Source organism: Carassius auratus, chromosome 26 (genome assembly GCF_003368295.1).
Source record: "Carassius auratus strain Wakin chromosome 26, ASM336829v1, whole genome shotgun sequence".
NCBI classification, from domain to species: domain Eukaryota; kingdom Metazoa; phylum Chordata; class Actinopteri; order Cypriniformes; family Cyprinidae; genus Carassius; species Carassius auratus.
This window is the reverse complement of record NC_039268.1, coordinates 957,973-1,101,728: the sequence shown is the minus strand read 5'-3', so window position 1 is coordinate 1,101,728 and position 143,756 is coordinate 957,973. Positions and strand designations below refer to the sequence as shown.

The 143,756-nt window shown below is 36.9% G+C and overlaps 4 protein-coding genes and 2 long non-coding RNA genes across 7 annotated transcripts; 3 read left to right on the top strand and 3 right to left on the bottom strand.

Moving 5' to 3' along the window:
• Window positions 1–9,332: 9,332 nt before the first annotated feature.
• Window positions 9,333–22,876, bottom strand: LOC113044023 (uncharacterized). Its single transcript, XR_003275840.1, has 4 exons — window positions 22,569–22,876; window positions 21,995–22,123; window positions 13,440–13,573; window positions 9,333–9,381 (listed from the first exon to the last, which is right to left on the bottom strand). It is a non-coding gene; the product is annotated as an uncharacterized LOC113044023 (long non-coding RNA).
• A 54,504-nt stretch (window positions 22,877–77,380) lies between these two features.
• LOC113044746 (uncharacterized) lies at window positions 77,381–78,341 on the bottom strand. The gene is made up of 3 exons (XR_003275908.1): window positions 77,884–78,341; window positions 77,704–77,761; window positions 77,381–77,506 (listed from the first exon to the last, which is right to left on the bottom strand). It is a non-coding gene; the product is annotated as an uncharacterized LOC113044746 (long non-coding RNA).
• Window positions 78,342–81,102: 2,761 nt separating this feature from the next.
• LOC113044745 (phosphatidylcholine:ceramide cholinephosphotransferase 2-like) lies at window positions 81,103–85,550 on the top strand. The gene is made up of 5 exons (XM_026204922.1): window positions 81,103–81,656; window positions 82,967–83,084; window positions 83,329–83,482; window positions 83,670–83,836; window positions 85,293–85,550. Exons 1-5 carry the CDS (start codon window positions 81,229–81,231, stop codon window positions 85,476–85,478), a joined length of 1,053 nt encoding a protein of 350 aa, XP_026060707.1. The 5' UTR covers window positions 81,103–81,228; the 3' UTR covers window positions 85,479–85,550.
• Window positions 85,551–86,506: 956 nt separating this feature from the next.
• Window positions 86,507–91,287, top strand: LOC113044022 (cytochrome P450 2U1-like). The gene is made up of 5 exons (XM_026203612.1): window positions 86,507–87,038; window positions 88,034–88,687; window positions 88,780–88,941; window positions 89,996–90,163; window positions 90,271–91,287. Exons 1-5 carry the CDS (start codon window positions 86,612–86,614, stop codon window positions 90,447–90,449), a joined length of 1,590 nt encoding a protein of 529 aa, XP_026059397.1. The 5' UTR covers window positions 86,507–86,611; the 3' UTR covers window positions 90,450–91,287.
• An 872-nt stretch (window positions 91,288–92,159) lies between these two features.
• LOC113044021 (hydroxyacyl-coenzyme A dehydrogenase, mitochondrial-like) lies at window positions 92,160–95,907 on the top strand. Its single transcript, XM_026203611.1, has 8 exons — window positions 92,160–92,342; window positions 93,316–93,444; window positions 93,531–93,688; window positions 94,314–94,440; window positions 94,560–94,649; window positions 95,170–95,242; window positions 95,326–95,442; window positions 95,523–95,907. Exons 1-8 carry the CDS (start codon window positions 92,226–92,228, stop codon window positions 95,639–95,641), a joined length of 930 nt encoding a protein of 309 aa, XP_026059396.1. The 5' UTR covers window positions 92,160–92,225; the 3' UTR covers window positions 95,642–95,907.
• Window positions 95,908–99,659: 3,752 nt separating this feature from the next.
• LOC113044020 (lymphoid enhancer-binding factor 1-like) lies at window positions 99,660–138,218 on the bottom strand. Of its 2 annotated transcripts, XM_026203610.1 has the most exons (11): window positions 137,563–138,216; window positions 135,984–136,050; window positions 135,031–135,158; window positions 115,549–115,681; window positions 113,843–113,933; window positions 113,226–113,345; window positions 111,881–112,043; window positions 111,176–111,283; window positions 109,054–109,102; window positions 108,074–108,114; window positions 100,173–100,306 (listed from the first exon to the last, which is right to left on the bottom strand). In XM_026203610.1, exons 1-10 carry the CDS (start codon window positions 137,761–137,763, stop codon window positions 108,080–108,082), a joined length of 1,095 nt encoding a protein of 364 aa, XP_026059395.1. In that variant the 5' UTR covers window positions 137,764–138,216; the 3' UTR covers window positions 100,173–100,306; window positions 108,074–108,079. The 2 variants fall into 2 exon arrangements, with proteins under 2 accessions (XP_026059394.1, XP_026059395.1); XM_026203609.1 differs by lacking the exon at window positions 108,074–108,114 and having other exon boundaries at window positions 99,660–100,306; window positions 137,563–138,218.
• Between the last annotated feature and the right edge of the window lie 5,538 nt (window positions 138,219–143,756).

Sequence of the window (143,756 nt, the reverse complement as noted above, 5' to 3'; positions counted from 1 at the left end):
AAATATTTTTTAAATAACATCCAATGTAAATCTGTATATGTGACTGTATAATATATTTAATATCATTAATAAGGATGAATGGCGTGATATTATACACACACGCGCGCGCGCGCGCATACATACTGTAATACACTGTTAAGATTATTGGAGATTATTTTACACTTTTAATTCAGTGTGTTAATTGCTATTTGTGTTTATTCTATTCTGTTTATTATTTGTGAAATCTGCTGGGATTTCTAAGTAAAATTTGTTTCAAAGTAAAGTTTTATTGGTTATGTTTTAGGTCACTTGTCCAGTGTGATGCTAATAAGCATAGTTTTTTTTTGGTTGTTTGTTTGTTTGTTTGTTTGTGTTTTTTTTTTTTTTTCAGACAGGAGACAGGAGGGCACCTGCGTTTGTCACGTAAGACTGCTGCAAGGAAGATTTATGGTCCTAAGTCATCACTTGAGTTTCAGGCCTCAAGGAGTCGTGTGCAGGGTTACGTCTCATTTTCAGTTCCCCCATAGCTTTGGTCAGAGGGCATATGAAATAAGCCTCTGTTTCGACTCCATTTTCATTGGGTGAACACTTAAACATGCAAGTACACCAGACCATATCTATATCTGGTCCCATCTCAAAGCAGTCTACTGCCATATTCATGCTGTACACCTTAACAAAGGTACTATGTTACACAAAAATGACATGGAAACAGCTCATATTTCAGTGGAGTAGTGAGATATTGGAAAGCCACACTCCAAGTGTAACTGTACATAGCCTGGCTGCATTCATACTAGTGTCCCTTTCCAACTTTCTGCTTAAATTCATCTTCTTGAAATTGTTCATACAAACTTGTGTTTGAACAAATGATCCATAAGAGCACATGCCATTTTCATCACCTTCTTCACTGTAAATCAAGAACATTATTATTTTCATTATTACTAAGACAAATGTAGAATTCAATTGACAAAAAAATCCATATGAATTCTTATCATAATGTTTATACTCGTCTCACACTGTCAACAGTCAACATTTTAATATGCGTTCTATTTTTTTTTTTCCACATATAAAAAAGTGGCCCAGATCGTAACTAAAAATGTCAGATGCAATGCACATTTTTTCACATGAGGGTTCGGGGACAGATTTGGGCTATATTCAGCTGCGGTGTACAGTAGCATTAGAATATGTTACCGTAAAATCAGATTGCTTTCAAATACTTCTGTATGTTTCGGCAACTGTCTAAACTGAAAAGAATATTCCTGCACAGAAAACACAGTCCTGTAATGCAGGTCAGTGAAAAGTGCAAAGAAATATGTTGTTTCTATTTAATGCTAAAGAAGTTCAAACATTCAGTACATGGACAACAACTCACATATTGGAAAACATAATTCTAAAAATAAAATGCACATTAATAAGTCTTAAAAGCATTCATTTTGATGAAGCAAAGAAAAATCCAATGAGTAAGATCAAAAAGACTTTAAGCCTTTGATTTAGTAATATTTTGTGTAATTCTTCAATACATATGTGAAATTATTCAACGACTATAGCTACATCTACCTGACATAGTCCGCTATTATACCACAGAGCTTTAAGCCTGTAATGCCTCACAGTTTGTAATTGGTGTCAAAGGGAAATGTGCTTCATGTGGATTTTCAGTCAAAGTGAACACGAGCTACACAAGATATGTTAAGAAAAGGCACGGTCACTATAAATTCATGGAAATCTGTCCACAGTCTCTATGAATGGTGAAACTGGAGAAAAACTCCTTTTCAACCTCTTCAAAACTGGAGAGCATGCCGTGCTCTCTGATTAGGTTTTGTCACAGATGAATTTAAGGTGGATTGCGGCATGATTTGCTCATGAATTTTGCGGCCTGCCATAGGTAAAATTGCGCATTGCTCTTCTGATATTTCCAAAGTGACTGACTTTCCTGTCTGAGAGGTAGAGAGGAAGTGGAATATACTGTAAAGGAAGCAATGTACTTGTTATCACCTTGATGCATCTTTTCTACCTCTTGGGTTCTTGGCTACACAAGCAGACTTTAATTAGCATTGTAGAAAGCATGTGAAGTGCTGTAGATATAATAATTACAGTTTGACATCTTCTGCAGAAAGCAAATATCGCTGAGTGTTGTGGGAGCCTGCCAGGACTCCGTTATATGGTTGATAAGGTGTTGAGTGGGTCGAATGCCCAATCCCAAGTCCATATGATACTCTCAAAGAGCGCCTTTTCAACTCGAGCCTCAAAGGACTTTTTCCACTTGTTATATTGTCAGCCATGTGAAATTGGCAAGCCTAAAAAAGCTGTGTGATCTAGGCCGCATCAGCTGGGTTTCAGAAGTAAACGCTCCATTTTCTCCACAGGAAAACTGATTTGGAATAACTTCTAAGTTCTGAGGTTGTTAATTGATGGTATATGCTTTGTTTTGCAGCTGTCTAGAGCTTTTTCGTGCTTAAAAGCTGAATTAATCACGAAACATATCCATGATGGATACAGACAATTCCACCAATCAGAATGTTGCAATGAAAGTTGGCAGGCAAATCATGCCAAAACCATCACTGACTCATCCTCACATTGTTCTAGACATGTATGAGTTTCTTTCTTCTGTTGAACAAAAAATTATTGTGAAGAATGTTGGTAACTGTTGACAGTAGAAAGTGACTTCCATAGTATAGTATTTTTTCACTGCATTATGGAAGTCAATGGCTACTATAAACTGTTTGGTTACCAACATACTGTAAGTTCTTGAAGTCATAGAGGGTTAGAACATCACGAGGGTGAGTAAATTATATTTGGGTGAACTGTTTTAAGCTGGCTCGGCTCGGTGTTCATCTTCAGTTCTCTCTTCACATCAGTTCAAGTCAGTGTACTGTTTGAGTACATGAATTACTCTGGGATATTGGTTTGTTTTAACTCAGAGGGAGTTTCAGCCACATTAAAAAGTTAACAGCTTAAGTCATTTGTGGATTAATGCATATTAGAGACGCAAACCGTTTAAAACGATTCAGTTCGATTTGGTGAACTGGTTCAAAAAGATCCGGTTACATCGAATGATTCGTTCACGAACCGGATATCACAAACTGCTTTGTTTTGAACTCCCTCACACACAGACATGGAAGAGAAGACAATGCTGAATAAAGTCGTAGTTCTTGCTTTTTTTTGGACCAAAATGTATTTTCGATGCTTCAAAAAATTCCAACGGACCCTCTGATGTCACATGGACTACTTTGATGATGTTTTTCTTACCTTTCTGGACATGGACAGTATACCGTACACACAGCTTCAATGGAGGGACTGAGAGCTCTCGGACTAAATCTAAAATATCTTAAACTGTGTTCAGAAGATAAAAGGAGGTCTTACATGTTTGGAACAGCATAAGGGTGAGTTATTAATGACATAATTTTGCTATTTGGGCGAACAATCCCTTTAAGTACACGGTCTTGTACCTTTTCCTTTTTTTACTTTAAATAAAAACAATTGTGATTTATTTGGTCATATAATGCTTTAAAGATAACTCTTTTAATATCTCTATGAGAAAAATGAATTAAAACCTAAAAAAAATGTTTTGGAACCAATGCTGCTGAAAAAGTGGACATGCACTAATGCATTTAGTTGCACAAATGGAACAGGAAGAGTTATGTGCTGACGTTTCAGCACCGTTTCGCCCACAGAAGCAGTTCTTAAAGCAGCAACATAAATGTGCATAGTGCTTCACCTGGACAATGTTTCTGTTGTGTAACTCGGCTCCACACAGAAAACAGTGACTTCTGGGTTACTGCATTCAATATTTATTTTCAATAAATGCCAGAAAATGGGAGCTCATCACTGAGAATCGAATTTGCAGACAGCGAACGACCATATTTACATCTAAATTACAATTAGTTCAATAGGAAAGGAACAAAAACCCAAACTGTCTGAATTCAGAAATTTACTTTGCATCGTGTCCAATAGATATCTTTTTTATACAAGATGCAAGTAGTTTACTTTATTACATTAAATCACTCTATAAACACAAATGCAGCAAAAGATTATGTTAAAGGCGCAATATTTAATTTTTCTGCTTTAAAAATAGCAGAAATTACTATATCTATGATATATATATTTTTTAGTTGTGTACTTACATCAACCCGTCAGTTTCCACGAACTTTCAAATCCGGAGAAAATTAAAGTTTAATTAGAAGACACAGCACGTTTCTTTATTTCCGTTTTGTCGCCTGTCTATGGCGTGATATAAACTTTGACCCCTCTAGTTTATCTAACTTCCTGCGGAACCGCCAAATACAAAGGTGAACAGAAACAAAGACGAGACGAAGAAGAAAAAGTAGTAGCCTTGATTGAGACAAACGCACGGGTGAAATAAATGACCCGAGATGGTTTTGGGACAAGAGAAGCTACAAGACACGGGTAAATATTGGAGTTGCATTTCCAAGATAGAGAGAGCTTCGTGACAAGCTGAAACTACAGAGAGATGCCGAACTCGCTTGCATTCTGATAAACAGGTATGCATCCATTCAGCTAACTGTATCTATCCGTATATTTTGTGAAACGATATGATGTCTTGTGTAAAACGCAAACGGACTAGCTCTCATGTAAATCTACATTTGTTTTATATCTAGCTGAATAAAGTAGCTTCAAATGCAGTTCTCTAACTTGTTCGATATCATAGTATAACGTAATTATAATTATTAACGAAAGGTGGCCGTATTTTTTAACATATATTACTACTAGCTAGATGGAATATTGATTTGATAGGGGTCTCATAATTCATATAGACGGTTTCATCGGGCGCACGGTCGTGTATATCGGTCTGGCTGCGGTGCCTTCTACAAACGCAGTTAAAGTCAAGGTGATGAGTAGACTGAAGTTGGGCTCAGGTGGTTGTGCTGCGGGGTGTGTTTCCCATACATTTATTTATTTTTGGAGACTCACCAAAATTTTAAAACAGATTTTTTTTCAAAAAGGCTTCATTGAGTAACGTTAAGTACTGCTCGTTTAATAATAATAATTCCTTAAATTTATATGTTTAAATATCAAAACGAGGCACAGGTGTTTTTATATCGCTGTATTTCTGAAGGAAGACTTGCATGTTACATGCCTGATAGCAGCGTGTGAGCGTACCAGCTCTGCTTCGTTTACAGCTGTTACTGGGGAAACCTCTATTTCTGGCGCTTTATGTCTATGCTTTAAAACATCTACTGTTGGCAAATAATGAATTGCATTTTCATTAAGTCCGCCTGATCCACGCAGCAAACATTTTGTTTGTTATCAAAAAATATCTACTCTAGAGGGACTTGGCTGTTGTTATTGATTCTATTTTGAAAGTCTACCGGAAGTTAAGTTAGGTCCACAAAAGCGCTCATGCACAGTAACGTTTGTTTATGTTGTTGCCGTTGAAACCGTCTCTCCTTTTGAAAAGACGTGATTGTCAAAATACTAAGTTAGAATGAGTTAGGAATGATAGGGAGCGACAGAGCACGTGTTCCAATGAACAACAACTCCCATGAGCCTTACACTCTTTCCTAACGTCATCAAAGTACGTCTTATGTTATTATTTTGATTGAGTGACCCCTGGTGGCCAAAAATTCCATACTGCGCGTTTAAAAAGGTTTACTGTACATATTATTTTCCACACGTTTTAAGCAGAAGAAATAAGCTCAACACTAAAATTTGACTTGCAGTGCGTCTCCACTTCTGCCATCAGTATTGACTTTACATGGCATGTTTTATATTACTGTGCAATCAGTACTGTAATTTTGTGGTACAGTGCATCATATTTTGTATTATAAAAATCAGCAACTTCTTTAGAAAGGAGGTGGCAACAACAACAGTAAAGACAAAAGAAACAACCTTCCAATATCTGCATGTCAGCATTACAGTAATGCAGTTAATATCTAGTCTCATTTTATCCTTTTACTGTATTTTAGTCAAGGCTCAGAGCCAAGCCCTGAGGAAAGCAGCGTTTCCCATTGAAATGGTTCCAGCTCTTTGGAAGGTGCCCCCGTCACCGGTCTTTCACACTCAGAGAGATTGGCTCCGCTAGCAGAATTCAGATGAGCTTTGCTAGCTTGGCTCCTCAAAGCACTTCCTCATGGCAGAGGAACAGATCTCTTCTCTGTATCTCAAACGTAGCGAGCAAACCGGAGGCATGTTTGATGACAGTATGGGTCCAAACACAGCAAAGTAAAGCTGGGGAATCGTTCATATATCAGCATATGCTGTAGACCAATGTGAAGCTTTGACATTTGAGTAAGCCTTGACCTAATCGAATATTCATAACCGTGGTCAGATTAATCCATGTGCTATTTCATAAGTATGAACCCCTCCAATTCTCCCGCCCCCTGACACAAGGGAATCGCGATAAATACCTCCTTGTGTTTACTTTCAATACTTTTAATCAAACACTCGGAGACAATAGCTCAAGACCTACATCTTTGCTTTCTTGTGAGGGAGAAGAGCAAATTACAATGAATAATTTTACATTTGTAATAACTTTGGAAAAGTGGGCTTTTGAGACTCTTTTGTTTTGTGCATAATACGCGATAATGGCGGAGGAGAGGGTGCAAGGTGGTTTTACACAGTTCAATGTGTCTGATTTGCAAATGGCATTTGAAATCATGTTTAATTTATTGAGAGGCGTGCTGCTTTTTGTCTCTCTCTCTCTCTCTTTTTTTTTTTTACAAACAAACCCATGGGCGTGCGAATCAAGCAGGAAGGTAGCTAATGATCTGTAAGACACTGCTGAAATAAAAAAAAAAACACTTTTTATTTGTTAAATGTTTAGATGAAGTCAAGATTAAAAGTGACATGACATGACATTCAGCCAAGTATGGTGACCCATACTCAGAATTTGTGCTCTGCATTTAACCCATCCAAAGTGTGTGTGTGTACACACACACACACACACACACACACACACACACACACACACACACACACACAGCAGTGGGCAGCCATTTATGCTGCGGCGCCCGGGGAGCAGTTGGGGTTCAGTGCCTTGCTCAAGGACACCTCAGTCGTGGTATTGAAGATGGAGAGAGAACTGTACATGCACTCCCCCCACCCACAATTCCTGCCGGCCCGAGACTAGAACTCACAACCCTTCGATTGGGAGTCCGACTCTCTAACCATTAGGCCACGACTTCCCAAAATAAAAGCATTCTGAAATAAAAGAAAAACTAAATATACTGATTGCACAATTAGATCAAACCATAATTCACAGCAATCCATGCTTTTGGAAAGCAATTTGAGGAAAACAATTAAAAAGTTCAACCAATCATGTCATTCAATATCGGTATTACTTACTTTCTTCTGTCAAACATAAAAGATGAACGATCTCAAGGATTGTGCTCTGCATTAAAAAGATAAGTGCATGGTGATTTAAATGGTTAAATTCCCAAAGGCACAAAAAAGCATCAATTCTGTAGGATGCATTCTTTTGTCAGTTCAAATCAACATACTCTTTTGCTGTACTGAAAACAGTGACTAAAATCTTCTCACAGAAAAAGAAAAAATAATAAATAAATGAGGTCAGAATGATGTCAAATTCTAATTTTTGGGTGAACTATCCCTTTAAATGAAATGCATACAAATATAAACTGTCCAAGGTAAACACTCGAGTAGTAACGTGCATGAAAAACAAGGAGGTATTTGTAGTCCTGACATGATGTGGGTATTTCTCGTGAGTCAGTGTTATCTTGTCCATATCCCCACCAGCATATTCTTCATTGGCGAGCAGCCACTGGGGACCATGGTCATCAGAATACCCATGAGTCTCTGCAGCACAGCTACGTTCCAAGTCCACCAGTCCCATACAGCGCTTCCCTGGTGATTAAGGGAGAAAAGGTTTGGAAATGAGACTAATTATGAAAAATTATCTTTATTGAGCACCGGAAGGAAATCTACGCTGAGGACATTATTCAGGTTAATTATGGTCAAGAAAAAGCCCAATTTTACTGAAACCTAAATGTGTCTTTAACTATTTTTTCTGAGATCTATTATCAGTCGATTAAATAAACCTCACACTTAAATTAATGCTCTGGTTTTACCACAGACATTTTAACCTTCAATCCGCAAAAAAACAAAAACACAATGAGAGTCTATAGGGCAATACACTCTAAAGCATAACTGTGTAGCTCACATTTTTCATAAATTGCTTATACTGTATTAAGCAATTAGGACAAATGTGTGTTAAATGAGCTGTAAAAGTTGTCCCAACTGTCCTTAATGTTATATATATAATGCAAAAGGGGTTGCATGAGTTTGCTAAATTCTGACTGGTAATATTTTTTTTTTCAAAGGATTTCAAATGTTTACCAAGGCTGCCTTTATTTGGTAAAAAAAAATGCAGTAAAAATAGGAGTTATTTTACAATTAAAAATAACATTGATTTCTATTTTATATATTTATTTAAAAAGTTTATTCAATGTCACATGATCCTTCAAAATTATCAATGTTAAAAACAGTTGTGCTTCTAATTTTTCTAGAAACCATGATAAAAAAAAAATCAGGATTATTTGATGAAAAGAAACATTTAATAAATTAATTTAAAACTTTTTCAAAAGTGGAATTTCAAATGACTTTAATAAAAGACATTTCTTTAAAGAGACTGTTATCTCAGGGATAAAACAGTGAAACTTTAAGCAGTGCCTTTTGAAAACGACTTTAAAACAAACTTTACCATCGTATCAAACTGTAATTAACAGCTCATCTCAACGCAAAGATATCTGCCTTTGAAAGCTTTTTGAAAGTCTTGGCTTTGACTGACATGGCAGAGGAATCGGTGCTGGTTAGCATGTGTTTTGTGAAGAGGCTGAAAAGCTGTCATCTCACCAACTGTAAAAGATGGGCAGTGGAAAGAGAGATGACAGTGGCGTCAGATTTCTGTGAGATTGCGATGAGACTGAGAAGCTGAATGTGTGCTGAGAAATTTGACGGAGAGAGAGGTCACAGAGCGGGAAGATGCATCCGATACATTGTTAGAGATTTACCATTTATACTAAACTAAAATGCTTCATAAGAGTTTATTGGTAACCTATCAAGTGCTTTTGGTCCAGAGAAACATTTACAAAGGTTTTTGACTGTCCAAATGGAAATGCAAACAATAAACCCTGATGCCATTTATTTTCAAAAGTGTACACTGAACCATTATATAATAATATATGTTTGTTGCAGCAAAATCAATACCAAGCAGTGTTTTTTTAGTATTTTATTTTTTAGTATTTTATTTTTTATTAATATTGCTATTTTTTTTATTTGTATAAATTGTACATTTTAATTTTAAAGGTGCTGTATGTCTTTTTTTTTTTTTTGACTGCACTAAAGCTTAACATCTTACCAATTAATTGTCGTTCTGCAGAGTAAACTGAAAGCCGTCTGGTCTGTGAACCTGCACAGGATCGTATACTCCTGTGGAAACCATATAACATACCGAACACACGGAGACACATCAAAAAACACACTTGCATCTGAATGTACGTGCACAAAAATATCTGAAACAAAAGCATGTGTGCGGCCCAGCTAGCATAAAGCATAGAAACATCGAGAAACATCAGAGAAACATCGATGCATCAGATCGTTAGGGTTGTGGTGAGGGAACAAGCCATTTATCAACTCTTACAACCAGCCATTAAAGGCAAACCCAGTTCATTTTATATTAATCAATATACTCTTATTGCGTTTTTTGCAAGGAAGTTTGCAAAACGACTTCCTCTGCTGTTGATGACCAACGATGGCTTCAAGCCACCATTATTCTGCATTAACTGAGTCAAACAAGTGCTGATGGAAAGCAACATAACATCTCTGGCAGATTGATTCCTCCTATCAAGTCTAATCCTCTAGGCTAATAGCTGCGATCAATGCTATAATTCAGCATAACGTCTCAAAAACAGGCTTTAGCTAAGTGTTTCTAGAGCATTTTTAGTATTCGCACCAATAGGAAAACATTGCGTCGATTATGCTAGCTTGGAAAGAAGCACATAAAATCTTTATCAATCAATTTTATTTTTGAACACATCAAACTCAAATAAAATCCGAACAATTAAAAGAGTTTATTTTATTTTTTTCTGGGCGGAATTTCAATACACTGAAATCATTTTATCAATGCATTTAGTGCACTATGACTTTAAATCACAATGCAATGTATAACCTAGTCAAATTGAACAAACCTGAAAGTAAAGTATTTGTATCTAAACTGTGTGTAGATCCAATTTGAGTGATATTTTCCCGTGCCAAAGTTGGTAGGGTGTTAAGGGCGGTTGCCAGGTTTGCTATGTATCACACCTACAGTATCCTCAAAACAGTTTAATTCATAATTCGGTTTGTTCAAACTACAGTGGCTATAGCAAAAGTGAGGTTTGTTTTGGCAAACACTACTAATTAAATGTCTGTTTGCTGTAGATCTACACTCAGGGAACTGCCTGTCTCTTTTAGGGCCCTATGTAGGTGATATCTCTGCAGGGGCCATGAGCGCAGTTTGAGAGAGGAGTCAAGTGAACACGGATGACTGTGAGATACGACTGATTAACCTCATCCATTATACTCACACTTCTGCCTCATTGTTCTGTCAGCGCCTGGAGATAAGACTGGGAAAAATACAACATGCAACTACAGTACATGGGCACACTATTCCCAGGAAAACCCTATTTCAGCAGAGCTCGAGAAAAACAACAATGAAGAGAAGGGAAAACAGCTTAACAGATGTTTTCTGCTCCTCGGAATCTGTGTTGAAAATATAATTTTTGGTAACAATTTAGATTAGTCAACACTATTCAATTATCTTTTAACCAGCTGCTTATTAGCATGCAAATTACTAGCATATTGGCTGATTTTGTGTACTTATAAAGCATATTGTGCATGACCCTATTTTAGATCCCAGAACCTAGCTAATACCTAAACATATCTATTACAACAATTACCTTATTTACTATGAAGAAGCAGCAAATTAGTTTATTTAGCTGTTTAAATCAGTTTATTGAGGGAAAATCTTAATAGTGAATGTGTGTTGGCTAAACTAAAGTGTTACCTAATTTTTACACTAATAAACACTGGTCAATATTTTAAATCTATATGGCTTTCAAAGCAAAGCAAAGCACAACAGACGCAACACAGCAAAGCAAAGCAAAGCAAAACAAAACAAAACAAAACAAAACAAAGCAAAGCAAAACCAAACAAAACACAACAAAGCAAAGCAAAACAAAACACAACAAAGCAAAGCAAAACAAAACAAAACAAAACAAAACCAAAGCAAAGCAAAACCAAACAACACAACAAAGCAAAGCAAAACCAAACAAAACACAACAAAGCAAAACAAAACCAAGCAAAGCAAAGCAAAGCAAAACACAACAAAGCAAAAAAACAAAACAAAGCAAAGCAAAATACAACAAAGCAAAACAAAACCAAACAAAGCAAAACAAAACACAACAAAGCAAAACAAAACACAACAAAGCAAAACAAAACCAAGCAAAGCAAAGCAAAGCAAAACACAACAAAAAAACAAAAAAAACAAAGCAAATCAAAACAAAGCAAAATACAACAAAGCAAAACAAAACCAAACAAAGCAAAGCAAAACAAAACACAACAAAGCAAAACAAAACACAACAAAGCAAAACAAAACCAAGCAAAGCAAAACAAAACAGAAAAAAATATTAATAAAAGGATATTAGAACAGTGAATCAAAGTATTGAACATACATAATCAATTATTTAATTTTTTTTGTATATTTGATTTGTGACTGACTAATATGACTTACAATCTGATCAAATGCTCATGCCACTTTACAACTGCTTTTTGTCAGTTAATTGTCTCAGCATTTTATTTATAGCATTACACATATTTTATTTATAGCATTTAACATACTATAGTAATTTTTCATCTAAAATGTCATGCAGACTGCAGATTCACTATTCCCTAATTTCTATAACACACACGCAAAAAAGAAACAAATAACTTTTTACAAACTTTCCATCCATGGTCAGTAACTATAAAAAGAGCATCTTGAAAATAATTTGTTCAATAATTTTTTTTATTAATTCTGAAAACAAAGTGGTTCTGATTTTTTTTTTTTTTTTAAGTTTTGGATTCCCTTACCCCTTTTCACACTACATAAAAAGGATATTTCATATGAATACAGGCATATTTTAAAAAGTAAAAAAAAAAAAAAAAAAAAAAAAAAAGATTAATGCTTCCCTGGCAATTAACTGAAATAAATGTTTCAAAAAATGATTCAACATATTTATTAAACACTATAAAAGTATATAAATAATCCTACATTAACAATTGACATATAGCGTATTAGCATTAAGTCCTTTATTTTCTATACCAGGTCTCAAAAGCAGTTGAAGTTGGAAAAACAAGGCATAAATATCTGCTTCTATCAGGCTAACAAGACTCATTCCAATTATAGTGTCAGTAGCTCTAGTCAGTCATGAGCTGAACATGACTAAACACTGCTCTTCACATACATGAGGCATATTATGAGGCTCTCCTCTGGAGTTTTCCCAGAAGAGTCTCGCACTCAGGACCAGGCAGTGTGACGTCGCACACATGTAGGCGATAATGAAAAGAGTGAAAGCGAGGGATGAAACACTTACCTTACAGCTCAAAGTCTGTGTGAACCTCGCACTGACTTAATGAACTTGCACAAACACACTGAGGCGCGAATGAAAAATGACATGACGTTAAAGAAAGAACAAGTTTAAGGAGAGGACAATCTATCCGGATCAAAGGAGATGCTGAAAACATTCTCTACAGACAAAAACACATGTAGCGGTTCGGTTGCGGAAATAAGCCGTGTGTAAACACAGCCGGATGTCTCTTGTAACACTTGCATGATAAAGAAGAGCTCTGAAGCTCTTGGAGATTATGTGTGTGGTAGGTATTGTTTGCTACATTAACTGTCTGTCATCAGGTCGCCCTTTCTGGTCTACTGTCGAATGCCACAAATGACAAATCACTGTCATGGCAAAAATAAAATTCATGGTCATGGAAAAATAATTTCCGACTGCTCTTGCCACCCTGATGCTCAAGCCCCGCGGCGAAATTCCTGGCTGAGATAAAATGAAAGTTAACACCAGATTTGGAGAGAGCTAGGTTGTGATTGGGGAAAAACTGATGACTGTTGGAAAGTGATTCTTACTGTTAGGAAACTTTAAAACACCCACTCTCCGTTTTACCTCATTTTTACATGTACTTGCCAACATTAAACGAGGCTCAGCTGTGATTGTTGATACAGGACATTCAACTCTGAGAACGATGATGTGAAGTATAAGACAGAAACAGACCCAATAATGAATGTTTATTATGGTTAACTATTTTTGATCGTTTTTTTATTCATTCTTGTCAGTACTTTTTTTCTGAGTATGCAGAGCTTAGCATTTAATTCTGTGGATTATTATAGATCTATACTGTCACTGTACTGTGGAATTAGGCGATCAAATGAAAAGAAAAATCTGAAACGCAGTTTTGACCTCTTGGGAAAGTTGAACTTGAGTGTGTTTTGAATGAACCCGTAGCAGCGAGGACTAATCACAATCCCCGCCAGCGCCTGGAGGCAGCGATCCAACACCGTGTCTGTCACCACTCCACACACATGCAGGGCCACCTGAAATAGACACAAGACACCAGTCACGCTGGCCCTTAACCAAGAGCTGGAGAGCAACCTACCACCACTGAGCAAGTAAATAATGTGTCGCTTATGGATAATAGAGTCTATGTCATTTTTCCGGGAACATTTGTCAATTTTGTTTTTCAAAGAACTCTCTTATGCTCACCTAGCCATTTATAGTAAAGCAAAAATACACTACAATTTAAAATAACCATTTCTTCTAGAATATATAAGAAGATATAATATAAATTGATTCTTCAGAAATCATTTAATATGCTGATTTAGTGCTCAGAAGAAAACCGTAGAAAACTGTTGTTACCTAATATTTCAATGGAAACTGTGATCATTTTCTTTTCAGAATTTTTTGATGAATAGAAAGTTCAAAAGAACACCATTAATTTAAAAATAGAAATCTTTTGTAGCATTATAAATGCCTTTACAATCGCTTTTGATCAATGCATCCATGGTGAATAAAATTGTTAATTTCTTCTTCTCCAAAAAAATAAAAAACTTTCTGATCCAAACTTTTGATATGTTATGAAATCAGCTTGAATTTAATCAAATTCATTTACTAAAAAATGCATTTAAATGTCATTTATACAGACAATTACTTAAATACATGCCGATTTTTAATTTTCGGAATTAAATTAATTTTCAGATTCTTTTTATAGGGTTTAAATGAATATATATATATATATATATATATATATATATATATATATATATATATATATATATATATATATATATTTGAAGGTATAACTGAAATGGGAAGGATTACAGGTCTCATTAAAGCATGAAATAGTTAAGAGGAGAAAAAGGTGGATCACACTTTATTTTAAGATCCAGTTCTCACCATTAACTATACTGCATAAATTAACTCCTAATTTGTTGCTTATTAATAGTTAGTTAAGGTAGTTGTTAAGTTTAGTTATTGATTAAGGATGTAGAATATGGTCATTCGGAATGTGTGCTTATAAGTACTAATAAACAGCCAATAAGTTAATTATACACATGCTAATAAGTAACTAGTTAATACTGGTTAAATAACTGGTCCCTATACTAAAGTATTACCCAAAGGTATAAGGAAAACATTTGATTAAACAACTTCACATTTTTGAAGTCATTCAATAAAAATAAAAAAAATGGAGAAAATGCTACATACTGTAAATATTTTATTCAAAGATCACATTACCACAAACTTGTACAAGGTTGCTGTATACATAAAACCAGATAAAATGAGTTATATCATTACAAATGTGTGTATTAGACTATTTTCCAATGCTCAGGGTGGTGTAAATCAATGTGTGTCAACTAAAAACCAGATTAAACTCTAGATTTCCGCCGGTTCTTGACCACATGTCCACACATCATCTCAAAGCTCTTCCCACCTTCCTGGATCTCGCTGTGGTCTCATTGATCTGTTAGTGGCTCAGGCACAGAACGAGAGAGAGAGCGCAGCAGTCATACCCCATCACTGTGACACCGCATGACAGCAGACGTCGCTCTGCCTATTAGCAGGAAAAGTGGATCGAACAGCTTGATGGAGGGTAAAGGAAAGTCTTAGATGTCCTCACAGAAGCTCAAGTGAAGATCAAGCGATCGGCTCGGCTCACGGACCAGTGCCTGTATCCGACACTGTTCGGGTGAGAAACTGGAACAAATAATGCAAACTGTTGTCTCAGAGAGTGTGTGTGTGTGCGCACAGCCGACCAAATCCACGGATTAACACCCTTCAAATCCCCCATAAGAAGTTTTCCGGGGGAAATGTGGCCAAATCTCAGAGGATCAGCTCTACACGCCGCTTGGAGTTGCCATAGAGGAGGAAATATGTCTGTGAACTCTGTGTGGGAAAAACACAGCCTTAGCTGACATTTTATAAGCCGAGACGGAATAAATTAGGAAAAAGCAATATTGGCAAGGCGTCCAGTGTGGCTTGTAATTAAGTTCTCGAGACGCTAATTAGACTGAAATGATTCATAATGTCTTTTTAACAGGATCTGGAGTAAAGCCATTCTCAGAAACCCTGGGCAGGTGTTTGAGTATTCAAGGGCCACCCTTACGTACTAATCAGAATCCATTAACGCTGGGTCTCGGCTCTTTGAAGTAGACCACCTTCTTATAATGGGACCATCCATTCACATCTGAAGCCAACAACAGCGTGCCGCATCACCACAACAAGCAAAATCGAGCGTGAAAACCTGGAGCTTTGAAGACGTCAGCAGATGAATTTCTAAAGTTAACAATGATGCAACAAGACCACAATACTACAGATGGCGTCTCTTAAGAACGCCGAGAGACACTTTCAGAAGACGTTTTGTGAAAGTACAACTTTTCATCATTTACTGATGAAAAAAAAAAAAAAAAAAAAATCACAGGAATGCTGACAATGAGGGACGAGAAACTTTAAAGAGTAAATCAATGCGCAACTGCTATACGACTTCAGGTACATCGCAGTATGAAAGAATAAATATAGCAAAAAACAGACAAAACCATTCACAAAATGAGAAAGGATCCTGGCAGATGCAGCACAATTGGAAAAAAACAAAATGATTTTATAAAATACTTTACTTTTATGTAGCTATATAGTGATAGTATTATAAAGGATGAGGTAACACTTTATTTTAAGATGTCCTTGTTACATGCACTTATTGTTATAAATACTATTATTATGTATGCAAGTAACCCTAAGACAAACCCTAACCATATTGAAAGTACATGTAGTTGATTAATATTACTTTCACCTTAAAATATTTGAATACTATTAAAATATTAATATTAGTTTCACCTTAAAACAGTTTGTTAAAATGTTCACTCTTGATAAGGAAGCAAACACACTTGAGCTTACATGATGAAATCACTCGTGGCATTCTTTGGGAAAGCGATTAGGCCTAAATTTCTTTTTTCAATTGCAAAGAGGTTGAAAAACACTTTACAGTCATTCCAAGTCTTTCATCGGAATGTCGGATGCTCCGTCTCTAGAACAAATTTACAGTCATAATGAGACAAAGCTGGTGGGCCGTCTCCCAAGAGATCAGATGAATGTTGTTCAGCATGAGAAAGAAGCTCAAGTTTGTTTTTCCTTTGCAAGCAAATAAAGTGGAGTTCGCATCAGTTTTGTGTGGTCTCTTGTACTGAAGAATCCAACAAACAAAATAAATGAAGGTTTTCTGAAAGCATTGGAAATACAAGACATTGACAAAGAACTTGACGTCAACCTCAATGCTAGTTTTTCCTCGTATAAATTATTCAGCATTGGATGGCAAAGTAATAAAGCATGCTGCAAAAGCATATTTATGTATTAGTTTTTTTTTTAAAGCAGAATTTCCTTTCTGCTGATGATATTTCTTTTTCTTCCCTTCAATAGGGGTAAAAAACTTTTCTGTCTTTATAATTAAGTAGTTTGCCCGAGGTGTGGAAGGCACAGCTTCATGACTACGATGCAAGTTCATTACTCACAGCCACAGAACACAGCAGTGCACTTGTTTCACCATCATTCAACAGGTACAACAAATCAAGTTTGAACAAACAGCCCATAACTTCTCTTTTCATATCATTACCCACGTTTAGTCATTTTTTTCCTGGTGTAGCTACAAGCCTTATTACAGACTGTCTTAAAAAAGGAATAGTAGCTATTTTCACATATATCTAACCCTCTGGGAAACAATATTTCCCCGTTTACAAGCAGTTCTGGTTGTGCTGCTCTAGCAAGCAAAGCATTTTTATCATTTATGCTAATGAAATGTGAGGGATGCAAGATATTACAAACATTTAGAAACTCAAAGACGAGGTAAAATACAAATTCGATACCCCTTTGTCTCTAAACAGCTAGGCAATCAGTCTTATACTACCAACACACAATCACTTTCAAGAGCTTTCATATTAACTGTTGCTCAGTGGTGGAAAAATCTTCTAAACTCAGCCTAACATGAAAAGTCTTGAAAATCTAAAGACTTTCTGTGATGCTCCCTGTCTCTTGTAATCATAGAAGTTTTAGTAAAATCATGCAAATTCATGCACCAATTAATAATTTGCTAACACTTTAGAATAGGTAACACCTATTAGTTGCTTATTAGCATGCATATTACTAGAATATTAGTCATGTATTAGTGCTAATTGAGAACATATTATTGCCTTATTCCACTTGACCTTATTCTACATCCCTAATCTTACCCAATACCTAACAACTACCTTACTATTTATAAGCAAATTGTAAACTAGTTCAATAACATCATTTTCAATAACATGATGTCAACAACATAAATTTCAAGATTTTAGTAAACATTAAGTTTTGTATTTAATATATATATATATATATATATATATATATATATACATACATATATATATATATACATATATATATACATATATATATATACATATACACACACACACACATATATATATATATATATATATATATATATATATATATATATATATATATATATATATATATATATATATATATATATATATATATATATATATATATTGCTTTTGCAAGAATGGAACATTCTAGAAGTTTCTGTAACATTCTGTAATATTCTTGTGCTTTCTGGAACATTTCAGAACATCGTGAGACAATTTCATCCAACATACACTTTTGAAGTTTTGGGGACTCACTTTTGGTAACTCTTATGTTAATTTGATGTTAGCTTAATATTATTCATGTACCATGCAATTCTTATGCATGATGAGTATTAACATATTACCTTGTATAATTTGTTAGAATTTTTATGTTTTCATGAGCACCGTTAATTATACACAAATAGTGATGTATCATTAATTGAAACAATTAGTAATGTACCACAAAAAGTGATTTTCGTATTCAGCATGTCAAACTTCGTCAAGAAGCATAACAAAACTTAAAAAAAATGTGTTTCACTGTGTTGTTCTTTATCAAGCCTGTGAGCCACAATGTTAAAATGTTCCTGATAATTTCAGGTTTTCCATGAATGAGATAAACAACAACAAGCAAATAGTATAGTTTGAAGTGATAGTTCACGCAAAAATGAAAATTCTGTCATTAATTACACACCCTTTTGTCGTTCCAAACCTGTAAGACCTTCGTTCATCTTCGGAACATAGATTAAGATATGTTTGATGAATTCTGACAGCTCTCTGACCCTCCCATATATGGAAGCATATGGGTAGCAAAATTCATTTTGAAATGTAATTTGCTAAATGGTAATTAAATGCATTTTTTTTATTTACATTTTCCCATATATATGTGCAAACTTTAGTGCAAAATGAAAATGAAAATTCAATTATATAATTTACATTTGACATTTCCTACACTAGTTTTAATATGTAAATTAAAAACATATTTTAATGCTTTATAAGTTGCAAAATTAAAATGTATTACCCAAATTAATTAGATGTTTAACATGTCAATTTAACATGTCTTTTAATGTGCATCAATCGGAGTGTAAAACAGTGAGATGTTGAGGCAGATGAAAAGCATTTGGTCAGTTGTGAATATTGACCTATTGTGCGTCCTGTCACTGAACCTTGATTGTATTGTAATGATGTAATGTAATGCATTGATGTAATGATTGACAGGTTGGGGGCGTGATCGGCTCGAAATGCATTTTCAAATCCACATTGACTTAAACTATATTATTGTGTGGTATTTAATGAAAATGCAATTGAAACGTCTTAAGTGAACGTGTCAATGCATTTAAGAAAAATAAAAGACAATAAAATTTTTGCTACACCTTTGACTCAAAATGCGTTTTTTGAAATTCCCATTGCATTTTGCTACAATTATCTTGCGGTGTCACAATGAATAGTGTCCTACCCATAAGTCTTAATGCATTCAGGAGAAATGATATTTAAGTTATAATTTTGTTTTTAATTTAAATATTAAAACTATAGGAAATGGCTAATGTTAATTATATATACTTTTTTTTTTTTTGCACAAAATTTTGCACATATGTATGGGAAAATGTAACTGTAAATACAGAAATACATTGCCATTTTTTATATTGCATTAACATTTTACATATTATATTTCAAAATAAATTTTGCCACATGCTTCCATACCCATAGACCGCAAGGATCCTAACACGATATCCACAAACGTATTAAAGACAATCCATGTGACATCAGGGGTTCAACTGTAGTTTTACAAAGCTATACGAATACTTTTTGTGCGCAAACAACTTATGCAACGTTTGTATGTGGATGCATCGTTTACACTTTGAGCTGAACATAATGTTGTTTACGCAAGTGATACTCTCCAAAATGGTGCCAGGGTGATGCAGAAGATACGAATTGTTGAATAAAGTTGCTATTTAATTCTCTTTGCACACAAAAAGTATTCTCATAGCTTCGTAAAATTACAGTTGAAACACTAGCCTCACAAGAATTGTTTTACTGATGTCCTTACTACATTTCTGGACATTGATTGAGTTAGGAACCTTGTAGAACTCTCGGAATACATCAAAAACGTCTTAATTTGTTCTCCGAGGATGAACGGAGGTCTTACGTGTTTGGAACAACACAAGGGTGACTTATTAATGACAGAATTTTCATTTTTGGGTGAACTTCATTTTTGTTTAACAACTTAATGCAATTAACAAAATGTCCTATCTCTTGCACAGGCACTAAAAGAGTTTGAGGAATATTTCATCTCCACATGGAAAAACGTTTGAGGGGGGAAAAAATAACTAGATACACCTAGAATGGTAAATTTGAAAAAAAAAAAACATTTTAGGTGACTGTTCGATATGAATTTTGCACGTTGCCCAAAATAAGCTCTACTCGGAGATACAGGTTTTAGCTTTGGGAAACAGTGAAGGTTTGATAAAGCCCCTTTGTGTGGGTAGCTGATAATCCCCTAACCCCGGCCGCATGTGAAGCTCAATACTGCAGCCGCAGCTCTCTGTGGAGATGAAGCCAGGGCTGCAGGCCCAAACATCTCATTACTGCCAGAAAACAAACACAACAACTGCAGCAAGCACATACTGTACTTCCTCATTTATTACAGACACAACGGTGTCCCTCAAAGATTACACACACAAGCAAAAACAAAGTTTATTAATAAGCATTTTTATCAGAAAATATATTGCGTTATGTTTATTTTTGGACTTCATGGAAATTTAGAGATTCCTGCTAGAAACAAGACAAAATTATTTACCAGTGCTGTACGAAAAATAAAGAATTCAGAATTAATATTTTATAAAAAGCAAATATATTTCTGTTTTAAGGTCAGAGATTGCTCAACACTGGTATAATCCAACTAGACTTCTGTAACAGAAACGTGCAGTCTTGTTTCTTATATGTTTGTGGTCACAACACTTCAGCAAATAAAAAGCTATGGAAGAACTGAATGCAGTCTGTTTGGATATCTTGGATAGGTTCATCAGTCAAACGTGAGGGTTAACTGCGTAATTAATATGGATGGCAGGTAGAATCAAACATGCTGTGTCCCAGAATCCATCCTTTTCAACAGGCTTTACAATGCAAATGAAGAGACACCTATAACTTTTGGCAACAAAATGTATGCTCTTCATTTGAAATTATTGAAACTGCTCTTAGCAAGAAGACATGCTGTAAGCAAACATTAACAAAAGCAATTATCTCTGAAAGGCTATAAGTGGGGTCCAAATGTCTGAGATCACACTGAAAATAAAGGATTCAAAATACATTATGAATAATGCAACAAAGAAACACTATAAAATATATAACCTTCATATCCAAAATGAAACAATGACTGCAATACATTTTTACACAAATTTATAAACTCACGATGCAATGCAATTTTTATCACATTGTTTTCAACAAAATGAGATTTAAGCCAAATAAGTAATAAAAAAAGGTGTCCTTTTATTATTGCGTGGACAAAACGCTGCAAGTTTCTTTGAGAAATTAAAGTAAGTAGAATAACTTTACTAAACTGAAATTTTAAAACAAACCCGAAGTCAAATCTCTTCATATAAACAAACTAAGGCTTTGCTTGTGCTCTTTCCATTTACAATTAGAGGCAACCACTGCATTTTAATTATGATCCAAGCATGCAGCATGAGCATTTTTAATCTAAATAAAAAAATCCTACCCCGACCGTATCGCAATTCGTTTAATATCTCAACCGATTTAAATAGTCACATATTTGCATCAATATTAAAGCCCTACTATTTATTAAATGATTAAAGACTGCACAATATTTAAGAATTTGGATCTCACTATGTCAATATTATATTACACACTCACACATTCTTAAAAGTATCATTTTTGACAATAGCACAAATGCTGGATGAGTTACTTATGAACCAATTCCAACACACACATACACAATTACAACAACAAAAACACCTGTAAATACATTTAACACACCTGCTAAAAAAAGATTTCTGTCTTGTTCTTCACAGACAGATATCATGCATGCATGCAACAAAATGTGGTGCTCACCCCAATGCTGAAGATCCCAGTGAAATAGTCGAGGTTTGTCTGGATGAAGCCGATGTTTGTCAATCCGAGCTGAGTGCTTCTGTCTCTGACCCTGACCAAAGATGCCTCTGTATTTTCAATTATAATAACCTGAGTGATAGCAAAAAAGAGGATATTTCAACATGCCACATATAATATATTTTACAGTTTACTGGTTCATTGCCAAATTGCTCATTGATTCTCAAACTGCTCTTCTTTGAAAAGCCATTTCATCAAAAGGAAAGAAAGTCAGGAGAGAAAACAAAGTACAGTACATCTTCTAAGTGACTACCTAATAATCCACTGAACCATCAAATGTGTATTAGTGCTCAAAGAGTATTCTAATGCAGAGCTGATTTTCCTATTCGCGCTGGTTACAAGTACAAGCTTCCCAACAAGGTCTTTGGGGGAGAAAAAAAACCAACAACAATGTGGAATCAGTTTATTTTTCCAGTGTCTACAAATGAGGTCACCTGGGAGAAAGACAGATTTAGTTTCTCTTCTTTGACTCCTCTAACTTGAACGTGCTGCACTCGAACAAATCAGAAAGTCTTACCTGACATTTAGGAAGCGTGTGCACCAAAACAATCCCAACGTGCCCCTAAGAAAACAAAGAAAGAGAAAGCTGCAGGAGATCTTTAAAGAGCTCATCAGATCAAAGTCTGCTGACGGGAACACAGACGCCCATCGGAATATTGACCTGTTGCTCACAGGGTTTGTATGTACAGTATGCACAGAATAACAAGAGCACTCCCTAAGATTACATGAGAGGAAAACAGATGCTTACTGACACACAGACAGACTCTCGGAAGAAAACAGAATCAAGTCCAAGACATTTTTAAAATGTCAGATGGTAACTTACCATGCCCCCCCCCCCTCCAGGGCGGGCCAGCTGCATCACCATGGCAACCAGGTTGTTGAGATGCTGTTGTCTGCGCATGGCAAAGGCGTCTGAAATCTTACCTGGAGAAAAGTGAACGTTAAGACTGAGACGGCTAACAGCAACACACTAAAACATGATTCTTAACAAAAGACACAATAAAAACGAGTGTCTATGCCACAAATGTTACATGAAACGGTAGAATTAGTCCATTAGATAGTCCAAATAACAGATAAATATAATTAAAAAAAACTGATTGAGATGAATCAGATAACAGATCAAATAAAATAAACCGATAAAGAATAAAAAACAAACTTATTGTAAAAAAAAAGTTTAAATTATTTTATTATAAGATAAGAAAGAGACATGCATAGCTATGTAAGAAACAACAGATAAAAATAAAATAAATAAAATGTAATATAATATGAAAAACTATGGTTTTTGTACATTTTAAATTATTAATAATTTAAATTTTAAAAATTTTTAATTTTTAAAAATTAAATTATTTTATTATAAGAGAAAAAAATGAGACTGGCAAAGCTGTAGGAAATAAAATAATAAATAAACAAGATAAATATAGTTTTTGTTAAAAAAATGTTTTAAGTTTCAATTATTTTAAGAAATGAAAAAGGTGGAATGATTCTAAAGACAACCAAAGATATGTGGGAAATAACAGACAGACAGAGATAGATAGATAGATAGATAGATAGATAGATAGATAGATAGATAGATAGATAGATAGATAGATAGATAGATAGATAGACTAAAGATGAAATGCATTGTTATTAAGTGCATAACGGGTCAAGATGGGGTATACATATCATAAAAACGACTAATAAGACATGAGGTTGTCTAGTGATGCGAAGCGTTCTTGTCCTTTGCTCTGAACATCAGTATAAACAAGCTAATGAATAAAAACACCATTGGCTATATTTAGTATTCTTACAGTTCACAAATGGAACAGAGAACCACCAAGAAGCACTTTCAGCTGTTATTAAACGGAGTGAGTTATTTCAACGGCTGTGTGAGAAATGTTAAAAGCTCTAGAAAATAGATTTTTACACCTTTTTTTCCTGGCCACTCAAGTCGTCTCAAACTTTAATTGGAGTTGAAGGCTGTTTTCACACAGCCACACTCTCTGCCATGGGGAATAAATTTGCAGCAGATTTCCTGTTTTGAAGCGAGTGCTCAAGCTGCGTTGAAGAAACACCATCAATGTAATATAAATCACAGATGCGTCTGCTGTGCACTGCTGCGTTCATTTATGCACAACTCTCTGATGAGAGCAGAAGTGCTACCTGGAGCCAAATAGGAAACAAACCACAAAACAGCATAACAATGCTTTGTACCGTTTTGTTTATCATGTGCTATCAATGCCTGATAATTAACGTCTATGATTGTGACAGGCAACAAAAGAATCAGTCTGGCTCAGGTGAGGAAGAAAAGACAAACAGGCAGATTCTTTTGCAAAAAGAGGCCAGTGGAATTTGCATGTGCTGTGTTTCTCTAACAGGATTGAGCGCTATCAGAGTGGAGCAGATACGCGGTATGCAGTGAAGATGTAACTCATTAACTGAGAACAGTCTCTGAGAGGAATAAATCCAGAGGAATGTCAGCGTGCCCTCAAAAAGCCATCTCTCGCACATCAACAGAATCAAATCCTTATGAAAACCTGCAATCCTTCCAATGAACAATGAGCTTTTGATATACAGTATAATGTTTTTTGTTTTTTTACCAGAGAAGGCAATGGATTAGAATACTAAAATGAATTTGCTGATTATCATAATTCATTAAAAGCACATGCAGATAAGAATATCATTAAAAGGTATTAACATGAGTAGACAAAGAAGAACTGAATAAACAAAAAAGTGGCTTAAGTCTACATATTTATATTAACCATAACCACAAACCATTTTACAGATGAGACTGTCAATTACATCACCACATGTTCATTAATGATCCCATTAGTCTCATATTTCATAATTTGCTGTCCTCACACCACTGTGAAAAAGTGGCAAAAAACAAACAAACAACAACAACAAACAAAAACATACAGAACAAGCAAATAAGCAAGTAAATTACATTTGAATCCTGTGAATCCATAATTTGCTGTGCTTTCATCACTGTCAAATCAAAAGTGGCAAAAAAAAAAAAAAAAACTATTTTAAAAAAGTATAAGCAAATAAGAAAGCAAGTTTGAATCCTGGGAATCTCATTTCCCATGATTTGCTGTCCTGCACTGTCAAATCAAAACTGGCAAAAATGCCAAAAATCTATTAAAATAAACCTACAATAAGTAAATACTTTATGCAAACAAACAAGCAAGTAAATAAGCGAGTTTGGATCCTGTGAATCTTATTTCCCATAATTTGCTGTTCTTTCACCACTGTCAAATCAAAAGTGGCTAAACTAAATGTATTAAATTAAAATAAAGGAAAAGAAAAGAAAAGAAAAAAAAAGAAAAGGAAAGAAAAAAAAGAAATACTCAAAATACATAAAGGTCAAGCTCCTAAAAGCTGTATTCTGCAGACAGAAAACTCTGGCACTGAGAGGGATGAAGGACGTTCACAGAATAATGAGATATATTGATCAGGCAGAGTTTTTAATTTCCCTGAGATTGCCAGGTTTGGTTCACAACCCCCTGCAGTCTTTTGAGACGTACAGAGAGAGTGATAGAGGAGACACTGATGATTGAGACCAGACACAAGCAAGTTGTGTATAGGAAGAGAAAGGATGAAACAAACAAGAAAAGATCCTGAGGTCCTATCAGAGCTGCACTGATATAATCATACATCAGTATTGCAATTCTTTTCCTCAAGATACTGCTTTTTCACTAGACTTTAGATCCATGTTTATTTATGTGCCCTTTCCTATATATTATGCAACAGTTCAATTAATGAAGAAATATGCAGGCTGTTTTAATAAGCTGACATTTCTCAGTGTGATCACCTGTGTACTACCTGTACTTCAGTTCCTCTGAATGACGTCACTAACAACAATACCATCATGTCCAGCAATGTATTGATCTTTAGGGGTGGTTATCTCAGCTACCTTACAATGCTGGTTTAAGAGACTAGTCTTTTCATTAACTGAACTGTAGGAGATAACATAATAGGAAAACAGAATTAAAAATCTGATTGCATCAACACAATACTGTAAGATATAATAATAGGCTAATAATTATAATATCATAATCTAGAATTAAATCATAAAAAAATCTATATAATAATTGTATTTGCTTGTATGCTCACCAAGGCTACATTTATTTGGTTAAAAAACAGTTAAAACTATAATATTTGTGAAATAGTATTACAATTTTAAACGACTGTTTCTATTAGAATGATATGTTGAATGATAAAAAAAATAATAATAATCTTACTGATCCCAAACTTTTAAACAGTAGTGAAATGATATGCGATTCAAATTGCAAATTATTGCAAAGTGCAATGCTCCCACTGAACTTGCACTTTCAAAACCGACAGAAAAGAGGATGAGAAAATGATAAACAGCGTCTCTCTTTTCAACATAACTCAGCTTATAAGAGCCTCCGATAGCCTTCCAGCCAGCGAACCAACAGGAGAATATTTTCCAGCAATCCAGACCTCAATTTCCTTCCTTTCTGCAGTAAAGTGTGAATGTGTGAGCGTGAGCAGGGGAGAGGGAACACACCAAAGCAGAAGAAAACAGGCCCCTCGAGTGGACGATCTGAATAGCGTGTTCAAGTGGCTACATCTGTGTTTGCGAGATGAGGAGAGGCCTGAATGAAGGCATTTAAGGAAGAATTGTTCAGGAGGACATCCTCAAGGTTGTTTTTCTGCTAACTATTCACAGTCACAGCTTCAGTGAGCGACTGGGAGCTCGAACAATATATACAGAGTTATTAGATAAAAGGCCAAAGTCAGTGTCGTCAAATCACTTGGAGGGGAAAATGTGATCATGCCACCCACCGTTGCCTTCTAAAGCTACCTTTCATGAACTGAAAAAGCAAGCACCTTATTGGTGGGCCACATGTCCAACTCAATATACAAAAGTATTATAACTTAAAGAATCACTTTTGTTATTTTAGAATGTAGAGTTTTTGTTTCTTTTTCATTCTATTCTTCACAATGTATGCAGTTAACACTGTAACATAAAAATGAGAACAAAAACACTAATGAGGGAGTGTAATTAGGCAATAACAAGAGGATTTCAACACAAGCCACATTTTGCTCACATTCTGGCGTCTCGGTCTATATAAATCCATTCAAAAAGCAAATGTGCCATTTTCTGCTTAAATATACAGATTTGTACTTTCTCAGAGAACTGAGCCAAACCTCAAAGACTTGAGCTCAACCATTTACCAAACAAACGTTTTGTTCTTGCTGTTCTGGATACTATGCAGTGGCACAAAACAGTGAAACCGGAGCTCAAGATGGAATGCTGCGAGATGGAAAGTAACAGAGCCATGGAGAGGTTAGAAACAGGTCAAATTTGTATTAATTGCTTTTTTGACATCTGATCTTCACAGCTAAACACTTCTAAAAACAGTTCTACTTCTCAAATACTGACACATTTAGGTCAATCCATGCAAGGTTAATCCTCAAAGTAGGCAAACAAGAATTTGAAAGCATATTTGCATTATCCAGCGTGTCTGCGAGACACTCCAGACAGACATCATGACGCGGCTCTGTTAAATTAAGTCTAAAAGATTAACCACACAAACATCTGCATTAAAACACATACCATGATACTGAAAACGAAAGAAGCCTTTCTAAAAGTCTTTATCAAACTTTTTCAAAAACTACTTAAAAATTCAATTCAATTAAATAGAGTAGAATGAATACTATAATATTTTTTATTGTGGCACTACACTACGTCACAGATATACTGACTAAATATCTATTAGCCTGTCCTCCAACAAAAAACGACCATATAGGTCGTTTGTGCAAGCACTTTATTACGACCTACATTTACTTTTTAAAGTTAAGCGCCCTCTAACAGGCCTAAAAATAATGAGAGTATCGCATTGCATCTGTCGTCATGAAATTATGTATAATGTCATTACCAATCAAAACGCACGTTTATTTAAATGCAATGCGTTGGCTTTTTACACCGATCTCACAGTATTTCCTACATATTTTACTAGGTGGCTTATTCGTTCGAATGACCACACCTAACCCCACCCCTAAACCTAACCCTCACCGAAATCATGCTAAATTATGATTTATTGAGAATATACATTTTCGTGCACGTCCGTTCCCTGGGATCGAACCCATGATAGCATGATCCCATATCAAGGTATAACGCAATAATCTACCAACTGAGCTACACCAAACGCAAACCAGAGTGCAAATAAAAGAGTACAAAACATTAATATGAAAACGACCTTTTGTCGATAGGGGCGCAACTGTAGTATAAGCTCTGATGAGTCGTATTTCAGGGATTTGGACAAACGACCTATACCAGCGTATTGGTTGGAGGACAGGCTGACTTTTTGATAGTGAACTAGCATGGCACTTACCATACTTCACGTCCAAAACAAAGGTTTTGCTGTGATATTTGATTGAAAAGAGAGCGGAAACAGAGCACAAGATGTATATCCACAGATATCACATGATTCTACAAGTCAACCCAAACAAAAAGAAAAATGAGACACAAAAAAGAGCATTAGTTATTGAATGCTTATGCAGCCTGCGGGTCATTTTCCAGGAATGCAGAGACATTTTCAACTGGAGCATCTAACGGCCTTTTAACGACCTCTTAGTGATTTCAAAGAGAACATGCACATGAAGTATGACAGGAAAGCTGTTTTCTGACAAACTAAAGGCCTGCGCCTCCACGATTACATTGTTCAGAGGAAACTGGAAGAGCTGTGGGGATGAGGCGGCACGGCCAGCAATCCCTCCCCAGCCCTGAGCTCTCGTTTGGAGACAGACACATTTGCTGAGAGAGAAAAACAACAGCTGTATGGCGAACACGTCCATAATAAAGCATGAGCGGCGGCGCTGGTGCAGCCCATCTGGCTGGGCTCACGTTTCCAGGGATTGTGTGGGAAGGCTGTGGGGGAAGTTAACAGAAGCTCAGAGCCGCTACCATGAAGTGACTCCGAGGTTAACCAATATAGGGAAACTCATTAGTAAAGATGGCAGCTTGATTAGTGCAACCCGTTATTGACTTACGAGCTTTTTGTGGAAGGGCAAAGAAATAAAAAAAGGGTAATAAATTAATACGGAACCTTCATTCTCACAGTGACAACGAGCAATTAGAGTCAATGTTTATTCTGCTCACGTACAGCACTGGGCGAGATGTCAGCTTTTGTTTTCCCTCCAAAACACTTCAGATCGTCCCCCCAGTGGAACCGCCACAGGTCAGTCTGTCTCACAGGGGCACAGAATTTACACAAAAACCTCAGCAATGAAACAAACCGAGGGAAACCTGCATGAAAAGCCCAAAGGATAAGTAAGCAAAGTTTGGTCCTGCCGAGCAAATCTATTCAAAACTCTTCCCTCGCTCTGTATGCTGAAGGTCTCTTATCAGGCATCCATCAGCGAGGTTTTGTGCCTCGGATGACAATATCTCAGAGATCACAATGTAAACAGGGATGCCTTTGTTGAAACTTGAGTTCCAGAACATTCTTGAAGCTCTCAGACAAAGCAAGATGGACCAAATTGTGCCCAAAACAAACAGTGTTTTATACTAAGAGTGATCTTTTTAAATGACTTTTTCAAATAAGACAAAAAGTGTCTCAAAATTAGTCAAAACATAGAGAAATGAAGAAAAAGGATAAAAACTGATCTCTATAACTTAATTAGGAAATGGTCTAAAAAACAATACTACATGTCAAGCTCTTAAAATATTTTATGTCGATATTGATGTTGTCTGGGAGTTTGAAAATTATAAACAAATAAATAAATAACGAGGTGGACTCGTATAAAACGCACTTGGTTATTCTGACCATTTAAAACGGCAAACATTGTTCATCGCAAATTTACAGGCAGATGCACCGTAAACACTAAAGCCTGTGAACAGAGAAGAGATAAAACACTTACAGAACTGAAAAGAAAGTTTTCACTTTTATGCCAGTTTAACCTTCAGAAGGCAATTTTCTTCAGAAGGAAGGACTCTTTGCTGATCAAGTTCAGAAACTGTTTAATGCTCTTTGTTTGGATTCTTCATAGGTGGTTCTGAAAATAAAGCGTTTCACATCCTAACATGATGTTCCCTAACTGCCTCTCTGAGGGCAACCAAAATCACTGCAGAGTTTCTGAAGAGAGCCAAAATAACTGCAAAACCTCAACCTCAAATTGCTCTTGGGAAATTTGAGAAAATTGTATTTTTTCCCCCAACACAATTGGCTCTTACAAGAACATGGTGTGAAAAGGGGGAAACCACTGTTTCTAGGATGTTGCACAGTAAATAAGCAATAAGGCAGCACAGGAATGTGGTAAGATCAAGAGATCAGGTTAACATGATTTTAGCAATCAACATAAACCATTCCTTCCATTACAGTAGATGTTTCAAAAGTTTTTAAAGGTTTTGAAAATGTAGGAAAGATGCCTGGAAAGGTCACATTGCATAGTCCATTGCCAGCTTTCACCAGCTACCACCTTGGTTTTGATGGACGTGCGCTTCTCATTCTTTCAAAGACATTGAGAGGGAGAAGAGTGACGGCGAGCTAGAAAAAGACAGACTGCTGTCAGAAAGAGATTCGGTTTATTAGTGAACCAAAAAAGCCAGGCAGAACAGCCATTAGGCAGTGCGAAAAGAAAATATGAGGTGATTTGTGCAACCCTTCATTCTCTCTAGAAGACTTTGCACCTTCATTTCACTGCACACAACTGAACTTTCAAGACGAGGGTCGGATTCAAATTTGACAAAAACGCCCAAAACAGTGACCCACCTGGGTAGCAGGGATTTATGTCCTTTCAGCCAGAATGATTCAAGTTCTGACAGGAACCATCCGATAGAGAAATGTTTTACTCTCACAGAAAGATGGGCATGGTGTAGAAAAGCCCGGCTTTAAGTCAGGATTTAAGAGAGGCCTGAGAAATGATCTCCATCTGAGAAAGAAAACAGAGACTCTTTATAGACACTGGAGCCTAGGTACTCGACCTGCGGCTTGCGAGCCACATGGGACTCTTTACTGATAGCACTGTGGCTCAAAATCTAACTTCCCATAATACAGTTTCACTTTACATTTTTTTCAATACAACTTTCACAGTGCAAGGAAAGATCTTCGCCTTACAAGCTTACTAGTAATTAAATGACAGACCAATCAAACGACAGATTCCCAGTCTGAATTACACTAATTAGTTGAATCATATAGTAGCAACAGACTATGAAATTAGATTGAATGATTTTACTCAACTGGTCTTTGGATTATGATGAATAATTAAAAACTTCATTATATAATAACTCAATAGTTAAGTGTTAAAGACACTAGCGACAACATCAGCCCACATTTTAGGGGCCCATCTAACCTGAATGGTCTCGCTTTAAAACATTTGTGTACCGTACAGTACACATCTAAAAGTAACACTGTTTAATCTGCCATTAGAATATAGAGAAAACACGTTTAATATGCAACATTCATGGATCACTTTTCCAATGACAAAGAAATAAGCTCATCTTAACTTCAAAAATATTCAGATTGACAGGTATAAATCTGCCATATTCTGATTTTCAGATGAAAAGTCAAAATAACAACAACATAACTATATCTACTGTACACCTACAGACTTGACAAAATGTAAGGCGCTCAATTTACAAGAACACTGATTCATTTTTTTTTAACTTATCCTAGAAAAATGTCCTTAAAAATAAACATTACATTGCAAAATGCCTTAAAAAAAAATCACATTAACTGTATTAAACTAAATAAATAATTGTCAGTTTAAGTAGAAGAGCTTTAAAAGCTAAGTTTCAGATACCCATACACCCCTATACATAAATCCACACTACACTACTTCCCCAGGAAATAATCTGTATTTAAAACCCAATCCAACACCACTATGATACCACTGATGTCCTCATGCGTACCTTCAGTATGTGGGTTCATGTCAGACAAAGACGCCGCCAAAACATACACAGGCCTAGTCTGGAGAAATGTAAATACAACCTCTGAAACCGAACACCACCCTTACACCACCTTCTAACAACACGTCAGAGATTACATTGTTCCACGGCGATGTGCACAATAGTTGTTCTGTACACATCTCTTCCATAACTGAGAGTTTCAAATTCACACTCGAGTTGTGACAGGGCGGGTGTTGTAAAAACAGACGTCAGATGTGATGAGACACCTACGAAAGGTGAAGTACTAAATGCACTAGATGGTTTCCGTTTCATCCCATAAACTCTATCATGAGGGCTCTCACTTATTTTGGTGCAAAGTTTTGTTCAAAGTGTGATTTAGGAATAAAAACCCAGAGGAACCAAAACTGAAGCATCTATCTTGCCTTTAACATCATGTTATCATTCAACGGAGAACTTCAAGTGAAGCACTCGCTCCCTGAACTGACGTTGACGGATGTTTGAACTCCAGGAAATAGCTGTCACACCTGAAGAAAGCAAATACACTCAGCACATTCCAAAGAATGACCTATATCCATCTTTTTGCACCTGCATTGTGGTGTAGACTAAAAAAATGGTTTGCAACTCTCACTAACTGTGATGCATCTGGAAATATCTAAGATCAATTCAAGCAGTGGTAAATAAAACTAAAAAAGGCACTCAAAAGGATTATTAAAGTAGTCATCACTTGGCTTGCAAAGACGATTTTTGTCAGGAAGAAAGGAAAAGTAGAAGATTCTGACATTCTGTCAATTTAACAACAGTGCTTGGTAAACAAGGATGCTGGCAGTGGCTTTTCGTCCTGCTTTTAAACATAATGAGGCCTGCATCACGCCACTCAAGAAATGTCAGCGGCTAATGGCTTAGCATAGGAAAAAAAGGACAAAAATTTGGCTAAAAACCCAGAACACAAGCAGCTAAACAACACTGCTCCCAAATTGCTAAGACCAAATAACTCTTTCCGCACCATAGATCAATAACGCAAACAGGTTTCGATAAGACTCTTTACAGCCCCTTAAACAGAATAGGTGATAATTAGGTGCTTTTTTGCAGTTTAGCACAAGCATCTTTAGTGGGGAAAAAAATGAAGAGTGGAAATCCAGTATGCCCTAGTGGACATTCAGGGAAAAAACAAATCTGACAGCTAAACAGGAGTTACAGGAAGAGGTCAGCATCTGAAGGATGATGGCTAACTACAGACACTGCGCATGAAATGAGAAACTGAAAGGGAAGAAAAAAGATACAGAGAAAATGCAGAAGGGTGAGACATGAGAAGGGTGAAAAGAGAAAAAAATGCAAATAACACTTGTAATTTATGGTTCTTTGTGGCCTGATCCAATGTATTATTCAGAATAACAATATAATAACACAGCATGAAAATTAACAAGGACGATCTAAAGGCTGACAAAAGAGCTGAAGAGATTCTTGTTTCACACTGTAACCAGGCTGTAAATTATAACACCAGCATAAATTAAATTAGCCATCAACTGTTGGCACCAAAGCACTGAAAAAGCATAGATATTTATAAATATACATAAAAAAAAAAATCATTATCAGGATAAGAAATTGACACACATGAATATTCATTAGATGGCATTTTGAAAATAAAAAAGACTGCTGTCTTGCACTCAAATTCATGACTCATGATTCATTTCATCAATTAGTAAAACTCATTTAAAGCTCTCAGGAGTGTGGCCTATATTGAAACCGCTACCAAGTTGAAAAAGTGCTGATAAATCTCCAGTTGGGACCAACAAACCTGCAAGCCAGCTTTGACAGCAACATTTAATTGGTATTGATTAACTGAACCAATCTAACTAAAGAAATGGAGGCTCAATTAATCAAACTGAACGAAATATCGGCTCCTGGAAGGAAGTGTCATTTGTAGCTGGCACATGAATTGGGGAAAAGTGGGACCTACATCTGGTGAATACAGATCATTTTCAGAATCGAAGGTTTGGCTCACTTTCAATCCAGAAATGTGAATTTGAATTGATTTGGCCACAATCCACACAAAGTTAAATTGGAATGATAGGAGGAAGAACCTTCTGAAATGCAATTATTAATAAAGGTAATGCATTCTGGGAAATGAAGTGTTCTTATACCCTGATGCACAAAAGTTCATTTTTATTAAATATGATGAAATATTTAAACAGAATAGAAATGAATATACCTGTATGGTCATCTCAAATATATCAAATATACTGTATATATAAAAAGACTTTCCAACACTTAAATAAAATAGCTTTTTTAAGCAAACATTCAAAGTAAAAAAATGACAGTTATATGAATACAATGTATTTTAATTCTACATTCTGATATTCAAACTGGAATTCCACATATTATTTTAAATTTAAGAGCTGAAGTGGAATTTAAAGGTCCTATGACATGAAAATTTCACTTTCTGAGGTTTTTTAAGATTAATATGAGTTCCCCTAGCCTGTATATGCTCCCCAAGTTTATAGAAATTTGAATCTGTGTAAATTGAGATTTTATTCTATCTTTCTCTGCCTTTGAGAAAATGGAAGCTCAAACGGGCTGATCTTGAATCTCCTCGTTGTGACGTTGTAACGAGAATTGTTACCTCCCCTCTCTCTGCTTTGCCCGCCCAAATATTTACATATAATTCAGTCGCAATGTCAGCACAGGCGTTTCAAACAGACTTTTATGATATGGATTCGACAGCACCGGCACAAACAGTGAATAACAGTGTTCATTAATGCCTGATCTGTGATCAGTGATTTCTGATGGGTAGCTAATCATTCAAGTTCACACAGACTTTCTTTCTAAATCGTTTAATACTGTTTATGCATCAGTGAATCAAGCCAGTGACTAAACGATCAACTTCACGTTGTTTCTCTTAGTAGCATGAAACAAATCTATTATTTAAATTGTGATTTAACTACAGAGAGCGATCAAAGAATGCTTGCTTTTTTCCGGAGCTGTTACACATCGCGAGTAAATCTGCACACTTGCCCAAACTGCCGTTACAATGAATGACGCTGTTATGCTGCACAACGGAGCTCTTATTGTATTCATGTGTTTGCTGTTAGCTGTGGTGAAAGCATTTAGTAAGTTAACGTGTTGCAATAATGACGAGATCACTGCATCCACACAATAAACAGACTCTGTCTACTCAATGCTCATCACTGCTGCCTTTCATGTGATGGGAAAAGATCGAAAAAATAATTATATAATCAACACTTCCACGATTCGTTAATCTCGACAGCTGTAATAGTAAAAAAAAAATTTATATATATATATATATATATTTGAGAGGGGTTTCAGATGTAATATGCATTTCGAATGCAAAGATGTCAGCCAATCACAACAGTTGTGGTTTACTCGGAGTCTGATACACCCCTTCAAACAGAGCATTCAAGCCAGAGGGCTAATGTCAGGATATAAAAATGCTTTTTATTTCTAAATTTTAAATGTAAAAATCTTACTAACAATATGAATACACCTAAGGAAACATTAAAAAGCATTTAAAGAAAAGGAAATAATCCATGTCATGGGACCTTTAAAAGGTAATTTCAATTCAACTCTGAATGGTGCTTTGAGAAGTGGAACAACAATACTGACTAATTCAGGTATACGTCAAGCTACAGTAATTCTTCACAATGCTTCTAAATGTGTTAATACAGGCGAGCCACTAAAGTGAGCAATAATGGGCAAAGCAGCATGTAATCACTGCCTCAGACTGCACTGCCACAGACTGCCTGATGCAAATTTGCACACAAAAAATGGCAAGAACAGATTGAAATCTAACTAACGAGCTTCTACAGTTTCCAAGTTTCGGGGTGCAAAGTCATGTATGCAAGGTTGCTACAGGTTTGCATGCCAGCCTCGTACTGTGCTGATCACTTTTATAAGTCAGCCAAGAAGGTCTCTTCCTGCCTAAAAACCAGTACTGAATGAATGTTTGCCAACTGTCACAGTCTAGCTCCTTAAAATGGAGCAGCATATGTCTTTGAGGGTTTAGAAGTCATTTCGAAGTCACTCAATCATGTGACCAAGCAATAATGCTTCTTTGAAGGTTCTGGAGGCTTTCATTTGACCTTCCTTCCTCTATGGCTATAAACTGTCTAGAGTTGAAGCATTTCATACAAGTAGCTGCCAAAACAGGCAGACGCATCCGGAATGCACCTTCCATGTAAACGGCCCCTTCCCACATAAACACACTGGAGTGTCTCAATGCTCAACAGGGCTGGTGTTGACAGTGGGAATGAATTCACATTCAAGCACCACCGCCAACAACGTTTCCCAGGTGGCCCCCGGGGCTTCTCTCTGCTCTGTAGTGGTGACAGCGACTAGTTCTCTCTCCTGCTCTCGACAAACTGCATAATAGACACCCTTGCTATGCAATCCTCCCACAGACTGCCCTCAATTTAAAACAATATTTATCAGCACTCTGGAGGTGGTTAGCAAAATGTGGGTGGTAGTTGCGGTAGTCTCTCAAACGTCTAAATGTTTAGCTAAAATGTCTCCCATAGAAAACTGTCAATAAATAAAATCCATTCGCTGCCATTCTGGGAACAGAGTGTGTCAAATTTCCGAAAACTCCAGTGCTGAAGCCAATCTCTCAAATGAAACAGGACTCTGTAATCTTGTCCGTACGACAGCTCCTCTTTAGATGTGCCCACGTACCAACATCTTATCCAATGACGCAGACATTGAAACTAAAACCCCGGAAACAACTAATTGCGGGTAAAAATATTACAAGGGAAGTAGAAAATGTCCCAGAGGACACTCTGAATGTTTAATGAGAACACGGGGTTATCATCATCACACACATAGTGGGAAAATCATGTTAAGATAATGTTTAGTCTGACAATGGGAAGGGGCCCAAAACAGTGCCTTGAGGCACTGTTTTCCGTTGTGTGGGAAGGTAGGATCTGCTGACTGCACATCTAAATGTTTGCTTAAGTAATCTGGTTTTAAAGTTAAGATGCAACAAATCAAGAATCAGAGCTCTGGGCAGCACAGGCAGACTGCTGATACACTTTCTCAAATAGTTGACGACTATGACAATCCCATAACAATGGAGCTTGTCTTCACACCACAGGTTACCTGACTGTTGAAAGATGACAGGAGCGATTAGTGGAGCGCTGTAGCGATAGAGGATTCACAACAAACAGCAGGACATACAGGCCTCTCTGTTCTTACACCTTCTCTCTGTTACCGCTCATGAATCCAGCACTTGAAAAGACATTAGAGGGAGGCATGTGTGGGCATGTGCTGACAGACAAAGCTACTATAGTAAAGAAAAAGATGGTACCAAATAAAAGAAACAAACTTTCGCATGTGGGGGTTCACCTAAGTGCCTATGTTCAGAGTGTGTCTTGTTCTCAGAACTGTTTTCTCTGAAGGGCCCTGCATTAAAACACTTGAAAATCTGCAGCAGAGGCAACATGACTCATGGACCATCAAAATGTCCAGGGAATTTGTTCTTCTCAGCACACTGCAGACAATCAATTATACTCTTTCGGGAGTTCATTTCGGAAATAGACTTTGGAGTAAATGGAAACAAAGCAATAGAAGTTCACAATACAGACAGCACTGAACAGAGTGGGAAGAAAATCTCATAAAAGCCTCAAATAATAAGCAGTCTCAGAATGCAAGTGGAAGATAGTCAGTTATTATTTTGAGAGAAAGTAAAAATCATGAAACTCTCCTTCAACACTGGCAGGAAAAAGCAGTTACTTTGGACTTACAGTACAATACACTGAATATGTCATATGGGCAAGGGACACAGAAACCACTAATTAAACCATTCCAAACCTGTATTTCCATTTACTCATGGAAAACAAAAAGAGAAGAATGTTCATGTTCAAGTTATCTTCTATGCAATGCCATATTGGGGCTGTCAAACATCAACAAAAAAAAAAAAAATCATAACACCAGTAAGTCTACTGAAAGCATATAATAGCTTTGTATGAAGAGCAGACCAAAATGTAAGTATAACCTTTTTTGATAGCTGTGGTTACCATTTACAGTACATTCTATGCAGTACATGGAAAAGAGCTGCTTAAGCAATCTGCAATACATATATCCTTTTGTGGTCTATGAGGATGAAAAAAGGAAGCCATAAAGGTTTTTTTTCTTCATTTTTGGGTGACATTTCTTTGATATGCAGAGGAAAAAGCAAGAACAGAGAATCAGTGTTACTTTAGTATCACTGATATACTATTATAGTTTTTAATTCATATTTTGATGTGATTTTAAGTACATAACGTTTTATTAATAGTGCTGTAATTTGTCATTTTAATTAATATATTTTTTATGTGTCTGTCTATACAGTCATTCTATTCATTTTTATTTCCGTTTTAGTCTTGTATTATCTTGTATTGTATTACATTTATTTTAAGTTACATTTTTTCTTTATAATACATTTTAGTCTTAGTTTTTATTTTAGTTTTGGTACAAAAAAAAAATTAGGAACCAAATTTCTTAAGCACAAACCCTGACATCCCTATTTGTTTTTTTATTCTTACCAACCAGAATTGTATGTAGTCTTATGACTCAAGTAAATGATGATCTCAGGGGCGTGGGTTGATGAGGATTGTTCCCAGACTCTTTAAACGAACTGGATTTTTGTCTCTCCACGGAGCTCACTCGATGGTCTGTGCGAGGTGATTGGCGTCTCACTCATTCCTGGTGAAAAAAAAAAACAGCTGCCTGCTGTCCAAGCTAGTTAAGACCCCAGCACATGAATATTCTTTGCTCAGAAACACATTTCTACAAGTATGGCAATAATTTACTTTCAAAAAGTCAAAGCATTGCAAATATGTAGGAGACAAAAATGCTCCAAAACTGTTTTTACTTTACTTATTCTATGCCCATCAATCCTAGGCATTAAATCTGTCACTACATCGATTGTTGAAATCATATCAAAGCCAGATCCTTTGTAGGCGCTGTGTGAAGCAGAAACAGTTGAAAATGAAATCAAGGAAACCAAGGAAGCGCATCGAAATAATGTTATTTCATTCACAAGTATATTACCTGTCAGGCTTAGTGGATTACAATTTTAAATGCTAAAAAAAATAAAAGAGCGGGAAAACAATTCTCAACATCCTTATAGGATTGACTGATTTCAAAAAAAGGTTTTATTGAGACGGAGTATTAGAGAGAGACAAGGAATAAATTAGAAAAAAAGGATAAAATGCCTCTCTGTGTGTCAATAAAGACTTGTATGGTTTAAATGCAGCAGCTGCATGACTGCCAAAATAGATCTACACAAATATTTCAATATTATATATGGATCAAAAAGATGTTTATCACAACTGGCATGTTAGGAGTGAAGGATTGTGTTGCACTTGTGTGGAAAATACACCCAGGGTTACCTACAGTGGGGTTGACAGCTGGCGGTAGGCTCTCCCAATCAACTGTCCATGAAGAGCAAGGGTGAGCAGCCTAAACAGCATCTATCCCATTCTCCTGCAGGACAAAAGAACATATAAACACAGGTTAAACCATAGACTACCAACAGAAGCCTCCAGGCAACAGCAACTTTTCACACTTCCTCAGAACACCTGAGACAAGCTGGTAATTAAATTAAGAAACTGTTACGCAGAAGTTCATCCAACTTAAGAAACTCCTTTAAAGGTTGAAGTCCTATAATTGATTGTACATTGTTCCTAGCTGGTACTTAATCATCAAAGGGACTACAGGAATGGGTAAAAAAAAAAAACTAATACATGCAATGCTACAGACACAGAAGTTAATATATGGTCTTGTGTTGGGGGACTCTATAGGGTACTTTTTAAGTAGCAAAGACACATTTTCACCAGTCTGGCAAGATGAACTTAGTCACCTGTTTAGAATGAAATTAACCTGAACTACCAAAAAAATACTCATGTGGAACGGGGTGAAGACAGAGTGAGATTGGTGTTAAAACCTCTAGGAAATGTCTTGTTTGATAAAACATACAGACAATAAGCAATTAAACGAATAGTTCAACCATTCAGGGCTTTATTTATTTTTTTTAAAAAGGAGGTAAAAGAAGACTAAAGATTCAGACTAAAGAAAAACACAGTTTCAAAGGCATAAGCCTAGTCCAGGGCTGGCTCCAGGGCACTTGAGTCGGAGGAGCATTTGGGGGGGGGGGGGGGGGTTCACATTATGTGGTGGGGTGGGGGGGGTTTATTTAAATCTATGATCGCGTGCAGTTGCTGACGCTCGCAACAACATGCAATGGCTGTGAAATACCAATTTCACTTTTAAACATGTTCAGCAAGGAGGGGAGAGGATGAAAAGAGGGGCACAGTAACACAGGCGAGGTTGCATCCCACGAATGCCAGTCTAATAATATCGCATTATCTTTTATATAATTTATTTTAAAAAATAATTTATTTCGCTTCTTGCAATGTAGGTACAAATTTGAAATTTGCAATGAACACTTAAGAATCCTGCAAATGATAAAAAAAAATCATTCCAGACGGTCCCAAAACAAGATCATAAAATGGAGAATTCCAGTCCCAGGTTCTGATTGGCCAACACAACATTCCAGACATGCTAAAACACTCAATCTAACACGCAAATATAGCTAATCTGCTGTGTGTCATGCCTAACAACACCCTTTAGCCACACCTAAATTCACAAACCGTATTAAATCTTGGAGCTTGTGAGATGCTCCTGGTTATTGATTTAGAATAGGTCTGAATCTGGTCGTTAAACAGCAGCTGAAGATGGTGCATCTCTGTTTGCTGCTATGTCATTACAAATCTAGGCTGGCCATAAGGTTTGGCTCCACGGATGAAAATGTCATTTGCTCTAAAGCAATGAGCCACCAGCAACAGCTGCAGAGCAGACCTAAAGCAGAAAGCACGCAGGCTGGAAAATCCCAGTGGACTGCTATGCATTAAGAGTGCCTGCTGAGCTCCAACACATTCACACACACCAAATTGATATCCACTAGCGTGACGGGAAATATCTGATTTATAGTTGCTGAATGCCAGAGGTGGCAAACACCAAATCCACACACACAAGAAAAGCTGGATGAGAAGTTCTGCAGCAGGCCTGAAAACTAGACGGCAGCTGTGCATTTTTATCACCTGCTGGGGACCCGACTGCAGGATTGTGGTCCGGGACAGAGAAGAAACCTAGCGTTGTTACTCTGTTTGCCACTCCTGTGGGAGTTGTACAGCAGAAGTGTATGAGACCACTGTGGGCTCTCTACTCAATATCTGCAGATTTCTGCACCGATGAAGTGTTGCCTGAGTTTGTGGGCCGGTGAGATGCTGGGTAAATCAGCAGGTCTGCTATGGAAGTGGTGGGAAATTGAATAAGCAGGTGGAAGACTGCACAGGAGGTTATGGCCTGAATCAGCGGTTCCTCCTGGGAAAAAGAAAGCACTCATCAGGACACAGCAATGATGTCACAAGCTGAGTTTTCCATGAAATACAACCTTATGAGTGCATTATTATCTGGAAAGGTGAGGAAACATGGGGGTCTGTGACTGACTACAGCAAGTGATTCATCACAAAGAAACAACAATATTGTATATAGTACTGCATTACAAAGTTGTAAAGTTGGTGGGAAAACAACAAACTAGTACAAAGTTACAGAGGTAAAAACAGCCCTTAAAAAGTATACTGGCAGTACCATGATAAAGCAACATTATCAGATGGTCATACCAAGGCCTTTTGAAATATAGTAGCCCTGATCCAACTGTAACACTAATCAACTGCTTTTAATATCTTTCGTTAACATAAAAGCCACTTGTAAGAATATTTTGTCATATAATGTATATAAAGACATGCATACGTTTTTTAAGTGTGATGTAAATATTTTTTTACCATGATCAAATAATATAGCATGCTAAATTTCCAAAAACGGGTGTGTTATTATTTTTTGTTGCACAAGTAAAAAGGTCCCTTGGTTAATATAGTTAAATATTTCAGACGTGTAGACGCTTGACTGACTTGCTATATGATCACTATGGTCCTGTTTGTTTAAGAACAAACTCCATCATACACTTGTGGTTAAACTTTAGCCCACCTCTGAGGACAAACCTGCTTCAAAAATAGATCTCCTCTTCATGAAGAGAGATGAAATGGACTTAGGTGAACTGTGAGAAAATAATCATTTCTTTCACAGTTTTTTTATGATCCATCACTATTAATTAAATGAAAACATGTGGTGTACTGGTTTCTTAAAGACAGTGAACATAAATTAATCTGGTACTTCTTTTTCAAATAAAATTAATGGACCAAAATAAGAAATTGTTCTCTTTTAACAATGAGGAAGACTTGAGTTTTGACTCACCAGAGCCATTTATTTTCAAGGCCATAACACCAATTCGTTCACAATGAAAACTCTTCAATAAAAACTAATCTTGATATTTAATACCAAGTTGCATTGCTGTTCAAAAGTTTGAGATTGTTAAGTTTATGTTTTTGAAAGGCTGCATTTATTTGTTTAAAAAAAAAACTGTAAAACAGTGATACAGTAAAATTGTACAACAATTTAAAATAAATTTTGTTATTTTAATATATTTTACAATGTAATTTATTCCTGTGATGCAAAGCTGATTTTCAGCATCATTCCTCCAGTCTTCAGTGTCACATGATCGTTTAGAAATCAGTCTAATATGATGATTTGATGCTCAAGAAACTTTTAACAGTTTTTTGTATCTTTTTTGTTTTGTTTTTGTAACAATGTAAAATTGTTTAATGTGACTTTTGATCAATTGAATGCAACTTTGCTGAAATGAGTGTGTACAAGTAGTAGTGTATACATTGTACAAATACTGAACACTGTGCTCATGAAATTTCCTGTAAAAATCTAGCGGGAAAGTAAACAACGATTCAGTTCAACTATTTTTGGCCGTGTATAAAATTGTGAACATAGCGGTGATGTTAATAATTATGATTTACAGTCTGCAGAAGTGTGAAGAACTACAAAATCCATATTTATTTCTTGCAATATCTTATTTTTAGGAAGAAAAATAAGCAAATGTGCACTGAATTCATGTTCTTTTGATCTGCTTAAGCATGAAATTAGGTTACTGATCACATTCATTTCTTTTTATATGAATCTCATGAATGCTTTCTTTTATTCACGGATTAGAACATTTCCTGATAAATGCAAGCATTTCATAGTGTGTTAAGGTTTATCTGTTATAACCCTCCACATATTCTTTACCACAACTAATGAACGTCAGACACACAGCTGAAAGAAATCGCAGCGCTTGTCGGAGTCAGACAGCCCCGTAATACCAGCCTCCTTAAAGTATCAAGTGGCAGGGAGTCCCATCAGTTAAGAGCGAGTCAGTACGGCTGCTGTTCTGCCTCGCTGGAGTGCATAAATCCTTTATCATCATGGTTCAGGCCCGCAGTTGCACACAGGGCTGCCGTAAAGGGACGAGAGCACACCACTGAACGTATTGAGAGCAGATCGCTGTTTAGGGATTATGTGAGTTCGCCTCTGACAGGTTTAGTGAAGTGGCAAAGAGAAGCGCTTCTGTGCGCGCCATGTGTAATCTCCTTCCGTGAGCGGGAAGAGTTAGGGAAAGACGAATGAGGAGAATAAAATAAGAGAGCAAGAGAGCGGCAGGAAAAGAAAGTGAGTGAAATTCAATTACTTGCAGTTTGGAGAGAGTTGGCCGCAGGCCACCGATGAAAGCCTCTTGCTTGAGTTTCGGCTCTTCCTGCTCTGCTCCACTGGGTCTTAGGGCCTCCGGCTGGGGAGGGCAAGGGTCAACCGGGCTGAGACTGAGGAGGGACATCCCACAATCCTTTGCAGCCCTCAGTGCACTGGGGAGCTCCTGTACACACTGGTACCATCTCAGCAGCAAGGGGAGATGGGAAAGGGTGGAGTGGGTGTGCTTTTGGAGGGAGATCTGGAATGGAAAGAGATATTATATTATATTACACATTAAAATATAAAAAAATAAGTCTGGGTATGAAATTGACATGAAAATGATTTTGCATTAAGAAAATTATGGTTTGTAGGACTGTTCTAAATATTAAGTGTTTTAATAGTAATTTATTTTTTGAAAATCAAGCATACTTATTGCAATGCAATGCAAAAAAGATATTTAAATTGCAAAATTTTCATGCATCTTGGAATTATTTGTAAGACATTTGTTAAGTTAATTTAGACAGACAGACAGACAAATAGATAGATAGATAGATAGATAGATAGATAGATAGATAGATAGATAGATAGATAGATAGATAGATAGATAGATAGATAGATTCACAAGTTGCAGAGTAGGTCACATTTCAGATAACAATGGACAATTGTTATGGCAAACTGGCGAGATAGCAGAGGATCTGCGTGTACGTTGTGCTCCTGTGGAGTTTTCTAAAAAGCATGAATGCATATTAAAAAATGCACACTGACAGCGAGGCGCTGTGATTTTAGTAACCCATCAAAGTGTTGTGCCCACTGAACCGAGATCAGCTCCCGAGCTGTGATGCTCCTATCATCGCTCCACAGAGGAAAGATGGAGAGAAAGGGATGAGGAGGACAGAAGGAGGGAGACATGCTAGACGGAGTGTGAAACTAGGAGGCACCGATGCGCCACTGACCACTGAGAGCCAAGAGCGAGAGAACGACAGGAGGAGAATGAACAATGCAGAGAGGAGAAAGAAATGGACGACAGACACACAAACTTCACCTTAAAGACACACCACAGGGTTTCTGAAGGGACAAAGCCTCTGTGATATTCTGCTCCCATCACTTCATACTACATCTGTGGTGTAGAGATCTATGTCTAGAATACATTAAGGTATCATTCTTGTCCACAACCTTGGGGATGAGCAATAATAGCAGTCATGTATGACTAATTAAAATGTAAATCATCAAAATTGAAATAAAATTATAAAAAGCATTAAGGGGATATTAAATTGCTGTATGTTCACTCAACCATATGTGTGACATTAAGTCATTTCAGGGCATCCCTCTTTTCTTCACAAAACCAAACTGGAGAGAACAGTTAGGCAACTTACAATAGAAATTAATGGGGCCATTTTTTGATCGATTTAAAAGCAGAATTTTGAAGCTTATAATTTTATAAAGGCACATAAATTATTCTTTGAAACAGATTTTAGGGTTTATCACAGTATGGTGTCAAACTGGATATAGCAAAAACATTTTGCAAGTGACTCTTTCACATTAAAATTATGCCAAAATACATGTTTAGGTTGTATGGAAACACCACTGAAACAGTATAGTCGTATATTGGTGTGTGTAACTTCATATATTTTTACTGTTTCAGTAAAGTGTAAATACTGTACTGTATCATATCTTTATTATATTTTTTTAAGATAATGAGAAAGGAGTAATCAACATTACGCCACAAATGCTGTCCATTGAGCTTAATTTTTACAAGGTGAATCACAACATTATAAAACTCAAGTCAGAACTGAAATCAGGAGTCAGCGGTGATAGCCTTGTGGGCAGCGAGGCGGCGCTTTATGTTGTCCCGAGTTTGAGGATTGAGGACCCTTCTCAATCTCTCTCACAGGCTCTCTCAAGGGGGGGCATCGGGGGGCAGTGCCCCTCCAAATGACTTTTTGTGCCCCCCTAAACGTAACGCACAGAACAATTAACCAAACTTGCATTACTGTGCATTCACACCGCCGGCGTCGAGAGCGTCAAAGTGGCCGGAAGTCATTCATTTTCAATGTAAACCAGCGTCGAGCAGCGGCGAGGAGCGGCGCGGCGCGACTTGGCCTTTGAGAGCGTCGAGCAGAGTTTAAATCAAGGCAACTTTATGGTAATGAGCTATGACGCGGTTGGGCAGCAACCAATCGGAACGTAGAAGTCAACCGCTTGAGAGGATTCCAGAGGACGCAGCTCCGATCACATTAGTTCCCAAGCAAAATAGAGGACAGGTTGATTATTGCTGTTTCGCGTTTGCAGTAATCTATGATGTGTCCCTGTTTGCGTACCGGGACATAAAAAAATAATTAAAAGTGATACGTGGACCAAGGTGTCTGAGATCGTTCATTTTAAGTAAAGGATCTTAATATTTCGTCCACAACAACATTTATTAATGAGATCAACTTATAACGCTAACCTCCTTGTGGTTAGTCTGCATAAGATCAACAAGTCAGATGGCTTTGCGGACACTTTTCATACAAATTCGGACTATGTCAGAGCTTCTGAGCGCTCACGAATCTTTCTGCAGCGTCGTGAGCAGAACTGTATGTGGAGTTATTGACGCTCCCTACGCAGTCGGTGTGAACACGCAGTTAAACGTTAGATATCGAACGTTATTGATTTAGATCATTGCACTAATAACGTTGTTTCAGCAGAAGTTGGCTCACAGGAACAGTAATCACTACAACGGTAACTGTAAATTAGTTTGTTTGCTTGGTAGTGTTATAAGACACAAGTTGCCAGATCAGGGTGCTGACCCGCCAAAGACTGTCCGATTAGAGACGAAATGAAGATGCACTTTTCTGGAAATAACCCATTTATTGTCACCACTCAACAGATGGTTTGGTCGTGGTTGTGGTTTTTTTTTGCATTCACACACAACACTTTGTCCAAAAGGCGATCTTTAAACAGTCCAGAAACAATGATAATGAAGAAACTTAAGGCTTTGACCTGTATCCCCCTGCACTGATCTTCAGTCACTGTGAGGGCGGGGGGAATCACGTGGTCAAGGTTTCTGGACGCTAATTCGCTCAGGTGAAGTGGTCTGTGTATATACATGTCTCAACATGTAGAAGGAGAGATTTAATACAGTTAGAAAAATAGAAACCCATAGCCTTTTTTACAGCCGCCCCCAGATTTCCATAAGGAAATATGTACTTATACGAAAAGGCTTATTTTATTGGTTGGATTTACAATTACTTTAATCAGGAATGGCAGGTAATTGTATAAGGCGTGCGACTGGTCTAGTGTAAGCCCTATCTCCCACTTGAACTTTGGCTGTCCTCACTCTGGTGTCAGCTCCAGGGTATACTTCTGACACCTTCCCTACGGGCCAGAGAGCTCTGGGTAGTTGCGGGTCAATGATCAGCACCGCAGTGCCAACCTGGATGTCTGGAGTATCCCTTTGCCATTTTTGACGACCTTGAAGACCAGGGAGGTAGAATTTGACATAATGTCTCCAAAATTGGTCCGCAAGAATTTGGCTGTGGCGCCATCGACGCCGACTGATCAGTTCCGACTGTGGGTATACTGTCAGGGGGAGTGATGCATCCGGCCGCCCCATTAGAAAGCAATTTGGAGTAATAGGGTCAGGATCTGAAGCATTACATGATGTATATCCCAGTGGTTTGGAATTCAAAATTCCCTCAATCTCTACCAGCACGGTTTGAAGAACCTCAAAGGTTACTGATTGAGTTCCTAGAGTAACCATCAGTGCGTTTTTCAAAGAGCGAATTTCTCGCTCCCAACAGCCTCCAAAGTGTGGTGAATTTGGTGGATTGAATTGGAATTTGATCTGCTGTTTGGCCAATTGTCTCTGCAGATCTGGGCCAAGAGCTGTAAAGGCTTCCCTTAGCTCTCTCTCACCTCCTCTGAAGTTCGTGCCTTGGTCTGACAGAAGTTCATGGGGTTTTCCCCGTCTAGCTGTGAACCGCCTGAGAGCCATAAGGAAGGAGTCAGTTTCCAGACTGTGGAGGATGTCGATGTAGACTGCTCTAGTGGTGAGGCATTTGAATATTATTCCCCATTTCTTCTCACTGCGCCGACCTGTTCTAATAGTGTAAGGACCGAAGCAGTCCACGCCAGTGGAGTAAAAGGCGGGCTTGAAAAGACGCAGTCTTGCTGGGGGAAGGTCCGCCATTTTAGGCACCTCTGGTTTGTTCCTCCATCTCTGACACTGCACACACTCTCGTTGCAAACGCTTGATAGCCTCTCTTCCACGCAGAACCCAGTACTTACGGCGGAGTTCAGCGAACACCCTCTCAGGTCCTGGATGACAGAGTTTAGAATCACAATTTTGGATGATAAGTTTCGTGATTGGGTGTCTTGGATCCAGTACAATAGGGTGCATGTTGTTGGGCTCCAGGTAGGGACTATGTCGTAAACGTCCACCGACTCGGATTAATTGGGATTCTCCATCAAGTTCTGGGGCTAATGCTCTTAGTCTGCTGTTGCACGCAAGTGGTTTACCAGTCCTCAGTTGCTCTAAGTCTGATGGAAAACATTCCTGCTGTGCTTGCTGCAGAACACTAATCTCAGCTCTTCTGTAGTCACTAGCTGTGGGATTACTATCAGTAGACCCTTGAAGAGCTATGGACTCGATTAGCTCCTCGAGAGTCTTAAACTGACTGAAATCAGAATATGTGAAACATACTAGAGTGCAGGTACCAACCTTACGAAGCTCATTATTGTCTAGCTCCTTTGAAGTGGGGCATTCCGGCCACAGATTAGGTGGATTTTTCAGGAAGAGTGGTCCTTGGTACCAGTGACTTTCTGGGCCAAGCTCACAAAGACTCCTTCCCCGAGTGATGTCATCAGCTGGATTGTTTGCGGAGGGTACATATCTCCAGCTGTGTTTCTCTGTGAGATCCTGGATCTCTGCAACCCGAGTCCCCACAAATACTTTGAACCGGCATGAATCAGATTGTAACCATGTGAGGACGGTGGTAGAGTCAGTCCACAAGATCGTTTGGCGTATGGGTAGGTTCAACTCGGTTTGGAGTACTTTGGCAAGTTGAGCTCCAGTCAGTGCAGCGCATAATTCCAGTCGTGGAACAGACTGTTGTTTTTTTGGTGCTACACGGGATCTGGCTGTTAGGAAAGCCACCTCTGTTTGCCCATGTTGGTCCTCTGTTCGAAGATATGCCACGGAGCCATATGCACGTTCAGAGGCATCACAGAAAACATGAATGTCTCTTAGGCTCGTTGCTGTGTCTTTGATGGGGCTACAGTAACACCGAGGAAGAACAATATTTTGTAGGGCTGGTAGCTCCTCCTCCCACTTAGTCCAGGCTTGTAACAGATCTGCAGGCAAGTGTGGATCATCCCAATCCCGTTTTTTATCCCACAGATGTTGTACAATGATCTTGGCGCGAGTGGTATACGGGATGAGGTAACCTAACGGGTCGTACTGGCTGGCCAGAACTTTATATATGTTGCGCATGGTGGTCTCACAACTGTCCTTAGCACGGTATTTGTAGGAGAGTGTATCAGACTGATGGTTCCAGAGGAGCCCCAATGTTGATTCATGGATGTCCGTACGGCCTTGCGAAATCCAGAGTTCTGCACTGTCTGATATAGTGTCGTGGGGCAGGTGACTTATCGTTGAAGGGGCATTGCTGGACCACTGCCTCAACTCAAAGCCTCCATCTGCCAGCAGGGTCCTGATTCTGTCAACAAAGCATTTTGCCTCTTCTGCTGAAGTGAAGCTTTGTAAGCAGTTATCTACATAAAAGGATTTCAGCACAGAATTACGGACATCATCTCCTGGCTGGCTATGATCAATGGCATGTTTCTGGAGTGCAAAGACGGCGCAGCAGGGGCTGCAAGTGGTGCCGAAAGGAAGGACTTGCCATTCGTACACACTGGGTAGTTCTTGTGCATTTAGGTCTCTCCAGAGGAAGCGCAATAGTGGTTTGTCTTCTGGGAGCAGCCTAACTTGGTGGAACATCCCCTTGATGTCACTGCTAACTGCTACGGAATGTTCCCTGAATCTGAGTAGCACCGCAAGTAGAGATGGCCCCAACACTGGTCCTGGGAGCAGAAGCTCATTGAGGTTTTGTCCATGATATTGGAACGAGCAGTTGAAAACTATCCTGTTTTTCCCATTGTGCTGCACCATGTGGTGTGGGATGTACCAGGAGCCAAATGTGTCTGTTACAGCATCTTGAGGTAAATTGTTAACATATCCTGCTTGTACCAGTTTTGCAATCTCTTTGGTATAAGTGGCTGCTTGCTGGGGATTTTTGGCTAGTCTCCTTTCAGTGGCCCTCAGCTGCGACAAGACGGCTTCTTTTGGTGCTTTCAGTTCAGGCATGTTCTTGACACGCAGGAGAGGGGTTGCATATCGTTTGACGCCCTCCACTTCAACCCTTACTGTCTTCCTTTCAAGAAGCTCCACTGCCTCTTGGTCCTGTTTGGATCTGAGACACATCTTTTCGTTACGCCAGGGTAGTAAGTCCATCTGCCATAATTTCTCTACTTGCCTGTAGAGATCAGCTTCCGGGAATGAGACTGCAGTAAAGAGACAGTGTTGTTCAGTCATGTCCTTCCGTAAGTGTTGGATCGGACCCTGTAATGTCCAGCCAAGTCGTGTCTTTATGGCAGCTGGTCCCCCTGGTGGTCCTAGCCTAACTGGTTCTACAGGAGTGATTAGATGGAGATAATCTGAACCAATGAGCAACACAGGACAGACCGCTTCAAAGTCATGCAGTGGAAGTCCTTTAAGGTGCTGATATCTCTCCCTCAGAGTCTTCACTGGGTGTGAATGTTCTGCTAAGCTTAACTGTTGAGCAGTGAAAGCACCTTTGATGTAATACCTTTTAGTCGGCTGAGCAATTGGTGAGATCACAAATGAGACTGCTGCTCCTCTGAGCACTTGTAGCTCCTGCCTGATTGTTCTGAGTGGGAGATCTTCAGGGTGACCCTTGAGGCCTAACTGCTGTGCTGCACTGTGAAGGAGGATAGTTCTTTCCGATCCATCATCCTGGATTGCGTATGCGTTCAACCTTTTCTTGCCATTTCTGAGAATCACTTTGCTGATTTTAAGTAGAACCTTCCTGCTGGTAGGCGGTTTATGAATCAGGAGAATCTCATTCATGGTATTGAATAGACAGCTGTTGGTATCAGCAGTTTCATCCTTAACAAACTTTGGATTCTCTGGCTTACCAACACTGATGTCATGCAGAACCATAAGGTGTCGACTGCTGCACTGTCTGCAGCGCATCTTCAGGTTACATTCTGCAGACTTGTGAGTTCTGCCACAACGCCAGCATCTATTATTGTCTTTGACCCAGCTTTGTTTTTGCTCCTTAGTAAGCCGTTTGAAGTTGCTGCAGTTGTTAAGGGAGTGCTTACTGTTGTCACAGTAGGGGCAGTAGGGCCTCAGAGAACTGGTAGATGGTGGAGTAGATAGTGTAGACTCAGAATTCACCTTCTCAGTACCCAGAAAAATTGTGGTGCCTTTAGTGGCTGGCTAAGAGTCTCTGAAAGTCTCTCGTGTTCGTGTTGAGGGTCCTTTGCGTTGATTGCTTACGAACCTTGTAGTGTCCTCTTGAACTTCAATTTCGAACTCCAGCCATTCTGCAAGATCCAGAAGAGTAGGGATGGGTACACGATGTGGATGTGCAAACCTCCGAAACCCTGATCTCAGGTCGTGGGGAAGCTTTCCAAGCAGCCGAGACACATGAGAACCACATTGTAACTCGTGAGCGCCCTTCCTGCCTAACTGCTCCAGCATGCCAACTAGTGAACGGACTTTAAGAGCGAAAAGACGAAATGCCTTCTGATCTCCACTAGCTATGCTTGGGCCATCCATTAACTCGGCAATGCGCTGGAGAGCCAGTTGATGTGGCTGGCCATACTGTTGGTCTAAAGCGGCCATTGTTCTTGTGTAAGGATGTTGAGAATGACAGTATGAGTCAGCAATTAGTAAAGCCTCCTCTAACTTCAGATGGTCCATCAGTATCTGAAATTTGAATCTTTCTGTTGTATTAGCTGGGAGGACATTCTCCAGAGCAATTTTCAGCCGCGAGAACTCTCTTGGGTTGGGATGTATGAAGTCAGGGATCGTAGGAGTTGGACCTCGATACATCAGTTCTTGCTCAGGCGGAGGTGATGGAGTAAGTGAGCGGCATTGTATTTGTGGATGCCTGGCAGTGTCTTGAGAGTCCCTATATGGAGAATTAGATGGGTCCTCTCCATGGGAATATTGCACGTCGGATCTCTGACCCGTTTGTGGCATATAATTGTAGGAGGCACTCTGTTTTGTAAGGGGGGCGGATACTGGAGTTGAGCTTTGAAACTTGTTTTGAGTCTGATGCTCCATTTGTAGCCTAATGCGTTGAGCTGGTACAGGTTTGCTTCCCATTTCCACAGAATGTGCCTGTGGCTGGACACGTGGTGCAGGTATAGGACGACTGGAGCTATGCTTCCTTGGAAGGGCAACAGGTGAAGGTGGCTGATTTCCTGGACGTTGTTGATCCATCTGAATTTGTAGCTGCTTCATCTGTTGCTTGAGCTGAGAAAGCTCCTTTATGTATTGGTCATTTGCATTCTGGAATGTGTTTCTTTCCTGCTGTATCATTTGCAGGGCTATGCGGAGATCCTTATTCTCTCTCCTTATGATCTCTGATGCAGAATCATACTCGTCACCAGACCACTGTAGCGGACTGTCTACTTCATAACCTGGTAACAATGGAGTAAAGCCACTTGCGCCTTCTTCTGCTTCGTCGCCTTCAGCCAGTCTGCTTGAATGTACGAGTGGTGACATGGGTTGTGTATCATGCTTAGGGAGGGTGAATCCAGTGAGATCATACTCATCATAACGTGCGGGAAGGACAGTTTTCCTCCTGACTCGCACAGTTGGCTCATCCTCTTCATGTTGTGACATCTTCTATCTCTTTAGCAAGTCCAGGCTCCGGCTCGAAGGACCATGTAAATTAGTTTGTTTGCTTGGTAGTGTTATAAGACACAAGTTGCCAGATCAGGGTGCTGACCCGCCAAAGACTGTCCGATTAGAGACGAAATGAAGATGCACTTTTCTGGAAATAACCCATTTATTGTCACCACTCAACAGATGGTTTGGTCGTGGTTGTGGTTTTTTTTTGCATTCACACACAACACTTTGTCCAAAAGGCGATCTTTAAACAGTCCAGAAACAATGATAATGAAGAAACTTAAGGCTTTGACCTGTATCCCCCTGCACTGATCTTCAGTCACTGTGAGGGCGGGGGGAATCACGTGGTCAAGGTTTCTGGACGCTAATTCGCTCAGGTGAAGTGGTCTGTGTATATACATGTCTCAACATGTAGAAGGAGAGATTTAATACAGTTAGAAAAATAGAAACCCATAGCCTTTTTTACAGGTAACACTAGAAATGCATAACACATTACCTTCAGAAATGATTCAGACGATTCATTATTCAACGCATTATTACACAGAACATAATTTTAAATATAATTATATTCATAAATGACTGTTAAAACATCCCAAAACAGAACCCAAACCTTGCAAAGACCTACCTCATTAATTATTCAAATACAACAGCCAATGGCAAGTCTCCAGCAGCAGACCTTTCAATATGTTATTTTTGTGTTAGTAGTTTTATTAATTCAAATTACAATATGCAGTTTGTGTGTAAGTATATGTATATGTATATATAAATCATGCAATTCATTTAGTTAAACATACAGTATTGTATTGTTTATACGCAATTCCTTTGCGCAGCTGAGTTGCGCGTTGCATGCGATCTCAGAATAAATTTTTGGCGGTTTTGTAAATGTTAAGAGACGTTGAGATCAAACGGTGAAGTATTTTATTTGAATAATTGAACAAAACAAGACTATTGTGGTCTATTTTAGTTATAGCCTAATATGGGTTTATGTTATGGTCTGTCTCAGCCCAGCCAACATTCTATCGTGGGGCCCATGTGGGCCCCATATGGGCTGTAAATATGGGGCCTACATGGGTTTGTCCATGGGTTCCATGTGGGCCCTATCTGAATTAACCCATATGAATCCCAACTGGGGCCTAACTGGGGCTAATGTGGGGCCCAAATGGGCAACACATATAAGTCCCATATTGGTCCCACTTATGACCCATACAACAAAATAAAGGTAGGGCCTGACTGGGGCTAATGTGGGGCCCAACTGGGCAACACATATAAGACCCATATTTGTCCCACATATGACCCAGGCAACACAACAGCTGTGGGGCCAATGTGAGCCCCATATGACTTTAAACATGGGGCCCAGATGGGTTTGTCCATGGGTTGCATGTGGGCCCTGTATAAATTAGCCCATATAAATGTCATAAAGAACCTAAGTGGGGCTAAACTGGGCAACATTCATAATCATACATCTTCTTGACTATTCCACTGGTCATTCATCTACAAAAAATAAATAAAATTATATTAAAGGTGCAATTTAAAAGTTCAGTATATCAAGCACTTTATTATAATTTAGACATTTTCAATATAAGTTTTTCTACACCAAAATTAAAACCAAGTGTTAAACACCAAAATTACCAGTTTATTTTAAAACAAGGTGATACTATCCCGACAGCTGGTTTTACATAACCAAACGTATGTAACATAAAAAAAAAACATATACATACATATTATATATATACACATAAATACACACACACACAGTACAGAGCAAAAGTTTGGACACACCTTCTTATTCAAAGAGTTTTCTTTATTTTCATGACTATGAAGATTGTAGATTCACACTGAAGGCATCAAAGGCTATTTGAGCAAGAAGGAGAGTGATGATGACCTGACCTCCACAGTCACCGGACCTGAACCCAATCCAGATGGTTTAGGGGTGAGCTGGACCGCAGACAGAAGGCAAAAGGGCCAACAAGTGCTAAGCATCTCTCAGGGAACTCCTTCAAGACTGTTGAAGACCATTTCAGCTGACTACCTCTTGAAGCTCATCAAGAGAATGCCAAGAGTGTGCAAAGCAGTAATCAAAGCAAAAGGTGGCTACTTTGAAGAACCTACAATATGACATATTTTCATTTGTTTCACACTTTTTTGTTATGTATACAATTCCACATGTGTTAATTCATAGTTTTGATGCCTTCAGTATGAATCTACAATTTTCCTAGTCATGAAAACAAAGAAAACTCTTTGAATGAGAAGGTGTGTCCAAACTTTTGGTCTGTTCTGTACTAATATATATATATACTAGACTTTATATGGAGAGACAGAAATATCTTAATTTAATTAATAACATCACTTGTGTTTCAAAGATGAATGAAAGGCTTATGGGGTTTAAAGCAGCAATGTCAAACCCCTGGAGGGCCACAGCCCTGCGTATTTTAGTTACAACCCTGTTCCAACACACATTACATCTAGTTCTGCCCTCAAGAATCAGTTTGACACCACTGGTTTAAATCAATAGAAGAGAGAGAAAAGATTTTTATATTTTGGGTGAACAATCCCTTTTAAACACTTCAACGACTACATAAAACACAAAAACTGTTCAACTTACAATACAGTATTAAAATACTTGGTCTCAACAATTTGTTTGGATGGACACACAAAACTGATCACAGTCCTGAAGACTGCTGTGACCTGATTGCTCTCTTTCCGCCCCTGTTTCTAGCCCCCGTGAACCATTTTGAGAGTCCCTTTTTTTGAGAGTCTTTCTGGTTCACGGTCATTGTGTTCTTCTTCAGTCCACCTATAAAAACAAAAGTTTACACATTTAATCATATGAAATGTCCAGCTTTAAACTCGGTTTACATTTTATTTTATAGTGTCCTTGTCACAGTGTAGGTGTACATATCACTACTTAGTAATGTTAATTAACAACATTTTACTTACTACAGCATTAAAATGTAAGTTATCCCCAAAATGAAAATTGTAATTTACTCACTCTCATGTTGTCCCAAACCCATAAGACTTGTTCGTCTTCTAAACAAAATTGATTCATCTTCTGTCCCTCCACTGAAATTAATTTTTTGTAGGTATATGATAAGTATATGATGAATTAACTAAATGAACTAAATTAATGTGGAGTTTATTTCAACAATATGTAAAATGTTACAAACACTGTAAAATAGTGTTACCCATATGTTAACATTTACTGCTGTAGATAAGAGAATGACTAAGCCAAATAGTAAAAAACTCATGCTTTACATACATTACAAGCTTTATCAAGATATAACTTTGATGATCCAATCAAGATTTTTAGCCATGTATTGAGGGCCTGAAATTAATTACTCTCTTAGGTGACTCTTGTTAGAGGGATGAGGGGGCATTTTATTTTTTTGACATTTTAAAATATATATATTTATCTCACCTAAATGTTTAATCATGCACTGCATTTTTGTTTTGACATTCATGAAATTGTTGCACAATAGCTTATAGACAGCACAAGCCTGATTTCATAAAATGTATGGGAGGCAGTGTTACACCAGGTTCACATACTCCGTTTGCAGTGTGTACGCAGACTATGTGCAGTATGTAATTATGCAGAAGCAGCACAGAATCTCCTTGTGCTTTCACACAGGAGTCTGCAACTGATCCGTGGCTGTTTACTACAGACAGTACATTTATCCATTATTTTGATTTCAAATCCAAACATTGTTCCTGAAAATGCTTTTTCAGCTTTGTGATTTATTATTATTATTATTATTATTATTATTATTTGTACAGTACAGCAATACAATCTTTCATAGACGTGTTTAAATGAAATACAAGAAACACATTATTCAATGCTTTTTACTTTTGCATTTACTCCTAGATTGATATATTAAAAGGGATAGTTCACCCAAAAATGAAAATTATGTCATTCAATTACATTAAATAACATTAAAAACACATTTACCACATATGACGTCAAAGACGAAAATCTTTTTTTGCCATGACGGCCAAAGAGATTGTACTGGATCGCCAATTCATTTGAAATCCGGAATCTCATCATCCTCCTCGTAGCATCATCCAGTGAAGAACCACCAATATCTGCTACCTTTGCAGCCTAAGAACAAACACAAACAAAATCATTTGTAGATGACATGCATAAATCAGTTCATCTGCAGAGTAATCTCAGAACATGAAGTTCATTTGAGATTTTCTCTTTTTTATAGCGTTGGCAATAGTACCTACTTCGGAACTGATAGTCTTTTAAATAATAGTAATCATTTTAATAATTATTATTATTTTTTTATTTATTTATATAGCGCATTTCCAATGGCCAAAATGTGGCGATACCAGCATTTCCAGCACTTGAGTTCATGCATTTAACAGATATGTCTGATTCACTACAATCATCGCTTCAACCCTCCTCACTGAGCACTTACACCGATATACACAGGACAATTTGAAAGCAGCATTTCAGAGGATCTGTCTATGAGCAGATATATTAGGGATCCGCTGACAGATCTGCTGATAGATGTGGCTTTCATATGCTCCCGTGTGTCTGTGTAAGTGCTCAGTGAATAACATTAATCGGTGATCATCGTACCCAATCACAGAGATATCTGTTGAGCACATGAAAACAATGGCCAATCATAAATGCTTTAATCTGCTCAAAAGTGCACAAAATGCTTGCAGGATATTGCTGGTATAGTAATATTTTAAAAATTTCTATAACAACTGATACCGAAGTCCCTCCCCATAATAAGCATGAGCACATTACTGCGCAGTAGCGGGCCATCAACATAGCAGCCACGCTAAGTGGTAAATGGACTGCATAGTAATGACGTCACGACGCCCAAGCACTACACCTGAATCTGGCAACACGGAGGCTGCACCAGCGCCCTCCCTAACAACGCTTTCAAGAGTTGATCGTTCCTCCAGCGACTGGCATAAAGTTGGCTTGACGTTGGACGTTGGATATTCGCAAATCTAGGGACCGTCTCTAAAGTTACACGAGAAACTACTATACACTTCTCTAACGTCAATAGCATGCAAGGAGAATGACTAACAGTCACGAAAACAACTTTTAACTGTTCATCCAGGTGTCAACTATAATGCACACCTTTTATATTTTTTGATAATTATTAAAATAAACTGTAAATCATGTGGAAAACAATTGCTACTTTTCATTACCGAATGGACTTAAATACAAATTGAAAGCTCAATAACATTTGAACAGAATGATTCACTTTCATAAAACATACTGTAAAGTGTTAATCTAGGTGTCAGCTATAATGCACACCTTTTATATTTTTCATAATTATTCAAATAGACTGTAAATCATGTGTAAAATATTGCTACTTTTCATTACCGAATGGGCTTAAATACAAATTTAAAGCTCAATAAAAATTGAACAGGATGACTCACTTTCATAAAACATACTGTAAAGTGTTCATCTAGGTGTCAGCTATAATGCACACATTTTATATTTTTCATAATTATTCAAATACACTGTAAATCATTTGTAAAATATTGTTATTTTTCATTACTTACACTTCTCTAACGTCAATAGCATGCAAGGAGAATGACTAACAGTCACGAAAACAACTTTTAACTGTTCATCCAGGTGTCAACTATAATGCACACCTTTTATATTTTTTGATAATTATTAAAATAAACTGTAAGTCTTGTGGAAAACAATTGCTACTTTTCATTACCGAATGGACTTAAATACAAATTGAAAGCTCAATAACATTTGAACAGAATGATTCACTTTCATAAAACATACTGTAAAGTGTTCATCTAGGTGTCAGCTATAATGCACACCTTTTATATTTTTCATAATTATTCAAATAGACTGTAAATCATGTGTAAAATATTGCTACTTTTCATTACCGAATGGGCTTAAATACAAATTTAAAGCTCAATAAAAATTGAACAGGATGACTCACTTTCATAAAACATACTGTAAAGTGTTCATCTAGGTGTCAGCTATAATGCACACATTTTATATTTTTCATAATTATTCAAATACACTGTAAATCATTTGTAAAATATTGTTATTTTTCATTACCGAATGGGCTCAAATGTAAAATATGCCATAACTTGAAGCTCAATAGAATTTGAACAGAATGACTCACATTCATAAAACATACTGTAAAGTGTTCAACTAGGTGTCAACTATAATCCACACCATTCAGATTTTTCATAATTATTCAAATAAACTGTTAATCATATGTAAAATATTGCTATTTTTCATTACCGAATGGGCTTAAATACAAATTTAAAGCTCAATAAAAATTGAACAGGATGACTCACTTTCATAAAACATACTGTAAAGTGTTCATCTAGGTGTCAGCTATAATGCACACATTTTATATTTTTCATAATTATTCAAATACACTGTAAATCATTTGTAAAATATTTTTATTTTTCATTACCGAATGGGCTCAAATGTAAAATATGCCATAACTTGAAGCTCAATAGAATTTGAACAGAATGACTCACATTCATAAAACATACTGTAAAGTGTTCAACTAGGTGTCAACTATAATCCACACCATTCAGATTTTTCATAATTATTCAAATAAACTGTTAATCATATGTAAAATATTGCTATTTTTCATTACCGAATGGGCTTAAATACAAATTTAAAGCTCAATAAAAATTGAACAGGATGACTCACTTTCATAAAACACACTGTAAAGTGTTCATCTAGGTGTCAGCTATAATGCACACCTTTTATATTTTTCATAATTATTCAAATAAACTGTTAATCATATGTAAAATATAGCTATTTTTCATTACCGAATGGGCTCAAATGTAAAATATGCCATAATTTAAAGCTCAATAGAATTTGAACCGAATGACTCACATTCATAAAACATACTGTAAGGTGTTCATTTAGGGAGTTGTAGCTGATTTCCCACGCATCCCTTGTCATTTGATGATAAACACATCCAAGCAGCATATGGAAGATGTGCGACTGAGAATGGCAGAGGAAATTCTGCAAGCCTCAGGTAATATATTTCTTGTACAGCTGTCATTTATAATACAACATATACTGTAAAGTGTAGATTTGAAAAACTTCTAGAAAACCATTCATTTTATAACACGCAATATCCTTTTTACATGAGGAATACAAGAGAAATACAATTTTTAGTAGTAAACATAGGGTCATGGACTACTATGCGTTATTTACATTATGTACCATTCGCCAACACAGCTAACATATAACCATGTTTTCAGTATTCAAGAGAGGACATTACTGTTCTGCTTGTGCTGCCTCAAAACCCCCTGGTGGAGGTGCAAAAACGGTTTGGGTGGGTAATACCATTCCTTATACAATTAATATGGTCATACTACATTGTTAACAACTGTGTGTGTGTGTCTGTGAGTGAGTGAGAGCATGAGAAAGAGAGAGAGAGAGAGAGAGAGACAGAGACAGAATTTTTTACTCTTGATTTACACATTTTTTTAAGAGCAGCATTCACTACCCAAATTCACGTTTCATTATTAGCATGGTTTTGCACAGCTTGTCAGTGAACAATGGCTCTGTGTAGTAAAAGCTGCTCTATGTGTATTTTTTTTTTGCTTAACGTTATCTCAGAAACAACTTATCATTTTGACTGTTTTACGTTTTAAATTTGACAATTTGTCTGTCACGCGCAGCGCTTCCACAGCACATTCAAAGAAGGCCTTTCCTTGGTGTCACACTCTGAAAAAAAAAAATGTTCTTGAAAAACAATGTTTTAACTTTAAACTGAGTGGAATAATGTCTCACTGATTTGTAACTTGCTATATTGTGACATGTTTTAAGGTTTAAAAATAGTTTAATTGCAATTTCAGAAACCTCACTCTGTAACTAGATACATGTAGGCCTTCAGAATTTTTCACAATGGAAAATTAAAATAAATATCATATTACATTGTTAAGATGCTCAATTGTACCATTTTTTTTAAATAATAATAAAAAAGTAATAGTAAAAATAAAATTAATAATTAGGACTGGGATTGTTTTGACCTTTAGGGAATGTTTTTTTCTGTGCCATTTTTAATTTTCATTTGATGCCATGTTCTATTGTTTTGTTTGTTGTTTGCATCGTTTAGATAACTGTTTGCTTTTAATTAATTTAATATATTAATTTATAAAATGGGTAGTTTCGGTCCTTGATTCTGATAGTTTGAGCCGCTTTTGAAGCTGTTGTAAATTATTCTACAAACATACACCTATGTTTACATCTGTGTGTCACTCCTCTTCACATCGTGCCTAACCACAGCCCTTAGCTGTTATAAATTTACAGTAAACCAAAGCTTCTTGTGGCTTATTGCCTTAAGTATTATTTGATGTGGCAATTAATTTGAAGCTTATACATAAGCTGTGCTTTACTGTGAATTTATAAATGCTTATACTGTATATGTACAGTATGTGTGTGTGTGTGTGTGTGTGTGTATATATATAATATTACTAATCAATTTGAAAAGATTATATATTTTATTATTTTCTTTTTTTTTTCAGATCGAATGTCATCAATGCAAGAGGTGGTTCCATGTGACATGCATTCAAATGACAGAGGGCCAGTTTAACAGGGCTCGAAAGAGTGATTGGAAGTGCTGCCTATGCAAATAATTAAAAAATCCTGTGTAAATAATGTATTACAGTTGTTTTATGTAAAAGTTAAGGTATTTGTGGGAGTCTAGGGACTGGGGATGTTCCTGGGAAATATGAAAATATTGAAAAGATAATAATTGAACAATAAAAATGATGGAAGTATCATTGTTGTCATCATTGATGTTTCTTTCATTGTTGTTTAAAGAATACATCTGAAATATATTAATTGTACATTTTCAGCTGAAATTCGATTGAGTTTTCAATTTGTGTTTGAGCCTATTCGGTAATGAAAAGTAGCAATATTTTACACATGATTTAAAACTAATTGAATACTTGTGAAAAATTTGAATTGGTTGTGCATTATAGTAGACACCTAGATGAACACTTTACAGTATGTTTTATGAAAGTGAATCATCCTTTTCAAATTCTATTGAGCTTTAAATTTGTCTTTAAGTCCATTCAGTAGTGAAAAATAGCAATATTTTACACACAATTTACAGTCTAGTTGAATAATTATGAAAAATATAAAAGGTGTGCATTATAGCTGACACCTAGATGAACACTTTATGTTTTATGAATGTGAGTCATTCTGTTCAAATTCTATTGAGCTTTAAATTTGTATTTAAGCCCATTCGGTAATGAAAGTTACAGTAGCAATATTTGACATATGATTTAAAGTTTATTTGAATAATTATGAAAAATATAAAAGGTGTGCATTATAGCTGACACCTAGATGAACACTTTACAGTATGTTTTATGAAAGTGAGTCATTCTGTTAAATTTTTATTGAGCTTTAAATTTCTATTTAAGCCCATTCGGTAATGAAAAGTAGCAATATTTTACACATGATTTACAGTCTATTTGAATAATTATGAAAAATATAAAAGGTGTGCATTATAGCTGACACCTAGATAAACACTTTACAGTATGTTTTATGAAAGGGAGTCATTCTGTTCAATTTTTATTGAGCTTTAAATTTGTATTTAAGCCCATTCGGTAATGAAAAGTAGCAATATTTTACACATAATTTACAGTCTATTTGAATAATTATGAAAAATATAAAAGGTGTGCATTATAGCTGACACCTAGATGAACACTTTACAGTATGTTTTATGAATGTGAGTCATTCTGTTCAAATTCTATTGAGGTTCAAATTATGGCATATTTTACATTTGAGCCCATTCGGTAATGAAAAATAGCAATATTTTACATATGATTAACAGTTTATTTGAATAATTATGAAAAATCTGAATGGTGTGGCTTATAGTTGACACCTAAATGAACACCTTACAGTATGTTTTATGAATGTGAGTCATTCTGTTCAAATTCTATTGAGCTTTAAATTATGGCATATTTTACATTTGAGCCCATTCGGTAATGAAAAATAACAATATTTTACAAATGATTTACAGTCTATTTGAATAATTATGAAAAATATAAAAGGTGTGCATTATAGCTGACACCTAGATAAACACTTTACAGTATGTTTTATGAATGTGAGTCATTCTGTTCAAATTCTATTGAGCTTCAAATTATGGCATATTTTACATTTGAGCCCATTCGGTAATGAAAAATAGCAATTGTTTACATATGATTAACAGTTTATTTGAATAATTATGAAAAATGTGAATGGTGTGGCTTATAGTTGACACCTAAATGAACACCTTACAGTATGTTTTATGAATGTGAGTCATTCTGTTCAAATTCTATTGAGCTTTAAATTATGGCATATTTTACATTTGAGCCCATTCGGTAATGAAAAATAGCAATATTTTACATATGATTAACAGTTTATTTGAATAATTATGAAAAATCTAAATGGTGTGGATTATAGTTGACACCTAGTTGAACACTTTACAGTATGTTTTATGAATGTGAGTCATTCTGTTCAAATTCTATTGAGCTTCAAGTTATGGCATATTTTACATTTGAGCCCATTTGGTAATGAAAAATAACAATATTTTACACATGATTTACAGTGTATTTGAATAATTATGATAAATATAAAATGTGTGCATTATAGCTGACACCTAGATGAACACTTTACAGTATGTTTTATGAAAGTGAGTCATCCTGTTCAATTTTTATTGAGCTTTAAATTTGTATTTAAGCCCATTCGGTAATGAAAAATAGCAATATTTTACATATGATTAACAGTTTATTTGAATAATTATGAAAAATCTGAATGGTGTGGCTTATAGTTGACACCTAAATGAACACCTTACAGTATGTTTTATGAATGTGAGTCATTCTGTTCAAATTCTATTGAGCTTCAAGTTATGGCATATTTTACATTTGAGCCCATTTGGTAATGAAAAATAACAATATTTTACAAATGATTTACAGTGTATTTGAATAATTATGAAAAATATAAAATGTGTGCATTATAGCTGACACCTAGATGAACACTTTACAGTATGTTTTATGAAAGTGAGTCATCCTGTTCAATTTTTATTGAGCTTTAAATTTGTATTTAAGCCCATTCGGTAATGAAAAATAGCAATATTTTACATATGATTAACAGTTTATTTGAATAATTATGAAAAATCTGAATGGTGTGGCTTATAGTTGACACCTAAATGAACACCTTACAGTATGTTTTATGAATGTGAGTCATTCTGTTCAAATTCTATTGAGCTTTAAATTATGGCATATTTTACATTTGAGCCCATTCGGTAATGAAAAATAACAATATTTTACAAATGATTTACAGTCTATTTGAATAATTATGAAAAATATAAAAGGTGTGCATTATAGCTGACACCTAGATAAACACTTTACAGTATGTTTTATGAATGTGAGTCATTCTGTTCAAATTCTATTGAGCTTCAAATTATGGCATATTTTACATTTGAGCCCATTCGGTAATGAAAAATAGCAATTGTTTACATATGATTAACAGTTTATTTGAATAATTATGAAAAATGTGAATGGTGTGGCTTATAGTTGACACCTAAATGAACACCTTACAGTATGTTTTATGAATGTGAGTCATTCTGTTCAAATTCTATTGAGCTTTAAATTATGGCATATTTTACATTTGAGCCCATTCGGTAATGAAAAATAGCAATATTTTACATATGATTAACAGTTTATTTGAATAATTATGAAAAATCTAAATGGTGTGGATTATAGTTGACACCTAGTTGAACACTTTACAGTATGTTTTATGAATGTGAGTCATTCTGTTCAAATTCTATTGAGCTTCAAGTTATGGCATATTTTACATTTGAGCCCATTTGGTAATGAAAAATAACAATATTTTACACATGATTTACAGTGTATTTGAATAATTATGATAAATATAAAAGGTGTGCATTATAGCTGACACCTAGATGAACACTTTACAGTATGTTTTATGAAAGTGAATCATCCTGTTCAATTTTTATTGAGCTTTAAATTTGTATTTAAGCCCATTCGGTAATGAAAAGTAGCAATATTTTACACATGATTTACAGTCTATTTGAATAATTATGAAAAATATAAAAGGTGTGCATTATAGCTGACACCTAGATGAACACTTTACAGTATGTTTTATGAAAGTGAATCATTCTGTTCAAATGTTATTGAGCTTTCAATTTGTATTTAAGCCCATTCGGTAATGAAAAGTAGCAATATTTTACACATGATTTACAGTCTATTTGCATAATTATGAAAAATATAAAAGGTGTGCATTATAGCTGACACCTAGATGAACACTTTACAGTATGTTTTATGAATGTGAGTCATTCTGTTCAATTTTTATTGAGCTTTAAATTTGTATTTAAGCCCATTCGGTAATGAAAAGTAGCAATATTTTACACATAATTTACAGTCTATTTGAATAATAATGAAAAATATAAAAGGTGTGCATTATAGCTGACACCTAGATAAACACTTTACAGTATGGTTTATGAATGTGAGTCATTCCGTTCAAATTCTATTGAGCTTCAAATTATGGCATATTTTACATTTGAGCCCATTCGGTAATGAAAAATAGCAATATTTTACATATGATTTAAAGTTTATTTGAATAATTATGAAAAATCTGAATGGTGTGCATTATAGCTGACACCTAGATGAACACTTTACAGTATGTTTTATGAATGTGAGTCATTCTGTTCAATTTTTATTGAGCTTTAAATTTGTATTTAAGCCCATTCGGTAATGAAAAGTAGCAATATTTTACAAATGATTTACAGTCTATTTGAATAATTATGAAAAATATAAAAGGTGTGCATTATAGCTGACACCTAGATGAACACTTTACAGTATGTTTTATGAAAGTGAGTCATCCTGTTCAATTTTTATTGAGCTTTAAATTTGTATTTGAGCCCATTCGGTAATGAAAAGTAGCAATATTGTACACATGATTTACAGTCTATTTGAATAATTATGAAAAATATAAAAGGTGTGCATTGTAGCTGACACCTAGATGAACACTTTACAGTATGTTTTATGAAAGTGAATCATTCTGTTCAAATGTTATTGAGCTTTCAATTTGTATTTAAGTCCATTCGGTAATGAAAAGTAGCAATTGTTTTCCACATGATTTACAGTTTATTTTAATAATTATCAAAAAATATAAAAGGTGTGCATTATAGTTGACACCTGGATGAACAGTTAAAAGTTGTTTTCGTGACTGTTAGTCATTCTCCTTGCATGCTATTGACGTTAGAGAAGTGTATAGTAGTTTCTCGTGTAACTTTAGAGACGGTCCCTAGATTTGCGAATATCCAACGTCCAACGTCAAGCCAACTTTATGCCAGTCCTCCAGCGTCTCACAGAGAAAATTTTCATGCCATTCTTGGAAACTAAACTGAATTATACATGTCATGCAGATATTCATAAGAGGAGTTTGACAGCAAAGGTGTCATTCAGAGGACAAATTATGTCTGTGAACATGAAAAAATGAATCGAGGTACTTTAACCTTATGGAACTGATGACCTAGGTCTGTCTACGGCCTGCGCGCACAGAAAAGCCTAAACAATGGTAGTCTCAAAACTGTTTGAAATCCACCCCACCTGCCGTTTTTAGGAGCAAGTTACTTCAAATGTATTAAAAACTAAGTATTTTGCCATTCAAACGCGGTTTATACTATAAATTGTGTGGAAATTCAGTTTCCACTCAGGTGGAAAAAATGGCGGCAAGACGGCCACAAAATGCACAAGTGAAGCATAAATGAACAACAACCGAGAATCCTACTTCATTAATGGCAGGCAAGAACAAAACTACACATTTAAGTCAACAAAAACGACATGCTTAAAGCCTTTATAGCCATTTTTAACGATAACGCGGCCAGAAAAAAAATACAACATCACAATTTTAAAGGCTACATTATGTTAACGGTAATTTAAACGTTCAAAACAATGTTCCCAATACTTGAAACCGTGGATAATTAATCAATTTCTTGAAAATATGCATTTTACCTGCTTATTTCCGATCCGTGACGGCCGCTGAGTGCTGCTGACTGTTAGGAAGGAACTCCTGCCGTCCGTCCGTCCGTGCTGCCGCACCACTGTGAGACTGTATCTGCGCGCAGCGCGTGAATTCCTTTTATTCTAATATTAAAATCTTTACAGCTATAAATTTAAATATACGCTTATTTTCAGCCAAGACCATTGACATATTATATTATATGATATAATATTATGTGAAATAAAAACGAACTCAAATTTTAATACAACAGGACTACTTTGTCAAGCGGAAGGTTGTGAGAACATTTGAGAGTATAGAGGAAAGTCCTATGTGAAACCTACTCTAGACTCAAGACTTAAAATAAAAATAAAAATAATTTTAAAAGGGTTGTCCCTGCTAACATGTGTGCAATAAAAGGAAAATGTATTTTTGCATAGAAATTACATTTTAATATTGATAATTTTAATTTTAAAATACTTTTTAAAAACATTCTCTTTATTCGTTTTTTTTTACGTTGGCACAAAAACAAAACAACATTACAATACAATTTTTTTACACTTTTATACAAATCCTGATTTAGCACTAGATTTAATATCATAATAATATACCGGATATGGAAAAAGAAAATAAGGGTTTGGGGGGTACTTAGAATTCAACTACTGCTTTCTTATTAAAATAATTGATAAAAGGCTTACATGCTGCAAAAATTTATATATATATTTTTTTTGCTCTATTTTATCACTTACACCAAAAACAGCTAAAATTGCGTCTGGATCCAACTGCTTTCCCAACACTTCTGACAGCAACTGAAAAACTGAAATCCAATAATTACCAATCTTAGGACAACTCCAAAATATATGATGCTGGTGTTAGACCACACCTATCACATAGTGGGTCTACAGAGGAAAATATATTAGAGAGCTTTAGTTTAGACAGGTGAAGTCGATGTATACACATGGAAGAAGAATTAACTTTTTTTTGTGCTTCATCCCATTGCCAATCTTCAATATTTATTCCTAAAAAGTGGCTTTTAACCAATATAGTTTAAAGGTGTAAAGATGTAATTAAGTCTGAAAATCGTTTTGCCCACACAAATCCCACAAATGTCTCATATCTATATGGGACCCACATTGTGAAACACACATGGGACCCACGTAAATTGCCCATTTGTGTCCCATGCCCACATAGATCCCATGAAGGTCCCGTATGTTCAAACCTAAATGGGACCCACATTGTGAATCACACATGGGACCCACGTAAATTGCCCATCTTCAGCCCATGCCCATATAGATCCCATGAAGGTCCCATATGGTAAAACCTATATGGGACCCACATTGTGAAAAACACATGGGACCCACATAAATTGCCCGTCTTCATCCCATGCCCACATAGAACCCATGCTGCCCAGGTATAACCCATATGGGGCCCACATATCAATGTTGGCTGGGAGATCATTAAAAAAGTGTGCCCCCCTATGAAAATTAAATGCCCCCCCATTTGGTTTGTTCTGGCGACGGCCCTGCTCTCTCAGGATACAAAAAAATAAATAAAATTCATGTAATTGTATTGAACAATTAATTATGTAACTGGATAGTGGAGTTTTTAACCAACCCCTCTCAATGTGTGAAAATAAGCGAGCACATTTCAAATAGAGCTGCACGATTAATCGTTAAAAGATCGCGAATCTCGATTCAGACACCCTCTCGATCTCATTTCTAAAAGACAACGATTCCCCGAGTCTGTTAAACCTTTGACAAAGTCTTACCGGATCATTCAAATCCGTGCGCGCACTGCCGCTGACACAGAGAGAGCTCTTACCATGTTTGGTTAAGAAACATCTTCACAAACAGTCTTTTCAACTACACAGTATTATATCTGTCTTACAGTCATTTATATTATCACAGAAATACTGGGATAAAGTTTATAGTTTAAATATAAACACTGATGTCTATATGGCAGCGATCAAAATATAACAAATCCCCTTTTGAAAGTACTGCGCTTTGTGTTGATTGCATTGTTTCACCAATAGGTGGCGACAAGTGTCTTAATTTATTTGTCAATGAATTAATTTTTCATTCAAGAGAATCGTTCAAAAACGCTGATTCATCCAGAAATGAAACAAGTGTAGTAGGTTTATGAGTGAGTCGTTGAATCAGTGATCTAAACAACTTTTTCATCATTCTAATATTAAAAAAACTGGGGTTTTAAATATATTATATATACACTACCAGTCAAAAGTTTTTGAACCATAAGATGTGTAATGTTTTTTTGAAGTCTCTTCTGCTCACCAAACTATATTTATCTGATCCAAAGTACAGCAAAAACAGTAAAGTTTTGAAATATTTTTACCATTTTAAATAACTGCTTTCACTTGAATGTATTTTAAAATGTAATTTATTTCTGTGGTGTGCAGTTGTATTTTCAGCATCATTACTCCAGTCTTCAGTGTCACGTGATCTTCAGAAATCATTCTAATATGCTGTTTTGCCGTTCAAAAAAAACATTGTTATTATTATTATTATTATGTTGAAAACAGATGAGTAGATTTTTTTCAGGTTTCTTTGATAGAAAGTTCAGAAGAACAATAATTGTGTGTAATAGAAATATTTTGTTATAAATGTCTTTGTCACACTTGATCAATTTAAAGAATCCTTGCAAAATAAAATAATTAATTTATATACTTGTGATAATGATAATGTTAATAGTAATAATAATAATAAAGAATCGTAGGAGAATCGTGATCTCTATATGAGATCAAAAAATCGTGATTCTCAATTTATCCAGAATCGTGCAGCCCTAATTTCAAACACCATATACATCAACACTGGTGCCCCTCAGGGTTACGTGCTCAGTCCACTACTCTACACACATGACTGTTCTACCTCCTTCCCCACTTACCACATCATTAAATTTGCAGATGACACACCTGTGCTCGGCCTCATAACAAACGACGAGACGGCATTCAGGGAGGAGACTCAACTACTGGCAGGGTGATGTAAAGAGCACAATCCGCATCTTAACATCAAAAAAGACCAAATAAATTATAGTGGACTTTGGTCAATTTAACCATTCTGGTAATTCACATCTCTATAGAGAGGTAGTCTCTCTAACAGAGAGGTAGTAGAGAGGGTGAACCATTTTAAATTCCTGGGTCTCATTGTGTCAGAGGATCTGTCCTGGGCCAGTAACATCACCTTAGCTGTAGGGAAGGCCCAGCAGCTTCCCGGGGAAGCTGAAAAGAGTCAAACTCCCCCAGAGGTTCATGATAAAGTTTTACAGTTGTGCAATTCATAGTGTGATGACTTATGGGCTGCTAGTGTGGTTCTCCAGCTGCAAAATAGTTGAACAGCAGATGATTCAGAGGGTGGTGAAAACAGCTGGTAAAATCTTCGGGACTGTCCTCCCAGAGATCTCTACTGTGTACACCTCCCGCTGCCTGCGTAGGACAAACAGCATCACTAGAGACCGGTTTCACCCGGCACACAGTTTATTCCACCTGTTGTCCTCTTGTAGGAGGTACAGGTCCCTTCAGGCCAGAACCACCAGAATGCCAACAGCCTCTATCCCCAGGCAGTCAGACTGCTGAACAAACACTGTTCCCCTCTCCACCCACTCAATTCATATTCATTATGCACCATTCTCCAACAACTGCAATAACTGTGCACTGGACTTTACACTGCTGCAGCACACACAACAACAATACACATATTTTTGGTTACTACTGCATCCACTGTATTTCCTTGCCAAATTCATATTGTCCTGTCTACATAATGTGCAACTGCTGATAATAATGTTGGACTTTATTATCATCACACTGTTTACATTCCTATGCATTTGCATTGTATGGAACTGCACTGTCGACTAATGCTCTAATGTAATATTGTTGTTCTACAGCAATGACAATAAATAAATTATTATTATTAAGATTCTAAAGAATCATATCAACTTGTGGAAAATGGGCATCCAGTGACCCCTTTAAGTTTATTGCAAAATATTCATATTTGTTATTAAAAACTTTATAGTTATACTGTTATTGTTTGGCTGGTGATATAACCAGAATAATGCTGTCTATTGCTTTATTTTATTAGCGTATCTCCACCGACAGATAACATTCTGACTGTTAACCTCTGTTGGTGTAGTCACTAATGCAGTCATCCTTATAGCTAACACTCTTGACGAGAACAGGCCTTTATTAAATGCACTGCCACAGATTTTCTACTTCTCAAGAGTAATAGTCTGACAAACACTGATGTCAGACTGCGTCAAGCTCTTAGACTGAAAGAGTTCAGGGACATCGCAGCGCAAAGAATCTAATTCACCGTCCCACGCAACACTCATCCATTTCAATTGCAATGGAAACTACTGGCCTTATCAAATGCAGGACTGAGAGAATCACCTCTAAGTAGGAGAAGTCAAAGAGGGACAAGGGACGTCTGCGTTTGATATAACTTGAAAGCACCTGTGGCTAAAACGAATGAATGACTGGATCTCTTTGTAAAGAATTTCGATTTATAAGTAATGAGATAAAAACTGCTTTCGATTTGTTTGTTTTAGCAGGTATTGATGGATGCAGGGCAGCAGGACGACATCAGTGAGAGTGAAATAGAGCCCTTCTGCAAACACATGCTCCAGCTCTGGCAGATCTGTGGTCTTGATCTTACTGATGTCAGAGCGCTCCCTGGTGGAGGGAGCAGGAACTGCATCTGCAGAGAGCTTTCTCCAGAGCAGCAATGAGCTCAACACCTGGATGTAACTCTCCATCTCTTTATTAGGGCCTTTTAGCTGAGAATCGCCCTTATTCTGCTGTTGTAGCCTCTGTCGGCATCTTGTCATCATTGTGAACCTTGACAGGCTCCCCTAGCCCCTTTTCTACGTTCATGATCGCAGCAGGAAGTCGACACATCTGGACTTCAGGGTTTTGTAAGTGTTGCACCACTGCAGAGGGAATATCCAGCACACACAGTCTAGTCCACTGACACACCTGAGAAGCAGAGACTGATAAATAACTGATAAATGTGATGTACAAAGGTACAACCCATGAATTATATGAATGGAAACTGTGGCATGCCTTTCCAGAGTTTTATATTATTAAGCAAACTAAGAATGTACTGATATCAAAATTGAGGCTTATACCTAAAATCTGATAATTACTGACATAACTGGTCAATAATTGATAATTGTCTGATCTTACAAACTGATACTATTTTGTTTACAAATTTAAATAAAGCACGTAAAAAGGATTACATTTTTGGCATAATTTTTAAATATCCCTTTAAATTAGAGGTGGATAATCGATATTGATCCTAAAACAAGCAGAAACAGTAAAATATGCAATAAGGCAGTCAGATGCAAATATTAGCCAATAATGAATATGGTGCACATATATTGTTAATCTCTACAGTAAACCAGGGTTATTTTAGCATTGTTTACATACTATTATAGTATTTATATATAATTTGAATGAGAATTTTATATATATATAATTCTTATATATATATATTTTTTTTTTCAATTTAGTCTGGTCTTTTAAGATTTTAAAAGAAGTCTCTTATGCTCACTAAGGCTGCGTCCATTTGATAAGAACAAAAAAGACAGTAATAATGTGAAATATTATTACAAATTAAAATAACTAACTTCCATTTAATTATATTTTAAAATGTAATTTATTCCTGTAATGCAAAGCTGAATTTTCAGCATCATTTCACCAGTCTTCAGTGTCACTTGATCCTTCAGAAATCATTCTGAAAAAGACGCTGACAGGCCAACAGCGAAAAAAAACCCCAAACAAACAGGAGAGCAGCCCAAGTTTGTTTTTGCTCTGTTATGCCTTATAATAGAATTCCAAAATTTAAGTGATTGTGCCTGTCAAAACATGTCAACATGCTTGTCCCCCTACAGCTACACTATTGGTTCACACTTTTGAATACTCAATGGGATTTTAAACAGTAGTCATCTCCAGTGGTCATCTCTCTCTGTCTCTTTGTGGCTCGTTTTGCTTCATTCTGACGGTCTAGTGGAGGGGAGACAACATGAAGAGCTTGAAATCTGCAAAATAAAACAAGAATGGACGCTTTAAAATGTCAAATCTGAACATTTAGGTGACATACAGTAGTAATGTCAGGAACAGTGAAGGTCTGAAACAGTTACAAACAGGTGCAGTGTTATGAACAAGATGTCAAATGATGACAATGAAAGTAAATGTGTTTTACTTTGTAGCATGAATTGAAAAAAAAAAAAACATTTGCACATACATGAACGTTACAGTAAGTGGTCAAATAGTCTTTAGCTGTATTTTAAGTCCCTTAAGTTGTTATCTGACTCAGTTTTCCGTGGAGTCACGACATCACTAAGCACGACAATCAGTGAAAACTGAACAATTAAAAAGGAAACGACAAAAGAGTGTGAATGTGCCTATATACAGTGTTTGAATCATAGACAGTAAAAGAAATGGACACAGCGACCCCATTGGAACTCAATTGAGACAAATGAAGCCCAGTTTTAGCGTTTTTTAGCACTTCCGTTTCTGACGCGCAGACTCAAACGAAGCTTGACGACGTCAGCAACCTGTCTGACAGATGTAAATCTTCTAGTAGCTGTGCGTGAAAACTGCCATCATTAATCTTGCAGAGACGGCGAGCTTGAGTGGGGAGTTCTTTGTCGTGAGTGAGCAGGAGTAAGTATTCTGATTAATTATTTTGTATAGTATTTTAAAATGTAACGCCAGTACGCCATATTAAGTCAATTGCCTGCGAGCTTCTCCTCCTGTCTGTACGGTAATGCGACAGAGAGCCGAGTGGTTATGACGCAATCGTTAGCCTATTTTTTACAAAAACTGTTTATACGGGGCCATAATGTAACATAGAAGGTAATGGAGCCCTTTATACATTGTCGTGTATCTTTAGAAATAAATAATGGACAAACAGAGTCTTTAAACGCCTCAGATGTAAAGTTATTCGCTGTCAAAGTGACCCCAAAATGAATGGGAGTCAATGGGAATGCTAACGCAAGTGAAGTTCTGCTAAAAGATGGCAGCCCCCACCCGACTTCAACTTCCGGTCGAGTTCCTTGCCCCTTGTTTGAATCGAGCAAAACATCCACTAGGAAAACATGTGAAACTCTCGGTGTTACATTGAAAACAGTCAGAGTATAAACCGACAAGCACGTTTGAGTTCCACACCAACGCTTTACTCGACTTGAGTCGTTTAGCCTATAAATATATAAAATTAAGTAATAACATTAACAAATAAACTTTACAATAGTTTTATATTAATTTATATATAAAATATATATATAGTAATTTAATATTGTATTTATATTAAACTATATTACGTTAATGTTAAAAACTATGCTGCACTAAACTAGTTTTCATTTTTGACACATGATTAATCTAAGGAGCAGTTCGTGAATTATACTATAAACTAAACTAATTTTAGTGATTTTGTAGCTGTTTTTGTAGTCGCATTTTTAGACGATTGGAGCAGGAAAATATATTTAGAGCGCCTTTGTTAAAATATCGATATTTGGACCAGTGTATCGATTCTCGCATAGATGCAGACGGTTGGTCTGGGAACGCCCCCGGGAACGCCCCGTCACGTGATGTGAATTTAGCCCGTGGGGGAAAACATTGCCTTGGCGACAATTGAAATAAACGGGACGCCGAAGAGTTGCTGTGTCGTTTTCTGTACCTCCAATAAACGAACAAATTATGAATTGAAGTTCTACATCCTTCCTAATAAACATACAGAACCGGAAAGGATTACAAAATAGTTGTGAGGATGATCAAGGGAAGTTGTGGAATCCCAAGACTAAGCATGTGTGTGTGTGTGCAGTCGGCATTTCATCACAGGCAGGCTATATTAAAGGGGGGGTGAAATGCTATTTCATGCATACTGAGTTTTTTACACTGTTAAAGAGTTGGATTCCCATGCTAAACATGGACAAAGTTTCAAAAATTAAGTTGTACGTTTGAAGGAGTATTTCTGTTCCAAAAATACTCCTTCCGGTTTGTCACAAGTTTCGGAAAGTTTTTTTCGAGTATGGCTCTGTGTGACGTTAGATGGAGCAGAATTTCCTTATATGGGTCCTGAGGGCACGTCTGCCGGAAGAGCGTGCGCTCCGTATAGCAGAGCAGAGAGAGGCTGTGCACAGACAATCACTGATCAGAGCGAGAGCGTCGCGAAAAGTCACAAAAGATGTGTGTTTTTGGTTGCCAGGGCAAGACAACCCTGCACAGATTACCCCCCCACCCACCCACCCCCCCCCCAAAAAAAACAGCATTAAGGGACCAGTGGATGGAGTTTATTTTTACAGAGCATCAACGGAGTTGTGCAAGTGTTTGTGTTTGTTCCCTGCATTTCGAAGATGCTTGTTTTACAAACAAGGCCCAGTTTGACGCCGGATTTGCATATTGTTTATTTCTTATGGATAATGCAGTCCCAACGAAAAAGGGTCACAATCGTGTGTTGGAACCGCATGCGGTGAGTAAAACTGCTTCAAATATCTCTGTGTTGTTAACTTAGCTATTGGTGCGTAAGCACAAGTAAACAACTTCCCATGTTGTCATCAAACTGCACTTCCCACATGTACAGCTTAAAAAAAAAAAAAAAGACGACAAAGTGGAACTTAGTCATTTTCCAAAACCGCTAAGCAAATATATACAGTTTCAGTACATACCATACAGAGAAGTCCTGCTGATGCTGCTCTTGTTAAATTTCAGCCTCTGGATCTGATTCTGGATCATAAATAAACGGCTGAATCTGACTGTTAGCCATGGTTTGTTTTGGTTGTTTTTTTCCTCACGGTAATGTCACAGCTTCCAAACGCTCTCAACGCAAAAGCTTACTAGCGCTCGTGATTCTTTAGCTCCGCCCACATGTCACGCCTCCAGCCAGTCGTGTTTTTCCGGGAAAAATCGGTACAGACTATCTTTCTCTTATGAATATGATAAAACTAAAGACTTTTTGGAGTTATGAAGGATGCAGTACTACTCTATAGGTACTCAAGACTAACAGGAGATTGAGTGAAAACGAGCATTTCACCCCCCCCTCCCCCCCCCTTTAATAAAATCTAAATTAATGAGATAAAAAAAACTATTAATATTAAAGCATTAAAAATTATATATGATTCTTGAAATTAATTTAGTGTTTTAATATCAGACATGCCAAATAAATGAAATTTACAGAGGTCTGGAGAGAACCAGTGATTCACTCTCCCCCACACCCCACCCCCCAAACACACACACACACACACACTCACACACACATTACTTAGCTATCTAAATGGGGACATTCCATGGATTTGTACTGTTTTTATACACAGCAAGTTATAAATACTAACATCAATCTACATGCACCCTAACCCCCCCCCCCCCCCCCCCACCCCCATAAAGTATTTACTATTTTATGTTTATACTGTTTTTACAAATGATCCCCAAAGGAGGTTGTAGGAAGTTTGTTAGATTTAGTTCACTTCTGAGTATAAAGTAGTTGGACCCCAAAAAAAGTTCACACAGAGACGGGCTATTCTTAGTCGGTAAAGCTTTATTGGCATGATTTATATGGATTACAATTGCCAACCCATTCAAATTCTGATATAACAGGTTAAATTAAGTATAATGGATGGAATAAAAACAGAAATTATATGTACATTTGAGTAACTCGGTCTTTCATTAAATTTCATAAACAAACATAATACTGCATTGTCATGTTTAAAATTAATGATTCAAAGAAGAAAAAAACTGGGGGTGGGGGGATGGGGGGGTCAGTCACCCTCTCTTTAAAGTTATTTATTTATGAGTTAATTTGTATATTTTTCAAAAATGTTTCAAAACATGTTTTTTCTTCTCTTTTTATTGTGCATTCCAATTCATCTCAGTCGAATCGCAGTCGGGTTATTTTGATTACGTAAAAATAATAATACAGCTAACTAACACCATAAAAACTTGATTACAATAAAAACATGACTTTTGAAAATAAAAAAAAAAACAGTTACCTTTTTTTGCAAATAAACTTTTTGTATATTCAAATACAAATACATTTTTTATTGTAATATATAATAATACTGTGACTTTTGGCTAGAGGTCTAATAATTGTGGAAGATATAAACGTATATATAAACTTGAATCTGTCCAATATAAGAATAGTTCGCCCATAATGTGAAAACATGGACATACAACACTAAGAAAAAAGAATAAAACAGAACACGAAAAATTTTTTTTATGCAGGAACTATTCGTTTAATATTTGTTATTTATGAAGCTCACCTTATTAGTGATGTAGTGCAACAGCGCCCTCTTATGGCCCTCTATCGTGACCAATGAAAACAAACGGTGTTTGCACTTAGAACTATAATGCGTTATTAAGACATTTCTTATTACTGAAACAAGACTAAAGTTCTTTGTTTAAGACTAGTCCATATATTTGTACAATACTGTACAATCTGAAGTGGATGGTTTCCTCTGCGGTGGGTGATCTGTAAAACACTCATAGTACACTGAGTTTACCCGCTCTTTGTAACTTTTATTTTTTTCTCTTTTCTTCATCTTTTCAGAGACCTAAAAATAAAGACAGAGCTAGAATGACCGTTTGACTTGGCATAAAGACACAGAGGTTTGAGGTTTGAGAGCAAAACTGAGAAGTGTGAATCTGCTAAATTCATACCTTATTCAAAGATACATCCGCGTCTGTGACCTTTCAAAACATAACCAATAACCAATGAATAATCAATAATCAAGCTATCTGCATGTCTTTCTCTATGTCAACACACTGCTGTTCTTTTTATTTGCTAGAGCTATAATGTAGTTAAATAGGAAAATATTTTACCTCCTCTCCATTCGGTTGTGATTTTTGCCTGTGAAATTGGAAATAGGAACCATTTTTCATTTTATAATATTAAAGTGTTGCATGTTGATTAAGCCGAATGAAGGTTATGTTGGAAGATATGACTTACTTTTTGTTCTGCCGAATATAAAACAAACACAAGCAGACACTGAATACCAGGAAAAAAACAAAACTCCAAAAGATGGAAAACACGACGAATAATGAAAAGTTGATTAGATTGAGTCTATCAGAAGTATCTAGAAAGAAAGAAAAAGAAATAAAGAATTTCTAATAATGTCTATTCTCCACATGTAGCTTTTTTTTCATCATTGTCATGCTATGACATTTATAAGAGCACTGAAAATGTTAGAGTTAATGCAGTCATTTAATAAATGTCTGTCTTGTCTTCTGTCTCAGTTTAGTTCACAAAGATATACATCAAGTGTCAGCTCACCCTTAGTTTGATTGAAATCCATTGTTATCCATTAATCTGCTGAATTCAAAATGACATCCTACAGAGTAGCACGAGATTAGTAAAAAAAAAAATATTCTGCATTAATGTTTTCCTCTCATAAAAAAATAGTCTAAAATGCATCTGCAGTGTAAATTGATGAAGACTGATATTAAAACTCACCGTCTGGTATCTGCTGCTTTCAGTAGCTGTTAATGCAGTGTGTGAGCGAGTTCTGCACGTCATGTTGCACTGTGGTTGTCTAAACTCACATTTCCTATCAGCAGCCTCACATAGGAAGTCCTCTTTAAAATTTCACACCCTTTCAGAATTTTAATCAGTAAAGCTTTAGAATAAACAAAACAAGACTTGAAAAGAAAATCCATAATGCTAAAACGTAAAAGTAACATCAAAGGGCTTTACTACTAAGTGTCACACCAAAAAAAATGGATTTGTTATAGTTGCAGTGAGCATCTTATCTTTATCATTTAATCAGTTAGCATCAGTATAGTTTTCACCTGTCTGTCCATAATGGCATCTTTACCCATGCAAATTGTTCTCAGACTGCTTTGCTTTGTGTAAGTTTTGTAACAGAAATGTTTTAGTAGAAATACAATAATTCACCAAATGACCACAAGAGATCAGCAAAGAGTCTCAGCTTAACCTTGCAAAATGGACTGGTTTTTTTTATGTTTTTTTTTTTTTTTTTTTTGCAAAAACATGATTTACAGTAAAAATTTAAGTAAAAAAAAAAAAAATAATACAATAATTACATCTATAAAACAAATTGTTTTCTATATAATTTATATGCATATTAATTCATATGAATAGATTTCATGAGCGTAATGCATTTTCTACAAATTTAGAGATGTGGTTTAGTATATCTTATTTTTTTATGAGTTAGATGTGTTTGTGTGTGGGTAATCTGTATATGTAAATTCGCTTGTGTTGGAAAGAATGATTTTTCACGTTGTGATATTAATAAATACTGTCAGACAGACTTGTTGACCACACATGAACTTTTATTGGCTATATCCACAGATTTCAACTGACAGTCTTTTCTGTATAGGTGCGATAAAGGACTACAAGTTAGTCAAAAACAACTTGCTTCGTGTGGATGTGGCCTTCTTGAGTAAATTTATTTTATTTAATTTTTTCACCATGGTATTCAAAGTTCCGTCGCTATGGTTACCTCATTACATAACTGTTAGCTAAGAGTGAAAAAAAATGAAGGAAAAAAAAATAATAATAATTCTTACTTTTGCTGTCACTGAAACGTTTAAATAAACAACTGGAGAGAGTAGGCTGTATAAACTCGGTATGTACAAACAATGTGTGTCTCTTTCAAAAATCATACTTTAGGCTACCATGAAGTTTAGATATTCATTTAATGACAATTATGACAAACCTAATGTCCTTCAAAATTCACTTTCTGGCATATTTCACTATATTTAACACTCAGCTTTCAAAGCCAACAATTAGTTTGTTAAATCATGTCAACATCATGTTTGTATTCAAGTCTGAATCAGCTAAATACATTAAAGCACATCAACTAAAGACATTGTTGAGCATAAGAACAGGTAGAAATAACTCTGTAAGGAAGCAAATGCCATTTTTTACAGTGGTTAAATTTAAACAGTAATTTCTAAAGATTGGTTTCTAAAGATTTGGTTTTACAAGAAGTCAGTATAGTATGCGATACTGTATTCACATTATTTATTTATCACATGCTTCTTATGCAAACGACAAGTATGGAATACTACAAATTCGGTAAAGTATGCAAGTTCAAAAACACACATTCATGAGGGTGCCTGAAAGGGACAATATAATCAACTCAGCACAAGGAGAAAAGCTGTTCTCTCTCATCTCTTTAAGTGTGAGGCGGGGTCTTCTTGGTTATCCTGTCCTTTCCTTTGATGCTGAATTTAACCTCTGTACAAGCTGGGAGGGGGGAGGCTCAACAGGCCTTGCAACCATATCATTACCAATTTGTTTGCGAGCAGGCACTGCTGCTCCCTGGGAGAAAAATACAGGCTTGCTCTGGAAGCAGGAGTCCAGGCTGGAAATAGCACGGAGGCAGGCCAGGTCTCCACCACAAGCATCACCATTAGAGCACAGGGTGGAGACTAGGAAAACATGCCCCTCTGAATGTGGAGGGATGAAGAGAAGTTTCAGAGAGATGGTCACAAGAGGAGTGTCGGACCATATAGAGCTGCGGGACACAACAGGCAAGTGATTCTGAATTGCTTTTAGGATGGTTTGTTTGAAAAAAAAAAAAACTCTTTTAGTCTGTTTTGATCTGTTATTTAGTTACATCCACATAAAGAGTGAGTTATTGCAGATAATGCAATTGTTTCTCATGTTGCAACACAGTGAAGCAGTGTTGTGTCCAATCCAATGTTCATTCGGAGCAGATTTGTAATAAGAACTCATTTCTAATCGAATTATATTTCAGTCTAAATTGATTTGGAGGAAATCAATGCCTTCGTGTTGAGTGATTTGTACAATCCATCATTCTTCTTGTATGCGTCTGTCCTGAAGCTCTATTTGTAAATATTGTAAATGTATGAGATGCACTTTGGGTGTGATGGAGCTGAGATCTTCTCAGACCAGAAAGCTTTCGGATAAATCGGCTCTTGTTTCTGGGTTGAGAAGTCACTGCTGGACTAAGTCCTGATGCTTTTTTCCCTATGTGGCTTTTCTCTAGATGGCAGTTTGCACTTGTGTCAAATATTTTGGCTTTTAAATGGCATGCTTTGCTTTTGTTTAATTGCATTGAGCACTTACAAGAGGATCCGAGGGTGTTTCATATATAGATGAAAGATTTCTAGCCAAAATATTACAGGAAGAGAAAAATCATACCCATACTTTACTTTACCAATTGGGAAACTAAATAGCTTACCAGTTAAATGAAATGATAAATAATACTGAACATTTTGAATGCCCGTTTTTATGTTAAATTTTACATTGTGAATACATGTAGTTTATTGTGTTAGTTTTTACAGAAACTATTGATTTAATGCATGCAATTGAATTTAAGTATTATAACAGTGTTATATCAGAAAGTTAGCCTTTCAAATATAACAGTTTTATCTATTTATTATTTTAAAATATTTTAAAATGTAATTTATTCCTGTGATGCAAAGCTGAGTTTTCAGCATAAGTCTTCAGTGTCACATGATGCTTCAGAAACCAAGATACATTTCTTATTAATATCAATGGTGAAAACTTCTTTGGCATACTCTTGTTTTAATGTGAAGAAGCATGCCAATTATGTATAGCAGATTTGCTTTTAAATGTTTGCCCATGTGCCTGTGCCTGTTAGATGATGTAGCACTTTTAATGGTCATATATGTCTATGTAATGTACTTCATCTAAGGTACTTCTGCTTTAATTTTTCTTTTATAAGACTGTTCCAGCCACGTCATATGAGAGCTGAAAACACTTTCATTATCGCAGCAGAGGAGAGTAACCTACAGTGCCTTACAGAAGAGAGTCTTGGCAAGAAGTGGGTAGTTGTGGGTACTCATGGCATCGTCAGACCACCAAGGAAACAAGGACCCCACAAACACAGATGGGACGCCGTCCCCTGGCACATCTTGCCCCGTCCACAGCCACGCTGCAGAAGAAGCGCAACGCAACGGCTTGAGGAAAGCCCTGGTCAGACATCGAGACTACGTCAAAATTTCTGTACCTGAAGGAAAGGGCAACCGTTTGCCCTCAGAATGGTGGAAGACGTTCATCTCTTTGTTTTATGCCATTTTGAACCTGGTTTTGACCACGTTTATGATCACAGTGGTCCATGAGAGAGTACCACCGAAGGAGAGCAGCCCACCTCTGCCGGACAAGTTCTTTGACTATATAGACCGCGTGCAGTGGGCCTTTACAGTGACTGAGGTCAATGGAATGGTTCTGGTCTCTATATGGTCCATTCAATTGCTCTTTCACAGATACAAGTAAGAGGCATCACTCAACATTATACTGATGATATTGTAGCCTATCTATCAGCTCTCTTAGATTACATTTAATGGTGTGTGGGGTTAAGTTTAAGATGATATAGAGCAGGGGTGAATGCAATAGTCTTAAGGGCAGTTAAAAAAATGTATACTGCTGCATTGAGGAAATCAGTCTAATGAATATCACTCAAGACATTGTATGGCATGTTTCACAAAAATAGTACAAAATTATAGTTGAAAAAGTTGGATGGTCACTTGCAGTATGATCTTTATATGACCAATATTTCGGTTCTGTGTTCTGTTTACCGTATTACCTTACAGTTAAATAAATATATGTGTCCCTTGAGCACAAAACCAGTCTTAAGTCGCTGGGGTCTATTTTTAGCAATAGCTAAAAAAAAAACATTGTATTAGTCAAAATTATTGATTTTTCTTTTATGCCAAAAATCATTAGGATATTAAGTAACGATCATGTTCCATGAAGATATTTAGTAAATTTCCTACCGTAAATATATCAAAACTTCATTTTAGTTAAGTAATATGCTTTGCTAAGAATTCATTTGGACAACTTCAAAATTGATTTTTTTTTCAGGGGTTATTTCTTATTTTTTTCCACCCTCAGATTCCAGATTTTCAAATAGTTGTATCTTAGCCAAATATTGTCCAATCCTAATAAACCATACACCAATGGAAAGCTTATTTATTCAGATTTTTGATGTATAAATCTATAAATCTACATTTAAAAAAAAATTACACTTAAGACACTTAAGTTTTGTGGTCCAGGGTCACACACTAATATATACTGTATATATATATATATATATATATATATATATATATATATATATATATATATATATATATATATATATGTTTATGTGTGTGCGAGTTGTGAAACTCAAATTTCCTATAAATTAGAAATAAATAAGTACATTTTACAAATATTAAATATTGTTCCATAATTTTTTGTAAAACTTTTGTAACTGATTTAAATGTTTGATCTTGTTGAACTGTCAAGTTTTAAAAATGAAATTTTCTAAATTGTAAATGGGATTATTTACTTGTTTTACAAAACCTTTTTTTTTTTACAAGAATAATAATAGATTGAACTAAATGATGGCAAGATGTGTCAAATCTAATATCTAACAGTTCTCATTGCAAAGAACATGTGATTTGTACCCTAGTTATTCTCTATTCATGGATAGAGCATTATAAAAAAGTCTTTGTAAGGCTCAGCATTCTCAACTTAACCCACATCTGTTCAATGATGACAAAAAAAAAAAGTTTCTTTTTTCATTTTTTTCATATAGGGCTATTGTAGCAAGACGATATTTCTTCCTCTTGGGCACATTGTACATGTATAGATGCGTAACCATGTACGTCACCACTCTACCTGTGCCTGGCATGCACATGGTCTGTGCACCAAAGGTAAAGACACAAAATAATTTCAGTCCCTCTTTGTCATTATCACTTCTGGATCTTCTACCAACATAATGTCAGAAAAGCAAAAGCATTTGGCTTTTAAATCTGTAATATCCTCTGCCATGCTCAAGACAAATATTGTAGCTTTTACAAGCCTTGGAATGATATTTCAATTCACAATTCTACTCAACTACTCATCTTTCCTCTTTCACTATCCTCTCGTATCTTCTGTCCTGCATCTGTCATTCAGCTCCACGGAGATTCCCAGGCAATGCTTCAGCGTGTTCTGCAGTTGCTCTCCGGCGGTGGATTATCAATCACCGGATCTCATCTGTTGTGCGGTGACTTCCTCTACAGCGGCCACACTGTCATACTCACGCTCACGTACCTCTTCCTCAAGGAGTGTATGTCACTTTCTCAGACAGCGACATTATGTTAAGACACAAATAAAATGACTTTCTGCTAATTACAGTCTTGAGGTCACTGTAAGCAATTTTAGATTCTGTTTATAGCCATTCAGAAGACACTCTGAATTTTTTTTGGCATGTTCATACAGCAACCCATTATTATTCACAACTTGTCTCTCTCTAGATTCTCCTCGTTCTTTCTGGTGGTACCATCTTCTGTGTTGGTTAACGGCTGCTGTGGGTGTCATCTGTATCCTGGTGGCTCATGAGCACTACAGTGTGGACGTGGTGGTGGCGTATTTCATCACCACCCGACTGTTCTACTGGTATCACACTATGGCTAATCTGCAGGTAATTATATCAGTAATATCAAATAATAGAAATATTCAAATAAGGGTTTTATTAAAGGGATAGTTCACCCCCCCCCCCCCCCCAAAAAAAAGAAAATTCTGTCATTGATTACTTCCAAACCCATAAGACCTTTGTTCATCTTCGAAACACAGATTATATTTGTATATTTTTGTATATTTTTTGATGAAACCCGAGATCTTTCTGACCCTCATCACACTCCTGTGATGTAAAGCTGATTTTTCAGCATCATTACTCCAGTCTTCAGCATCACACAGTCATTAAGAAATCATTCTAATATGCTGATTTGCTGTTTAAAAAAGGTTTATTGTCATTATCAATTTTGAAAACAGTTGCTTAATTCTTTTGTGGAATCCGTTATACTTTTTTTTTCAGGATTCTTTGATGAATAGAATGTTCAAATGCATTTATTTGAAATAGAAAACTTTTATAACATTATAAATGCCTTTATTGTCTCTTTTGATAAATGCATCATTGCTAAATAAAATTACACATTTCCTAAGGAAAAAAATCTTACTGACCCCAAACTTTGGAATGATAGATTGCCTCAAAACTGTGAAACATAAGCTAAAATGCACTAAAACAGCACTTCATGGGGTCTAAAAGTGTTGTTTTTATGTTAAAATGTATCATTGCTTACATATTTTGATATATTTTCATCTTGCATATTGATCTGTTTGACATATACACATCTGAAACCAAGGGAAGCTCTCAGCTCAATTTGCGATTTAGATTCAGGGTGTCATTAAACTCAAGGCACCAAAACGGCACTAAGCCTTTTACAGAGAGTGTTTACATGACTCAGAGCACACTGAGAATATCCCAATCCATTTGGCTGAGCTTTGGAGAAATGACTCCCTGATGATGGTAAAGTGCTGCACAATCGATTGAAGCCGATCTAGATATTTTAAACAAGAAGATTCCTTTCAAACGATCAAAACGCTTCATGTTTCTTTATACTGTTACAAGCAAATTATATCAGAACTGTCATGTCTCAGAAAGGATATTTATGGTGGTTAAAAAGCATCCACAAAATAATAGTAATAAAAAAAAACTGAAAAGCATCGAGAGGTTGGGACTTTGGACTGCTGATACAAATGTCAACAGGTTCGACCCCTGACAGGAGAGATCTCTGCCTCAATCCTGTCTGTCTGGAAGTTACTCCATGGCTTCTGTCCTCAGTGATAACAGTGGTTTTCATGGAATTGAAATGCTTTGGATCTGAAATGTCATCACAATGCAACTAACCAAATTTCCCAGAACTGCTTTTTATCATGCAACTATAGTGCATTTATATCCTGTGCAACACCACTTCTGTTTTCAGAAAACCAGAAGTAGTCAGTCATGTGAACATACATGACATTATTATTATTATTTTTTTTATTATTTGAATTGATTCGTAGAATGAAATTAATTAATATTACGCTATTTTCACCAGACTTTAAAGTGTTCTCCGAACAACTACCTCACTCACACCTGGTGGAACCCCGTGTTTAACTTGTTCGAGAGGAACGTCCAGACCCATGTGCCCTGTTCTTTCTGTTGGCCGATCACATGGCCGCCTGCCTGTCTGAAGAACCCCTGTAAGAAATATTCCATGGTGCAGAGCAGCCGGGAGGAGTGACGTTGTGAACTCATCACGATGCCAAGACCAACATGTGGAAATCATTTGTATTTCGTTTGTGGCTGTCCCAGTGTTTACACCATACAAAAGAACTAAAACTGTTTGGCTATTGTTGCTAATTAGATCTCTAATGACATTGGGCTAAACAGATCAAACTCAATAGTATTTGACAATTCATTGTTGATATTTTTACATTAATTTATATTCAGTCAATGTGGCCATTTAAATAAACACTTTTCTAAGTACTTGAAGGGCCAGCTGAAATTATGTTTGGATAATGAATCACTTTCTGTCAGAAGCGATTTATCAGTTTGTGCAAGCTTCTTAGTCATATTTCCCCTTGTCTGTTTATTAAATTGTCATCTAAAACATGTTTGTCATTTAAAAAGTGTTGTTTAACAGGGTTTCATTAATTGTATACACTATTTGATATTAGAAATACACCCTTTTTTTTTTTTTTTTTTGTAATGATTCATGCCAGCTGTTATTTCAGTTTTATATGTTTATTTTCGGTTTTAAAAATATAAAGACATTTAATGGAAATAAATGGTTTACAATAAATCCTAGTGCACATAGTGTTGCATGAATTAATGCATTACACTGAAGATATGCGCAAACTGTCACAATATCTATTTAAATGCTTCTTTATTTATATGATTCTTAAGATTATTATTTAATAACTTTTAACCAACATTAAATACGTTTATACAACAGATACTTAAATTAGAAATTAGACATATTTTGTTTTAAACTTTAATTATAGTAACTAAAACTAAATATAAACCCTTAATAAACAGTTTTATAGTACCTCAATGATATATCGACGACGTTGATACAAACTGATGTCTTACAGATGACTGAAAGCCCATAATAACTCGATTCATCTCTGGTGAAGCTTACACGCAGTATCTGCTTCCTCTTATTGGATCAGTTGGCCCCACCCATTATTTTACGTCATCGGTTGATTTACCAATCTCAACTCTCAGCGTGCTGCTCTCAGCCAATGAAATATACAAAAACACACTACCCATGCTGCAGCACCAACAACACAGGAAGAGATGTGTTTGATCAGCAGATAAGAAGTATTGATCAGGAATAGCTATGCGTCAGTGGATTTGAGGAGTGCGCGAGTCATGGACGCTTCCCTGTCTTTGCTGTGGCAGTATGTGTTCTCGCCCGCAAACATTGTGGGTTTGATTGCATTCGTGCTTGTTTTCTGTGCGCTGCGACAGTATGCGTGGCATCAGACATACGCCAACATCCCTCCGGGTCCAAAGCCATGGCCTGTCGTGGGAAACTTCGGCGGTTTCCTTGTGCCTTCGTTTATTTTAAGACGACTTGCAAAGAATCGAAAGGTGGCCTCGAATCCGCTGTCACCTCAGGCTGGACTCACGGAGATGTCCAAACTCTATGGGAACATATTCAGCATTTTTGTTGGGCCTCAGCTCATGGTCGTGCTGATGGGATATGACACTGTCCGGGACGCGATGGTAAACCATCCGGAGGTCTTCTCTGACAGACCTCATATACCTCTCGTAACGATTATCACCAAGAGGAAAGGTAAGATGAGAAGTCGAAGTTAATGATTCCTACATGCCATGATAATATATCAGATCAGATTCGAGCAGAATAGAATAGAATCGACTGTAGCATGAAAGACAGAACAGAAAAATACAGTATAGAAGACATGGACACAGAATAGAATAGATCAACAAATCAGTGCAGAATAGAACCGAGTATTATAATCGACTGAACAGAATAGAACTGTAGAAGACACAGACTCATTAGAATAGAATATATTTAATTAAACAAAGCAGAATGGAAAAGAATAGACCACAACCTAGAAAAACAGACTGTGGCAGAATAGACTTGTTTCGAACATAACAATATAAAACAGGGCAGAATATAACATTGTATAATTGTAGACTAGAATAGAAAATATACTATAAAATATAATGCAGAATAAAATATAAAACAGAATAATGTGGAATAGAACAGTATAGATAACGGAATATAACAGCAGAAGATACTGATGCAGGATATAATAGAATAGAACATAAAACAGAGCAGAATGGAATACATTAGAACACAGTATAACAGACTGGAGAAGAATAGAATAGTTTAGAATTGAAGAGACTGAAGCAAAACAGATTCAAACAGAATAGAACCATATAAAACCACACAGAATAAAATAGATTAGAATGATAGAATAGGACAGAAAAGAATAGAACAGTAGAATAGATTGCAGCAGAATAGAATAATATAGTGCAATATATTATGATGCTGCAGAACTGAACTGAGCAGGACTTTGGAGAAATGAACAGATCACAAAAGATTCAACAGAACTGAATGTCTGAGCCTGGTTTCAGAAGTCCAAGTGCAAAGTACTTGATATAATTCCAAATATTGATAATAGTGGCTTTTAAAATAATGCTAATATAAATGTATTTATTTATTTTACAATTGTTCAGTAAATTTCTTTAAAAAAGTTTGATTTTATCATTTCAGAATCTAAAAGCGAAGCATTGCGAGTTTGAACTGAATGTTGTTCGCAGGGATTGTGTTTGCACCGTATGGCCCCCTGTGGCGCACAAACCGTAAGTTCTGTCACAGCACTCTGCGCAGCTTTGGCTTTGGCAAGTTGAGTCTGGAGCCGTGCATCCATGAAGGCCTGACCATGATTAAAACAGAACTGCAGAGCCTCATCGAAAAAGCAGGGCCTTCTGGTATCGATCTGACTCCCCTCATCAGCAACGCTGTCTCCAACGTCATCTCCTCCATGAGTCTGGGTCAGCGTTTCCATCACCAGGACCAGGAGTTCCGCACCATGCTGGACCTCATGTCTCACGGGCTGGAGATTAGCGTCAACACATCCATTTTGCTGGTCAATGTCTTTCCCTGGTTATACTACCTGCCCTGCGGTGTTTTTAAAGAGCTGCGGCGCGCAGAGATCGACATCACAGCCTTCCTGAAGAAGATCATCGCGAGGCACAGGGCCACGCTGGATCCGGAGAATCCCAGGGATTTCATAGACATGTATCTGGTGGAGATGCTGGCCCAGCAAAAGAGCGAGAATTCAGAGCAGAGCTTGTTCTCAGAGGATGACCTCTTCTATATCATTGGAGACCTGTTTATTGCAGGCACTGATACTACCACAAACAGCTGTTTGTGGAGTATTCTCTATATGTCCTTGTATCCTGATGTGCAAGGTATGTGCACCAGCACTGTAAAGTGTAATTTACAAATGTCTATAGGTTTGGTTTCTGGTTATATATGAAATGTTAGTTTGCTGACCCCTCAGAGAAGGTTCAGCAGGAGATTGATGCGGTGGTGGGATCTGAGAGGGTCCCGTCTCTGACTGATAAGGGCAGTTTGCCGTACACAGAAGCCACCATTATGGAGGTGCTGAGGATGACTGTAGTGGTCCCTCTGTCTATACCCCACATGGCCTCGGAAACCACAGGTGAGGTCAGACAAAATACAGAAGCCATGCAGATTTTCTGCCTGATGCCTTTTTACCTTGTGCCTGTTTAATCTCATGAAACTTTTTAGCTGGGTTACATTCACAAATTTGTGTGTGTGTGTATATATATATATATATATATATATATATATATATTTATAAAATGCAATCAAAAGTAAATTGTCTGGTTGCATTACAATAGTGAAAGTATGCTTAAAATCTACAAACAATATTGTTCCTAAAAATATGCTTTATTTTCTATAAGCAATTTTTTTTTAAATATATTATGAAAATATAAAAATACAGATAAACTTTAAATAAACGGTATATTACATAGACATATATTCTTTCCAGTCAGTACTGTTTTATTCTATTCTATTATGGCTTTATTCTTTTCTATTCTGTCTATTCTTTTCTACTGTTCTGTTCAATTCTAAATTATTCCATTCTGCTCATCTGTTCTATTCTGTGCTGTTTTATAATGTTTTATTATGCTTTTCTATTTTGTTTAATTCTAAATAATTGTATTCTGCTCTAGTCTAATACATTGCTCTCATAATAAATAATACATAAAATATAAATACAGTGCTATAAATATACATTTTGTACATACTTGTATATTTTTTCTTTATTTTTTTGTGACCTGAATAATTCTGTTTTTCAGATTTTTGATTTAGCTGAGAATATATATATATATATATATATATATATATATATATATATATATATATATATATATATATATATATATATATATATATATATATACATACACTGTGCCCAACTGAATGTATTTTTTACTTTTTTTTTTTCTTTGTTTGTTTTGCAAAGTTTGTTTAAAGTTAATTATTAATGAATAAAACTGAACCAAGCAAACTTTAACTTTACCATAATCCACCTTTTGGCACTACAAAGTAGATAACAGTCAGACTTTAACCCGAATCTGTATTTTTGATATTAAATCCAAAGGTTATGCAAATATTATGACTGTACAAATACTTTGAGAGGACACGCTTAAGAGCGGAATATTTCAGCTATATTTGTCTCTTCCTAGAGTTCCGAGGATACACTATTCCTAAAGGAACAGTTATCATCCCAAACCTCTGGTCAGTACACAGGGATCCCACCGTGTGGGAAAATCCTGATGACTTCAATCCAGGCAGATTTCTGGATGAACAGGGAAAACTTCTCAGGAAAGATTGTTTTATTCCATTTGGAATAGGTATGTTTGTAATCATGTAACCAGCAATTGAACATGTTGAGGCTTTATGTTAAAAACTACTTTTCCGATGAGAACTTTGTTTAAATGATGTTTTGTATATCTGGCAGGTCGCAGGGTGTGCATGGGAGAGCAGCTGGCTAAGATGGAGCTGTTTCTGATGTTTACCAGCCTGATGCAGGCCTTCACGTTCAGGCTTCCTGAGGGAAAATCTGCTCCATCCATGCACGGACGCTTCGGTCTGACTCTGGCTCCATGCCCATTTACTGTCTGTGTGAACGCACGCTGAACAGCCTTTAAACAAAGAGGCATACCTCAAACAATCAGCACTGGGAAGCAAATTGCATGTGTTGTCCATTTAAGAAAAACTTTCATTTGGACCATAAATGAAGTAAGGGCCTTTGTGGTTGCATGATCAAGCAAAAGGTCAGAGATTATTTTATGTAATATTTTTGAACAATTTCAAGAAACAAGAACACATACCGAAGTATTATGTCAGCATATTTCAGTTTTTATTACATTTATTTTAAAATATTCATTTCATAATCCATAAAACATCTTTTTTTCCCTTTTTTTTAAAAATGTGAAATGTTCCTGAACAATTTCAAAAAAATGAGAAGATATGTCGAAGTATTAAATCAGCATATTTAAATTTTATTATGACATATATTTTAAAATATTAATTTTATAATCCGATAACTGAACTGTTGTTGTTTTTTCTCAAAATGATGGTTGGTTACTGTACTGTACTGTACTGTACTGTGAGACTGTTATTATTATTATTATCTTTTTAAGAATTATTGCAAAAAACTCTTTCAAATATGGTTTAGTACTATCATAAAAAACATGAATGGACCTGAAATGAGATCCTATGAGATACTGGGATAAAAAGCTCTCTTAAACAACACTTACTAATTTTAATGTATGATGTCATTTTGTGGTGGAAAACTAAAATTGAAATATTTTTGGAATAAAATGGCCAGTCTTGCTAAGGCTAATTTCATAGCTCGAATTCCATGTCCTATACATATGCTATTTTCAAACTTTTTCTATCATTTGACAGAAAAAAATAAATAAATACTGCTTGACTGAAATGATGCACAATAAAATAATTTGCTGGAAACCAATATTTACCTTGATTTGTCTTCGCTTCCTTCACACATCATGTGTCATGTTAATTGCAAGCTCTTCACTCACCCTGTTGCTTCCTTAGTAAACAACTACACTAATTCTACACTAATCGATTATTTATAAAGAATACATTATGATGAAAGTTTGTTGTAGACAAAACAATGCTTTAACTGTGGGTACAGTGGTCATTTTTTTTAAAAATCGTAATCAGTTTTAAACGTCTGATTTTAGGAAAAATTTAAACAAAACTGTATTTGTGGCAGTAATTGCTAAGAATCATATGCATTAGGCCTATATATATATATATATATATATATATATTTTTTTTTTTTATCAACGCCAATCTTACCCAATGAATTACAGTAACAATGAAAAAGGATAAAAAAAGAAAAGAAATGAACAACAATTATACGAGATTGTAAAATTAATAGAAATTATTATTATTAGCCTATTATTAATGTATCTGAAATGATCATTAACATTTAGAGTATAGTTTTGAATGGAAACGCAGTTGTCAATAATAATAATAAAAACACAACTCTCCACCAAGAACAATAAAAACATTGACAATATTTGATTTTATTTGGTATAAGAAAATAATGTCCATACTTAATTGTTTTTGAGTAATAATATTAATAATAAACACATCTTACACTATATTGAAAACACATGAACTGCAAGTGACCATAATTGTTACAGTGAAAAAAAATTCTGTCAAAAATTTCATGTTTGCGAAATGGAAGAGAGTGAGATCACCTAGCATAATTGTTATACCCACAAAAAACATGAGGGTCAACCACACTTACTAAAGTCAATATCAAGCCAGCTGAAGTGTGGAAGTGGAAGTGACGTATTTCCTGTTCGAGAGTGGAGCTCTGCAGACAGACCCATCTCGCTTGTGCACGCGCGCAGTGTGTCATTCGCGAGAGCCGCCATGGCGTTCGTCACTCGCCCGTTCATCAGGAGCCTCTCATCCTCTGCTGCTCTACATGCTGCAATTAAACATGTCACTGTTATCGGAGGCGGGCTGATGGGGGCAGGCATCGCACAGGTAAAATAATAAATGAAGCAAATAAATATATCTAAATATTTATTCAAAGAGCAAGTGTTTAGCCAAGGCAGGCTACAAACTAAGAGCTATCAACACAGCATCTGAAGATCATTCTTTAATAGTTTCGAGTCGCGTGTAGTTGCATTGTGGTGAGAACGGTTTGTGAATGAATCTTGTCTAGTTTGTTGCAAACCTCTCACACGCTACGAATGTCTTGTAACTTCATGTCAAGGAGTGACCTTTCACCCACTTACCCAGCAGCACACATTCCGTTCACGTTTAGTACATTTCTACCGTCTATAAACCATATATTGAATATGTATAATGTTTTTATTGCATCCTGAATAGTTTGAAATATTGTAAACACTTGAAAAATGAAATTCGTTGTTTATTAAATCTGTATGACTTCTTGTGGATTAATAAAATTGGTACTCACTTTCATTGTATGGAGGAAAACACCTGGTGGTGGCCAAACACCTGACAGTTCTGAAATATTGACTTTTTTTGCCTCCAAAACATGATTTCAGTCCATAATGTTCACGAAACATGCAGAATATGGTTGCTCTAAGCACAACAAATATCAGATGCAGTGAGTTATACTGTTTTTATCCACTTACAACTTTAATATTTGGTATGTCCACCTTTTGCAGCAATTACAGCAACACATCTCTGTAGTATTGTGTTAGTATATTTTCTGGGAATACTAATGTCATCCCGTCCTTCTGCAACTCAAGCTAATGGCTTTCCTTTGAATGACCAATAGATCTGTCCAGTTTATTTTTCAACTCACCAGAAACTTGCTCGATGGGGTTGAGGTCTGGACTTTGAGTAAATGATGACTGAATGTTTATTATTAGGTGAACCGTGCCCTAAATTACACTTCCCAGTGTTTCTCATTGAGTTGCTTTCTACATCACACCGGCGACTTTGTGTGGTGATGTCATTAGAACAGCAGTTTCTTCATTTCTTTTAGGTTGCTGCATCCACAGGACATTCAGTGGTGCTGGTGGACACATCGGAGGACATACTGAAGAAATCTGCAAAGGGAATCGAGTCTAGTCTGAAGAGAGTGGCGAAGAAGAAGTTTGCAGAAAAACCTGAGGTTAGTTTGACAGCACCAACTAGGTCACAAAGATTCAATGGCTAATCATGCTCTGTTGTTCATTAACTGTGGCTCACGTTCTTTAGGATGGAGAGGCGTTCGTTCAGAAAGTCCTGAAGAACATCTCTACAAGCTCAGACGCTGCGTCTGTAGTTCAGGGCACTGATCTTGTGGTGGAGGCTATAGTGGAAAACCTCAAAGTCAAACAAGATCTGTTTGGAGCTCTGGACAAAGCAGCCCCAGAGTAAGGAACACATTTTTTTCTTTTCTCAGTTAAAATAATAATAAGAACAAAATATTGGGTACAATGGAGCGAAAGGTGCATCTGATTTGATTTTCCTCTTAACCTCTAGATTTGCACAAAAATTCACAGCAAGCATTTTCAACGGATTTATATAGCAAATAAAATATAAGCCACCCACCAATAACAGGGCGACTCACTAAATGAACAAATGCATAGACATTATTTCAAATGATTTTATATGAAAAGAAAAAGCACAGCTATATACATTAAAATTTTTATTTATGCATTTAGCGGACGCTTTTATCCAAAGCAACTTCCAGTGCATTCAGATTATCAATTTTTACATATCATGTGTTCCCGGGGAATTGAACCCCCAACCTTGCGCTTCATAGCGCAGTGCTCTACTAATTGAGCTATTTGAAATCATTTGACAAGAGTCCCTTAAACAGTTCAGTGTCATTATCCTGAAGTATTTAAAGCAGAGAATCGAGCATTCTGATTGTTTAAATTAGCTGTAAATGTATGCATCATAAATTACATACATGTACTATGCACCAAAAGTAATGGTATGAATGCTGAAGCTTGGTTTAGTATTGTATCAGTCAGATGTTTGCTCTCTCTTCAGACACACTATCTTCGCTAGCAACACGTCCTCTCTGCCAATCGCCGACATCGCCAGCTCCACGGCCAGATTAGATCGCTTTGGTGGTCTGCATTTTTTTAACCCCGTCCCAATGATGAAACTGGTGGAGGTCTGGATTGAGTTTGATTCACTTACAGCAAATGACAGTTTCTCTTGAAGATATTGCAGCTAACATTGAAATGAATATATTAAACATGAAGTTTCGTTGTCTATCTTGTCTGACCTCAGGTGATTAAAGCTCCAGGAACAAGCCAACAGACTTTTGATGCTCTCCTTGAGTTCAGCAAAGCTTTAGGGAAGCATCCAGTCTCGTGCAAAGTATGTGCTCTATAATCTTGTATATTATGCTGACTTTATCATCTCTCTCTATCTGTCTGTCTGTCTGTCTATCCAATATCACATAGCAAAGCTTAACAGCTAGACTAAGGCAAGCTAGCAAACATAGTAAAACATGATAGAAACATGCAATGGCACGCTTGAAACATGCTAGCAGTATTCTAAAACATGTTAGCATTGTGTTTAAGCATGTTAACAATGTGTTAAAACATGTTTAATAATGGTAGAAATGTGTTAAACCGTGCTAAAAAAATTTGTTAAAGCAAAGCCGAACAACTACCCTAGGGCAAGCTAGCAACATAAACGTGATAGAAACATGCAATGTCCTTAAACAGGCTTGAAACATACTAGCAATATTCTAAAACATGTTAGCAACATGCTAGAATAGAATAGAATAGATTGCTAACACAAAAATCACTATTACTTTTGCTTGAACTTGTGGTTAGAGCGATGAATGAATAAATCCTCTCATTCTCTCAACTCTCATTAACTCTCCTCTCAGGACACTCCAGGTTTTATAGTGAATCGTCTGCTGGTTCCTTACATGCTCGAGGCTGTTCGACTACACGAGAGAGGTACAGTCAAGCTTTATGAACGGATACGCAAGCATATTAGGGCTCAGATTTCTGGATTTCCTCTTGTTGTGTATATTTCCCAGGTCACGGTTCTAAGGAGGACATAGATGTGGCCATGAAGCTTGGGGCCGGTTACCCTATGGGTCCGTTTGAGCTCCTGGACTATGTCGGATTGGACACTTCCAAGTTTATTATTGATGGTGAGCGTTTTGTACTGAGCATACCAAGTTTTGATGTAAAGGTTATGATTGTGTTGATATCTATTTATGGGTTTGTGTAGGTTGGCATGAGAAGGACCCCGATAACCCCCTGTTTGCCCCCAGTCCCCTGCTCAACAAACTAGTAGCAGAGGGCAAACTTGGCAAGAAAACTGGCGAGGGATTCTACAAACACAAGTAAAACAAGTGAAGATTAAATCCGACAGCAGAAGTCTTGTCAACTAAAGGCACTGGACTGATCTGCTCGTCCTGAAAATACTGTTGATTGTAAAATGTGAATTTCATGTGTATCAAGGTTAAGAGAGTGATCAGATGCAATCAGTCAAGACATTAAAGGTCTAAAAGAAGGATAATATTGACCACTACATCTAGTGCCTTGCTGTATTTAGTTAAAAACTTGTTCATTAATTCTGAATGTTCTGTGGCATTAAAAGGTTTGAACATGTATTTTCATCTGTTGTATACTTACTAAATGAATTGTCAGATAGTCAGAAGTAGAATGATACATTCAAAAAAAAAAAAAAAAACATTTAGTGAGAATATTTCTTTCTATCATGCTAGTCGTGCAATCCTTTTAATAATATAACATGCAACCACTAGATGTCGCTGTTTCATCATTTATTCAGACTTGGTTCTCTGTCAAGAAAGCTATCAAAATAGTTATTTTATTTGGCAAATAAAAATTGTATTTCTCCACAAAAATAAATTAACGAAATTTCCTTAGCAAGTGCCATTTAAAGATCTCAACATTTTGTGGCCGCTGTATGCACACATGATTTACATGAATGATCTAGCCTTTTAAACTATATCAATAATATTTACAATACAATAATTTATTCAAATGCTTTGTTAACTTTTGGTGCTTGGACATTTTCTTTAACCCTGGCAATTGGATATTTTTCAGTCTTCTGAAAAATGGGTTGCTGATGTTTTTGAGTTTTTTATGTTACTCAAGCAAAAGTCACCAACTCGGTGTCCTCACATACCCTTGTTTGTAGACTCGCTTCATATTTTGTAGTAAGACATGTCAGAACTTTGCCTTTTGAAGAATTCATGAATATATTTTCAGTTTTCTGCAATGTCCAATATAAATACAGATGTTAAATGTGCATGTATTTCCAGCTTTTGCAGCTTCAGTATTTTTGGAGTTGGCGTGCAAGTTTTTAGGAAGCAGTGATTGCAATTGATTAATTTATCAATAACACTATGGAAATATTCAATACGATTATTCATTTTCATTTAAAACAACCTCTAATTTTACAGTGCAGATATGATAATCATTTTTAGAAATGCATTGACCAATTAATTAATTTTGCTAAATATATGAAATAAAGTAAAGTCCTCATGATTTTTGAGAATTTCTTGGAATGACTTCACTTTTTAACTCACTCTTTCCGGAAGATGAGGCCTTCCTGGGAATTCTGTCTGTGTGAATACTTCATGGGAACAGCGGAGAGTATCCTCAGGGTTTCCATATCAAAAAGCCATTTTTTCTCCTCATATTGTTGTTTGTTCTGAGGCTGTCGGTCGCTCAGGGTTTCTGGCAGACAGCCTTCCACTCACTGATGCCCACGGAAGAGAGAGCAGACCGCAGGAAACAACAGAGTCTGAGCATCCTGAGTGAGTAAAGGACATCAAGACTGAGGAAATGAGCTCTGTTAAAGTTATGTGCGGAACATATATGAGGACAACTTGACATGAAAAGCCACGGTAGTGTTATTTTGATCTGAACATTGCAACAAAGTCAAAACAAACATCCTTTAGCCTACTAAACATTATTACATGCTGTCACAATAGGCCTGCTTTGTGAAGACATAAGCAATTAAATAAAATAATAATATTCAAAATAGTGCTGTCAAATCGATTAATCTCATCCAAAATAAGTTTTGTTTATATAATATAGAGTTAACCCGTTTGTTTGTTTTTTCAGACACCTTCAGCATTTCTCCCATTATCAGTTTATTCGTTAGTTTAGAAAATGGTAATAAAATACGACAAGATTTCAGAGTTAAACAGAACAAATTAATCTTGATAATGTCAGATAACTTTGATAGAAGAGTATGTAATGAATGTTAAAATGAATACAGATAATACCAATTTAGGTCAAGCAATGCTTATTTTTTTCAGTCTGTGGTGTATGTGTGTGTGTGTGTGTGTGAATAATTTTTGTATATAAAAATACACATATACTTATTTAAGAAATATTTTTGATATATGTGTTGGAGATCCAAAAATAATTGGAGCCTCGATATAACAAATACTATACACAATAAATAATATAAATAAAAAGGTGTATATAGACTATGCATTTAAAAAGAATCATGGTCATTTTTAACAAATGTTTAATTAAAAACGCATGCTTATATTGCGTTAAGATTCTTAATGTTGTTATTGAACAATATTCTATAATGTATAATATTTTAATATGTTTATAGCCTAGTCAAAATATGTCAATTTTCTAGTGGTTCTGTGGGGTAGCTAATTAAGTTCATGATGTCATATTATACTTATATCTAAATGCTTAGCTATTTAAGTGGAAAGACGATAACTACTTCGCCGTGGCATCCAGCATTTAGTCCTTGTAAAATGCCCTTGAATGAGTGCATTGTTAATGAAAATGTGAATGAGACGACATCGTGTGACAGATTCAATATTTTCTGCTAATTTCCATTCAAATAGTTAGATATACCGAAGCTGTGAATGCCTTAATACATCCTATCAATCTATTAACCAACGATAACAGCATGAGAGCGGTAGTGTTTTGATTTCATCATCATCCGGTAGATGGCGCACTTTCATATACATTGGCCTTAGCCACTTAAATCCTTTTGTTGCACATTTATTGTAACAGACGAGCCTAACAACATAAAGCAAAACATTAGCACAACATCCAGCCACAGAAAATGATCGAAACAGGACAAGGACGGTTAGCAATTATTATTGTGAATCATACGGGAAATGACAAGCATTTTAAGAACTACAGTTAAATATTTTTTAGCTGTTCGTAAACTGGCCTCAGTATCAGAACGTCTTCAAGTTTAAGCTTGGGTTAGGAACTCATTACAAATACCAAATATCAATAAGAGAAAACACATGATGGCGGTGTTAAATGCATAAGGTGGCACTGTCGTAACATAGACAGCAACTCGGTGAGCTTTATTGATACTGAAAGCATCCTAGTTGTGTATGCTGTCATACTGCATTCAGCGCGTCCATCAAAATCATGCTTTATATATTTTAAGTCCCCAAATTTGAGCATGTATAAGGAGAAAAATGACTGGCCGTTTAGTCTTTTTAGGTTTATTGCAAATCAATTCTCTTATTAGCATGCACTTAAGGCTGCATGAATATTCAAATTCATATTTAAATGAACACCGAGGCACAGTGACAAGCTGCATTTTATTTCTCGTTCATTTCAATAAGTCTTATGAAGTTTCCCCCGAGATCCACAGGATATATTCTATAATTCCAATGCTTCTTGTAGAAATGCAATCTACTTACATGGAGGAAACATTTCAGTGTGTAGGCTATAGTGTAAAAAAAAAAAAAAAATCATACTCCATTCGTTTTCAGTCAAAGATGCCTATTTATTTTAATAAAAAAAGACGTTGAAAGAGTTCAAATGTGACCACTTGGAAGCAAAATGCTACACCAAGTTAACGCTTTAAGATATGACAATGTAAAAAAAGAAAAAGAAAATGCTAAGAGAACAATTAAAAACAATAAAATGTGTAAATGTTTGCATGGAATAAACATGGTAAAATACCACTCTTATTACCTACCAGAGAGACAGGACAGAGGTACATTGCAATTAAAGAAAGACTGCCAAGTGCTGGGGTAAATATATAGATATATATCTGCTTCATTTGTCAATTTAGATCAATAAAATATAGGCCTCTGGGTACCTACTCTTTCACCTTTGTCCTAATGTTGCCTGCAAAAATACCAAGAAAAGTGACATCCAGACATCTCTTTTTAAAAAGTACACATTGAGCAATGTTTTACATCAGTTTAAGTCAGTATCCGTTACAAATAGTTATCAAAAAGAAGACTTTTAAATGTTATTTCTGCAAGATGCTTCAACAAGAAAAATGGCTTTCCTGTCTCCAAGCTTATTTTCATATACCATTATATATATATTTATAAAATAATAATTAAAAAAAATCACTTAAAATATACACCGAGAAATGAAAATAACATATTATTAATAATAAAAAAAGCATTCAAAATAAATTGAACCCAAGATGTTGAGAATTCAAAACATTGATCCTTTTTGCACCAATGTGTCAATACAAAACGCAACCTATGGAGAAAGTTTCCAGGGCAATGTGTGATCCCTAAAATGTTGCGATAGAACACCGTGAGGTGTGTCGTGCCCCTCTGTTGCTACATTTTATGGGGCACGAAAGAAAATAAGGGAGTGACGTAGTGAACACAGAAGACAGAGGTGCCAAATAACTTAGAATAACTTAGGAACAGGTGTAGGAACGTGTGTGTGTGTTTGTTTACATGTGGCCATATGTGCGCTTTACAAACGGTCGAGGAACATAATCAGTGCAACGCCTTCGGCTTCGGGAGTGATTTAAGGACAGAAAACAAAAAGGAAGGTTCAAACAAGTATTCACGGGTCTGTGTTGGTGATTGTCTGTTCTCGGTTCAACGTCTCTACAACAGCGCCTGCAGCCGAGGAGCAGATTCAAGGGCCGGGGCCCTCTGGAGATTCCACAGGGGTCAAGAAAGGACGGAGGGGGGAAAGGTTGAGGAATCTAGCAGGCCTCCATCTCTAAAAGGGGGCCTGGAGCTGCTGTCTTTGCTTTGCAAGAGGAAAAAGAAGTCCGTTTTCCTCCTGTAGAACACAAGTGAAGAACAAAAACATGGTACGTTTAATAATACATACATTTTTATACATATATACATCTATATACACACACAAAAACACATATATATAAGTAATAATACAATTTTCAAAAGTAGAATTTTAAAATAGAATTTTATATTATTATTATACACATAATAAAGTTTTTCAGGGGATATTTAAACATACCAAAAAAAAAAGTGTGTTTGGGTTTTTTCCTTTTTTGTCTATACACTGAAAAGTCAGTGTGGCCCAATGCTTTTTTGGATCCCACTGACCTTAATTGCATGGACAAAAACAGCAGAGAGTGAATAAATGACTCATGAAGAGTTTAACCGTTCATATAAATTAGGCATATTTCTAATATCCAAAAATGTCAATTCAACTGTACAGTCTCTCAAGAACAATGTGCATGAAAACATAAGACAGAAAAACAAAAAAGCACTGAGATCAATTTTTACCATGCATTATAATTTGTGTATTGCGCATTAGGAAATTTAGGGCAAAAACAGATTGCAAACGTTCTCACGTCCAACATTAACCAAGAATCGTATTCTCAGAAACCCCAAGTTTTCCATCTCAATCCGTTTGTCCAATCTGAATCCCTTTTGAGATGTGAAATATTAAATGTAGCAGACTCTATTTTGGTCGACAAGCTGTGTGGGGCTATTTCAGAAGTGCTTCAAATGGAATTCCTGATCAAAGTGAGGAGCAGGAATACAGGAGCAAACCTCTGATGGATAGAGAGGCTTGGGGGTTAAAATGCAAGGCTTGTAACGGGCTCCTCCCTGGAGCAGAGGTCGAACGTTTTTCTGCGACCAGTCAGTTTTGCTCCACAACTCCACCCTGGACCACTTTCACACATAAATACACTCGTACACCCGTGTGGATGGCTTTACCACATGTGGATGAAAGGCAACTACTTTTCCAGGGAGCGCTGACCCTGGTGCCGAACCAGGAGAGAAAGAGAGCCACCGCACTTTTATTTATTTCCCCTGCCCAGCCTTTTCATCCTATCAACTCAAAGCTTCCCTGTGCCCCCTTCCTGGAGAGTGTTTTCCTTCCCAGCCGCAGATGAAAAACTCTGGCATGCTTTCCTGCCTTTCCTCACCGGCCTCCTGTTGGAAGGGGGGGGGGGTGCGTCGGGGTGTTTGGAGAGGTTAGGACAGTGCCGTCGGGCCACACTTTACAGTCCACTGCCATACAAACGCAAGGATTCAAGAGCTACTTCCCATTTGCGCTGTGGAATGCCGAGGCCCGGCTCACAGGAAATGAAACGCTCGTCTGTATTCGAGAGCCAGTGCTTCTCTTCGGCTCGACGGTAGCGATGCTGTGCTTTGAAGTGTAGGAGGTTAAGATAACAGGCATGGCCCAGTGTCACTCAATTGGCCCGTTCACCTCCTGAGGCAAATCAAAAAGCCTGCAGCTGGGACCGACACACCTCCTTCCTTCGGACTAACCCTTCCCTTTCTCCAAAAACCAGACTCAGAGAGGAAGAAAAAAATACTGCTCTGAAGAACTGGAGAAAGTATGCCCCGGTTTTATGTTTGCCGGTAAATCTTGTTATCAGCAGGATCAGAGCGGTTTGTTCGCAGCTCAAAACCTTAAACTTGAGTATACGCAGGAACTGGCAGGTTCACTAGGTGGCAACACTCACAGCTGTGAAATTGCTTTCAAAAACGTGTAAAAGACGGAAAATACAAAAGAAAAAAATAGTTCTTACTGAATCTTGAGTATTAATTTCCCATTAAAATATCTAAAAATCCTGGAAATAAATTAACTCAAGAAGAAATGCTGAATATCTCAAATATTACATATTTTACTTTCTTTTTTTTTTCTTTTATTAAATGTAAAACGCATAAATGAGTTAAAAATATGGAGGGAGGGGCTGAGAAAAGAGTGTAAAAATTTTTTTGGTTGTTAAATATAAACATATGCCATTGCAGAAAGAATTTTAAAAGGTAAAAAATATGTATATGACTGAATTTCTGAATGGATCAGCCGTTTGAACTAATCGAATAAAAGACAGTTACTGCCACCTGTAAATGTGGCAGTAAATTTACTAACTGCTTGGTTTTCTTAAATTTTTTTATAAAAAATTAAAAAATAACACTTGCTTTTCTGATCTTTTGTATTCTATCCATTTGTTTTCTTTATTATACAATTAATAGAGGAAAAAGGCCTCTAACACTTATTCTTTTTATATTCCATCAGTAAAAAAAAAAATAAAAAAAAAATAAACTTGCTACATGTACTGCATTAAGCTAACTGAGACTTGTGTATATATATATGTGTGTGTGTGTGTGTGTGTGTGTGTGTGTGTGTGTGTGTGTGTGTATCATGTAATTAATTAGACTAAAAAAAAATTCCGACTGACAGCCCTATTATATATGCACACATATAAACATAAATACTCACACACATATATACATATATGGTGGGTGAATGGCAACAATGGATATGCAAAAAATCTGATTTGATTTTAAAGGAGAATAAACCCTATAGGTCAGGTGAAGAAAACTAACAGGCTTCTTGTAAAAGCAGCTGTTTTTACAGACACTGAGCTGTACGAGAGGAACCGGAGAAGATTCAAAGCTTTACGACTAAAGCATTGGCCAGGAAAGAGAGTACAGACTGAGAGCCCAAATCTGGGCTGCGTTAAGCCTAGTCAGCTGAACAGGTCCACTTTCACACCAAACTGACTTTGGACCAGTGACCTTGTGTTGTAGCACTTGGCTTCACGTCGGGTTTGGCAGCGTCCTTCAAGGAGTCCATAAAAATTCAACAGGCGCTATAACCAATGATCTGCTAGGAGGAGGACGGGTTCAAAAAACCCCGGCCTGAGTAATAAAAACAGCACCTGGGTGAAAAATCTGATTTAAACAAACCACTTCGTTCAGTCAGCACTTCCTTTGGCCCAGAGTCAGTAACATTAAAGAGGGGAAAACTCCTACACAGTTTCGTCTGTAGAAATGCAAACCAACTGCAGTTCTCCTGAAATCTCCCTTCTGCTTTCTAAAAGGGCTGAGGAAACAATGTTCACCCTCGATCCAACAAAAAACTTTCAGGTGAGGGCAGGGGACACAAGAAGGGAGAACGCTGGTATTCCAGCAGAGGCCATGAGTGGGGTCTGCCCACATCTAAGGAGCAGTGGGAAGAGAGCCCGGGAACGACGTGCTCCTGCAAAGCCTGAGCTGCAAGCCAGGGCGGCACTATCAAAGAGCAGCACAATGACTGCTTCAAAGGCCTCGCCACCGCTCGCAGTCAGCAGCGGGAGGGAGGAGAGGGGGTTACGCCTGCTTTCACAATGGGAGCCAGATTTACTCCCTAGGAGAGGAACTCCAGCAAAGCACAGACGACGGCTGGGGTGTGAAAGAGCTAGACAGAGAGGAGAGGAAACGTAGTAGACGCCAAATAGTTTACCCTTTCCTCTGCTGCTTACATCGTCAAACCAAAAGATCCGAGTTTAAGATCTGATGGGACATGATTGTGATTCACATATTAAATCCAACCGTTTCTGGAAGTTGTTCCTTGCACCTACATACCGGCAAAAACTCCCAGACTCTTTTTCTAGCACTGTGGAGTCTCTTGGCAGCAGTACATGGAAGGAAACCTCTGGGTTTCCGATTCCCTTAGTAAAATTAACCGGTTTATCAGAAGCAATTATACTCTTTTCCAGGGTTTAGAATCATGCAGAATTGAATTGAGAATTCCTGTTAAATTCCAATTCAGTCCATGAAAATAGGTAGCAAATAAAATGCAAAAATTGCAATTCGAAATTGAACAAGGAAGAATAAACATGAACTGAAATCCAAAAATAAATGTCACTTTTGTGGATGTGTATGGATGTGGATGGTTAAATATTTTTATTTTTACTTTTATTCTATTTTATAATATTTCTTACTAATCTTACTTTTTTTTCAAATATTAAATTTTTCTTTAAATTACCATAAATAAATAAATAAACTTGCCTTAATTTACTCCCTTATTTTTCTTGCCTTACATCTTCTGAAAATGTAAAGATAAAAAAAAATTTAAAACAAAGAAACTAATAAAAAAAACTTTAAAAACATTTCAAGTTTGAAGGATTATTGACCTTACACACAGACATACATGACTTGGAAATGCCACCTATAAAATAGATGTTATTATATCAAATTTAATAAATTAAATTGACATTTACATTGCATTTAGTCATTTAGCAGACACTTTTATCCAAATTGATTTAAAAATGAGGAAAACAGAAGCAATCAAAACCAACAAAAGAGCATTCATTTGACAAGTCTCGGTTAGTACATATAGCAGTTTTTTAATAATAAATAAAATGTAAAAAAACAAGTAGATAGAATAGATCAAGAAAAGGGAGAGCTAGTGTAAGAGGGTCATTTTCTGTAATTAATAAAAAGATATAATGGGAAAGTAATAGGAAATGTGTAGTGCTAGTGGGTCAATTGTTATTTATTTAATAAAAGAGAAAACAAGTAGAATAAGAAATTGGGAAAGTGTTCTTCAGCCCTGCTCCTCAAAACTTTCTAGTGTGAATTCTCTGTACTCTTATCATTTGAATTCAAATTTCATTTCAACTTCCTGTGGGGTGTGGCCAGTTCAATTAAAATTAAACTGAAAGGGAGCTAATTCTATACCCAACCCTGACCCTTTCTAAGTACAAGTTTTTACCAAACCCCAGTTCAGGTCCAAACATTTTCAATCCAAACCTGTTAAAGCACCCCAAGGCACACAGTCCCAGCCCAATCCAAATAAAAAGGGTTTTTAGACACAAAGGGCATCAGTAATTCTGTCATTCATGCGGTTGAGGCAGAGTGGACATTAAGAAGAGACAAGGCGCTCTCATCGCCACACAAGGGACTTTTAGTTTCTCTCTCTCATGCTTTTTCATCAAAGGCTGACATCTGACTTCTGGCCTCACTCATCACAGACACAGAGCTGGGTAAAGACGACCCGATTCGGGCACAGCTGTCCAACAGCACTTTCTTCACAGAGCAGGCCATGAACTCCAAAGCAGCCCGCACCTCCAACGGTTTCCCACACTGCCCCACTATTGTTGCCCTGTGGAACACTGAAAGCTTTCAAACCCTCAGTCAGCCACTCCCAATAGTATGGTAAACCTCATATAGGGTCTGCCAACTACATCAAATTTGGGGCAAAGAATGCAGTTGCTATAAAAACCAAAATCGAAAAGCTGCAGAACAGTCAGTGTCAATGTCCAGGTGGCAACAAAGCAGCATGTTGAAATGTGCCAGACTTTGGTGACTCACAACCTTGGCTCCTTTGAATGACTGACTACATCTTCAGAGCCAGCTTTCATTAAAAGACCACCATTGTTACATGGCTTTCCCCGTTCCCAATAATAAAAAAAAAAAATGCACAGTGGCCAAAAAGTAACAGCCCTGAGGGCATGTATGCCTCGGCTCAGATAACAATCTCAAAGTCTGCAAATCACAAGGGTTAGTCAGACAAAAGCTCTCACAGCTAAATCTGACAAACAGACACAGTTGAGAACAAGAGGAGGATGTGAAAATGTTGTGTGAGCAGGAAAAGTGGGATGTGTTTGGGAGAAAATTCGGTACCCTGAAATTATTCCAATGTATATTTTTATTTCATGGGTTATGTGTTATAAGGCATTTTTAAAATAAGACGTAACCTGTCCTTCATACCTAAAATAAAATGGTGAAAACACCCATGAATTGACCTAAAATTTTCCATGAGAAATTCCCCTTTTTCCATAACCATTATGAGCAATCTTCAAATGCCTTACATATTACATAATAAATGCCTGTCAAATATGTATCACAGTTTCCACTAAAATATTAAGTAGCACAAGTAGACATAAATCAGCATATTAGACTGATTTCTGAAGAATTATGTGACACTGAAGACTGGAGGAATGATGCTGAAAATTCTCCTTTCTATCACAGGAATAAATTACATTGTTCAATATATTCAAATAGAATATATACAAAACAGATATTTTAAATTCCAATAATATTTACTATATTAATGTTTTTACTTTATTTTTGATCAAATAAATGCATGTCTTTAAAAAAAGCTGACCCTAACATTTTAACGATAGTGTATATTTAATGCATGTGTATTTTGTCTTAAATGCACCAAAAATTAAAACAAAACTGTTGCTTCAAGTGAATTGTAGGGTCTTTTAATTGGATATTTAAACTGGTAATGCTGGATTTAACTGGATATTATTTTGCACTGTTGAATGCTGTCCTATCCAATATTAAGAATATTACCACTTTTTTTTTGTTAATAAAAAAATATTAAAGTGCACACTATATCATTTAAAAGATGAATGAATATTAAATAAATTTGATGTTTCTCATCCTGTCGGATCTGCATAAATTAACAAGCGGTGGAATATTATCATGCTCTGTTGCTTCAACTAAATTTCAATTGGATATTTTAACTACAAAAATAGTATCAGTCTTTTTTGTTTAAAACTATTAAATTGCACACTCTATAATTTGGAAGGCGAACAAATATAAAATACAAAAGTGATGTTTCACAGTTTGTCAGATCTGCATAAATTGACAAGCGGTGGCAATATCTTCTCTTTTATGCATGTTAGTTTAAAGCTGCCACGATGAATCAGTTGGGGCGTCCATTCGCAGTTGGCTTGGCACGTTAATTATTGGATCGAAGATACAGCACCTTTTAGCTGCGTTTTCAAAGCTATTGCAGCCCACAGAAAAAAAAAGGAAAGAGTGCGAAACAGTCCAATTTGTGTTCGCAATCCACAGGGTAGAGAACTGATCAACCGTAAAAACCTTTGTCTTGGAGGTTTTTGGGTAGGACCAGATTTGTCACATCTACGCAGCTTTCACAGCAAAAAGCAGCAGCATTAGAGGATGTGTGAGGTGACTTAAACAAGACCAGGAGAAAACAAACATTTTCCCTTGCTTACTACTGTGCTTGATGCTGAAATTCCTTAGACTTTCACCTGAGATGATTCTCCTCTTTGTGTAGAGAACTAACTTCTTTCAGGCCAGTTGCTAGCTTAATCGCTAGAAAATTAAAAAGCACCGCGCAAGCCAAATATGCTGGCAAGGGCTTCGTTCATTCACAGGGTTGGCTAGATAACACATGGGGGCCATATGGGTGAATGCTTAAAGAGTTAGCTTACATCTGGGTCGACTCGTTCAATACCATCCCAGTTTCCAAATGTTCTCGAAAAAACCGAAAAAAGCCCCAGTCCAACATGGCCGTGAGCCACAGGATTGTATGTTGATGCTGCATGCCAAATATTAAAGATGGAAGAAATGAATGGGGAAAGAAACCTGATAGCGTGGACTTGATGTTCTGAGCTGACTTTGTCGAGATTACGCTGTTCTGAGATCTTTCAAACAAATGGTATGCTTGCAAACTGTTCTTGATAAAAAGCACCGCTCTTCTGAAAACACTCATGCGCCACCCAATGCCACAAGCCACACATCACTCTACAGGAAAAGGGATGTAATGGAGTCCTTAAACAGGGTTAGGAAAGAAAAATGACTTGTCACAATTAATCACGGTGTTCGGAAGAGGAAACCCTGTAACGTTTGCACACACTCGCACGATGCAAACAACAGCTTTCGCAATACAACAGTGAATGGTGGATTGGTGAACTCAAAGTGGGCCTTTAGGATTAGTCTCATGTTTTTCCAGATTGCTAAGAACCACATTAGAAAATCGGGAGTTTACCACATCATGACTCAATTAAACCAGAGGTATGGAAGAGGCTCTTACCATTGTTCAGATGTACGCCGTTTTCATTCTCTGGCCTGTACCTGCAGGAAATCGTAGCTTTTAATGACCAGGATGTGCCTCCAAATAACACCCAAGTCCATCTCTGGTCTTAGTTAACTAGTTAACACATTAACATTGTTCATTAAAGGAGCAGTTCGTCCAATAATGAACCATCTCTCATCATTTACTCGTCCTTATGTCGTTTCCAATGTTAACGATTTTCTTTCTTTCACTGGATAGAATCATATAGGTTGATTCTTGGGAATTGGATTAAACGATTGAAAAGTTTTGCTTACAAATCAGTCATATGGACACTTTAAGGAGAGTTTGTCATTTAGTAGCTTGACAATCCTAGCAGGCCTCTCTTTTTTTTAAAAAAATACACCTTTCATGTTCCTTAAAAGAAAGAAAAGTCATATCCATTTGGAAAAAACATTAGTGTAAATGAAGCCAGAATTTTCATTTTTGTGTGAACTATTCCTTTAACTTGTTCATCATATACAGCTCTAAATTAATTTGCATAGACTTAGTGCCAGTGAATTGTTCAATGTTAACGCACACATCACTAATGCATTTCTAAAAGTTAGCAGCACTGACGGAAGCATGTGGACTTTAAAGAAGACTAATCCTAAAGACTTAGTTGTGAAGAGAAGATGGAAAGATGGAGTGGTGGGGTGGGTGTACTGTCCATAATGTTGCAAAATGTACAGATTAAAGAAACATACAGAACAGTAAAACCACAGACTTGTGGATTTTCAGGGCAACCAACAATGATTTCAATTCATAAATGTTCATGTTGACTACAAAAACATCCTTTTATGATTGAAACTGACAGTGTGAAGGCGTATTGAGAATGCAGTATGCCAACATTAACCACTTTACCACAATATTCACACACTAAGTCATTTGAAGCTAAGTTAGTGCGTACATTAATGAAACAGGACAAATTACAGCAGGGATTGGAGGTTTTGAAATCTTACCTGGAGCAGGTTCCTGGATCTTTTCTCTCTTCCGCTTCTTTTTTTTCCCCTATAAAAATAGGCAAAAATATGACACAAAGTGATATTTAATAAAATAAAATAAAATAAAATAAAATAAAATAAAACAAAAATAATTAAATTAAATAACAAAAATAAAAATTAAATTAAATAACAAAAAATAAATAAATAAATAAAATAAAATAAATTCTCAAACCCCTCCCTCATTCTTCTGGATTGCATGGCCTAATCACCAATCAGAAAGTTAAACGAGAATAAAACATCTGGCCCTGCTCCAATTGACACGCCAAACACTCCTCTAGAGTGAGTAGTCTGGACTGCTTTAGGATTTGTAGCTTACCCAAAATCCCCTGGCAGGATGACTATAGGTATAGATAGCGCCGCACTGTCATTTTGCAGTCCAATATGAGCCACGCTTTGGTTGCCTGCTGTAAAGTCTGATAATCCACTTATTCAGTCACTAATCTGTGTATTCTAGCCCTGGCTGACAGAACCAAGAAGCCCAGAGCAGTAGAAATGTCTATGACGGAGCAGGGATACGCTCAGAATCCTTAGCACTATTAAATACAAGTGTGCTCCCACCACTAATATATGAGTGCAGATGAAAGTTCATCTGTCTCTGAAGTGTTTCTTTTCAGCCCTGTTGCCTTTCCATTTGGTGATTAGTGTGAAAGCCAGGTTTTAGTTTTAGCAGCACATCCTGGCACTTCGTATTGAGTGAGATTTACGCCGGTTAAAACTTAGGCGTCCAAAGTTGTCATCACAACATAAATTTTGGATGTGAATTCTACAAGCTAACAGCCTTGGTATCTGCCACATTTGTATAAACTAAAGGAATAATTGTATAAATGTAATAACATTGAATAAATGGTTAGCAATACGTCTCTTCTGGAAAACTTTTAGTATGTGGCAGCTGTAAGAGCTTGGGAGCGACACTCAAGGCAATTACTCATGAAAAATGTAGAAACTTTTAATGAGCATTCATATCATGACCATAACAAAATTATTATTATATTGGCATTCATGTGCCATAAGCAGAACAGAAATCAGTCATTAAAAAAAAAATTATTGCATTTAACAATTTACGTAAAAACATTTTTTTACTATACCAAAAATTATGTTCATGTTTCTGAGCTACATTTATGGAAGAAGCAAAACAAATAGTTTAAGTCGTTCATAAAATCATTATCAGTAAATCAGTAAAAAACTAGTTTGTGCAAGAATGTTTTTACGAACAGTTTAAACAAATTCAATCTGCTCTGGTTTCTTGGGCACATTAATGAAACTTGATCAGAACAAATTCATGTAAATCAGTCATAAAACCTAGTAAAGTATCACTTTCAATGCAACAATTTACACAAGAAGGCTTTTAGAAACAATTTACAGAAATTCAGTCTGTGTTTGGAAACCCTTTTATGAAACTCAGGCAGAATAATTTCTTTATGAGCCATTTACTCAAATCTGTGCTGCTTGTGTTTCATGAATGAAGAATGTATTTTTAAATTAACGAACAGAAATTGTCAATTAAAGGGAAAGTTTACCTAAACATTGTGTCATGATGTACTCACTCCACTCATTCCAAAAATTTGGGAGTTTCTTTTCTCTGTTTTAAACAAAAGATGATATTTTGAAGAATGGTAGTAACCAAAAAACTGACGGTGCTCATTGACTTCCAAAGTAAGGAACAGATACTACGGGAAGTCAATGGCTACCGTCAACCATTTGGTTACCAGCATTCTTCAAAATCTCGTATTTTTGTGTTCAACAGAAAAAAGAAACTCATACAGGTTTGGAACAAGTGCACAGGGAGTAAAATATGACAAATTGTAATTTTTGGGTGAACTGTCCCTTTAATTCAAGTATCAGAGAAATGCTGGTATCTAACTTTTGAATATTTTGTTCTATAACTGTTGTGGTTTTGAATTGAATAGCCCTTTAGACATTTCTAACATAACCTCGAACTCATTTTCCAACAGTTAATCATTTGGACTACTAAGCAAACAATATTTTCACTTTTAAAGACAAACATTGTATTTACTTTCATGCAATCAACACACGACACGACTCTCACTCTCAGGCAGTGTGTGTTAGCGTGGACACTTACATAATTGTCTCTGGCAGACCATCCTGGGTAGAGCTGCATATGGAGCTGCCGTTCCTTGCGGGCTAATTCGTAATACTTAGCTTGCTCTTCCCGAGATAAAGCATGCCACTGTTCAGTGCAGAGGGAGATTAGAGAAGGGGGGGGGGGGGGTAGTCAATTACTGACATGCACTTTTAAGTTCCTTCCAAAGAGACGCGTGCTGGCGTTTGGCTAAAAATCCTTGTTAACTCTAAAACATTGCGTGTGTGTGTGGGTAAATGTGTGCGAGTGCATGTGCACGCGTGCCTGGGGGTGGAATGGAACATGATGGAGAGATTAACATATGCAACGATGAGAGAAAGGAAGAAAAAAAAAAAAAAACACAAAACTTTGATTTCATATCAAAACACTGGTTCCAATTTAACGGCGCTTTACTTCAAACCATGTCAGGGTGCAATTACCCCACACTGCCGCAAAACGGTCCTTTGCTGTGGCTAGCCGCCTCTAACCACTGAGGCTTTGGTTAAAGCATTAAATATGTTTAACGGTTCCTCTTTTTCCAATTCCAAAATGGAGCGTTAAAAACGCTACCTGCCCAGGTTTCCGAGCTGTCAGCTTGTGTGTTGGTGTACTTGTAAAATTAAGTTAGACGGAAGTGCTAACTACAGTAGATTTCTTTGTGAAGGAGGTCACATGGTGCAAGCGACCCACGAATCAGATACGTACCCTCCGCCCGAGGATCTGATTGATCGCGGCGCTCTCCTTCAGCGTGCATTCAGCCACCACATTGGCACGCATCTCTTTCATATACAGCATGAAAGCGTTTAGAGGTTTCTTGATGTGAGGTCTTTTGGGCTCCTGCTCCTTTCTCTGCTCGTGCTGAGGTTTCCTGGAGAAACAAAGAGGAGGAAAGAGTTAAAAAAGAGGGGAAAAAATGATTAAGTGATACAGGGAAATACAAAGGGGAAAAACGCTCAGAGGGTGGTGCGAAATCGGCTGCCACAGCGACGCCATGAAGTGTGAGAGCGCCGAATGTCTGATTCCAGCCGCCAATCGGAGGACTGCGTGAGAGAACAATCTGGGAGCCAGTGCCGAAAAACTAGCAGCGGCTTTTAATTACGTCCAGTTGGGTGCTTTCATGCAAAGAGATTACTTCACCAGTAATGGCAACCAAACCTTTATATTCACTCCAACTCTATGACTCCCAAGCCCTACAGCTCCCAGTAATTCACTCCCGTTGTTGACCTGGACCTGATACCTCAAGCCAACTGCATGGCTCATAACAGTCAAAATTAGAAAGAAATAATAAATGAACATCAATAAAAACTGGAGCAGATACTTGTTATGGCTTATAATGGATACATGGTTAACAATACATTTCAGGACAATTTTGTCTGAATAAATTCTAAATAAAACTTTAAAAACTGAAATCATGATGAAACAGAAACAGTGACAGATCTTTCTTCCATATTGTTACAGATTAAAAAAAAAACAATGTAGGGCGGATCTTGTGTTTTGAGATATTGGCATTGTACTCAAAAGTGGAGGCAGATGAATGTGAGCTTGCAAAGTCATCAGGGAAGCATATGTCACCAAAGAGAACTGTCATGTTCACTGGAAAGTCCAGTTTTGACATTTTAATTGGACTTTGTGGTCAAATTTAAAATAAACGAGTGCATGTTTAATTTTTTACATTAATGAATGATAAGATCTGTAATATGCATTCAGAAGATAGATTTTTTTTTAATGTCTAGTTTAAATGCACAACCTTGTAAAGTATGGTATGAAATCAAAAAATATATTTTCATTTAGAGATTTACTAGATTGAATTTATTAGTATTATTAAACTAATTAATAATTGTAAAAATATGTAAAATAATGTAAAATGAGCACAAATAAATATACAATATCAGCCTATAGATCTCATATTAGCCATTATTAATAAATTGAAACAACAAATCCCTAATAATGAAAGCAGGGTAAATATATTTGCTATGAGGGAACATAAACACATAGATTGCATTTTTAGCATGCTGTAAAATGCTAGCAGCTTACTAAATGGGATACTCACATGTGCATCAGGTCTGTGTCGTGATGTGGTTCGTGTTTCACCTGTGGGTTGACAATGGCGGGATGGGGGATTCCCGTGGCATGGGGTCCAGGAGGGCCTGGTACCATGTGATGAGAGAACCTGAGAACAAAACATAATGTGTGTGGGTTAATGCATATCATTTACTATCCACAGTATTAGTTATGTCTTAACCTTTTGAAGATTCATGCTAGGAAAAAATACATAAATAAATAAAAACAAACAAATAAATCAATTTTAAAATTGAAAATAAATAAAAATAAATATAATACAATTATTAAACAAATAAATTAATTCTATTAAAATACAATTATTAAACAGATATTAAAATAAAATAAGTCTTCAGGATTGTATGGCCAAATCACAAATAAATAAATAAATATCCAATATACCTCCCCAATTCTTCTGGATGGGATATAATGTAATGTAATATAATATATGAAGAATTTTATTGTTTCAACTTTACACAAATACCTCCAATACAACCTGAGCACTCAAAACCATTAGTTTCACACTTGCCAACCAAAAACGTTCTTTACGTTAATAATAATATAAACAACTAATGTCAATTATAACCATTTGGCCATGTGTTCACTCACCATCCGAGCGGAGGGGTCATCTGTCCAACTCCCCCTGGAGAAAGTGAGTAGAAATTGGGAATGTCTGGTCCAGGATGATGCCTGGGCATACCTGCATCAGGATTCAAGAAGGAGCAAATGAGAAAACGACATTGGCGTGTGTCAGTGTGAGATAGACACATCTGGAGAGCAGCAGTGTGGCATCACAGTCGGGCCCTACGGTCCGGTGCGGTGCATAAGCGGATCATGGGATAATTAGGAATGCTTTTGCGCTGTTCTAATAAGCCCTGCTGATATGATTCATGCTGCTTAGGGATGTCAGTTGGTCTGAAGTACTAAGCTTCTCGACTTCACTCCAAACACATGCATGCACGCTCTCACATACACACATTTGCACCAAGGTCAAGACTGTGTTCGTGTATAAAGACTTAAATCAAGGAGGGAAAAAGTGAAGTAAGACCCTAGGGCGAAATTAAACTGTCAAAGGGGCGTCAGTGTACAACAACAAAGCCCAAGGAACATACACACACACACACAGCAAGAACATGCAGTTTAAAAACAAACCCCTGCATATCCAACTCATAATCTTTCTCTCCATTGTTTCAAATGGAGCAGTTTGGTTCAGAAAATGACTAAGATGGGTATTGAATTACTGCGTTAACTACTGGCTAACACTATTCAGGTTTTTCCGACTTTCCATGCTAAGTGAGACGACCGAATCATGAAACACATGAAAAAAGATCTTGAAAAGGCTCCTCTCTCACAAGTGTATTATTTTCAGTTCTGCCCTCAGCCTATTATGTCTGATGAATAAGTGACTCCATGTTTGTGTTTGTGTACGAAAACAGAGGAAGTTTTGGATCACTGGCCAATCTGCTCGTGGCGTGCGGCCTCATTCAGGCTAAATATAGCTCTCCAGACCTCCTCGGCTTCATCACATCCTGTCTGCCCGCTCCCTCGCCGCTCGCCACAGAGGTGAGGGTTAGCCGGAAGGAGCGCATATGGAGTTCGGTTCGCGTGCAACAACACCCGCCAAAACCCTCTCCGCCCCTTTGAGACGTTAACCCTACCTCTTTCAACTGACTTGAGGAAAATAAGATTCTAGTGAAAAAGAGCTGTTAGCTTATAAAGTATATAGTTAATGTCTCTTCGTATCAGTGATAATAAGAGTGCTTAAAAACACAAGGAAAATAAAATAAACATACAAATAAAAAAATATTCCAGTGTCATGTCTAGCTAAACCAACATTTATTTCTTCTGTGGAACACAAAATAATGCATTTTGGAGAATGTTGGTAACCAACCAAAACACTGACATTTTAAAAAATATATTATATTATGTTTCACAGAAGAAAGTCATACAGGTTTGGAAAGACAGGAGGGTGTATTAAAGTTACAGATTTTTAAACATTTAAATTCAATCAAATCCCAGAGAACAAATTCTACATAATCCCCCATTCAATAATCAATGTAAAAATGCAGTAAATGTGAATTATTCTTATGATTACATTTTAAATGTTAAAGTACTTATCTAACTTAAATGTGCGGATTCAACTACAAGCATTTCATTTGTACATTGATTTCCCTGAGATTCGTAAACAGATGTAATTGGAGGCAGGACTATCTGTTTTCTGACCAATGGCAGTGTCTATAAGTCATTGTGATTTTAAATGACTTCAACAGTTTGCAATGAACAGTAGTGTGTTTATGCAGTTGGCATGCGTTTACCTTGTTTGGCATTGACGTCCTGTGGGTGGTGTCCCGAATGTGGGCCGGGGGCGAAGTGCTCGTCGCTGTATGTGATCAGAGGGGTGAGGGGGTGAATGGCATGGGACGGCTGGACCACCGGCACCTTATTTGACTGCAAAACACAGAGGGAAAAACTGATATTGTAACAACCTCAAATGTGACCGGGGCATTCAGACTCAGAACAAATGGGCAACGAGCCACCAAAGTTGAGCACCTCACAAGTGATGATGTGTGGATTGTGTACTGCAGGGTTTTAGGGCAGAACCAAATGAATAAAGAAGGGGGTTGGGAGAAACAAAGTGTGGGTTAGAGGAGGAGAGAATGAAAAACAGGGAGGGAGGGAGGGAACGCCACAGGGCAGAGGCAGACCAGAGGTCTCGGAGCTGAAGATCAAAGGGAATCATTAGCCAGTGAATAAGGGAGTTCATTACAGAGCCCCGACCGTCTGCGGTGGAACTAAGCAGGGTTAATCACGTCAGCAGCGGACTCGACACACACACACGCACACACACACACAGATCTGAGCTGACTCACAAAGCAATGCTCAGCACACCACAAAAGCACATCAAGTACACCGTGTTCAAGAACATGTAGTCATTTTTCAGATAATTGGTGAGCTACTCCTTTACCTGGCCTACAGAAGATCTATTTCTGTCTTGTGTCTAAAATAGTGAATTTATAAGATATGTGCACAATGTGATAATTGCCTAACTTTGCATTTTCATTTAGCCTAAAGTCAAAGGTGAGGGCTTTGGATCAATGAAAGAATCAAGGTGGAAACTAATTTGGTATATCAGTCATCAGCCGCAAATGTGAATTTTGAATATATGCATTATTATTATAGTTGACTTAACTGAAACTAACATTTATTTCCATAACTTGAAATAAAATACAAAAATAAAATGTATAGTTGCAATATTTCATTTTCAATTTGATGTACCGAAATAAACTAAAACTGAAATAAAAAAAGATAACTACAAAGAGTTTAAAAAAAATAAAAACCACAAAAAAGCAACAAAATTACAAAAACGTATGAAAATGAAAACAGAAGAAATTAAAACAAAAAAATATAATTAAAAACTACAATAATAGCTCTGATACTAAAATAACACTGGTGTAGATTACAAGAAAAACAGCAATAAAGTTTGCCAGAAAAATATGATTTAACCATTTTATAAGGAGACAAACTTATTTACCATTAAACAATGTGGTGGCATGAGAACAATGAAATACACATTTAATACACAGCCTTTGCCCTTCATTTAGTTGCAATAACTAAAAAAAAGTGTCCTGTATTTGTTAAGAAGACCGAAACAAGAGAGAAAAGGAAGAAATTACCTAATAAATCTGATTTACTCTGACCAAAGTCACTTGAACACACATTCATTTTTTGCACTGTGAGTGGGAAATTCCCAGCAAGACTTGAAAGCAGCTTTTGATCAAACCATATGCATTAAAAAAAGATGAAAAATGTCCTATGAAATCAATCAAAAAAAAAAACATGAAATCGCTTAGAGAGAAAAGTGCACAAAATCAGTTATTGATTGCATGTTGTTCCTAAGGTTCAGCTGTATTTGAATGTTCAACAGCACAACTCATGAGAGAAGCGAGATGGCTAAAAAGCGGCCCACCCGTGCCGCAGGCAAAACTCCCACAGGCATGAGTGAATGGTTTGTCCTAATCTGGGAGCAAAGGTTGCTGTTTCCGACCAGCTAATTGGCCAGAGAGACAGGTGTAGGGTGCCATTTCCTCGGCAGACGTGCAGTACTGCTGTAAAACCACGGGGCGGGGGGAGTGTGTGCGAGTGTGCTTTGGAGGGGGCGTTATTTTGGAGTCTCCCAGACACGGGACAGAAGCCGAGAGGGAGGACGATGATATGAATGGCATTCTCTGGAAAGATCTCAGCTTTGATAACTTTCAACAACACTCGGAGTTCCAAACACGTCAGAAACGCCTACGCCTTCCAAGGCATTTTTGGGATTCTCGAGAGTGAGCTGATGATATACAATAGTATATTTCTGTATTGCGAAATGCTTTCAAAATGTAGGACATGCTCCTGGATCCTTTGTTGGTTCTGGAAAAACAAACATAGTCCTCCTAACCCTATCCCTACCCCAAACCCTATAAACCCAAAGCAAATGTTCAGTTGATAATGTTATTCAAACCCCAAGCCCTAAGCGAATCCCTAAAATATGCTGGGAATGTTGTCCCAAGACCAACAAGAGCAAGTCATATTTGGCTAAATCACGAACGGGTGTAGCAGCTATTATAATTAACCACTTTGCAAAGGTTATTCCACCCTGCTTTTTTGGGTAATAATAACTTAAACATACAGGTTTTAAAAACGTTGCTTCACTTCAGTGCAAAGGAAACAAATTGTATCCAGCTGGAATATCCGTTTTGAGACCAAGAACAAGCCTCAAGCGGTCACATCTGCAGGCAATCGGACAAACTCGCAGTTGGTACTGGGCGAACATTACATGCCTAATTAATATTCATGAGTCATACTGACCAGAATCATGATGGGTCAGATTCTGTGCCACAGAAATGTTGACCAATGCCGATGGGAATGAAAATACCTGTAATCCATGAAAAATATCTCGCTGGATTTTTTTCAAATAAATATAACCACACAAACAAAACAAATCCATTGTTGTTGTTTTACTATATTAATCTTGTAATTGTTCAGTCCAGCAGTATGTGGTTTAAATATGGTTCAACTCTTGGTCAGAGGTGATGGCTAATCTGGAGAAGTAGTTTTAAAAAGGGTCTTATCCTACCTAAAGGAAACCTTATCCCTGACTCGGCCTCATTACTAATGTGTGACTCGGGGGCAGAAGCTACTGAGAAAGGCCCTCACTGGAAGCCTGCTTGATAGCATCCTTACCCCCTCTTCATTTTACGCCTCTCAGCTCTTATTGGCTTTTCCTCTGGCAGAGAGATAAGAGGCAGGCATATTTTTAATTTAAGCCTCTGGTCTCTGTCTCCAAGTAAAGGAGAAAAAGAGATACAGAGGAATGGAGGAAGAACTTAAAACAGTTCGAGTTAAGGAGTCCACGCAAGCAACGTACAAAAGACACCACGACTCTCTGGTACGTCAATACAGGGTCGACTTACGGCAGCCATGAAAAGTGGGAGCTGGCACTTTGCGTTCCACCTTATTCGATCGGGGCCTCTTTTAGGTCCTCTCAGTCGCAGCTGTCAGAGCCCATTTCTCTCAGCTTCTTAATAAACTGCCATCTTGGTGCATTGCATGAAGCTAAAATTCCAGCAGGGAACCTCGAGACTGCTGTGACAATTTGCAGGGGCCCCCTGAGGCACAACCTCGAAAAAAAAAAAAAACATTCGCTTTTCCGGAACAAAGCAAAAAAAATGTTAAATTTAAATACATTCAACGTTCCAAAAATGTGGTTGCCTTTAATAAATGTAGAGAGGGTTTGGTGCTTTTAGCTTTCTGTGGTTTTAAATAAAAGTCACGCAGGGTGATTCACCACCACTCAAGGCCATTCAAATCCTTCCTGGTGGTTTGAGATCACAGGCTGTGCCACCCTGTTCCCAACACGGCTCAATGGCGTATTAAACTAAAAACACTTTCACTCAACCCGACCAGGAAGTGGCCGGACACCCCGGCTGACCACAGGAACCCGGGTCGGATGGTGCCATGGCGAACTTATCCCTAAGGATCTCTGAGTTTTCACAGGCCGGGTCGGCAGGATATAGCACGGACCTACCTCCCCCCGCTCTCTCTTTTATTTCGGAGAAAAATAATAGGCTTAGGTCTTTCTATTCATATTTGCAGAGAGGCGGTGCCGATTGAAAAGAAGCATGTCCATTTAGGATTTTATAAGCAGGTCTGGCCAAGTCTGCCTCTAGAGCCCCTCAGATGTGGTTTTAAAAGAAATTTCATTGTGCAGAACTCAAACTGGCTGAGGGCCTGCAGAAAATCCAGAGGAAGGAGGCTAAAGCCAGAGTTCGGGAATTTGGGAGTTTGGAGACAAAATGGACACTGTTCAGTTCAAACCTCTCCAAGAAAGCAGCTCTACTTCAAACCAGTCAGCACGAAACACTGAAGACTAATGCCCAGATGGTAACCCTGAATTTTCCCAGAATGAGTTTTACCATACAAACATGACTTTCCTAACCCAAAACCAGCTCTGTTAGCAAAGCACCCTTTTCTCTTCTTCCCAAAACCAACCCAGGCTCACTGGAAAATGTTGCCTGTGATGACACTTTTGCAAAATTATATTACGTTGCTTCTTGCACTTATAGGCAATGTGGCACATATATATGATTTTTTTAAACTTAAAATCTTAATGCTCTAACTTGTTAGAAAATGACATACCACCTACACTAAACCTAACTAATAGTGATAAAAGAACATGTGAGAATGCATTTGATTAAAGAAACCATGATATTTTAGCTTGCTTCTATGATTGTTTGAGTTCTTTTATTATGACTTATGTTTCACAAGATTCATACGATAACGTCTTGCGTTGCAAATGCAATGCTGTAACAGGTGCGCTACCGAGCAAGTTTAATACGTCAGAAAAGCCATACATAGGAAACAGAGTATTTGATGCAAACATCTATTCGTTTTTATTAAGATATTTATTAGTTTACAAATCATGCACTACGGCCAAATTGTTTTGTGGTTGTAATAGTATTGTGCAAGGAACTATTCTAAAATAAGCCGTTATTAAAAGTTGTTGTGTTTATTCACTAGTGTTTATTCAAGATTAAAATTTTATGTGTAGACACAGTTTTGCAGTTTTATAGGTAGAGTTGCATATTTACAATTAGCTTATGTTGCCAAAACATTGCAAATGTTAACAGCAAGCGTTTTCGGCGCACCACCAGCCCTTTGTCCTCCACTCAATTATCTCATTTCCGTGGTATTGGGGGGAGGGGGTGGTTTATAATAATCGCTTTCCTCTACTGTAATTTATATGCAATGAGGACTCCTCATGCCCGCGGCTGCAATGAAGCGGCTGTGTGAAAGAGCGAGAGGTGTTTTGCAAACATTCGAGGAGTTGGCAACTTAAGTGCTAACGACAAATTGCCATACAGCTACAAATCTAGGTGAAATCTATTCATATTGTTTACCTACTAGAGAGAGAAAGAGAGAGAGATGCCCGCACACGAATAAAAGCAAATTAAAGAGTAAATGCATGGGTAGGTAGGTTCAAACAAGTCTCAGTTGTTCTCAGTTCAATACTCCACAGCAAGCATTTTTGGCATAATGATAATTACCACAGAAAATGTCAAATAAGCCTTTGTTTTTACATAGCAATAGTTGAAATATTGCATATAACTCACAGGCACAGCCAAGTCAGTGAGTGATTCAGTCAAATCTCTTAGTCTCATCTTGTCTATGTCCACATTACACTTAATGTAAGTCTTTGTTTTAGTAATACGAAGAGGAATGAGTTCAAATTATTTTCTGCAGTAAACTGACATTGGCATAAATGCAAACTATTTAACTTTCAAAATTATTTTGAAGCACTGTACAAGAAATGCAACTAACTTTCATAAGCAAAAATACAACCAATATCAGAGTTAACAGAGTCAAAGTAAAAAATAAGTACATAAAAAGTGTTAATTAAAAAATAATAAAATAGCTGAAGTTTAAAATCATTGAATTTTCAATATTATAAAAATAATTTAGCGATTATATTCTGCTGTTAATAGAGACAAATATTTAACCCTGCAAGTTTAAATATAAATACATATTTTTTTATTGAAATAAACATTTTTAAAAACCCATTTAAATTAATTATTTTAATATTATAAACAATTTTTTTCACTGTTTTTGCTGTACTTTGGATCAAATAAATGCAAGCTTGGTGAGCAGAAGAAACTTCTTAAAAAAAATAAAAAAATCTTACTGTTCAAAAACTTTGAACTGGTAATGTATCTTATATTTAACCCTAAAGTTCCTTTAATGCACTATATAAGAAATTAGAATAAACAAATAAAAAAATGTTGTGATTTGCTTTAGGTTTCAGACTATTGAAACATTTCACAAAAGACAGTCCAGTTCTGAATAGAAACACACCCTGCACAATCAGCCAAAACAGTTCTCACCCACAGACACACACACACACACACACACACACACACACACACAGCCAGGTGTTCATACTCACATTCATGCTCTCATCCCATTGGTAGGAATGCATGACCTTTAAACAACAAAGATGAACACACACACACACACACACACACACACACACACACACGGTGCCCACTCAATTTGATATTGGCCCTTTAAAGCCCCAGTAAGTGAGCAACCCCAGTACTGAGCCGCCTAAATAAAGAGAGGCCCCCAGTCTAGAGCGGTGGGTTATAAATGGAATGTGATATTGGCAGGACGACCTGTTGGCTCTGGGACTTGATGTAACCAAACCCAATTAATGAAGCGCTCTCATGGCACATGCCACATGCCCAAGGTAACGATACAAACAAGAGGAGGAAGTGAAGGATGGATGGAGAGAGCGAGAGGTAGAGGAGAGGAGAATGAATGAATGAAGGAAGGCCTGCCCTCAAGGCTTTAAAAGAAAGAGAGAGCGCAATAGAATGAGTGGAAGAGAGACCTTATTTTAATAATTCTCAGGAACTAAATTAAAATAACTTAATAGTTAAGAATAGTTCAAGTTAAATTATGGGGATTGTAGTACAAAAAAAATAAAATAAAAAAATGGAGCAATATGAATACATAATAGATAAACATTTGATCTCCTTTTGTATTTTTATATGAAATAAAGAAAATAGGTATTAATAGATAAATGTATACAGAAATAATTTGTACCATGATATGAACAGAATTTTCAATAAAAAAATTATTAAAACATAATAATAATAATTATAATAATAAATATATTATAAAATAATAATACAAACAATATTATTCTTATTATCATCAAAAAATATGTGTGTAAATAATTATTCTTAATTATTATCAATATAAATTTATAAATACAAAATATTAAGAAAAATTCCTTTTGTTTAATGTATGAAAAAAATACAATTTATATTTAAATATAAATCAATTAAATTAAATTAAAATAACTAAAATTAGAAGTTCTACAAAATAATTATTGATGTTATGATTAAAAGTATTGTGTTGTGTTAAAAACAAGATCATTTTTCAAAATAATAATAATTATTATAATTATTTATTATGCCATTTCAGCTCTTCAATTCACATGTTAGCTTAAGTTCAAAGCATGGCATTAAGAAATTTGACAGCAGTGCACCAGCTGTCATCTGCAAAAGGCAAGCAGAGCAGCAGAACATCAAACATCTCTCCCATTAACGCCCCAGAAAACCACATCACCGGCATATGCAGCACTGCATTCTGACAGATGTGAACCATAAAACAAACACAAATGTGATACATAAGGCACTGGAAGTTCGCCAACCCGAGGCGACGCACAGATGAGGGATTTAAAGCTCGTTGAGAATAAAATACAATATTTATCAAGACAATAAGGCGACAAGGATGCTTCCTAAAAGACAACACAGGATTAAATGAAGAGTGTAAAGGGTTGAGTCTGTGTTGTGAATTATATAGACACTACTGATTGGTTGTCAGGTAACATTGTGTGGAGGTTATATAAAGGTTTGGCAGGGCTTCTCAACATGCTGCACGTTCACCTTGCTGCTTACGCAGGGCTCATTCTCACAGCAGGACCTGGTCACTTCAAAGCGCCACCGAAAGGTCAAGCATTCCACTGGAGTGGAGCGGTCAGCAGGCAGCACGGCGTCCACTCACCAAACACACACACGTGCCATTAGCATGCATTCTGACAAACACAGCCACATACATTAAACTTTAAAAGCCAGCGTGACGTCTATGCGCCAAACACACGCATTCGTGATCCTCCCAAACATGTTGGAAGTGCAGAAAGCATATGAATGAACACTTGTTTATTCCTTCCTTTCATACGGAGCCAGCTCTCGCTCTCACTTGGTTATTTATGGAAGGCCGATTCTCCAACATAATCAAACTGGCCAATCACAGCTACACAACATGCTAGGGATACTTTGACAAACAACAGAAAAGCAGCAGCTCAAAAGCAAAGTACAAATGAAAGGACTGCAATTTTCTTGCTGAATGTATAGTTGGAGCACTTTCTGAGGCTACTGATCAAATCACTAAGGTCTGAACAAACCCTTAACCCTGAGTATTAGTGCGTTACCTGCACAGTCTGTGCTACGGGCAGGAGTGATACCTCAAATTATGCAGCGATCAGATCGGAATGTTTGCTTATAATAACAGAACTGCAGAAAGTTTCCAAACTGGTAAGATAAAATTAAATTAAAACAAATAAGAGTTAATATAAAATAACTGAAAAACATTTATTTTTATTTTAAATAAAAATATAATACAACTGAAGTCATTTTTATAAAAAAAAAAAAAAAAAAGTTTATTGTAATAAAATGACAAGAGTAAATAATTAGTTTCAAATTATCTTGCTTTATTGTATTTTTATTAAAAGAAATTAATCAAGTATTTTTTTTAAATATATATATATCTGTGTGTGTGCGTGTGTGTGTGTGTGTGTGTGTGTGTGTGTATATATATACACATACACATACATACACACACTAATGCATAAACACATCTTTTGATGTTCTACAGAAATAATTGGAAACCACCATGCAAAAAATATTACCAAAAAAAAAAAAATTATAATAATAAAGCAATTTCAGCTCCTCAATTGTTGTGCTAGTTCATAATACCTTAGCACAGTGATCCTCAAATCTGGCTCTGGAGAGTTTAACTCCAACCCTAATCAAACAAACCTACCTGTGATTTTCTAATGATCCTGAAATGTGTTTGATTAGGGTTAGATCTAAACTCTGCAGGGAAAGTGGATCTCCCGAGCCAGATTTGACCACTGCCTTAGCGCATTCATTGCAACAAAAAATAAACCTCTAAAGTCGTAGCAGTTATGCACTCGAATATCTTTTTTCCCCTCATAATATAAAAAAGGAAAAAAATATTCTCCATACAAAAAGGGTAGCAGTCATTTCTAAGCCTGCATTAGAAGAGGTGGGATTTGCATGGCATGTGCAGACGGTGTTTTGCCAGCACAATCAGACAGGTATACGGCACGTAAATGGCTGCCACTCTAGATTTGGGAGGAACTTGTGGCGACGGGAGAATGAGACCTGCGGGGTGGAACAACCTGCTCCCTCTCTCTCCCTCGCTGCAGGGCAGGAGGCTCAGGTTAATGTTTAGAGAAGCGGTGATACACGTGTGTTTGCGAGCGCACCTGCAGCATCAGAGGCGCTGGGCTGTGGTGAATGGAGCTACTTCAGATGCCGGGTACTGACCTAGTTTCACACTCACAGCAACAAAGCCTGAGCTTTACGGCCCAGAGTTAGGGATTGAGATGAGAAGAAAAGAGGACGCGGAGCAGGGGGAGGGTGGGAAAGAGACAGACTGAAAGCAAATTAACATAGCGGAAGATGTGGCTTTCCGCTCTGCACACGTCATAAACTTCTTCTGTATGTTTGGAAACAACTACTTTCATTAATTACCTTTGGTGCCATTAGCTCTGCAGAACTTACACATTCAACCTATAAGGTGGAATATGATATGGTTTCTAATGGTGGTTTTTAACATATACGTGTTTTTACTACAGTGATCTGAATCATTGAACACTGGCCTGAGTCTCTATGATGTTCTGGTCACTAAATATAAACTCATAATAAAGGAGAGATCTCAGAGTTAAAAGATAGGCCTATCCATTTAATCAAGGTTTAAGAAAAAAAAATAACAGCACACGTCCTCAAAAAAAAAAAAAAAAAAAAAAAGTATTGAAGATTCACTGTTTCCAGAAATCACTTTCTTTACATGAAACATTGCCAAACAAGGCACAAAAAAAGGTCTCTGTGGTCATTATTTGAGCAGTTTGCAGAGATACTTTAAAGTAAACATTTTTCTCAAAGGCTGCAAGAAATCAAAACCTGTTCTGACAGATTCGAGACTGAATACGTCTCAATAAAGCAGAGGGATCAATTGTAACAACCCGACATCTTCACTCTTTTATCACGTAAAGCCTTTGTCGCACTGTTTTGCTTGTAGGTAGGACAATACCGTATTACGCACAAACCTCTCATATAAATGTGGCCTCCACACATTGTAAGGGAATTAGCTAGTTAACCTCAACACAACTGCTTTTCAATTTAGCATCAGCCAGTCAAAACCCTCAGTCTGAGATCACACACACACACACACACACACACACACACACACAATAATCCCCGGAGAACAAATGACTTTTCCCAACCCATGCACTTCAACCAGCTCTTGAAAGTCGCCTCACATGCAGGACGGGCACCTCCCCCCGTTCGATACTTTTGAAGAAATGCTTTTGTGACTATTGTCCCAACTAAAGCAAACAAAACATGGCCTTTGTGCAAACAAGGCGAGACGCAGTGGAGGAGTATGCAAACGTCCACGAGGTCTTTGTTTTCCTGACTCTGTAATTTAACTCGGGGATAATGGGATAGGAGAGGGAACGGGTCCAAGTTCTGGTCCAACCAAAAGAAAACTGGCTTTTGTTTGATTAATATTCAGAAAATTAGCCTAACCCTTGGGTTGGGATAGGGTGCATTGTTCATTACATGACAAATGGAAAAACTGTAAATAAAAGGCGTCATATGCTGGATTTCCAAGAAGTTTTGAATTAATGTTCATTCTCAGAAGGAGTTGGTAACTCACATCACATCATGGGTGTGTGGATACAGATCAAGCTTTCAGTAACTCGAACGCAGTTAGGTTAATCCTCAAAATAGCTCTAATAATTGCAAACTAAATCCATAATGCATAAGCAGCCTGAGCACCATTTTCCATGGATGTATGCCATTTTAGATACCTAAATATTGATCAAAGACCAGGTATAAATCTCAGTGCAAACCTATCTAGAGTTTTCTGCTGGAACATGAATCATACCATTAATGTACGAGACAGATGCTTCCTAGATGGAGCTCTCCAAAAACTACAAAGTCCTGAAGCTCCACAATGTGCTACACAAATCACAGCCAATCAGACTATATTTAGATTTGTGCTGGTTTACTTCTTAAAGTGAAAAAAAAAATCATTAAAAAAAAATCAAGTAAATATATGCATTAAAGGGATATTTCACCCAAGAAATAACAATTCTGTCATTAATTACTCACCCTCAAGTCATTCCAAACCCATAAGACCTTGGTTCATCTTCGGAACACAATTAAGATATTTTTGATGAAATCCGAGAGCTCTCTAATCATGCATAGACAGCAATGCAACGGACAAGTTCAAGGCCAAGAAACAACCTTCCTTATGACAAAAGTGGTTCAACCATAATTTTATGAAGCTACGAGAGTACTAAAATAACAATTTCTTCTCTTCTGTGTAAGAAATTGTTGAATAAAGTAATTATTTTTGTTATTCGTTATATATTAGCGCACCAAATTTATTCTTATAGCTTCATGAAATCAAGGTTGAACCAATGATTAAATGCTAGATCATTTGAAATGTAGCTTCAAACCTTCCCTGGCAAGATATTTCAACCCATATTCAGATCTCAACAATGCATTGATTGTTTCTACCTAGCTTTATAATTCTACACAACAGCCAGTCCACTACATCCATTACCAGTCAGAAGTCCAAACACTGTACATTTTGAAATAATACAGCCATCAAAACTATTAAATAGCACTTCTAAAATGTTCTTTACATTTTTTAAATAAATGTAGAAATCTATCAATATTTAATTAGTATTTCAGTCAGTCTTTGGTCCTATAACTGGTCACCAATTCTTTTCAAGTGTCACAAGTGTTTTTAAATCACTTTTTGAATGGTGTGAGAAATAGTTTTATAATTAACAGTACAAATTACATGAACGGTGACAAAAATGTATTTAAAAGTTATTTCAAAGCAAAGATTATTGCGGTAGAGAAAGTAGTGAAAAAATATCTTTTCACTTTTTTTTTTTTTTTACATTTAAGAAAATACTTTTTCAGTTTTTCTATTTGTCAAAATTTATTTAATGTGTTAGTCTACTTACTGTTTATTTTATAATTATAAAAATGTAATAGCGATTTATAAATATATATATTTTTAAAGTTTTTTCAGTGTAGTATTTCAATTAATAAGATGCCATAAAAACCAAAAGCATTGGAATTACAACAAAAGTTTCAAATTCTAAAATACTGTTCATATTAAGTTCAGCATTTCACTCTCCACAGCTTGACAACTTCCCAAAAGTATTTCACATTAACCACACTTGCATATACAAAAATAATTGTAAGCATTGAAGCAAAAGTCTTTCGATCAAAAGATGAGAAACAAACTCAGTCAAGTGTGTCCAGTCTAGTTTTACTGTAAGCATTGCCAGGCCCAGCATCAGCACAACGTACAGTCTCATAATAAGCCGTAAATTGAATTGTATTATTACCTATGCACATCCTTTGGGAGACACAGTTGCTTTAATAACTAGCGGTTGAGAGAAGTTGGTATGAGGCACAAAGGCAAAGACGAACAAATGCACTCTTGCAAAGTATTTTTATAGGTTTCATCATCCAGCATCAAACAACTGAGGAAAGCAAACAAAGTGCTACTCGTCTCAGGTCTTACATCCACACCCAGAACGAGTTTGAGAAAGAGAGAGCATATCATACAACAAAATAGACTGTGAATGAAAGCAGATGTCCTAAAAACACACAAAAAAAGATTGTATTTGGACACAGTCTCATATCAGAGGCTCTATACGTTTGTGAAGGGCCCTTCAGTGATAAATGAACACTCCACATGGGTTCAAACCAATTAGCGATAGAGAAAAAAACAGCACAATGCAGGTCTGTGGAGATCAGTAACAGTAATGCAGAAAGCCAGACTCAGAGATGAAAGATCAGATCAAAGGGACAGAGCAGTCAATTTGTCTGATGAACCTTATTAACAATAGGCTGACATCAGGGGCACTGGTAATGGTTTATATGTAGTTTGTGTTAGCTAAGCATGAACATAAGCATACACGCATATATATATTCTTATATATATATTCTTAAGACTGCATTCATTTGATTCAAAATACAGTAAAAACAGCAGTATTGTGTATTTTTTTTAATTTGAAATAAATGTTTTCTATGTGAATATTTAAAAATTTAATTTATTCCAGTGATGCAAAACTGAATTTTCAGCATCATTCCTCCAGTCTTCAGTGTCACCGATCCTTCAGAAATCATTCTGATTTCCTGATTTGCTGCTCAAGAACATATTATCAATGTTGAAATTGGTTGTGCCTCTTAATAATAATATTATAAATTAAGTATTAAGTTCCTCAAATGTAATGTTTATAATATATAAAAAGGAATTTTTAAAATTACTTCTTTTTGCATAAAACAAAATTTTTTTAAATATATTTTATTGATGATTTCATTTAAATTGATATATTATAAATACAGAATACAAAACTCATTTTTATATATTTTATCAGTCTATGTAAAGTAAATTGATATAAACATACATGCATAATTCATTTCAGAAATCAACAAACACACATTTTTTAATTATACTATATTGAGGTTTATACATTTGTCATTATTAAATGATATCATGTAGTCTATATATTGCAATCAAACTGGCTACGGGATGCCCTTTCTATTGGCCACTGAAAAGCTCCACCCATTGGATCATGTGTTTATGTTGCCATCAACATCTAAGTGAGAGTATTTTCCACAAATTGAACTCCTCCAGGGGCGGGATAGTTGCCCCGTTACAGTCTAATGTGGGAAAGCCTGGAGGTTGGGGGTGGGTGCACTGCTGGGGCTGCGGAGGCACAACCGGCCACACGCTCCACTACAATAGCAGGGCCTCGTTAGCTCTGTAACAATCCCACTGCACACACCACCAAAACATCGCTGACATAAATATGGGGACATCTGCAAGGGTAATCACTGCATTGTGCTCCCATTTTCTGCTCTGCTGGACGGCAACAGGGCAGCCTGCTTTTCAACGCCTCCTCCCCTCCGCAGGCCCTCGCTTCCCTCCCCGGCCTGGGCTCCGTTTCTGGGGTCAGAGTCCCTCAGGTAACAAAACCCTCTGAGACTTGTGCTGAATAACATGTAATTACTCCCACAATCTGATTGATTTTGGCCAGAATAGGGCAAAAGGACACCTTTGACTTCCTGCTACCCTCCTTCAGTGTATCCTTGTCACTTTTTTCTACATTTACCATTCGCCTTCCCCTCCCCATCCTCATTCGTTTCCATGCACAACAACCCCCTCTAATTCCCCACACCATCCCTCGCTCACCCTCCCCTTTTCTCTCTCTCTCTCTCTCTCCAGCGCTCACGAAACGAAGCCAAGACTCTTCATCTAGTAGGAGGCAGAAGGCTTTGAAGAGATCAAAGCCAAGGCCGCGAGCAGTTGTGCGCCCTGGGAATACGCCGCAGTTCTCTGCTCCACAGCCCCCTTTTTCCAGCGTCATGTCGGATTGCAGCTGGATTGCATTTCGCCAGTTTTCTTAATGCTCTCGGTTTTGACTTTGACATCACTGATCCCCCCCAATACACACACACACACACACCTTTAACACAAACGAGTGAGAAGGGAAGACAGAAAAAAAGACAAAAACAAGGGAGCGAAGGAGAGAAATCAAAGAGAGTGGAGTTATAATGAAAAAGCTGGAAAAGAAAGGAGTAAAAAAGGAGGAAAGGGAGCAGAAGAGATTGACAGGGTGATTTTTATTTTCACAACTCCATAATTGGCCAGTTCAAAGGCACATGAAAAAAGGAAGCATTTGTTTTCAATTCTGCGGCAGATATGAAAGGAGCGACAAACTTTTATGAGTTTCCCAAAAATTAAAGACAGGCTCGTTTCACATTCAAAGAACAGGGTGTTTTTTATGACCAAGACCACACAAAAAGAGCTGATAGCAAAGCCCTCCCGTCTGCTGCAAACAAGAGTTGACTGACTGACTGAAGCCCCTTTCACACTGCACGTCGGACCCGCAATATTCCCGTAACATTGCCTGGTCGCCTTCTGTGTGAAAGCAACCACGTCCCGGAATTGATTACCGAATCGAACCCGGGTCGGGGACATAGTAACATTGCGGTAATCGATCCGGAACGAGCGCTGTGTGAACAAAAGCCAGATCTAATTCGGTATCGAAGTGATGACGCGCGTTATCGCGCGACTCTTTTACCGGCTGTTTTGAAGGAAGATCAACATTCGCGACGAAAACATATGTGCAAACTGTAATGAAGCAGAGATCAGTTAGTTCCTCACTTTCCGCGCTGACGCAGAGATCGTTTGCTTGCTTCAGTTAAAGTATAACGTGCCAAGCGTTGTCGACTCGTACATTACACGTCACGCGCTGATGTCACGTGTCGTTACGGGATCTTCAAGGGTTGTGTGTGAAAGCACGCACATATACCGCGTCATCACTGGCTGTGTGAAAGTGCCAAATCTAGCGACCAGGGAACAATTACAGGAACACTTTACCCCTCTATTTGCCGGAATGGCAGTGTGAAAGGGGCTTGAGAGAGGGAGTGAGTGCATGTGAGAAAGGGGCTGCATCTATACATCCATTAAACAGCTTCGCTAATAAAGCCTGGTGGCAAGCCATCTTTTGTACTGTAACTCAGAGAAACCCTTTACCAAACTCCTACACGAGGGAGCATGAATATTTCAGTGAGGTCTGTGAAGCTCCTTTACACACACACACCCCACCCCAAACACACATACACACACACACACAAACAGCCCAGCAAAAAAAAATAATGAGCTTCAGACAAATATGAAGTAAAGTGGCACAGAGCCTCTATTGATCAGTTAAAAGCAGTGTGAATGCAGTTCAGAGATACATGCATGCAAACAATGCGGTTTCAATCACTGTCACTGAAAGATTTCTCTTGAGATGACGACTCGTGTTTCTACATGCCACAGCAGTGCAGAAACTACTAATACTACACAATCTTCAACAATTATACAACTAGCGTGATTTGATAGAAGAGGGTTATATTGACACACATCGAATGTCGCTTCTCAAACAAACATTTGTAAAATTAGAAAAACAAGGGGATTTTTGGTCATCCGAGACCAAACGAGCTTCAAATGAAACTGCACAATGTAGCAACATACATTACATGAAAAGGAGTAAAAAACATCAATAAATTAGTGCAAAAGAAAAACAATCAAGACTGAGACTGTTGTCAAAATAAAATGGGGCTTAAAAAGGCTGCTGGAGGGTGATGGAGGTCACAGCTGGGCCTGGAGACATAACATACAGGAAAAGTGATGACAACTGTAGCGCAAAGACAAAACACAACGGTGCACTTCACTTGCATGTGCCCTTAGGATCATCAACAGGTGCTACCACTGGTTTGCATACTAGCTGTGCATTAAGAGGTCAAGAATTAACCCTCGTTGTTCTAGCCTGTCCAAAAATAACAACAATAATTTGTAGCATATATAAGGTACCCATGTTTGTTTAATAAACCGGACATTGCATATAAAAAATATTGTTGGTAAATCACATCTGATAAATGAATAAAAACAGGAGATTTGGGCAAATGGGACTAGCTAGCAGAGCTAAAATAAATAAACAATTACACTACTTGAATACACGCTAAAGCAATTCGTTTTTGGGCTGTCCTACTAAAAGACGTTTCAATTAGCACATTTCAGTGAATCGTTTGACAGTAACATTTCAGTGGGGTAAAATGCCTCATGGAAGCAAATCTTTCAAAAAAATCATCTAATAACACCGCCAGCATTTTTGCTTTGTACATCCAACACATGGATTCAATATGGCTGTGGTAACCAGCCGATGTAAACACAGTATCAATGGCCCTCTGTTCATAAACACTGGGTCTGTACCAGTGCACTTCAAAGGGCCTGTGGGCTGCCGAAATCTGCAAGGTCTAGGACACGCTGGTGTTCAGACCTGCTCAGCAGATGATATGGCTACTTGTTTGCCCCTTATCATCCATGTGTGGGGGCGGTGCATCGAAAGACGATATGATACGTGTTTAGAGAGCGTCAGAGAGGTATATGGGTGAGTTTAGAAATGCAGATTCTGATGTAGATAATAGTGAAAACAATTAAAACGCGTGTTTATTAACAATAACAATGTGCTACATAAATATTGCTATGAAAACCACACACACAACGGCTGCTGGGAATTGTAGTTTCTCTGAATGGTGCAGAAAGGGACAGACCGAGAGTTGAAGATCCAGCTGTGTGAAATCTCTTTAGGTAAAGCCAGGGTTTGGGGGGGTTTGTGATTCCACGGCATGTCCACGCTGAGAGATCCGTCACATCCCACATCAAAGCAGGCCGAGTGTGAGTGTGTATCTTGGGTCGGTTCTTCCTCAGCACTACTGCCAGAAGCCAATCAGGATGGGGGAGGAAAACGGCACAAGGACTGAAGCTGCTCCACCAGCAGCTCCAGCAAACGTATTACAGTAGAGGTCCATCCATATGGAAAGCAAACTAACCATCAAAACAGCCTTTATGATAAAATGTCTATTTAAATGATAAATTAACCCACTTTTCCATAATTATTATTATTATTTTAACTAATCTTCTCTGAGAACTGATAATATGCATATCAGAATATACATATCTTGTCACAAACAAACATTTGAAATAAATACAAAATTGTAACGTTTCCCGATAATAAAATTATTAAAGCCAAAAGATCAGCACATTCTGAAAAATCTTAAATTAATTTAGGGGTCACCGATCAAACATGTTATATCTCAAACACTTTTCCTGAGATTAAGTTTTGTGCTTGAACTTTAAATAATCCAATTTAAGAAGAAGAAATGAAAGACGGGATGGAGAACAGATTATACAATTCAATGAAATCCTGGACCCCATCACCCCATTCTTCTCTCCAACTGATGAAAAGGGGCCGAGATAAGCGGAACTACATGAAACGTCCCGGTGCGAGGGAAATCGTTTCAAAAGGAGGAAATGCCTAGGTTGTCTTAATTCCCAATTCGCCTTTTTCATACAAATGTTAAAATATTACAACTTCAAAGCTACAGGCACCAGAGACAATGCAGCCCCAGTGTTTACCTGGAAACATTATCTGCTGACCCCAAGTTAGTCATCTCAATGGAGCCCTGGATGCCATTTCCAGATGTCGTCCATCAGATTAGAGCAACATGTAAAGCTTTCATGGATCACTAAGCACCATGATGCAAATATCCACTACCGCTGGGGGTGCTGGAGAACACTGTACCCATACGGCTGGCGCTTCACCAGGTAGCATCACCCCCCCCCCAAAAAAAATCTGCTGACCACCACAAAATTGCCAGCTTCATGACTGGGTGGGAGTTAAGGCACTGGAATGTCATGGCCAATGGAAATCAATCCAAACTTCAGGGGAACGAAGGGGGAGGACGGGGGTTTGGGGGGGGGGTGCCTTTGATCTCGCTGAAAACTGATCCCAGACCTTGGAGATACTGTGTCCGATTATTTGAGCCACGGCAAAGGAGAGAGAATGAGAGAGAGAGAGAGAGAGAGAGAGAGAGAGAGAGGTGGTTGAGGAAATGGATCTGGCATGATTGGGATTTTATTGCACAGCAAGTGGAAAAGGCAAAATTTGGGTAAGTTGCAAATGATTCTGCAACACCTCTGCAAAAAACTTTGCATCAGTATAAAAAAAATCTGCGAAGGCTTTAAATCACAAAGGATTCCCACAGATGTACATTGCTGACCCAATTGCCAACAAACTGCTAAACCACATCTTGTTGTGTAACAATGCATATGCTTAAGTAAAACTGCTTAAAAAGAACTAAACAATAAAAACCTTAAAGTCAGAACGATTTATCCCAAAAGCTTAGAGCAACTACAGGTCAACTGCGGCATCATCTTCTATTTGGCATCCGTCGCCACAGCGGCGAAAACTGAATTATAATCGCACAGCCGCAGACTGATAAAGAAGCTGAATTCAGAGCTGTGCAAACAATGGATGAGATGAGCTCAGTGGAGAAAGCCCTGTCTCTCATCGGGCTCACAGACTGCATGCAGCGGCCGTCTCTTCCAGGCACCAGTCAACTGCCAAACAGGGAGTCTTAACCACACAAAAACTACCAAACAGGATTAGGGTGGACAGCTGCTAGCGTATCCACCATCTTTTTTTATTCTACCCCCCCGACCCCTCCTTCCATCAGCGGCCGTTTTATATAATAATCAGAATGGCAAACGTCTGTAACTTCTATACATTTATGCATAAGTGTGCAAGTCAGTACAATTTTTGAATCTGCCACACTAAAAACTATAGACAGTATGAGCAGATATGGCTCACAGCATTAGACACAGACACGCTGCCAATCAGAAACTAACATCATAACCCTGAGCTGCACCCTTCGACAAGGGAAGATAAAATAAAGTAAAAATGTCAGTGTTGGACAGTGAGGGCTCAGGAGCGAACAGCAATGGATAACACTGACCGTTCTGGGAATGGGAGGCGAGAGAGAGCCGTTGTTCATGTAGGGTTCATTGTTCATATTGGTCATCATGATGTATCCGGGGTAGCTGGGGTACGGGTGGCCTTTGCTGTACATGTCTTGATGCTTGCCTGATAGAGAATAAAATAAAGCAGCTTGAATGAATAAGATTTCCCATATATTCTCAATTAAAAGCAATGCAGTTTAAATGTGAAATATGTTAACAAATATTTGACGGGGTCCAGTCACTAAACCGAAAGTGTACATGACTCTTGAAACATTCAGTGGCAATAAAATAAATCATTTTTAAATAGGCAAGAAATGCAAGCTAAACAGGAAACCAAGCAGTTCCTAACGGTATCTAAATCGGGGGAGCCGTTTTGAGGCCAGTGAAGTGTTTAGCTGAAAATTTGCATCCGTATTCACAGCAAGCTGAGAACAAAGGGGAAAAGACTATCAAGTCACTTCACTGTGACCCCAGCGCCCTGCCCAGCGTAAAAAAGACCCGGGTGCAAACAGAGATCAAATGAACTCCGGGCCATCACAGCAACATGCTGCTCTTGACAATAGTGTTTCAGACGCTGTGTTTGGAGGCCAGCGTGTCAGAGGAAGATGGGGCACTTCCCTGGCACGTGTCATTACGTGTCGACCCCAAACAGACAGTGGGCTGAGAAATTCCCTTCACAAAGCCTTCAGAATCAAATAACTAAAAGAACGAATCTAAACGATTACAGGCATATTTAGAAAAAAAAAAAAAACTAAATCTGTTAGGCTTCAGAACTGTAATACATGTAAAAAAAAAGAGAGAATATGCATAAACAAATGGTTTTCTTCGCAAGTGTGTGTTTAAATATAAGTGAAGGAAAATGTTATGATTTTGTCAAACAAAAAAATTAATGACATCAAATCAAGGATTTAATTAGATTACACATTTTTTCCCGAGCCATGTGACTTACCATCGTCCGGATGATCCCTGTGCTTCTCATGATAAGAGTCTGGTGTTATTTGGGACTGTCTAGCTGCCTGTTCAAAAATGTAGGAGAGAGATATTAACAACTTAATTTCTATCGTGCAACGTTATTGCTTTCGTCTTTTCCAGCACTCTTGCTTTCAGAAGAAAATTTTGTTCAATCCTAAAACCAAAGATGACAAAATAAGGTATGTTTTATCATATTTTGAGCATAAGGCATCCATAAGGAAAAGATAACTTGCATTTTTTTTATACTTTAACACAGTCATTTTCCTTCTGCTGTGGAGACAGACCACAAACGCGGTATCTCGAGGAAGGAAAAAGAAAGGCTTCGCTACTATTCTCGTTCACTCCGCATTATGAATCAGAAGTGCTGGGAAATAAACTCCATTTGGAGTTCAGCTCCCTCTGGGTGCCTTCCAGCAGAGTGAGGGATCTGCACTGCTTTCCCAATTAACATTGAGCCCATCAGTTTGTTCTTTCTCATGTCAAGCTGTAACCCTGCATGCTGTTGATGCCAGGAGGAAATATATTTCATTAATAAAGCAAAGCATCTTAATATTCTTTAGTTCAATTTACTTGATGCACATGACCAAGTAGAAATGGAGAAAAAGCACGATCAGAGAAACACACACACAGGAAAAAATTAAACTCAAATAAATGTACACCAGCACAGATATCTGACAACTGCTTCACAAATTTCGGATATAGACTTCCATTTTGTTTTATTTAAATAATTGTTTACATTTCTTTAGTGTGAAATTTAAAATATGTAATCTAGCCTATATAAGAAAATGTGAATTGCATTGTTGCCACCATAAACAGGGTGTGCTGATTTTTAATACATATAAAAAAATATATAATTAAATAATTAATATCAATAAAATAAATAAATAATATCAGTAATTTTAAATCATGTTGCAGTTTTGTGGTTAATTGTAAAAGAAATCACAATAACCCAATCAGAGGCATAATACACCGTTTCAAAAATATTATATATTTAACAAATTATCTGGCAGACTTTAATAAACAATTATTAAAAATCTCAAAAATACAGTAACAACAATAACAAAATGTAACGTTCTTAGTAGTTATTGTAGCAGCATTGCACTATTTTATTTTAACATGACTTTAACAAATATAATCACAAATTTCAAATAAAAATCCATTTAAAAATCCATTGTTTTGTTTGTGATTATCAGTAAAAATCAACACTGCTTTCTTTGACAATTCTATGACTTAAAATATATAAATAACTGGTTGAATAAATTAAAATCATATATAAGCTATGATTTATATGATTAAAAGCAAATAGCGATCGTCGTAGCCCTTTTAGTCATTTTTTCTCGCTTAAAAAATGACTGTGGGTTAAAATTAGTTTGTTGACTTTAACACGTGTAGCTCTGCCATTTAAACTATACACACACACACACACACACAGACTTGAGGTTAAAATATCAACACGACTCTTCATTCGGAAAACAAATCCCAGCTTCCCAAAAACTTCCACGTGAAGTTTGACGGAGATTGCACAGGACCTTCACGTGCGTTTGAGGCGTACTCACGTCGTGACTGTTAGGACTGATTTCTGACTCGTTGACCAGAGATGACTTGATCTCCGCTAAGTCTCCCTCCTCCTCGGAGTGGCTGATCTCCGCGAAGATCTGCTCCTTCTGCGGGTCTCCCTCATCTTTGAACGGGATCATTTCATCGGTGGCGCAGAGCTCCGGATCCCCGCCGCCTCCTCCACCTGACAACTGCGGCATTTCTCGGGTGATTGAAAGTCCTCCTCACCCTAAAAACGCCCGGAAAGCGAAGGTGTTATACAGAAAACCCCCGTATAACTTCAGCTGGGGCACTCCAAACACGCGTGCTGCGGAAACACTCGAGAATCCAGAGGGGAAACGCAATGTAGCGACGCTGGGTGTTTTAAAAGTTAAAGTACGATTCCTGTGAAGTGTAAGTTGTACGCAGGACAGTTCTGACTGTTCAAAAAAAAAAAAAAAAAAAAAAAGGAAGTAAAAAAAAAAAGTGCTGGGGTTCAGATGCTGTGTGTCATTCCCGTTTGGTTTCTTGGGTAAAAAGGTGTCCCTCTTCAGAAATGCGCTCAGCAGAGACTGAGAGTAATGTTGGGCTGGAGAGAGTGTAGTGCTGTACTCCTCCCCCTGATCTCTGACTGACTACAGAGATGAAAGAGAAGCCGCCGCTTTGATTGACACCTCACTCACACACGCGCGCGCACATGCATTGACTGACACTCCTGAGGAAAGTAAAGGGAGATTTAGACATTGCTTCCAACAAATGGACAGAGAGCGCAAAATGAGGAGGTAGGAGACACCAGAGCTGTTCTCTGATTCATTTAGAGGCTGTTGGAAACGAAAACAGTGTAGTAATACCGTCAGTGGAACCAATTAGAAATGAGCTTCAGGAGTGAAATCACTATCATGCATTATCTGTTTAAAATATAGGATTTACAGGAAGTGATTTGGGAACATATTAATACATTTTGAATAACAGAAATGGCTTCATCTGAATCAGTAGGTTCTTTAGTTAAATTTTTACATATAATGTTCAGGCAAGCTGAATTTCAAATATCATGACTGACCAGATTCGGGTGGATTGAAACTGTTCCCAATGTACTTTCAATGGAACCATAAATATTGCACAATATTGTTTGATAATTTTAGATATTTTTATGATTTATATTTTTTTGTTTGCAAGTTTGCCTCTTTGAATTGGATAGATTAAAATGAAAGGTGGAAATTGGGATGGTGGGTGGCATATAATATATTATTTTAAGAATTATTTTTGGACTACTGCATAGCATACCACTTAAAAATCAAAATGTACCATGATCTTTTCATCTACAGTATTAGTGTTACCAGTACTAAACAGTAAACAGTAGAAAAAATGCCAGCAAATATAACAATGTGAGGCACACTTTTTAAAACGATCATAATAAATAATCATTTGAATAAAAAAACATAAATGAAAACAACAACAAAGACCATTAAAATGCCAGTGTGGAAAAAAAAACGTACTATGAGCTTAATCACTGATCTGCGTTACGTTGCAAAGGGTGATATCAAAGATGAATCGTGCATAATGCAGCTGTATAGTGGAAGATGAGATTCCGTTTGAAAAGATCTAGGATGGTTTTCATCATCTTATTAGTCCATTTTTGTCATGCACATTGCTCGATTGAATGAATACTTGTTGACCTGAATGCTTTTTTGTTCTCAAGGTAATCTAAATTTGACTGTTTAACTTAATTAAGCTTATTTATACAACATACACGGTTTAATCACCCAGTGTTTGATACCACGTTTTTGTATAGCTTAGCCTATATAATTTCGCTTTACAGATCACATTTAAACTCGAAAACATTTTATATACGAACTATTTCTGTTGCATATGAGTAACCTTTAGATAACGTTCAAATAAATAAATAAAAATCAATAAATAAAGCGCATTGACCTGAAATTTGACGAGGCATATTTGTTTTAAAATGCCAAATGTCAATGACATACAAATCGATTACGCAATTTCCCCCGCAAACCCTTTTTTTATAAAATGCATTAATATTATCAGCAGTATTTAATTGAAAACATAAAAACACAAGTTTTAATTTTACCTTTTAATGTTAATTACACACATTAACTAGATTTTCTGAAATTCTTACGATAAATAAAGCTTAAATGTAAGCAGCTAAAAAATCTGCTCGAGATTCAAATATGCAAAACCAGATAAATTAAAGGAGCCCTCCCTCAATCTTTCAGAAAACAAAAAAGGGGAAGAAAAACATTGGGAAGTGTTTCTGCGGCTTGCGTGAGAATAAGTTTGGAGTAGGAGGCAGATCTTTATAAAGCAGACGGAGGTGGGGTCAGTGGGCGGAGCCGTGGCTGCCTTTGATCTGGCGGCGGCGGCCTCTTTCATCCCTTGCCTTTGTATAACCATATATGGAGTGAGGCTGGAGACGGGCCAACATTTCCACGCGCGCCTTCATCCCAGCTGAGAGGGAAAGCGACGGTTCTCTTCCGGGTAAAGAAGACACAGCGAGAAAGATCAAAGGCTTTGAATTTGGAAGCCGAATGTGGATTCGAGAGAGAGAGAGAGAGAGGGAGAGAGAGAGAGAGAGAGGGAGAGAGAGAGAGAGACGTGCCTGGCCACATTCCAGAGTGTAGCGGAAAACTGAGCCTTAAACACACACACACTCGCACATTCACTCACTGAGATTTGCTCCTGGGATACAATCGAACCTTTCAGGTTTAAAATGAAATGTATGCATAGCAGGACAGATGTGTTGTTATTGTAAACGTGTGGATTTATTTTAATGCATGGATATCTAAATGTAAGGCTCCATATAATGTACACCAAGGTATGCCACAGTTCTGAGCCAGCAAGATCAAAACATTTATTATTTTAAAATAACAGGACAATTATTGAATCTGTCTGACAAGATTTTTTTTTTAATGTATTTAAATAAATAAATATTGTTTAGTAGCAGAAAATAAAATTACTAATTAATTTTTAAAGTATTGCTATAATTAGTACTGGCAAATCTATAGATTGATTATAAGCACATATACTGTTAAATTGTATACGATGAATGCACTGTAACTTTGAATTAAAATAATTAAATACATACAAATACATAACTGTGAATAGAGAATATTAAATACAGCAAGCCTGCCAGAAAGATCAAAACATGCATTTTTGAACTGTGCATATTTAAAATAAAATCTAATACAAATATCACATGTATATATATATATATACCAAATTTTTAAATCCATAAATCATTTATGAATTTAACAGTAAAAATGTAGGCCTAATCAAATGTGGGCATACAGAAACAAAATGCTGTAATTCTGTCATCAGTAGAGGCAAATCACAGACTTAAAATGCACACATACTTATCAAATTTATATTTTAAATGCATTATAAGTTACATTAAATAAGTATGTGGCTAATGAATAAATGTGTATGAACAGTGATAACAGCAATTTTTTAAATGCAAGTTTTAATACAATTTAGTCAAGTGTCTTTGTAAAGGAATGTCTGCTTCTCTCAAAACAGTATATTACCGGCAATAATCAGAATAGAAGTCCAATTCACTGTATTTCCTAACATGAAAGATCTGACCTGATCATAAGGACGAGAGCGTACAACTACCCGCATTTCAGTGAGACTTCAAAGGAAAATGTACACAGCTTATAAATCTTTTAAGAGCCGAGCATGGTGTCATCGCTGGACATTATACTGTTAGAAATCATAATTAAACATAAACATCTAAACTATGTACACTGGTCGTTGAAGGCACAGCTCTTGCCTAGTATTTTTCTTTTACAGTAAGTAGGCACAATAATTGCCTTTTTTCTTCAAAAAAAGAGAGAAATATCGTGAAAGAGAAGATCATTTGCATTTCTGTCTTAATGAGTTTGCAGAAGTGACCCCTCTGGATCAAACATGAAAAGGAAAGCGTCCTGCTGTGTCCTGACCTGAATTTAGTTGTCTCTCACTCTTCTACTGCATATTGAATGTTATATAACCTTGAAGGACCAGGAATGTATCCATAACACAGCATAATTTATCAGAGCGCTGCTAATCTAGAGGAGAATTAGACTGTTGGCTTCAGAAGGGAAATTCAGAAAGATTGCCCTCTTGCTGTGAAGCTCATGCATGCATTGCAATTGATCAGAAACTGTGGATTAATAATTTGGTTCAACTATTATCTGAGGATGGGAATGACCTGTAAAGTGGAAGAAAAATTCCCTGACTTGCCCTTTAAATGATTAATACTATTTAAATATGATACTGACTTTTTTGCAAACAACATTTAAATCACAGATACAACAGGTTAAGGTTTTTTTTTTTTTTTTTTTTGGTGTGTCATCAGCCATCATGTGGCTCAGATTGCTGAAAAATAATATGTTTGTGATTCTGAGTGCTCATAAAACATGATAGCAGGATGGGCGGCACCACACAGTTTTTATTGATATTCTTGCATCAGTGGCAGAACAAGTTATATTTCTGATTAAAAATCAGACAAACATTTATTTTTTGTAAAAAACATGCACCAATTATGAATCATTGATAATAAAACCAGGAACATTAAAGAAATAGAAAATAGAAAGTATTAAATAAATAGCTCACCAAAAAATAAAATTTTAAAAAAAATGTACTATCCCCAAGGCCACCCAAGATGTATAGAGTTTGTTTCTTCATCAGAACAGATTTGGAGAAATGCAGCATTACATCACTTGCTCACCAACGGATCCTCTGCAGTGAATGGGTGCCGTCAAGATGTGAGTCCAAACAGCTGATGAAAACATCACAATAATCTGCATGTAATCCACATGACTCCAGTTCATCAGATAACATCTCCTTAAGTGAAAATCTGCATGTTTGTAAGAGACAAATCCATCAAGATGTTTTAAACTTGGAAAGGAACCGCTGCTTTCTGTTAAGATACTCTGTACACTAAGTTTCTCCAGAGAAAAAAAAAATCACCTTGTCTGAATCAGAAGCGAAAAATGCACAGATCAAGCACCGTTTACAAGCAAAAACAGGTTTTATATTTGTCAGAGGATTTTGATGTGAGAGGACAAAGGGAGACAGAATTTTTCAATGGAGGAAGCGTTATTACGAATTATTTTGGCCGGAAGTGATAGCTTAAAGTTAAAACAACTTAATGATGAATTAGTTTCTTACAAACACACCATTTTTCAATTCACAACATGTTAATTGATGGATTGGAGTGGTTATTTTTAAATTATTGTGACGTTTTTATCAGCTGTTAGGACTCTCATTCTGATGGCACCCATTCACAGCAGAGGATCCATTGGTGAGCAAGTGATGTAATGTTACATTTCTCCAAATTTGTACCTTTGAAAAATTACACTCATCTTTATCTTGAATGGCCTAAGGGAGAGTATATTTACAGCAAATATTCATTTTTGGGTGAATTATTCCTTTAAGTACCTGTTCCTGGACTTATTTTGTATTAAAAAAAAGCATTTTGAAATGTTAATTAAGAAAAAAAATTAAATGCATGCAATTAGCTTAATACAGCCATGATTTCAAGAATGACAGAGACAATTACAGGACAATACAGAGGAAACCTCACCCTCTGCTCTCCATGGTAGAGCTGGCAGATGTTCCAGCGGTTCTTCCACTTGCTTCAGTTCTAACAACCCCCCTAATCGAAAATTATAGCTGTGAAGCTCCCAGTCACCGCCTAATAAACGACAGGAAACAAACATCATATTAAGATGAAAAGAGCATACAATTAAAGTTGAGAGGGGGAAAAGAAAGCCATTTATCAGTGAAAAGAAGCAGAGTTAGAGGTGGGTGAGGTCTGAGGCGAGAGATGATTTTTGCTACTCTTTTATTGGTGGGAACACAGGTGATGTTCAGAGGAAAGGAAAGTGTCTGGAGGGGATGAGTTGAGCGTTCAGCCCCACTTCTGTCCTGTGATCTGCTGATTTATAACATGGCGAGAAGCAGACATACTGTTATTAAAATAAATTCACATTCTGGATGAAGCTGGAGAGGGGAAAAGGCCCAACAGGGGAAATTTGTTATGCTGGGTTATTAAGTTTGGAGCCCTCTGCACCTACACAAATTCACTCTTGCCAAGCATAATACACTAAAGCTTGTCAAAACGCATAATTTAAATGAAAAGACTTACAAACAATACATGCATAAGAGTTGAGGGACACGTAGAATGTCTCTCATAGTGTGTGCATGTTAATAT

What these genes read in the sequence shown, in the direction of transcription:
- LOC113044745 (XM_026204922.1), top strand. Translation starts at nt 81,229, where the DNA reads ATGGCATCGTCAGACCACCAAGGAAACAAGGACCCCACAAACACAGAT. An exon ending in TTGCTCTTTCACAGATACAA is followed by an intron (nt 81,657 to 82,966) that starts GTAAGAGGCATC and finishes TTTTTCATATAG; the next exon opens with GGCTATTGTAGCAAGACGAT. An exon ending in ACATGGTCTGTGCACCAAAG is followed by an intron (nt 83,085 to 83,328) that starts GTAAAGACACAA and finishes TCTGTCATTCAG; the next exon opens with CTCCACGGAGATTCCCAGGC.
- LOC113044022 (XM_026203612.1), top strand. Translation starts at nt 86,612, where the DNA reads ATGGACGCTTCCCTGTCTTTGCTGTGGCAGTATGTGTTCTCGCCCGCA. An exon ending in GATTATCACCAAGAGGAAAG is followed by an intron (nt 87,039 to 88,033) that starts GTAAGATGAGAA and finishes TGTTGTTCGCAG; the next exon opens with GGATTGTGTTTGCACCGTAT. An exon ending in CTTGTATCCTGATGTGCAAG is followed by an intron (nt 88,688 to 88,779) that starts GTATGTGCACCA and finishes CTGACCCCTCAG; the next exon opens with AGAAGGTTCAGCAGGAGATT.
- LOC113044021 (XM_026203611.1), top strand. Translation starts at nt 92,226, where the DNA reads ATGGCGTTCGTCACTCGCCCGTTCATCAGGAGCCTCTCATCCTCTGCT. An exon ending in TGGGGGCAGGCATCGCACAG is followed by an intron (nt 92,343 to 93,315) that starts GTAAAATAATAA and finishes CATTTCTTTTAG; the next exon opens with GTTGCTGCATCCACAGGACA. An exon ending in TGTTCGACTACACGAGAGAG is followed by an intron (nt 95,243 to 95,325) that starts GTACAGTCAAGC and finishes TATATTTCCCAG; the next exon opens with GTCACGGTTCTAAGGAGGAC.
- LOC113044020 (XM_026203609.1), bottom strand. Translation starts at nt 137,763, where the DNA reads ATGCCGCAGTTGTCAGGTGGAGGAGGCGGCGGGGATCCGGAGCTCTGC. An exon ending in GACACAGACCTGATGCACAT is followed by an intron (nt 112,044 to 113,225) that starts GTGAGTATCCCA and finishes TTGTTTCTCCAG; the next exon opens with GAAACCTCAGCACGAGCAGA. An exon ending in GGTCTGCCAGAGACAATTAT is followed by an intron (nt 109,103 to 111,175) that starts GTAAGTGTCCAC and finishes CTATTTTTATAG; the next exon opens with GGGAAAAAAAAGAAGCGGAA.